Source organism: Zootoca vivipara, chromosome 8 (genome assembly GCF_965207765.1).
Source record: "Zootoca vivipara chromosome 8, rZooViv2.hap1.1, whole genome shotgun sequence".
Taxonomy (NCBI): Eukaryota; Metazoa; Chordata; class Lepidosauria; order Squamata; family Lacertidae; genus Zootoca; species Zootoca vivipara.
Window position 1 is genome coordinate 14,403,848 of NC_142591.1, and position 144,179 is coordinate 14,548,026.

Consider the following 144,179-nt stretch of genomic DNA (forward strand, 5'->3'; position numbering starts at 1 on the left):
GTAGGTCACACAATCTCTTTTCATTCTTAGAGGATACTTGTAGTGCTTCATCCTTCAAAGTCCTTTCTTCCTAGTTTTCCTGGACATCTTCCCACTTTTCAAGAAGTGTGTGTGGGGGGGGGGGAGCATGGCAATATATTATTATTATTATTATTATTATTATTATTATTATTATTATTATTATTATACCCCGCTCACCTGGCTAGGTTTCTCCAGACACTCTGGGCGGCTTCCAGCACATATAAAAACATAATAAAGCATCAAACATTAAAAACTTGCCAATACAGTACTGCCTTCAGATGTTTTCTAAAAGTTGTGTAGTTCTTTATCTCCTTGACATATGATGGGAAGGCATTCCATAGGCCACTGCTGAGAAAGGCCCTGTGCCTGGTTCCCTGTAGCTTCGCTTCTCGCAATGAGGGCTAAAAGGCCCTCAGAGGTGGATTTTAGGGTCCAGGATAAGCACTGGGCATATAAACAAGCATTCCATCCCTCCTTCATTTCTAGGATATCTCTGGTGCCAAAGGAGAAAGTTATCCCTCTTTCCATTTTATGTGTCATTGTGTAATTTCCCCATCAGGCATGTCATCTTGGAGGAGCCTGGTGTCCACAGCAACCAACTTCTATGATCCAATGTGGTCCCAACTCTTGCCCTGTCCCAACGAGCACAATTACTGCAGTTCCTTGCAAGCGGGGGTCACTGGGACACCAATTAGATGGTCCTCATTACATCATGTGCAAGTTTCTCTCCCTCTTTCTTCCCACCATCTTCTAACCCCCACATAATAGGGGTGTGCATCAGTTTCAGACAAATCCTGAGTCCTGAAATGAAGTGTGGTGCCTCAAATGGATTTTTGCCTTGTTGGGTTGCTAATCGGGATTTATATGAGGAAGCAAGAGTGGAAACATGGAGATCTGAAGCAGTCTGGGGAACTTTGTTGTCTCCAATATGGAGTTTTCTTACCTAGGACCACCTATCTCACATCTGCCGTTTTGAGATCAACAGCCCACAAAACACTAAGGCGGCAGGGTAAAGTGGTTCCTTTTTCACCCAGCCTAAAATTGGAATTGCTGTCCCTGTGGGGAAACACACTGCAGCTGTCTTTTGAAATTTGACAGGATTTATATACTCTCAGAAGGGGTGACCTTGTCTGCAAAGTTCTTCAAACTCTGCCACAAAATAGAAAAAGTAAAAATAAAATAAAAATCAAGCACAAAAACCTCTAAACACATTTGTCTATAATGTAGTAGCCTTTATTCAACCTGGAAAGACGGGTGTGCCTGAAAATTTCATCCACTTTTGTCAAAAAGAAAAAAAGTTACTGCCTAAAAAAAGAAATCAATAGTGAAGTAGGGGGGGCAGGGATTATGAAGCAGATTTATACAGATGGACCCCGAGCTGAATTAGACAGCTCACAAGGCACCTCTAACTAAAGTACTGTAGGCAGTTTTCTGAAGCACTGAACTAGGGTTCTGACTAAATTTTGTTGGTGGTGCATACCAATTAGCACAAAAATCATTTTTAAAAATTGTATTGTTGCTGTTGTAGTATTGTTTTGGTTATTTCAGGGGCTAAGTGCTCAGTCTGTGCATTTCTGATGTATGTATCTCTCATAGCTGCCAAGTTTTCCCTTTTCTCGCAAGGAAGCCTATTCAGCATAAGGGAAAATCCCTTAAAAAAAGGGATAACTTGGCAGCTATGGTATCTCTGCAAATGATTCTTAAAAGGCTTTCTCCAGCTACAATGAAGGCCAGTCTGTATTCCTTACCCTCTACTATACAGAGCTCCTCCTCACTGAGTGGACCCTGCCTTTTTAGCTAATGCAAGCATTGTTCATACAAAAAAGACCTTCCACTTAGGATATAGTTTTATCTATTTAGCAAGCATGGTTTGGTTAGCCGAAGCAGATGTAGTCTTGTGATCTGCTTTGTTCAAACCATTCAGGTTATCTGCAAACCAGATGCAATGGGAAATCTCAACATCTCATTGTCTTCAGGAGGCACACAGGCCCAAGTGCTGGGAAGGAATTCAGGCAGGCACAGATCAATAAACCCCCTCAAGGCCTTCCTCACTGATAAATTGCTCAGAATGAAGGAGCATATCAAATCTGGAAGGTTTATAGCACCCAGTGGCAATTTCCTGTTCCAACCAGCAATTTTGCTGCTACATGGAGCAGCAAGCCAGTCACTGACTTGTAGGGTCGCTGGGTCAAGCTCCACTATGTCTTGGCAGCCTGGTATTCTCTCATCCTTTCACATTAGTTGGTTTTTTAAAAAAACGTGTTTTATAAAAGTTCAACAGCTTCTCTGTGCATGGGGGCTCATATTATTTTCTTCAACTAGGGCAAGTACCAATAGGTGACCAAAATGCAGCAACAGACACCCCCAAACCACATATCCGCATCTATTTTACAGTAGCATTGGTTGTAGATCTGTGGGTTAAGTTCAGCTTTTCCAAGATGCTGCTATGGAACAGGCCACAAATTGTGGGCATCTGCACTGGCGAAGGAAGAGGAGTGCGGGGGGAGTGCACCGTCCCTGGCAGCGCGATCCAGGTGGGGTTCCATCGTGGCACCCTGCCCCCACAGGCGGTGCGCCCCACCCCCAGGACACACACCAGCCCCGCCCATGCCTGCTCTCCACCACCACCACCCCATGCCAGAGCATGAAGCTCTGCCACTGGACATCTGTACCAGAAAGTGACGGTTTCTCAGTTCTACCTACAAGTATCTGGAACAGTATAATCAGGATAGATGTATGGGTTGTATCTTCAGATAAAGTCTTCTAAAACCCAGCCTTACCTGGCAAAGTGTAGATTACAGCCATGGTTCCGACTCCAGGCAGGGATGCCCAACACTGTGTTGTAGAATGTGGACCACTGACAAGCAACATCTTGAGAGGAAGGCACACTGTACGGACACCCCCTTGCACCTTCGCCCCCTTTGAAATTGTGTGGGCGCACACAGAGAATGTGTGCATGTATGTCAAAAGTGCGCCCAACATTGGGGAGGCTCATCATGAGTGCAGTGTGCGATACCACACACGGCATGACGTTGTGCGACTGTTGCAGACGCCTCACGGCCTGGGGCAACCTCCTGCCAGGTTGCACGGCATATCCCAAGGTGGCGGAGGACAGCAGAAAAAATGTAAGAGAGAGGGAGGAGGGAGGAAGGGAGGGGCAGGTGGGCGAGGAACGGCTCTGCCTCTGCCGCCCCTTCAAGGTTGGGCAGACTAGGCCCCATCCCAACAAACTTTGGGAAGGCGGAAGACACCTCAGCCCTGGCCAGATTTAATATGTTCCCCTCGATGATGGTGAGAGGAAGATATTTGGGTCTCCCAGAATCAGAGCGTCTCTGCAAATGTAGTAAACAGGAACCTGATACTTTGGAGCATATTTTCTTTTCCTGTGAATTTGGAACTCATGCCAGAAGACAACTATTAGAGGCCTTGCAACTCAATTGGCTGATTTCCAAACTACCAACCGTTCAGGTCCTACTATCGGACAGGGATGATCTAATTACTACAGCCGTAGCTGAATTTTTGAGTGCTGTCCATGCAGAAAGGCTGGGCCATTACAAAGAGAGTTAGTGCTCCTTAATTGGTAGGTGGTGTGGCAGTGTTTGGTGTAGTATTTATATATATCTATACTCTTCCTGGAGTTAAGGAACTGACTGGGATAAGCCTTGCTCAACTGAGTCTGTATTTTATATAATCTGTATATAAATTTTATGTGATAATGTGTGGTTTGATATGCCTAATAAAGGATATTTGAACGACACCTCAGCCCTACGGAGCTGGCACCTATGGGTAGGAGTCACCAGACACTCCCTTCCCAAAGTGAGCTTCCACCCAAACAAGCAGTTGGACAAGTCTTCAAATCCAAACTGAATAAGAGGATCTGTAGTCTTCAGGGACAGTTGAGGCTCAAACGAAAGGAGCTGCTAAAAGCCATGTTATGGCACTTCGTGTCCGACTGGAACGAAAGCATAAAGCAAGTGGGTACCAGAAAACTTCCTACTTATCCTAAAGGAACACCTACAGGCCTGTGACATTCTCCAGGAGTTTGCTGAAGAGCTATGTTGAGGTTGGTTGGCGAAACACCCCATGGCAACAGCTTTAAACAAAACACTAACAATTGATTTCTAACACACACATACCGTTGGTTTGTTTGTTTATTTCTTTGTATGCTTCCTTGAAAGGCATGGATTCTTCCCTGGGTGATTTTTCAAAAGAGTTGCTGAGGAATGAGTGCCATGCTTGATAATTTTGCGCCATAATAAACTTCCAAGTTACGTTTGTGCATACAGCTACTCTGGGAATAAAAAGGTGCTCACCTGAGAGGTGTCAGAACTGAGATCTGGTGAGTTCCTGTTGAAAAAAGGCCCTGGGTGTCAGCAGTACAGTGGTACCTTGGTTTACGACCACAATCCATTCCTGAGGTCCGTTCGTAAACCAAAACAGGTCGTAACCCAAGGCGCCTCCCCAAAAAATTGTTCGTAAACAAAAGAAAATGTTCATAAACCAAAAAAAAAAAATGGGTTGCGATACAAAAACAGTTCGCAAACCGGGACACGCACTTCCGGGTTTGATGTGTTCGTAACCCAAAACGTACACAAACCAGACTGTTCGCAAACCAAAGTACTACTGTATGTTGGTGTGGCAACTGCTTTCCTGAAGGGTATGTGGAATCAGTACTGGGCTCCACGAAGGTGGATAAACTGAAGTTCAATCCGGGTTATGTCTGAGCAATATAGCAGGTGACTCGCTGACCTGGCTAGCTGGAGAAGTGGCCATTTTGGCTGGGATTGCACTCTCCCCTGTGGAACATGCTCAGGGTTTGGAAGTACTCTTCGACTTAGCTTTACAGCCAGATTTAGAGTCTCTGGTGGGAGCTGTGGCCATTTATTAACTTCAGCTGATTTGCCAGCTGCAACTTTTGCTGGAAAACAATGACCTGGCTACAATCCGGCATGCTCTGGTTACCTCTAGACAGCACGACTGGAATGCATCCTTTATAGGACTGCCTTTGGAAACAGTCCAGAACTTTCTACCGGTATAGAATGCTGTGACCCAATTGTTCAAATGTGTGCTGGAATGAACACACCCCACCAGTTCTGATATGCCTGCACTGGTTATCAAAGTCCAGTAGTAAGTGCTAGTTTAGATCCTTAAAGCCCTACACAGCCTGGGTTCTGGCTATCGGGAAAATGCTTCTCCCTTCAGATATCTTCTAGAGGTTGTGTAGTTATTTACCTCCTTGGCTTGGGGGCTCACATAACTCCATACCCTCCAACATTTCTCTGATGAAGATAGGGACGTCCTACCATACCAACATTCTCCAGTAGGGATGTCCAAAGGAAAAGTGGAACATTCCAAGATAAAATCAGAAACCAGGACTGTCCCTGGAAAATAGGGACCCTTGGAGGGCCTGCTACTTGAGGCACTGCTCCTCCATGGGAAACCAGAGGAAAAGTACCTAGAATATGTGGCAAAGTACGGTGGTGCCTCGCTAGACAAATTTAATTCATTCCACGGATCTTTTCTTATAACGAAAAATTCGTCTAGCGAATCCCATAGGAATGCATTGAATTTTTTTTTGCCCATAGGAATGCATTAATTGAATTTCAATGCATTCCTATGGGAAACCGCGATTCGCTAGACGAATTTTTCATAAAACGAATTCGTCTAGCGAGGCAACCTCCGCTAGAAAAAACCTTTCGTTATGCGGAAATTTCGTTAAGCAGGGCATTCGTTAAGCGAGGCACCACTGTACCTAGAATATGTGACTCGCAGAGAACTCCTTGTTCTAACTGCTCTTTCATAGCTACATTTCTTTCTCTACTTCTTTGGCCCCACTAATCCTACTACCAACTTGTCTCCGCATTACACCAGCATGGCCTTTCAAAAAACTGACCTCGGCTTGCAACTCTGAATTTGCTGTAGCCCTTGGTTTGATGCCTCAGGCTGGCTGACGTTCTGACAAAGTCCATCCAGGTTCCTTCACTTTTCCACTGCTAGGCTCTGTGGACTCCAATTAACCCCAGCCAGCATAGTCAAATATCAGGGATAGTGGCGGGGGGAGCCATCTTTGAAAAGAGTGGGGCTCACATTTAACCTACCGCAGACAGCTCCCAAATATTTCTTCACTACATGCAAGCAAGGAGAGTGAATTGGAATAAATTTGCAACCACTAACACCTTAAATGTTTTTAAATTATTTAACTTTTATTACTGTTGCACCATTTATACAATTACATATAATTTCAATGCATCCATTGTACATTTTGCTTTTTCGTTTTGTTTTTTTCCCCAATGAGTGGTGTATTGGTGTCTGTGACACAGAATGGAAGAGAAACTGGAACTGCAATGAACGCAGATTTTTTTTTTTCATTTTCACTGACCAATAAACAGAACTACAGGTGCACCCAACCACGGACATGCATTAAACTCGTCATGAGAAATCTAGGTAGGCTAAGTAGGATGAGAATGCGTTTTTTTTTGTTTTTGTTTTTTGTTTTTTTATATTTTTTTAACTCCCAAAAATATTTGGAGAGGAAGAAGAATCAGAGGATTGGCATTGAGAAAAAAATGTGGACAGCTGTGTGAGTTTCGTCTGAAAGCTGCCGTTCATCCACTGCATAAAAAATACAAAATGATAAAGGCTGTAAAAAAAAAAAATACAAACCACAGGAAATACTGCTTTCGTAAAGATCTGATTGGTGTGGCACTGAGCCCAACTGGGCAGAATCTTCAATTACATCATCACTCCCAAACCCCCCATTAGAGAAAAAGAAGAAAGGAAAAGATCCAAAGATTGGTGGAGTGCATTTACCGAGCGGTTCATGTACAAAAAAAAAAGAGGTACTGCATTTTCGGACATCTGGGTTGCCTTATTTTAACTACTGATTGAAATACAGGACTTGGCAAAGTCGGCAGAAAGTATATTAGATATTTCCCCCACAAAAATACTATTTGGATTCCCACCCCAGCCCGTCCTCTGCCAGAACCAGCACCCCAGCCCCCTCCCTCCTTCCAACTTGATGGGACAATCTGTTTTTCAAAACTTTGTTTTTTTTTCCTTTTTTATTTTTCCTGGGCAATACATATCGTTATTTCAGATCTGAAATGAGTTAGTAGAGCTGGAAAAGAGAGAGAGAGAGAGAGAGAGAGAGAGAGAGAGAGAGAGAGAGAGAGAGAGAGAGAGAGGTAATAATAATAATAAAAATACACAGGTTGTTTAAAGTGGTTAATTTGTCGTCGTCGTCGCTGCTGCTGCTGCTGCCACCATTTCGTTTCCCAATAGGCTGTCCAATTTTAATCTTTCACTGCTATGGTTTGATCCGAATTAGTTGCTGGGGCTTCAGATGGTTTCGCTTCTTCTGGCGGGGCCGCAGGCTCCGAGGCCTTAGGAGTAGAACTAGGTGCTTCTGTTGTTGCCGGGGTCTCCTTGGAAGAAGGCGCAGCCTCGCTGCTGCTAGGTTTTGAGTCTGAAGCTGGGGCCACTTCACTTTTAGTTTCTTGGGGGGCTGTGGGCACTGCAGGAGCCTCAGTCTTTTTGACTTCCCCTTCCTCCTTGCCTTTGTCATCTACTTTACTAGTAGCTGTGGCTTCTGAAGGCTGGGAAGCTTTTGCATCGCTGCTGGGCTCAGAAGGCTTCGGCGCGTCACTGCTGGCTGGAGGAGGAGCGGCAGGGCTGGGCTCCTCCGCCTTGGGCGCCTGCTGCTCGTTGTTCTTCGGAGCCTCAGCCTTGGCATCGGCGACAGCCTCGGGCTTTTCCGGCTCAGGTTTCTTGGGCTCTTCCTGGCTCGGGGCAGCCGTCTCTTTCTCCCCTTCTTTCTCTTCCGCCTTCTTGGCCTCCTTGTCTCCCTGCTTATCCTCCTGGTTATTCTCCTTCACTTCTGCCGTCTCCGTTGTGGTGGCCTGGCTCTGATCGTTCTCCTTCAGAGCCTCGCCTTCCTCCACGGCCGCCCCCTCAGCCTTCTTGTCCTTGTCCTTGGCCTTTTCGTCGTTCACATTGTAGCCCTTCTTCTTCTTGCTCAGTTTGCCTCCCATGTTGGAGCCCTGAGGACAAGGAAAGAGAAAGAGGGTTACCCAGAAAGAAGGACACCTTGTTCTGAGCCAGGGTCAAAACACAAAACACTCATGAACTGGTGGCTTTCTTCTCACACCAGCATTGGAATTCGTTGCGGAGAGGGGAACGATGAGCAATTTACACCACCGCAGACTGCGGGTGTAACTGGTACCTACATTCCAAATTTATGTTTGTTTTCTACTTTGTCTGACTTGTTGTGACTTTCCTTAAATAAGGTTGTAGTTTAAGGACAGCTGATCATTCTCTCTTGGAGCCCCATCCTGCCCCGCCCCCACATGACAGTGCTATAGTTCCCTGGATTCCTCGGGAGAAAGGAAACAATAGTTACACCCTTTTAAGTCTATAGTGCACATACACTCATAGTAAATAAGGAACTTATTATTGGGGACCGCCCACTCCTCTTTCTGCACCTTCCCGAGAAGAGGAGGACAGCACAGATTTAGAACAGTGGTTTACAGAAGATCATAGTTCAAAGGCTGCAGAGGGGAGAAGCTTGGAAATATTGGAGGGAGAAACAGCACCAGGGGAGAAACACCTAACAGACTCAGTATCTCTAGAAAGCATTCCTGACCCTGCCTCTCCTAGGAGCAGGCATGTCCTGAGAGGAGTAGAACAGAAAGCTCAGACGCAGAAAGCACAGATCAGCAGGCGCAGGGATGATGTGGAATAGGAGGGACTGAGGGGGTGGGACTTTACTCGGAGCAACGCCATTATCTACAAGAGACCGCATTCCTTCGTCTCTGTGAATACTGAATAAACAACTGGTAAGAACTCTTATTGTTCATCTACTTCTTGGCATCCCACTGTGAGAGGGATAGGATTCCCTGAAGCCTTGACAGGTATAAATGTATACAATGGAGCATAGGAAGAAAGCCACTGGTTCATCTAGCTAAGTGCTTCCCAAACTTGGGTCTCCAGTTGTTTTTGGACTACAATTCCCAACATCCCTAACTAGCTGTGACATACTGGGGATTGCACCCAAAACCTTCTGCATGCAAACCTTCTGAGCTACAGCTCCTGACCATATGTGCAAACATCATTAAGCAGATGGCACTTACGGTGGCCTCATGTGCCTTCAGACCGTTCCCTGGGACTAATTTCATTATCTACCTTCTCTTTACCAGCCCTCAGAATTCCTACAGATATTCAACCTGAGCAGAACTTTCCAGATTGCAAATTTCACTCCAGGCAAATTCTGGCGGAGGTTCGAGAGCCGGAATCCAGAATGCCTTAGAAGACAAAGGTTTGATTAATGTAGCCTTCTGCTCCTTCTTGTAACTGTTCATTTCATAGATCAGAACCACCCAAAGTCCAAATTCTGTCTCTAAGAAGACTTTGAACAGTAATACCTTGGCACAGGTGGCTAGATTAGAAAGCCAGAAAAATGGGAATCTGCAACAGAAGGCAAGCCTCTTCTTCCTTTTTCTAACACTCACAGTTGTGGCTGGGAGACAGACTCTGCATTAAAATCTACACATAGCTACAAGCCAAGGCATTGCATATAGTATCCGAAGCGAGATGTAGCAGAATATCCCTACCTCTCAGAACATTTATTACAGTGGAATCTCGGTTTTCGAACGCAATCCATTCTGGAAGACAGTTCAGCTTCCAAAATGTTCGAAAACCGAGGATCAATGGGCTGGCTGCAAAGTCAATGGGGGGGGGGGAAATGAAAAACGTGCATCGGAAGTCATTTGACTTTCGAGGCACATTCAAAAATGGAAGCAATTACTTCTGGGTTTTTGGCGTTCGGGTTCTGAATTGTTCAGCTTCCGTGACACTCGAAAACCAAGGCTCCACTGTATTACTATTTTTAAACACTTACATATTTTCCTTACAAATGAAACAGTGGGTAATATTTTTACTCACCATTATTTAACTTTTTTTAGGGATGCAGGGGGAAATTGCTTTGTAAACCAGATCCTGGGTCTGGTGGTATCACTATCCCAAATAATCCCCGTCCCATAAAGTAGGCATTCCGTAATTCTAAACCTGATATTTCTAGAAAACATAGTCAACCCTTTCATTTAGAAGAGTCTGCTTTGGCAAGTCCATGTCCGCATTTGGACATCTGAGGCTTTGTAAATCATGATTTATAGATTCACGCAAGCATCATTCATCCATGGCTAGCTGGCCCGGTCACGCGTTGCTGTGACTTAGTCTGTGAAATGGGTCCTCAGAGTCCCCCTTCAGACTTCCCTCACCTTCAGAGTCCCCCTTCATTTAGTTGAAATGTTTTATGTGTTGCTGTGACCATGCCTGGGGGTCCCCCCAGGGTGTCCCAAGGCATGACGTATTTCGCCGCCTCCTCCCCCTTCCCCCGGGTCATCCCTGTGACTGTTCCCAGGGTGTCCTGATCCATCAACTATCCCTCCCCCTACTCCCCTCATCACCTGACTCATCCCTGTGAACCCCCCCACCCTGGCCTGACCCATGAAGTATCCCACCCCCTCCTTTCCCCACCCCCCTGGCTGACTCATGAGGAATCCTGATCCCCCACCCATCAGCTCATCCCTGTTAGTTCCCCCACCCTGTCCTGATCCATAAATTTTCCTGCCCCCTCTTCCCCCCCATCCCGGGGTCTGGGCTGTGGCGGTGGTGTTGCCAGGGTCTGGCATGACTTGCGGCGTTTATGCGGTGGTGGGTGAGTCCGGCCTGTGGTGGTGGCGGTAGCAGTGGGTTCCGGTCATGGTGTTGGGGTGAGGCCTGTGGTGGAGGCAGTGGAGGTGGAGGTAGCGGAGGCCGTGGGGTGAGGTGCGGTTTGTGGTGGCGGCAAGCGGCGCAAGGTTTTTGTGTTGGGGGTGGGGTCCGGGCGGCTGCAGCGGCGGCCATGGGGCCTGGCCTGCCTTGCGGGGTTGCTGTTGTGAGGGCGAGGTCCGGTTTGTGGTGGCAGTAACGGGGGGATTGCGTAGTGGGGTGGGTGCGGCGGTTGTGGGGCTCGGCCTATCTCCCGCCGTGTGCCTTTGAGGGGTAGTGGCCGTTGTGGCGGTTATACCATGTCATGGGGTGACGTCATGATTTGGCCCTGTCCTCAGAGACGCAGCTTCTGGCTTCTTTTTCCCAGCATGCACTTTTGGCTGTGTGATGCATTCTGGAACAGGGTTTTTGGGGGGGTTTTACCTGGCGGAGGTGTGACATCTGTCTTAGCAAACTTTATAAGATCCTTTGGACATTTGCATGTGATGTGTCAAAATTTCACCTCAATCGGTCAAGCGGTTTTGGTGAAAAGTGGAGTCATGCCCACATGCCCTTTTTACATATATATATATATATATATATATATATATATATATATATACACGTTTACGAGCCTGGGACATGTGCCTGGCATGTGCAAGACTGGTTTATACATGGTTATTCTTCACTGGGCCTCCTGTGACACAAGGAGAGGAGCTTGTGGCCCTCACCTGCAGTGAGATTTCTGAGCCCAAGAAGACGTCTTGGACTCACAGCCCTCACCGTGGGTACAATAATCTGTATCCCATAATTAAACAGGAGAGATTTTGATGCACTGGTGTTCACTGTGAAATAGTTCATCATAAGTGGTAATTTGGCTCCTCTGAAGTTACGAGGTGAGGGTGAGAGCTTCCAAAATGGGCTTCCCACATGCCCACAAGAAAGGGCACCAACCACACTTTGGTCAGGAGCGCAGTTACTAGAGCCTAGGAACAATAGAGCCACCCCAATTCTCACAACTTGCCCATGTAGGTCACGGTGCACTTATTATATAAAGAAAATGGGAGTTTTCATGCCCATCCAGTCACATTGCACTTCAGAGCAGTTTTGCAAATCAGCAGGAACAAAGATTTTAAACAATAGCGAGAGCTATATTTGCTTCCAGATAGCCAATCCCCAATTAAGCCTCTATTTGTTTGCCCAGCAATGCTTGGATAAAACAAGTGTGCTTTTGTTTGATGTGCCTCTTTCACTTTTTTTTCAAAGTCCTTTGCTTTTGACATGGCCAGCAAAATGTCTGCCATCAGGATGGGGGTGGGGAGAAGAAGGCCAAGTAGATGATGATGATGATGATGATGATTTCAAGAGGAGGGAGCACAATATCTGCTCCACACTCACATGACATATTGCTTCCCCCATAGGCTCATGACCAGTGGAGGTTGGGAGGTTGGCTAGCATCATGAGATAAGGCTTTGCCACCCCTGCAATGATGAGCGAAGTGTAGCACTTGATTCTTGCCCATAGGAGTGAATGGGAAGCATGCATTCAATTCAATAAGAAGAGGGTTCAAAATAGTCTCGTCACTGACTGTCTCACACCCCCAATCCTGTCACCACAACAGCGCCTACGCTGTATAGCACAATTCAACCATCAATCACAGCACACGCCTCACAGGGAAACCATCAAGTCAGATGATAGGGTACGCAGCATGTGTTTCTATGTCTCTGAACCCCATGTTGTGCACACTTGGAGCTCACAAGGGAGAACTGAGGGGAACCAGGGAAAGTGGGACTTTCCACAAGCAGCCTAGCCTACACATAGGGGAACTTAAGCACATAGCTAGCTTTTCTCTCCAAAGAACCCAACATCAGACTCCATTCCAACAAGTGGTTGGTGTGTGTATCCACAGACCCTCCAAGTCCCTATTTTCCAGGGATAGTCTCAGATTTACAGAAGCTGTCCCGATTTCTGATTTGATCCCAGAATGTCCTGCTTTTCCTTAGTACGTCCCTATTTTCATCGGAGAAATGTTGGAGGGTGTGGAGCTATGCGACCCCCAAGCCAAGGAGGTAAGTGACTATACAACCCTTAGAAGACATCTGAAGGCAGCACAGTATAGGGAAGGTTTTTTTTTTTAAAAAAATTGATATTTACATTGTACTGTTTACTTATTTTGGGGCGCCGCAGAAGGCGCTGTGGTCGAAACCACCAAGAATCTTTGGCTTGCCAATCACAGGGTCAGCAGCTCAAATCCCTGTGACGGAGTGAGCTCCCATTGCTCTGTCCCAGCTCCTGCCAACTTAGCAGTTCAAAAGCACACCAGTGCAAGTAGATAAATTGGTACCACTGTGGAGGGAAGGTAAACAGCATTTTTGTGTGCTCTGGCACTCATCACAGTATCCTGTTGCACCAGAAGCAGTTGAGTCATGCAGGCCACATGACCTGGAAAACCTGTCTGTGGACAAATGCCGGTTCTCTCGGCCTGAAAGCGGAGATGAACACCGCACCGTCCAATTTGACTGGACTTTACCATCCAGGAATCCTTTACCTTTTACCTTACTTATTTATTAAGAATGTTTAAAATGCACCCATCACCCAAAGGTCTCAGTTTGGAAAACACATACTGTACAGTTATACACCTCGTGTTGCGTTAGGTTCATGTTGCGTCTTTTCGGCTTGCGAACGCGGCAAACCCGGAAGTGTATACTTCTGGGTTTTGTAGCGCGTTTGTGCGCCAGAAGCGTTCTGCGAGCTTTGCCCATGTGCAGAAGCGCCACTTTAGCTGCAGACTTTTCAGGGTGCAAACGGCACCCCCCAGAACGGATCATGTCTGCAACTAGAGGTACAACTGTACATATTAAAACACGTTGAACAATGAGAAGCTAAAGCAAAATATTGCAGCACTAGCGTTCTTCATTGGAAAGCCACAAGGCAGTTAAACCACAGTGCAGTGGCAGAAAAGACATTCTCATTGCTTCATGTTGTGCACCCCTTCCCAAAGACCTGGACAAAGATGTGACTCTTCACCTGCCAACATATTCAAAGAAAAGTTGTGGCAAAATGCACCCCAGACAGGAGATCATTCCAAAGGCCCAGAGCTGTTCTCCCATGGATCCCTGCACCATGGAGCTCATTACGCACAGGGACCACCGGAAATACATCAGAACAAATATTGAGGACTGGGGCACTTATATATCAGGAGCTTGGGATATAAATGGTCCTGTCTAGGATTTAGGGCCAGTGGCCTAGACAATGGCAAAAGAACAGCCAGGACAGCATCAAATGCAGAAGGTCATGGAAAGTGAAAGTCAACAACCGTATTTCATACCCTCCAACATTTCTCTGATGAAAACAGAGACATAGCTGCCAAGTCTCCCGTTTTCCCCAGGAAAACCCAATTTTTCCAGCTGTCCCCCAGCCGAAAAAATGGATTTTTTTTTGTTTTTCCCCGGCCCGGATTATTCTGGCGTGGCGGCCATTTTGGAACTGGGCGGAGCATGCTCAGAAGCGACTTTTGATGCTGCTCTGCCCAGTTCCAAAATGGCTGCAGCGCGACTTCTGGTACAGCGGCCATTTTGGAACTGGGCACAGCAGCATCAAAAGTCACTTCTGAGCAGGCTCCGTCCAGTTCCAAAATGGCCACCGCGCTACTTCTGGTATGCTACTTTCGGTCCGGTCCCTTATTTTTCAGAGAGAAACTTGGCAGGTATGAACAGAGACACCCTTAGGAAAAATGGGACGTTCCGGGATCAAATCAGAAACCAGGACGTCTTCTGAATTGGGACTGTTCCCTGGAAAGCAGGGACACTGGGGGGCGGGGGGGGGTGTCTGATATTGGTCTACATCCGGCCAACAGATCAGACAGGCAGTTGAAGCGTGTGCCAGAATGGGAGGGCAGAAATCCACTCTGGTCCCCCAAGGAACAGGCAAAGCCCACTTGTGAAGGAGGTCCTCCGAGTGGTGTGCCTATCTGGGCAATATTTCTAACAAGTTGTTCAGAGTGTGGGAAAGGAAGGCTGTAGAGGAAGCGGCAGGCTCTTATGGGCACTTACAAGTCACCTTACAAGTCTCACTTGGCGGCTCCAAGATGTGATGAAGCCTTCAGACGGGGCAGCTGACCTACCAGCTTCATGGTGCAAAGGGTGGGATTTATTGGCACTTGTCAGCTCAAGTGACAAGGAGCTGCAGTTCTCGCAAGTAGTCAAGTGCCCAAAGATAAGCGAACAAAAGGCTGATATACTAACAAGAGAAACAGAAGTGTCATCTGAACCTCTTGTCAGCAGCCGCTGTGTCTGAAACTGGAAAATTATGAAAGTTTCTGCCCCTTGGCAAATCCTTGACTTCCTTTTTTTCTTCTTCTCTCTTCCATAGCAGTCTTGTCAGACCACATTGCTCCATATCCTCTTCCACTGTTTCACTAAGCATTACTCTGGCCTCCCTCTCAGTTTCCTCCTCTTCACCATTTTCATCTGCTTTCTAAAATAATCAGTTGCTTCTACGCTTGCCCTGAAGCCGCCTCAGTTCTCTCCGTTTCTGTTCTTCCTCACTTACGGCTCCAGTTCTTCAGGAAAACATCATCATTTCGGAGTATCGGCTTCCCTTGTTACTGCTTCTGCAGCTACCAACACTGAACATTTGACAGAGGAGAAACAGTTCCTTTCTTTTTATCTTTAGTGAGCAGGGGGGCTCACATAATGATTCTTTTTTCATATACAAAGTAATAAAGGTAAAGGTAAAGGGACCCCTGACCATTAGGTCCAGCCGTGACCGACTCTGGGGTTGCGCGCTCATCTCGCATTATTGGCCGAGGGAGCCGGCGTATAGCTTCCAGGTCATGTGGCCAGCATGACAAAGCCGCTTCTGGCAAACCAGAGCAGCACATGGAAACGCCGTTTACCTTCCCGCTGTAGCGGTACCTATTTATCTACTTGCATTTTGACGTGCTTTCAAACTGCTAGGTTGGCAGGAGCTGGGACCAAGCAACGGGAGCTCACCCCATCACAGGGATTCGAACCGCCGACCTTCTGGTCAGCAAGCCTAGGCTCAGTGTTTAACCACAGCGCCACCTGGGTCCCTATACAAAGTAATAACCATAAATAAATAGGAATAAAAATGTGCACCGCACCCCCGAGACCATTCCATTGTAACTATCCAACCTCCCAAAATTTCAGCACCTCTTGTGATGCTTTAACTCCTTTCCGTTTTAACAGTACAAATCCTACAAACACCCTCCATATCGCCTCAAAATCATTTCTCCTGCATATCCCCTCGTCTTACCTTAATGGCACGTGTTAATTTATCATTAATAGCTATATCCCACACCTCTTTATACCATTCTTCCATTTTATATTCCGCTTGCCCCTTCCACTTCCTGGCTATCATAATTCCTGCAGCTGTCCATAAATTTGTGAGCAAGTCCTTCATAGCCTGCGAAACTTCTACCCCATCGTAAACAGCACGATCCTACCTAAGCAGAGGGTCAGTGTCGCATCCTACAAAAGGATAGGTTTTGGAATGCTCATCTCTGGTCAACAAGTAGTTAAGAGGGCCAGTTTGAGAAGTGGGCTAGGAGTGAGTAAAGGTCCCCTAAATGGCTGCTGTCAAATCATCATATCTGAAACAGGGTTTTAAACATTGTGCTGTGCAACAACAACACAACCTACTCCCAGGGCCACCAGTGCTATTTTTCTAGAAAAAGAGGGGCTGAAACTCGCCATTAACACCCCCCTTGTTCTTTTAGAATTGCAATGGCGCCCACCCGAGAGGTGCCAGAAACGAGTTCCCAGGAGTTCCGCCTGAAAAAAAGCCCTAGTGAACACTAGCAACCCATTTTAGATATGAGGCCAGCAGCACTGATCATCATTTATAGGAATGTTTTGGATATATGTCCAGAATCACTCTGGGTGTGACGGATTCTACTGAAATATTTTTGGCTTGCAGTGGTACCGCTATGCACAGATTTCCTGGTTCATAGATCCAGCAGTCAGCATTTAATCTGCATAGTCTTCACCAACTATCCAATATTGCAACTCTGGCACCTTTAAGTTTCTGCCCAACTAAATTATTGATTTCCAGACTTGGGAAATGCCCACTCGCCAAACCCTTAAACATCACTTGTGGGAACTGCCTTTCCGCTAATCTTACGCATGTTTACAGGGAAGTAGTTCAAAGATGCTTAAACTAGGTGTTTCTTATTGCAAGCCTAGGCACCTGGAGAGTAAGGGCCAAATCCAGAAGCTTTCCCTCTGATCCGCAGCTTACTCTGGTCCCAAAAAGACACAGACACACACTCTTAGGTTTTTGGGCCACTTTCTCCCAAGATGAAACTCAAAAAGCCCTTTAAACACATCTCCTGCAGAATGGACAGTAAATAAGTGTTGACAGGATCTTCCTCCTGCTACATACCTCAGCTGCTTACTCTCGAGCAAAGGCCACAAAATGTGGAACGGTACAGCTATAATAAAGAAAGTCCCTACAAAAGTCTAGGTTACTTTTGCAGACCTTCAAAGTGTACTTATTTTCCAGGGACAGCCCCCGATTTACAGAAGCCCTCCCGCTTTCTGATTTGATCCCTGAATGTCCTACTTTTCCTTAGGACATCCCTATTTTCATCGGATAAATGTTGGAGGGTGTGGAGCTCTGCATCCTAGCCAAAGAGATATACAACTTTTAGAAGACATCTGAAGGCAGCCCTGTATAGGGAAGTTTTTTTAAATGTTTAATGTTTAGTTATGTTTTTATGTGTGTTGGAAGCCGCCCCTAGTGGCTGGGGGGACCCAGTCAGATGGGTGGGGTACAAATAATAAAATTATTACTATTATTATTTGATAGGCCATCCCTATTTTCATTGCAGAAATGCTGGATGGTATGCTGCTGTTCAATTTGGGTGAGAGGAGATTAAGGCTTGTTTCTCTCAATGTTGGCTTGCTGGGGGGTCAGTGGGCAGAGCGAATGTTCTTGCTCAGTTGAAAATATGGCCCCTATCGAATATTGGCAGCTGACTATGGAGTTCGGAGGGTAATCTGAACCGGCTTTGTCTGAATAGCCCGACACCTCCCAGTACTGTAGTATTATTTCTTTATTCATTTCTTTTATCATCCACCTTCAACAGAAGACCACAGGGCGGCTGACAACATACTGTACAACATAAATGCCACGACATAAGATAATACCAATGCCGCCTAAAAATCAAAACAATTATATAATGCAATTATAATAAGAAGAAGATATCCATTAGAAATACTCCAGTATACCCAAGGATTTCTAGTAGTGAATCTTCCCCTCCCCTCAACCATGGGAAGAATCTTATCTATATCTCTGAAAATTCTCTTGAATGCTAACTTTGCACCCTTTCTGTTCCTGATACTGCAGTATTCTCTTCTTCCCTTAAATCACAAGGTTTGCCTGTGGGTCTGACAATCGGTCCTCCTTTTCTCAGGGGCAAAGAGCTTGATTACACAGCTTGATTTATTTAAGCGAGTACTATAGAACTTTCTGCAGCTACTCTGCCCAACCTTGGTCGCACTTCTGTAGATGTGTCCCCAATGTTTGTGGTACTTCTAGCGTGCTGAGTTTATAGACAACTCTGTCATTTCAAAATAAAATAGAACATTACTCAACCCTCAAGATTTCTACACCAAGTTGCCCACCAAATGACAGGTGGATAAGCACATCTCAAAGTGATGTGGTGGCTTCCCCCCTCCTTTTGACCCTCCTGACAACATCACCATCACCATCACCATAACATCATCATTCTCATTCTCATTATTATTAGCTGCCTATCTGACTGAGTTGCTCCAGCCAATCTGGGCGACTCCCAACAAAGTATTAAAAGCACAATAAAACATCCCCTGTGAAGATAGCTCAATTGGTTAGAGCATGGTGCTGATAATACCAAGGTTGCAGGTTCAATCCCCATATGGGACAGCTGCATAACCCTGCATTTCAGGGGGTTCGGCTAGATGATCCTCGGGATCCCTTCCAACTCTACAATTCTATGATTCTCTAATCAAACATTAAAAACTTCCCTACATTTGCTGTTTTTATACCACAAGTCAACTGTGCCCTATAACTTGTTCAATCAGAAGAGCAGGGTCCATGAAGAGCTCCAAGGTGGAGGAATGGCAGGGAAACGAAGATGCACGATATTGCTGCTCTGCAGTCCACCACTCCCTATAGAAGAGAGGTGAGGCAACTTTTTCAGCTCAAAAGCCACATTCTCTCATGGGAAACCCTTCAGGGGTCAGATGTCTGTGGAAGTGGCTAGAGGCAAAACTGGTTGCAGCAATGGGTGTGACGCTGACCTCTGTACAACAGACCAAATTCCAGCCATCCAAAAGTCAAAAGGTTTATACATCTCTACTCACATCACTCAATCCTCCATCCAGGTACAGTATGCTTACTGTATACCTGTGAAACATGGACCACTTACAAACACCATCTCCAACTTCTCGAAAGATTCCATCAACGGTGTCTCCGAAAATTTTTACACATCACTTGGGAAGACAGGTGAACTAATATCAGGTGTACTGAGTGAAGCAAAGATCACCAGTGTTGAAGCAATGATTCTTCAACATCAACTTCGTTGGACTGGACATGTTGTGAACTTAAAAGTGGAAAGCATAATGCTGGTGGTCAACAAAAAAGACTCTCTCAGGGCAAATCTTAAAAAATAAATAAAAGATTGTATAAACACTGACAACTGGGAAACACAGGCCTGCGAGCACTCCAATTGGAGAACAGCCTTTACAAAAGGTGTCACAGGCTTTGAAGACGCTCAAACTCAGGACAAAAGGGAGAAACTTGCTAAGAGGAAGGCATGTTTGGCAAACCCTCACTGTGATCAACTCCGCCCGGAAACCTATGTCCCCACTGTGGAAGAATGTGTGGATCCAGAATTGGGCTCCACAGTCACTTACAGACTCATTGTTAAGATTGTGGTCATGGAAGACAATTTTACTTGGCTATGAGTGATCGACAAAGAAGAAGAAGACAGCAGACCATATTCCAGCCATCCAAAAGTCAGCGGTTTATACACCTCTACTCACATCACTCAATCCTCCATCTAGGTAAAAAAAGAGGCATTATTCCAATTCAAACACACACTCCAAGCCAGCCAAAAGCACTCAGGCAAGGCTCAGAGCAGGGCTGGTAAGTGGTGCGGACCACATCCAATTCAGCCAGTTCTATTGCGCTTTGTTTCTGGAAACTCTATTGTGTTGCTGGAAACTCACCCTGACGGAATTCAAATGTAACAATACACCATGGTTTGTTGTTCAGGAGGCAGGTAGGCGTAAGCTTTAGGTCTTAACGCTCCTTCTTCCTTTTACCCCTTCTTCTACACAGGAGGAGAAGAGATTAGAAACTTCTGCGTAGTTAGTGGGCAAACCATAGTTTGCCCACAAACTAGGGTTCCAAGTCAAAACTGTGGTTTGAGCAAGCAAACTGTGGTTTGCTATGTATGGATGCAAGAGCAAACGTAGAAAGTGGAAGCTTCTAATCTCTTCGCCTTACGTGCACTTGAGGCGGGCAAAAGGAGAACACGAACCTGAGACTTGTCCTCATGGCAAACCACTGCTTGTCTTTACCTCTGAATTCAGCCTATGCTAATTTCTTTGCATTAGTGTGATAAAAATTCATTGCTGAAACTGAAAAGCTGGCCTCTGCACTTCATGCTAATGTCTTCCTGGAGGAATTTGACATAAATGGTTCTCTGGGCTGAAGCAGAATCGCTGTGCTTTGCAGAAAACTACTCCAAGCAATAAGACATTTCACAGAACGGTCTGGGCCTTTAACACAGAAAGTTTACAATTGCAGGATGTCCCCAGTGATTTCCTAATGAGATAAGGGTTTGTTTCCCATAACCATCTGGAAACATATGTTGCATTTTATGATCCAGATGCTGCATGTAATAAAGTTTGCACCAAGGGATGTTGCCATTTGTGGGGCCACATTTCCCAAGTAAGCTGGATATTATTATGTATATTTTTTGCTGCAGCAGGATAGCAACGGGAGAAAACGACATATAATTCCCTATAGCAGCATAAAGGGTCAAAAAGTGCAGTGGGCTAACTGCAAGCTTCTCAGTTCCATCAAGAATCCTAATCAGATAATTACAGTACTGGGAAAACACATTTTAACCCTCAAGAGTTCATAACACTAAGAGTCACACCACCCATCGTGCCGCTTACCAAAATAAAGCAGTTAGGCAGAATTCCGTGTGTCACCATGCAAGAACATAAATTGGAACTGGGTGCTGAATCCCACATCCTTAGAACCTCCTTCTCTCTTATTCCCCTCTCTCTCTCTTACAGAGTTGAGTTTCTAGCTCTTAAGTCTATGAAAGTACCCTTGGAAATGTGTAGACAATGCCTTGGGAAATCTCAGAAATGGCAACAGAGCTATACTAGATGTTCAAGCCCATTGCCCTTCTCCAGGAATTGTACCAACGGTCAGCCATATTGGGCTTATAGATAAACTGATAGATACAAACACAGATTTTGCTTCATTTGCATATTTTGAAGCGAAATTGCATCACCATGGCATCCATTTCTGGTTTAGGGTCAGATTGTAAACTGCTCTTCTATGAGATGGCAGAAGATACAGGGTTGGAGTCTGTCTTCACTCTCTCCTGTAGGAGCATCCCTAGAGTGGAACTCCTCTTGGAGGACATGTTCTCCAGCAGAGAGAAGAAGCAATTTTTGCCAAGGCAATCTGTGGATGGAAGGCAATCTGTGGTCGGAAGGAGTCATTCCATCTGTGGAAGGCTAAGTCTAGATTCCTCAAATGCACACTTCTTATGTCAGGCTTATTAGAACATTGCTAACTACTGCCACCTCAGAGTTGTCATGCATAAAAAGCAACATTAATACTGAATGACTGGGAAACGATGGGATGCGAAATTGCCAAGAACAGTAAGGTAATAGTATTGCAACAGATGAATTTGGTGGACTAACATTAGGACAAAGCGGCGGCTGCACAGATGTTATTAGCCCAAAGATGGAAAGAAGATAAAGTCCCTACCAGAGAAGAATGGCCGATCAAGTTGATGGACTATGCCAAAATGGCTAAAATGACTGGAAGAATTAGATATCAGGACCACATTTTAAATAAGGAATGGAGGAAATTTATAACTTATCTTAAAGACCATTCTAAACAGTTAAAATTGTTAGTAGGATTGGAATATCACTTGTAGTTTAATGGTGAATTTTGCATACAATGGAGAGATAAAAGATTTGGATTATTATAAAAGATGCAGGAGGAAATGATTAACAATAAGTCCAAGAGATTCCTTGGAATCTTGTTTCTATCTTGTATCTTGGCTATGTGACTGTAAAATTTTAATCTGAAAAACCAAAAAAATAAATTTACTAAAAAACAAACAAGCAAACATTAGGACAAAGGAGAGGGAATTAGCCCCAGTCAAGCCATACAGTGGTGATCAGCTATCAAAGCATAACAACAGAACAGCTATCAAACTGGAATTTGCTGACAGCTTTACAATAAAGATTGCCACAACTTATCCAAAATCTTTCCTGTTGATGTACAGCCATCAGTGTACATCAGGCACCCCCAAACTGCGGCCCTCCAGCTGTTTTGGCCTACAACTCCCATGATCCCTAGCTAACAGGACCAGTGGTCAGGGATGATGGGAATTGTACTCCAAAACATCTGGAGGGCCGAAGTTTGGGGATGCCTGGTGTACATGGATGGAGTAGTAAAGAGTGAGGGGAGCAAAAAAAGGAAAAAAGCCAAATCCCTGCCTCAGAGATTAGAGTCTCAGTTTAGACAAGGAGGAGAGAGAGATAAGAGGTAAAAGCCAGAATATGCACGAGCCACATATTGATTTATTTTTAAAATTTGTATGCTGCCCTATGCACATAGGTTTCAGGGCAGTTACAACATAAAACCACAATATAAAAATGCAAAATACAGAATTAAAAAAACACCGCCCAATAAACCCCCTCTCCCCAACACATTTGAAAGCTGTCAATCAGCCAAAGGCCTGGTTAAAGAGGAACATTTTTGCCTGGCGCCTAAAGGTGTATAATGAAGGCGCCAAAGCCTTTTCACTTGCTTTGAGCCTTCCTTCACACAAGGACTACTCAGTATTCAACACTTAACCATGCTTCCCGTTATATCCTAAACCAGTGACTATGTTCAGTTGACCACTGGGGAACCTGTGATCTTCCAGACATTGCAGAATTACAGCTTCTGTTATTCCTGACAGCTGGCCAAACTGGCTAGGGATGATGGGAGTTGCGGATCAACAAAATATTGAGGACTGTGGGTTCCCCATGCCTAACTAAGCACATCAAAACAAGCCAGGATATTAAGCCAACTTCAAACGATGGCTTCTATTAAAATATTCACAGCAGGTTATAACAGTTGTTTTTCCCCCCAAAATGGGCTCAGATCATAACAAAAACAACAAATACAGAAAGCAACAACAGATAGGTTACAGTGGTAAGCAGCCCAAATTATACATACATGTATAGAATCATGTAGGGACCCAGGTGGCGGGTAGGGACCCAGGTGGTGCTGTGGTTAAACCACTGAGCCTAGGGCTTGCCGATCAGAAGGTCGGCGGTTCGAATCCCTGTGACGGGGTGAGCTCCCGTTGCTTGGTCCCAGCTCCTGCCAACCTAGCAGTTCGAAAGCACGTCAAAATGCAAGTAGATAAATAGGAACCGCTACAGCGGGAAGGTAAACGGCGTTTCCATGTGCTGCTCTGGTTTGCCAGAAGCGGCTTTGTCATGCTGGCCACATGACCTGGAAGCTGTACGCCGGCTCCCTCGGCCAATAATGCGAGATGAGCGCGCAACCCCAGAGTCGGTCACGACTGGACCTAATGGTCAGGGGCCCCTTTACCTTATAGAATCATAGAATTGTAGAGTTGGAAGGGACCCAGTGGGTCATTCTGTCCAACCCCCTGCAATGCAGGAAGAATGAATGAATGAATGAATGAATGAATGAATGAAAACTCTTTCCCAGGGTTCAGCCTATTCCCAGTGCACCACCCCATGTGGAAACAGCCTACCTCAGAAGTTGCTCCCTGCACCAGTTCCCAGAAACTGGGGCAAATTGGGAGAAGACACCCTAGGGAGCACTCTGTCATCATAGCCTGTGGCTTGTAGCTGCACAGGAAAGATTCTCATGGTGTGAAGTGAGGTGAGGTGTTTCACTTTGCTGGGCCGGTTTTTGAGGGAACACTCTCCTTCTCTTGTAAGATAAAGGTAAAGGTACTCCTGGTCATTAGGTCCAGTCATGGACGACTCTGCGATTGCAGTGCTCATCTCGCTCTGTAGGCCGAGGGAGCTGGCATTTGTCCATAGACAGCTTCCAGGTCATGTGGCCAGCATGACTAAGCCGTTTCTGGCAAACCAGAGCAGCGCACGGAAATGCTGTTTACCTTCCCGCCGGAGCGGTCCCAAAATTTTGTAGTGTGGCTGACATTCATCTTGTGTTTTCCTCAGGCTCGAGAGAAAAGCCTACAAACTCAATGTTTGTTTCAACTCTGAACTCAGGCTATGGTCATTCTCCCCTTGTGTGCTCGAGATCTTTCCCACCAAATAAAGAGAGATCTGGTGCGTGAGTGAAGCTTGACATTACATGGAAAATATGAAAATATTGGTACTAACCGGCAGCTATAAATAGAGGAATGTGGAAATAATACTGGTTCAACAGGACAAAGTTAAGTCCCCATCCATTTCAATGGAAAAGCTCATCACGTGTTTAACCGATGTTCCACTGGTATCAGAAGGGACTTTTAAATGGATTTACTTTGGCTGGCTCATGTCCAATGTTTGGGAACGAGGCATCAACAATCTCCCCGCAAAGCCTATCGCTGCTTTGCTTGGAATTTCAAGTCCAAATTCTGAAAGTGGATATCCAGCTGTGCTTTAAGAATGTTTATATGCCAACCAAAGTAAATACTATTTAAAAGGCGCTTGTTTACAGGGAACATTTGAATAGGAGTGGTGGAGCAAGAGGAAGTTCAAACCAGCTTAAAGCATCCCGAGCTAGCACAACATAACACGAGTTAGGAAATACGGTGCTGAAGCTCTACTGTAAACAGTTATGTTTCGGCTGCACTAGCCCACCTCTTTCCTCACATGGGTCTGTTCGTAAGGCCACCCCATGCTTGTTCTGAGAGGAGAGTTCACTTTGAAACTCAAAAAAGTTTCAACTTCACAGTCTGAATTACTTGATTCTCACCAGTTCAAAGCCACATTGCTGTAAACATGCCATGCAGGATTTAGTTTTGTTTGAAGCCGCGTTCCCATCTCAGTTTCCAAACAACAGATTCTTTCTGCAGCTTTAAGCAACGTTGGTAGTTTCCATGCATTTCTTCCCACAGTCTTTTTTTTAAAAAAACTTTTTGTTTTTAGTCCATCCTACTGGGGATCTCTGTATCGATCAATGAATTCCAAAGTAATAGATAAATAGAAACACACACATATGAACACAAAACATAGGGCCACCTTCACCTTCATATATGGAAAACTAAGAGCACACCATTGACAATTTAGTTAGAACAAAAAATGGCAGGAGGAAAGGAATGGCAGGTTAGTAACTATCTGTTGCAGTTGTGCCCCATTACTTATGACCTTCCCAAACTTGCTATTGTCTTTTCACAAGCAACCAGGCAATTCAGTCTTTATTCCTTTGTTTATTACATTTTTTTATCTCCAATCTCTTCCTGTAAGGAGTTTAGGGCGGCATACATGGATGTTCCCATTCTCATACCAGCCTCATAGGTAAAAGGTAAAGGACACCTGGACGGTTAAGTCCAGTCAAAGGCGACTATGGGGTTGCGGCACTCGTCTCGCTTTCAGGCCGAGGGAGCCGGCGTTTGTCCACAGACCGCTTTCCGGGTGATGCAGCTAGCCTGACTAAACCTCTTCTGGCGCAATGGAACACCGTGATGGTAACTAGAGCGCACGGAAACGCCGTTTCCCTTCCTGCCGCAGCGGTACCTGTTTATCTGCTTGCTTTTGGACTGCTAGGTTGGCAAGAGCTAGGACAGAGCAAGGGGAGCTCACCCCGTCATGGGGAATCAAACTGCCGACCTTCTGATTGGCAAGCCCAAGAGGCTCAGTGGTTTAGATCCCAGCACCCCCCACGTCTAGGCAGAGAAAATGACTGTTTCTATGTCACCCAGGGAACTTCATGGTTGAGTAGGGACAGCAACGCTGGTCTCTTCTGTCCTAGACCAGCATTCTAACCATTACACTACAGCAGCTCTGTGTGAACCACCCCGAGACCTCCGGGTATAGGGTATATTATTATTATTATTATTATTATTATTATTATTATTATTATTAATACACAGAGGCAAGGATGTATCCAGGGCTGGCCTGAGGCATTCTGACAACTGAGGTGGATCCCAAAATGGCTCTCCCCTCCCTGCCAGGGAAGCAGGGGTAAGGGAAGATTGACAAGGGTGGAAGAAAGATTGACATCAAGATTTGCTGCCCCGGTGGATCCTGCCACCTGAGGCAGTCGCCTCACCTTGCCTCATGGTTGAGAGTCGGCCCTGGATGTACCCTTCGCTACATGCCATAGAGACCACAACCAAGATTTTCAACAGCAGTATTAGCTGCTGGCTGTTGCACTGCAGAGTTGTGACATTTTTGTTGCAGCAGGGCTTATGTGCCTTCCCAGAGTGCACGGTGTGCATGTCATGTGATAGCCACAACCTTACTCTACACAGTGATGGTTATACATCACTAGGGAAGGCAGGCAAACTAATGCCAGTATACTGGAAGAAGCGAAGATCACCAGTGTCGAAACAAAGATTCTTCAACATCAACTTCATAGGACTGGTCATATTGTTCAGATGCCTGATTATCATCCTCCAAAGCAACTACTCTATTCCGAACTTAAAAATGGAAAGCGTAATGCTGGTGGTCAGCAAAAGAGGTTTAAAGACTCTCTCAATACAATTTTTAAAAAAATGTAGTATAAACACCAACAACTGGGAAACACTGGCCTGCGAGCGCTCCAGTTGGAGAACAGCCTTTACCAAAGGTGTCATGGGCTTTGAAGATGCTCAAACTCAGGACGAAAGGGAGAAATGTGCTAGGAGGAAGGCACACTTGGCAAGCCCTCACCCTGATCAACTCCTGCCCGGAAACCTATGTCGCCACTGTGGAAGGACATGTGGATCCAGAATTGGCCTCCACAGTCACTTATGGACTCACTGTTAAAACTGTGTTTATGGAAGACAAGCTTACTCGGCTATGTGTGATTGCCAAAGAAGAAGAAGAATCCAGGATTGTTGGTGTCATCACCCAGAAGTGTAGACTGGGCTTCCCCATCCAATTGTAAAGCTGGGACCGGAACCAATCAGGGTGTCAGAACATAGGAAGAGGAGATGCCTTTACTGCTTCATAACCTTCTTGTGCTGGCCTGAAGCAGTGATACCCCTGTCCCCAAAAGATCAGGGTTTGTTAACTGTGGGCTGTTAACTAGGACCCCCCCTCCTTCCCCCATAACAGCAGATCTTAAAAAACGGGAGAGAATTTCACTAAACCTAGGACTGCAGAAGTGTATGCTCTAAATTCCATCCCACTGTTGATTGGGCAAGTGTCTCAGAAATGCAGCAAAAATGCTCCAAATCATGCAAGCCCAGCAATTCCTTCTAATACTTTCTGCCCCTAATGGCAAAACTGACCGGAAAGCTCAGGAACCAAGAAGACCAAAATTTCAACAAAGAATGGGGAAAACTTATAGAGTCATACCTCGGGTTGTGTTAGCTGTGGGTTGTGCATTTTCATGTTGAGTACTCGGTAAACCCGGAAGTGTTTACTTCCGGGTTCCGCTGTGCGCACATGCGCAGAAGTGTACTATCGCTCTATCGGCGCTTCACGCATGCGCTCTATCACCGCTCTGGATATGTACTTTTTGGGGTGTGATTGGCACCCCGGAACGGATCAGGTACGTATCCAGAGGTACCACTGTAATCTATCTTTGAGACCACTGTAAGCAGATGGAAACATTAGCAGGATGGCAATAGCACTTGTAACGTAGCAAATACTATGGAGATAATGGAGTTATATAAAACATGGACTATTGAAAAAGGTGGAATAGGAAAGGTGTAATAACAGGACCCATGGAAGGGAAGGTGGGAAGTCAAGAGATTTGGAAGAATCTTTTAACTGTTGATGGGCATGCCTGTATTGTTATAATTTTATATTTGTAAAATCAAATCAAAATGATTTCAAAAAAATAATAATACTTTTTGCCCCATGTAGGGGAAGAGATGCCCACCCTGCAGTGGACTATGGAATCCTAGTCAGTGTCGTACATATTTTATGGTGGAATTGTTTATTGCCTGGCTGTTCCAGTATGACAAACACCAGGGTCAGATAAGCTCTGATTAGAAGAGCATGTTTATGCTTGTTATAACAGCGCCCAGATAAGAATGCTAGACTAGAACAGAGTAATGGATCCCAAGAGCCAAGGGGGAGGAGAAAAATCAGCATAGCTTTACACTTAAAGTAGTTCAGAGTGAATCACACACACCTGGCTACCTGCCTATTGTCAAAGCTAGGTCTCCGACTGATGTTTATCTTGTAGCTCACATAATGTGAGAAGGGATACTGGCACCCTGAGATCAAAGCACCCCCAGGGCAGACCCAATGATAAAAGAGCTGTGCATTCCTGAAATCAGAGTAATCGCATCCACAAATTACTCTCTCAGACTGATGGGCCACTTTGATGAAAAAAGAGTGGGCTGGGTGCAAACTCAGCCAATTCCTCAGCAGTATGGTCTAGCCATTCCTCAGCAAATGAACCACCAAGGGAAGATAAATGTTCAGATGTGCTGGAATATAAGCCACTGTGACTAATGAATGCCTGAGCAACAGACTAATGGCTTCATCCGAAAACCAGGTCCACTCTTACCCTTGGATCATATTTCTTTTCAGCCTTTCTGTCGCCCTGAAATAATCTTTGCATATATCCCATATGGTTGCATTCCTTCTTGGAACTGCTTGGGCCAGATTGGCTTGCTGTTTTTTTGACAGAGCAACGGGAACTCACTCCATTGCAGGGATTCGAACTGCCGACCTACTGATCGGCAAGCCCAAGAGGCTCAGTGGTTTAGACCACAGCGCCACCTGCGTCCCTACACCTGACTATTGAGCAGCAGGTGAGTTCAGGTTGGTTATATGCTACCTGCAGAATCATAGGCTGTGGAGAACATCAGTGGGAGCTTCATGCCTCACATGTGACCTTCCCACAAGCATCCAACTGGCTGCTGGATCTCATTTTATGTTATTACTGGTATTTTCTTAAGAAAGCAAGTTGCACCAACAGCCATGCCAGTGCAAATGCATCAAACCTGACAGTTGGAACCATGCTTTATTTAATTTTTTTAATTAAAGATTATCTTGAATTACAAAAGTACATAGAGTATCTCAGTTTTCTGTTCATAGAATCTTTTCTACAGATCAGCTGTATTCAATGTGAGACACTATAGACAGTGTAAGGCTGGGGAAGAAGAGAGGTAGTGGAGAGAGGTAGTGGAGAGAGAGAGAGAGAGAGAGAGAGAGAGAGAGAGAGAGAGAGAGAGAGAGAGAGAGAGAGAGAGAGAGAGAGAAGTTTGGGATAGTAAACTTTCATTCTTTTACATAGTGTATGTGCAAGGTTTTTGTGCCAACATCACGTATGTACCACCGGTAGGTTCTCTTTCTATTCATTTACTAGTTTGCGTTGGTGGTGGGAGAAGTGAACTCTTCATTTCAGAGTAAAAATCTTCACAAGTACACAAAAAGATGTCAAATAGCCAGACCTATATCATGCCCTCCAACACTTCTCTGATGAAAATAGGGACATCCTATTCAATAAGAATAAGAATAATTTTATACCTCACCCATCTGACCGGGTTGCCACTCTGGGCGGCTTCCAACATATATAAAAACATAATAAAACATTAAACTTTTTTTTAAAATTTCCCTATGTAGGGCTGCCTTCAGATGGCTCAGGGGTTGGATAACTCCATACCCTCCAACATTTCTCCGATGAAAATAGAGACATTCTAAGGAAAAGTGGGATAGTCTAGGATCAAATCAGAAATTGGGACAGCTTCTGTAAAGCTAGTTCACTTGGAGGGTCTGGGATATTAGGAAAACGAAGTGTTTTTTAAATCAACAGAGCTGGGGTTTTTAAATAGTAACTATTCTGGCAGTATTACAAACTGTTTGGCCTTGCTGAAGAGGTCTGGTTATGCAACTCCCTTTCAGCTAGGCAACACACTATTTGAACAAGGTGTTGGAAACTTTCATCTAGTTAAGAGCTCTTTGAAACCAGCAAAGGCTTTCATTTACACAACATGGCGTTATCACCAGCCTTGCAGAGATGGTGTTGTGACTAGCTACACCAACGTACGTGTTTGAAATTGGAGGCACCGACTTATACCAGCCACACAGAAACCAAAATATTTCCCTTTAAGACCATAACATCTCAAAGGCTACAATTCAGAGTAATGTAAAAGTAATTAAGCTTCGCGGAGTCACAGGACTTACAAACAAGAGTTAAACACATAAATCTCATTTATTTATTTTGGACCCCAGCTCAGTTCTTTCCTGTATTGCGACTCCAAAGGGACAGTACTCACATGGTGAATATCTCAGCATAAAATCCATTACACCTCAATGCAAATAACAGCACAGTCCTATGTATGTCTGCTCAGACATAAATTCTATTGTGTTTCAGAGGACTTACTCCAAGGTTAGTGTGTACAGCAGATTTAGCAGCCTTCTGGGTGTTTTGTACCACAACGCCCATCAACTGCTGGCTGGTATGTTACATGTGAATTGAGCCTCACTCAGCCTAGTCTAGTGGAGACTGTTCAGAAACCCCACCTACGCCTCTTTGAGCTTCTAAAAGAAACTGAATATAATGAGCAGAGCAGAGCAGAATTTGCCCTGCATACTCATTTGCCGCTTGCTTTCGGAACAGGCTTGTCCCTTTACTCCGTGGGAAATGTCATGGTCATAAAGTGGCCCTCCGGGCTGTTCTATCTGGCCCCAGGCCATGTTCCCTCTCCCATTTTGCTTGCTGGAATGTGCCCTGGAACGTTGATAATGACTCTGTCTTGTCTCGGCGGATGATAGAGAGGGATGTTTGAGGGTGTGCAGAAACTGGCCTGCCATACAAAGGTAAAATTTGCATTTGTTGCTCTGCCCACTTTTGCCTCGGGCCCTATCCACCACATCTCTTGTGGGCCAGAAGGTTCCCACCCTTTGTTTAGTAGGAACGGACGGAGTGAAAACTGTGTTTAATAAAAGTCCCTTCTGTCTATTTCCAGTCTCATTCGGTGCAACGATAGCACTGTCTATAATAGAAGCCTACAATATCTTCTTTGTGGGAATGTGCTAGGGTGGAAATAAGCTGTTGGTCAACTTTTTTACCCCATGCCCTGTTGGTAGGATTTCAGACATTTTAGGTCTCCATTGCGAACCTGGGTATTGTCCATTCATGCTGAGTTTTTGTGTACACAGGAAGCTCGCAACGCTTCCAGATTTCTGTTGTGTTTCCTTTTCAGTCGCGCATGTTCTCCTATGACAACTTATCCCCAAATGCCACTCCCCCCCCCTTTCTGGATTGTGGTTGAAACCATTGCCTACTGCTTAAACCCACAAAAGGAAAGAGCAAGTTCCTCACAGGGCAAAGGAACCAATCCGGGGTCCCATGCTTGCACTGAAGGCAGCGACACAGAAGATCAAATTCCTCAATTCTGTTCTGCTTTCCCACACATTAGATTAAGGTTCATAGTCATCCATGGGCTTAAGACATTTTGGGCATGAGGTATTGAATATCAAGCTTATTAAGCGGCTTAAAAACACACCTGGGCAGGAGAAGATGATTTGTGTGTCAAAAGAAGACCGTTAAATTATATATCTTCTACAATGGCTGCAATAATCAGTGGGGCAGGTGGTCTGTGGGTGACAGCAACAGCCCAGTCATGTGGATGACTTGCTGGCAACCACATAGCACCACGCTGAGGCAGAGTACTTCCCTTTCCCTTCCAGTCTAAACAAGGGCGGTTTCACAACCCATTTCTGAAGCTCATATGATGCTGTGTGCCCTTTCACCACCTCTCGAGTTTCTACATCTCAGAATAGTCTTTTTACCAGCTTGTTTGGGCAATGAATTGCTCATGTCAGTAAGTGGTTTATGCGGTGCATGTGAGATGAATGCGCCCATGGAAGTGCCAAGAACACGTTGCACCAAGGCAGTGGGAGAAGCCATTCAACAAAGGCTGCTGCCAGAACACCAGCAAGTATCCTTGCCTAATGTTACGCCGGCCGACACTACCTAGTGCAAAAAGACTACTTACCTAAGGAGTATGGTTGTCTCAGCATGTGCACACATGTGTACAAACGAGCTGCAGGAAAACCCATCTGAACTGGATTTGAGTCTAGTTTTACTGGCAATTGTAATCCTAACTCCACTTCCCTGGGAGGAAGACCCACTGTATTCAATAAGATTTACAGTGGTACCTCGCTAGACGAATGCCCTGCTAGACGAATTTTTCGCTAGACGAATGGGTTTTGCGATCGGCGGTTGCCTCGCAAGACGAATTTGTTTTGTGAAAAATTTGTCTAGCAAATCGCGGTTTCCCATAGGAATACATTGAAATTCAATTAATGCGTTCCTATGGGCAATTTTTTTAAAAAAAAAATCAATGCATTCCTATGGAATTCGCAAGACGAATTTTCCGCAAACGAATTGACTCACAGAACGGATTAAATTCGTCTTGCGAGGCACCACTGTATCATCTGTTTGCCCCATTAGGGACACAAACTTTCAAAAGGTTGATTGGTTGCAAGCAAGTGCAAATGGATGAGACTTTTTCTTTGCCAACATTAGAAGGGTGCAAATGTTTTTTGCTGCTTAACAAAAACAGAAGATGAAAGGAGGGTGCAAATCTAGATATTATAAGTCTGGGAAAGTCTGGTAGAAGACATGGAGACCAACCAACAGAGGGAGGACATCAGAAATGGGACCATGAAGAGTCAAGTTGTTTGTGAGATTTGGATGGGTTATCTGTCTGTTTTTAATGTGTTTGCTTCATTCCTGTATGTGGGATGGTCTAGATATTGCTAGACAACAACTCCCATCATCCCTGACCATTCATTGGGCATGCTGACTGGGGCTGATAGGAATTGTGGTCCAAGTCATGTAAGGTTATAAAAGCTTTCTGGGAAATGATATATAATGAAATGGAAAAAAAAAGTTTAAAATAACTTTTGTTTAAAAAAAACCAGAAGCTTTTCTATTAGGGATTATAGGTTCCGACATTCCAAAGGAACAGAAAAGACTTTTTATGTATGTGACAACAGCCACTCGGATGCTACTAGCCCAGAGATGGAAAGAAGAAAGAGTCCCTACTAGACAGGAAAGGCAAGCCAAGCTGATGGACTTTGCCGAAATGGACAAAAACCAAGAGGACAAAAACTTTAAAAAAGAATGGGAAATTTTTATAATTTATTTAAGAGACCGCTGTAAGCAGATGAAAACATTAGCAGGATTTTAATCCCACTTGTAATGTAAGAAAATACAGTGGTACCTCGGGTTACAAACACCTCAGGTTACAAACACTTCGGGTTACAGACTCCGCTAACCCGGAAGTAGTACCTTGGGTTAAGAACTTTGCCCCAGGATGAGAACAGAAATTGTGTGGCGGCAGTGGGAGGCCCCGTTAGCTAAAGTGGTACCTCAGGTTAAGAACGGTTTCAGGTTAAGAACGGACCTCCGGAACGAATTAAGTCCGTAACCAGAGGTACGGATAACATGGATGGATTCAAAATATAGATTATGGAACAATATGCAGTTGTAAATGTTGACAATATGACTCATGAAGGAGATTGGGGGGGGGGTCTCGAGATTTAGAGCAATCTCTATATATGGGCATACATTTGGATTGTTATAAATTTTTATTTGTAAAATCAAATAAAAATGATTTTTATTTTTTTAAAGGAATTGTGGTCCAAGCCACATATGGAGAGCCACAAGTTCCCCATCCCTGAACTAGGCTACGTTGGCAAGTGATCTCAACTGCAGAGAGAAGCACATTGATTTCTGAGCACATCTGTTTTATCGTTGCCCACAGCCATAAACGCATCCATTCATCCCTTGTTGCTTTAAAGAGATTGATGTATTAAGTTTAATGGCCACGTGGTGATATGAAACCAATATTAAAAAAACAAGTACCAGGTGATGGTCAAATCAGGCACACACTTCCAAGAAAAACTCACATGCATTTCCTCCATGTTTGTTGGAATGGTGTAACTCAACAGAATTATTATACACTCTCTGGATAGATTGTCAGAGCTAGCTAAAGGAACCTGGGTATTCATTCCCATTAATGTGAATAGAAATTGGACATTATTCCTCTTCTATGTGATTCTTTTTCCAACAATGAAAAAAGCTCAGCCATAAAATTAAATGCACAGCTTTCAGACTGGGGAGTTAATTCATCAGACACAGCTCAGTTGCTCTAGAATTCAGCACAAAATAGATTTCTGTTTTCAGGTCACTTGAACTTCATTTAAGTCTTCTTTTTCTTTCTCCTTAGCTTTCAACTGGCATTTATCAGCAGCTCATGAATCACAAATATGCAAAAATGTGAATACTAACTAGAGGGGATTTGTTATTTTTGGTCTTTCATTGGTTCCAGGTCTTTGGGTGTGTTAAGATATCACCACAATGTAACCTGATGTGCCGGAAGAACTAATTCCACGGACTCTGCGTGTGGAAGGGACATTTTTCATTCTTGTGAACACATCTGTAGAGATTTGAGAAGCTAAATTCAAATTCCATATGTGGTGTGGTTAACCACAGTGCTACACACACCAGGATCAATTCAGGCAGTCATTGTCATAAAATGATTCTCTTTTTCAGTAAGTTCAAAATGGAGTCCATATGAAACTAGATAATTTGAAGGACCCACCATACATACATTCAGATTACACCAGTGTGGCATAATGGTTAAAGCAGGGGTCAACAACCAGTGGCCCATGGGCCACGAGCAGCCCACGGGGTTGCTTAAACGGCCCACGAGCCGCCCCCCAAACCAAGCCACCCGCTAGGCGAGTCCCTGCGTGCTGTGCTAAACCGGCGCAGCACAGAGCAGGGACTCACTTCTGCGGCGCCAGAAATCGCGTCTGCGCAGATGTGATCCGGCCCAGGTGAGGTAAACCTTGCCGACCCCTGAGTTAATGTGTCGGATCAGGACCTGGGGGAACAGGGTTCGAATCCCCACTCAGTTATGAAGCTCACTGTGTGACTTTGGGGCAGTCACCATCTCTTAGCCTAACCTACCTCACAGGAAAATAAAAAAATTCCTTCAGTAGCACCTTAAAGACCAACTAAGTTTATATTTTGGTATGAGCTTTCGTGTGCATGCACACTTCTTCAGATCTGAAGAAGTGTGCATGCACACGAAAGCTCATACCAAAATATAAACTTAGTTGGTCTTTAAGGTGCTACTGAAGGAATTTTTTTATTTTGCTTCGACTCAGACCAACACGGCTACCTACCTGTAACTACCTCACAGGGTTGCAGTGGGGATGAAATGGGGTAGAGCAGAACCCTGTTAGCCACCTGGAGCTCCTTGGAAGATAAAGGCGGCATATATATGTAGCAAATAAATGTAAATAACCTGAGCTAAAAATTGAGTCTGCTGAACACCTTCAGGCCTGAGATCTGCCCAGTTCACTAGTCTAGGATCCTGCTGGATCTACAGGGTGTAGCAAATGCAAAAATCACATGCAACGAATGCTTAGGAGTCACCCAATCACATTAGAAAAAGTGCTCAGAGAAAGTGCATGGAGCAAATATTAGAATTCCAAGCTCATTGCTGTGTCCTAATGAAGGAAGCAGAGGGAGAAAATTGCAAGATGCAAGAGTTCTGTGTTAATCAAACAAGGAGTCTTGTTTGCAAGGCATGTTTGCAAACATGTGTATCACTCACATCCATTTCTTGGGAAGCGAGAAACAGCATTGTACTAACAGTGGCAAAACTGGTTTTCCCACTCGCACATAAGATATGCCCAGCACAAAAAAAGAAAGATATGTGAATTTATGGTGCCTCATTTCACGGAACCGCCTGGGGGGGCGCGGGGGGGTATTTATTTGTTGAAATGCATTGTTTGAGTAATTGTAGGTCTGAAACCTTTTGAAAATTGGACTGGTAGGGCAAAGGTTAACACAAACCCCAAACTTGACCTCCTCTTACTGGGTTGAAAAGGAACCATCTGAAAAGGCCTCCACAATGAGGGACGTTTGCTTTTCAAGTGGCTTCGTTTTTTTCCTAAAATTTATTTGATTGACTATGTGTTTAATTACAGCAATCTCTTCTCATAAATGACCGGGGGATTATTTTGAGCATTCCCCCCCTTCCTACTAGGACCCTTCTCGCTGGGGATATTTGGGGTAGGGGTGGTAAACCTGGGCCTGTCTGTATGCAACACAAAGCTTATGCTCTCCAACTGAGCTTTGGTTCCTTCATTTTGCTCTTTTTCTCCCCCCCCCTCCCAATTCACAAAAGCAATCTTCAGAAATCGCCGAGGCACTTTTCTCTGGCAACTGTACTAGCTCACAGAAGAATTACTACCTTTTCCCTTTCAATCCAATCCACAAAGGAAGGGTGGGGAAGAAAGAAATGGACCAACTGGACTCCTTGCGCTCTTACTAATTTGAGCTAGGCCAACGCTGGGCCCAATCTGTCATGGTCAGAAACCACAAAAATGCCATTCCAATCTTAGTGCTTCCCTTCTCACTTCCTTATCTGATTTTGGTGGGCTTACTTCAATGTGCTTACTGCCATTTCGGACAGGAAAAAATAAATCTCGTACAGTTCTTCTATGGATTTTTTTTTTTTATTTTAAGGACCCCATATTGGCCTTGAAGGATTAGAAGGTTTATGCACTCCTGTTGTTTTTAATAAGACTTCTGTTGAAAGAGGATTAACTTTAAATTTAGAAACCAGGCACAGACTTGGGCTGGAAGGGTGACGCTGTCAGTTTGGGGCTGACTTTGCTGAGGGAAAAGTTCAGTTCTGCTGCTGACTTCAACAAGTGCAAGACGGCTCGTTTCACTTGCTAACTGTCTTGCCAAATGCAAGGCCTTTTAGAAATGAGATTCAGAGGCAATGCAAACACAAGTGAGTGAGGAGATTAAAGATTTTATTCTAAACAGCAAGCATTATATACCTTACCAAGCATGCACTTCGACCTGCCACTTGGAAGCCCTGAAGAAGCGGCGAAGGGATTCCCCCAGGTAGCCTCGGTTTGCACGGCCCTGTGACCGATCAGTCTGTGCACAAAAACTATGCCCAACACCATCCGATTTAGAGATAGCTATATAGCTAGCCTGTGACTTTCCTGACTGGCGCAGATTATTCATTAGCCACCCTCTCCCAATGCCTCACTTTCTCCAAACAATGTCCAACATCAAAGGAGGTACCCAGAACCATAGCTGCCAAGTTATCCCTTTTTTAAGGGATTTTCCCTTATGCTGAATAGGCTTCCTCGCGAGAAAAGGGAAAACTTGGCGCAGCTATGCCCAGAACTATCGCTTCCTTCCAACAGATTAGAACATTAAAGGCTGTTCTCAGCCATCAAAGAATTTAACAAGAGAAAGGGAGGGGGGAGGAACAGGGGGCAGGAAGGATAACCATGTTGGAGCACTATCTCCTCGAAACACAAATATCTTCCGGATAGATTGCCCATACAATAACTTTTTCTCAATCATCCTCTTAGTAGAGCAACTAGGCAGGTCCTTAAATATTCCCATTTTGCAGATTTGGAGTCGAGGTTTAGAAATACTGGATTGCAGTAATACTGGAAAGCCACCTAGTTAATCTAGGGTGGGGCAGAGTTAGTCCTTTTGTCTCGCTGAATTCCTGGGCCTTTGATTACCATGCAGAATTTAAGGAAGAAAACATAATTCTGATCCTTCTTGTCCATGTCAGGAAACATTTCTCAGCGATTCGTCTACCTCTTAGTCAGCTGTTAAAGGCAAAGGAGTCATACCAAAAGCAGGATTGTTGTAACAACCCGCAGTTTCATAATATTTAAAGTAGATAATCAAATGCGCAAATTAAATGAATTTGGATATGCAGAAGATATTAAAAAAAACAAATTCAAGGAACTGCAGAATGAGGAGGAAGAGAGTCAAACTTTGAAATGTTAAATTGATTGTAAAACTAATGAAATGTATAAACCTGAAAAGTATAAATAAAAACTTTAAATAAATAAAAAGGAGTCATACCAGAAGCACACACATACATTTATACACACAAACCATCTGGTTTATCCAATCCCCAACAGACTGCCTGCTTTTTCTTGGCGTAGCATCCCACCCCCCAAAAAAATTCTCAATGAAGGGGCTTCTCCCCCCCCCCCCAGAGTGCAGTGATGGCTGTGTGGTTACACCATGACACAAGCACGTGTGACATCACCAGGACATGAGTGACATCAACATGCTGTGGGGTGTGGTGGTGTCATGCACACATGCTGTGGGGCTTGGTGACATCGCATGGCCCCAGACGCCCTCAGTCGCGGGGGAAAGCTGACGCCATTGATCCTTGGGGTGTGGCAAGAAAGAAGATTCCACCTCAACATTAGGAAGAACTTCCTGACAGTAAGAGCTGTTTGACAGTGGAATTTGCTGCCAAGGAGTGTGGTGGAGTCTCTTTCTTTGGGGGTATTTAAGCAGAGGCTTGACAGGCACATGTCAAGAATGCTTTGATGGTGTTTCCTGCTTGGCAGGGGGTTGGAGAGGATGGCCCTTGTGGTCTCTTCCAACTCTATGATTCTATGTTCCGTCGCAACTTCCAGCTAGAGAAGACTCCAACATGGGCTGAGCAAATTCAAGCTCCACTTAGTTGCCTCAAGAGGTCCTCAATAGGAACTGTGGCCTAGGAACTGCCAGCTACCGGCTGAGAAAGACTTGGGGCAGTCTTGGAATTTTGCGCAGCTTGCAGACTTAACATATAGAATAAGATAGGGGTCAGCAAACTATTTCAGCAGGGGGCTGGTCCACCTTGTAGGGGGCCGGTCTATTTGGGGGGGGGATGAACGAATTCCTATGCCCCACAAATAACCCAGAGATGCATTTTAAATAAAAGGACACATCCTACTCATGTAAAAACACGCTGATTCCCGGACTGTCCGCAGACCGGATTTAGAAGGTGATTGGGCCAGATCCGACCCACGGGCCTTACGTTTGCCTACCCAGGGAATAAGAGAACAAGGAGAACATATGTTTAGAGAAGACTGGAAAATGTTTATTGAATATACGGGGGGAAATTGTGTGCACCTGAAAACATTGGCAGCATTAAGATAAATTCAACAGTATAAATAAGTTTTGGTGGATGTAATAATACTGAATATGCAGGGATTTGTTATATGCAAAATGAACCATGGAAAGAGAAGAAGGGAAGTCATTGATATTTTAAGGATGTTTAAATGAGTATTTTAAATTGTAAAACAGAAAGATATATATATAAACGAATTGTAAAACAGAAAGATATATATACAGTGGTGCCTCGCTTAACGAATGCCCTGCTTAACGAAATTTCCGCTTAATGAAAGGATTTTTCGAGCGGAGGTTGCCTCGCTAGACGAATTCGTCTTATGAAAAATTTGTCTAGCGAATTGTGGTTTCCCATAGGAATGCATTGTAATTCAATTAATGTGTTCCTATGGGCAAAAAAAAAAATCAATGCAATTCCTATGGGATTCGCTAGACGAATTTTTCGTTTAAGAAAAGACCCGTGGAACGAATTAAATTCGTCTAGCGAGGCACCACTGTATATGAATGAGAGAATGACTTGGGACCCATCATGGGACTCACATGAGGTCTAGTGGCTTAGCCCCAATTGCCTCAGAGACCCTTCAAGTGGGAATAGCAAGAATAATGGGGGGAGGGGCGGAGGAAAAATGCATCATGCTATTTCTGATTATGTGTACAAATTTTCTTGAATGCAATGATATTGTGCAAATCTTTTGGAGGCCAACTTGAGAGCCTCAAGGAAAAACAAAGCGGGACAGAAGTATGCTAAACAAATGCTATAAATATCTTTGGCGAAAAGGAAGCATTTCTTGAACGCTGGCCTTTCACCTTGGTTTGGAACTTGTAGGTTGAAGGCCAAAAAATGGCCTTCCTTCTCCGAGCAAATGCCACTGGCAGAAGACTGGAATGACTGGAATGTATTCCAAAATACAGCACCCCGGGGAGCAGTCCCTAAACTGGCAATGGTAGATGTTTAAGAACAGAATATAGTATCACCCACATTCCAAGCATTCAGGTGCCAAAGCATTAAGTTATAGCCCATAGCTACTGTAGCCCAAGGTGAAGGAACTCTCAAAGAATCCCAGGAAGATTTGGGAGGGAAGAAAAAGAGATCAAAAAGAGAGAGGTGGCAAAATTGGCTTTTCTTGAGAAGACAGGAAACCCAGCACATTTTTAACTAGAATAAGCTAAGTCACAATCAGAGAATCCTTTGCAGGAGCTGTGCTTTTGAACAGAAGATACAGTATCACCTTGTTGAAGAGCTTTCCCTAAGCTTGAAATAAGTTGCTTCTCCTGTGCTTTGGGGTGGAGGGCAGAATCTTTTGGCAGAATCTTCTTTTGGTCTGGAATGTCATTTCCTTTCTGTTGGGATTGACTGCATGCTACCTAGAGGCAAGGCTGCTTAAAGTAGTATGATACTGCTTTAAACATTCAGTGTGGCCTTTCTCTTTTACAGTCAAACCTCGGTTTACACCTACCTCTGTTTACGACCGCTTCGGCGAGCGACCGCCGCGGACCCGGAAGTGTTTACATCCAGGTTCCGCGGCGTCGGATGCGCAGCCGCGATCTGCGCAGCTCGTGCGTGCACAGAAGCGCTCTATTGACGCATCGCGCACTCACAGAAGCATGCCTTCGGGGAGCAACCGCTTTGGCGAGCAACCGCCTCCGTGGAACGGATTGCAGTCACAAACCGAGGTACCACTGTACCCAGCACGGCTGCAACAGGGATTCTCATTCTTTTTCCAACTCCTCCTAACAACAGTATTTATTGTGAAGTAAATCACCGCAAGTAGCTCAAAATTTATGGCGGTTACCATGTTAAGAAGGCTGCAGTGCTAGTTTCCTAGAAAAAAGAGGTGCTGGAATTCACTTTGTTCTCTTATAATGACAATGGTGTCCACTGAGAGGTGCCAGAACTAAGTTCTGGTGAATTTTAGCTGGAAAAAGTATAGGGACTATCAGAGGGTGATTAGAGAGAAGTATTTACTGTGTGGGGGACACGGGTGGCGTTGTGGGTTAAACCACAGAGCCTAGGGCTTGCCGATCAGAAGGTTGGCGGTTCGAATCCCCGCAATGGGGTGAGCTCCCGTTGCTCGGTCCCAGCTCCTGCCAACCTAGCAGTTCAAAAGCATGTCAAAGTGCAAGTAGATAAATAGGTACCGCTACAGCGGGAAGGTAAACAGGGCTTCGTGTGCTGCTCTGATTCGCCAGAAGCGGCTTTGTCATGCTGGCCACATGACCTGGAAGCTGTACGCCGGCTCCCTCAGCCAATAATGCGAGATGAGCGCCGCAACCCCAGAGTCGGTCATGACTGGACCTAATGGCCAGGGGTCCCTTTACCTTTAAATCACCGCAATAGATTCAGCTCCTGCCCTGTGTACTCTGTTCACAAGACATAGGAGTGACGTAGATGAATAGGGACAGAGGTGGGAGTGAACTTAATGGGGATCACCACCATTTTGAGGAGATGTGTTCTTTATTCTCTTGCTGTGATTATTAAAAATTATAACTGATAAGGCATTCCTTTCGTTTGATCTCTTATCTACTGCCACGGGGGAAGGAAGCAGATTCCCCAAAGCCTGGCATGGTACCAGATTCAATCCCAGGAATCTCCCGTAAAACGATATTGGATAGCAAGTCTGTAAAAGGATCTTGGAGAGCCTCTGCCAGCCAGAGTGGCAGCTAAGCCACCAGTGGTTTTTCTGTGGGATCAACATTTAAAAGAAAAGACCATATTTAAATCTAAGTTACAATCTTGCCAGCGCAAGTTTCCATTACAAACCGATAGAAACAAAACATGATTTCAGGTTAATGTTTTTGGAATAAGAATACAAAGCTGAAAACCCAAAATAAATAACGCCACGTTACTGGTTTTGCTCCTCAGGATATCAAGTCTTCCTACGTTTTTATTCTTTTTGTTCATGGGCATTAAAGCACTTACGTGTTAAAACAACATTTCCCCCACAGTGTATCTGCACCGATTCAACAAGGCAGGATGTCGGTGAACTAAAATTAATCATTTCGGCTCTGCATGTTTAAAGATGATCGAAAAGTTGCAAAATGAACTGGCAGCTGGAGTTTACACTTCATAGAGAAAGAGGAAATAAAAGGGAAAGTGTTTTCCATAAAAGGGCATTTTATAAACCACTTGACTGCCCACACACACACACGTGCACTCGGCAGCCAGGCTCAGCCACAGCTCATTATTTCAAGTGTCTCTCTCCTCCACCCTCTCACTGACACTGCATTTAGCGAAGAGTTGATCCTGGGAGAGCATCGTGGTGACTTGGCAGCAGCAGCTGTGAGAATTGCTCTCACACCTGTTTCCATGTGCAGCTCCTTTACTAGGTAAAAAGGTAAAGGACCCCTGGACAGTTAAGTCCAGTCAAAGGCGACTATGTTGTTGCAGCGCTCATCTCGCTTTCAGGCCAAGGGAGCCTGCGTTTGTTCACAGACAGCTTTCTGGGTCATGTGGCCAGCATAACTAAACCACTCCTGGCGCAAGCAGAACACTGTGACGGAAACCAGAGCGCACGAATATGCTGTTTACCTTCCCACCACAGCAGTACCTATTTATCTGCTTGCACTGGGGTGCTTGTGAACTGCTAGGTTGGCAGGAGCTGGGGCAGAGCGACGGGAGCTTGCCCTGACACGTGGATTTGAACCGCCGACCTTCTGATCGGCAAGCCCAGGAGGCTCAGTGGTTCAGACCACAGTGCCACCCGCGCCCTGGAACTAGAATCAGCTGTGCACTAGAATCCATGTGCTCAGCTCATCTTATCTGCCAACACGAGAGCAAAAAGGAAATTGTTGCCATTAGCTGTACCCCTGTTGGAGTCCACCACACTCTGTCCCCTGGCCTGTATCGCTCTCCCCATGAGCCTCACCCAGATGCCTCAATGTTTGAAAGCTAAACATTGGCAATCCTAATGACAAGCTCCTGCAAATTGTAAAATGCCAACTGAGGATGAATGGGAAAATCTGCAAGAGGCAAGGCTAGCTCCACAACTCAGAACACCCGATGAAGGTAGCTGGGCATTCAGTACTTTGAAAACTCAGTCTCACTCACACATTGATTGATTGATTGATTGATTGACTGATTGATTGAATCAATTTGTATACCGCCCTATACCCGGAGGTCTCAGGGTGGTTCACAGAATAAAATCACAATCCATAAAATCAAAATAAGAACAATAACCCAATAACACTCCCCCGAAAAGAGCCACATTTTAAAAGCATAATGGATGTCCATCGGGTCAACCAAAAGCCTGGTTAAAAAGGAACGTTTTGCCTGGTGCCTAAAGGTGTATAATGAAGGTGCCAGGCGAACTAGGGAGAGCATTCCCTAGGGAGAGCATTCCAGAGATGGGGAGCCACTGCAGAGAAGACCTGTTCTCATGTTGCCACCCTCCGCACCTCTTGAGGAGGGGGCACACAAAGAAGGGTCTCAGAAGAGGATCTCAGGGTTTGGGTAAGTTCATATGGAAAGAGGTGGTCCTTGAGGTAAGGTATTGCAGTCCTGAGCCATATGTTCTCCAGCTGCCACTAAATGTGGTCCTAGACCACTCGATGAGTGTTGCCCCTATCAACCAAACGCTCGCATCCATCTGCCCAGTCTTTCTGAAAACTGGCAAAATGGCTGAGCCGCGGTTCTCGGCAGCGGGAAAAGAAACAGAAAGCCACGTGTTTTAGAAAAGATTCCTGATGTTCCGTATGTAGCGATTTGCACAGCTAGAATTGGCCAGGTATAATTGGCTCGCATGCGCCAGTCACCAACACCATCCTTCAGCAAAGCGCATCCTGCCTGGGACACGTAAGATGCTTGGACCACACTGGAGCTGCCACATGAAGAGCAATTAATGGTCCATGGTTACAATGGTTCAGCTGTTGCCCCAGCAACCAGCCTGGCTGATACGGGCCACAGCTGCTGGAAGCTTGTAGGGTTTAAAAGGTGGTGGCATTATTGCAGAACGTGCCAGGGGTTAACTAAACTTAGAAAACTGCAGGCCAAGGAGCACTCCTCCAAATCTCTCCAGGAGCACGGAGGAGGCGGATGCAAGGAGGAAGAGAAGAATGGCGATAACGCACAATTTCATTGCCCTGGCAAAACGTGAAGCAGGACCCCAAGGGTGGCGACAACACTTTCCTTCCTCACTTTTCCACAACATTCCTGCCCCACTCCGGGCTGGTAGCAGGGGGCCAATAAAGGGCATCATGTGCTCAAACATCAGGCAAGGTGGCACACATCCCAAGCAAGCTGGTCTATGCAGTAGGATTCCATTGCTATTGATTGAAAAAATGGTGGTAGCATCAGAAAGAAAGGCTAGGGACAGAGAAGTAGCACAATTTGGGCAGTGTCCAGTGTTCATAACTAATTGCTCTTTCAACGTTTCCATGGTTGGAGTGGAGAGAGCTCTTACTTTGTTTTCCTTCTCGCTGTTGGGAGTTCCTCGGGGCTCTGTTCTTGGCCCTTTACGATGTACATTGTACCCAAGTAGCCTCATCCCATCCCATGGCTTTCAGTTCCACTCAGAACTTTTTCCCAGCCAGAACTCACTGGAACTCCGTTCCAGCACTTCTCAGGTGGGCACCATAATAAGAGAACGAGGGGGGTGTTCATGGTGAGTCCCGGCACCTTTCTAGAAAAAAAGCACTGGTTCCACCCATATGCTCAGTTGTAGCTCTCCATACCAGAATATTCTCCCTTCCTCCTGCCCCAAATCTGCAACTTCCTCTGCTATTTCCATACTTTGTAGCCATCTCAAGCTCCAGGAATGTCCAAGACCAAACTTCTCATCGATCCTTCCAGTGATGATCACTGTTCACCTCTGTGGGTCACAGTAAAAGTTCTACCCATTCTGAAGCAACTAGTTTGCCTTGTGAGTTTATTATTGTCATTTTGCTACCAGTTCACGGTATTGTATTCCAAATTTTACACCAATGATTCCCCCGTGCAAAACAAAAAAAGGTTAGTTAATAATTTAAAGCACATTGATTCCCCACCCCCCAAAATATAAATATACACAACTCAAGATTCTGCCACACAGATATGCTTGCCAGACATAACAGTTTCCAGGCCGTAGCTGATAGATTTAGAAACACACCAGGCAGCGACATAAAACAGATCCCCACTGTTTGGAGTTCTGGGTTGCTTGCTACCAAATCTGCAGAGCAGGTCATTGACCCACAACCCATATGAACCAAGTGCCTCACAAACAAAGTGTCACAAGGACTGTGTGAACAGTGTAGTCTAGAATTAATTTCTGAATTGGGGAACTCAGCTGATGCAAAGTGGGAGAGCTTTCTTGAGGGAAGAAACTATCACTTTTGCTAGAACTTTTAACCATATTGGGCATTGAGCCACAACTAGGACATCGTGAATTGAGCAAAATGAAATTTGGGAGGTGCGGGAACCAAATGTTGGCCTTGCGTGGAATTTGAAAAACCAAAGTTTTTTCCTACTGTCAAACAAACCAGCAGTAAATTCTTCTGTGAAAGAACTACTGAGATCAATGGCAGCTCGACAGGTCAGGCAAGAAAATTCTATTTGAGATCAGTTATATGTGGTGGACTTGTAAAGGGTAAAAGAGTATTGGGAAATGGTATATACTGAACTGGGGAGTGGGGGAATGTTTTAAAGTACCTTTCCAAAAAAAAAACCCAGTGTACTTTATGTTGGGGATAATTCAGAGGGAAATTCCCAGGTGTCAAAAAAGACTATGTATGCTACTATGGCAGCCCGTGTTTTGTTAGCCTCAAAATGGAAAACGAGAGGTCCCAACCAAAGAAGAATGGCAACTTAAACTGATTTAACACAGAGAATAAAAGAACAAGAAGAAAATACGTTCAAAGAAGACTGGAAAATGTTTACCGAGTATATGGGTGAAAATTCTGTTCATTTGGCAGCATTAAGATAAATTCAACAGTGTAAATAAGATCTGATGGATGTAACATTGGATTACAAAATTGTTTAGTTCATGGTAAAATATGCAGGGATGTATGGTATGCAAATTGAACCATGGAAAGAGAAGAAGGGAAGTCATTGATTTAAGGTTGTTTAAATGAATATTTTGAAATGTAATTTAGAATATGTTGTTGTTTAGTCGTTTAGTTATGTCCGACTCCTCATGACCCCATGGACCATAGCATGCCAGGCACTCCTGTCTTCCACTGCGTCCCGCAATTTAGAATATATATATATATATATATATATATATATATATATATATATATATGGAAATTCTAATAGAGATCGAAACCAGGGAAACATTAATCATTGCTAATGAGGGTGGCAGCATAACCATGGTTAAGGCTGGCAGGAGGGAAAGGACTGGGAAGGAAGAGTGTGTGAACTTTTTCCAGACCTCTTAACCATGATGAATGATCAGACCCCATTATGTCTGCACCATCCCCAAGATTAGATTATGGTGCGAATCATGGTTGCATTTATGATTCTAGCCATAGAAAAGCCTATTACATACTGTACTTTTGAGTTATGTATCTTATCTGACTTCATTCCGCTGTGACATTTTGTACAAATAAATCACTGTTAATTCTGCCGACTGGTCAGACCAGGTAACTGCCATTCTTTTTCCGTATGGAAAATCAGCCCCCCCCCCACACAAAGATTGTTAGCCTGTGCAACATTCTTCAGACAATGCTTCAACACAGTTTAAGGAAAGTTAAGCAACCGAAATGAATTTTACAGGATGAGGATGAGTTTTACAGAGAGAAATGTCTTTCTACTCCTCTAATTGGGTAGACACATCAGCCCTTGTTAGAGTACCTCATTAAATCATTTGTTGTTTATTGAGGCATGCCCTGTAAGATTTCATTGGCTGGCTTTCAAGGGTCACTGGGAAACTTTTTCCCATTGAAATCAGAAATTAAGTTGTCTTTCAATGACTTTTTGATAAACATCGTTTGCATTTCACCCACATTGCATGCATGTTTTATTGAGATTTGTGGTGTTCTACGAAAAAGCTGAACATGGCCTTCTCGTATCTTTGTCAGTGAGTAGCTATTAAAGTCATAGTGACTTTGGATAGAAAATTAATATAATTTGTTTAAGGTTGCCATATTTTCTTACTTCCTTTGCTCCTGTGTCTTCAACGGTGGCTCAATCCACCAGCATATTAACACGTGCCAACTCTCATCGCCAACCTGTGAAAAACTTAACTTCATGATTCCTGCTGAACTAGCTTTTATTAAGACTCCACTCCCTTCAACCAAAGCACTCAAGATCTCTAGCAAGTTTGTTAAAGGCTCAGGTGCATGGCAAATTATATTTTCTGGTCATTCAGCAATTCTATGCTCACTAATAAAAAGTTTTCCTACTTCAATTGCAGTAATGGCAACTGGACCCTGGTTCAAAGCTTCTTAAAAATCTGTCCATTGGCATTGAATGACATCAGGTCCCCTCCATCAATACTTCGTATACAGATAACACCAAAATAATGGACATATTCTACTCCAAACCAACCTTTTGGGACATCTCTGAGCTGGGTTATCATTTCAAGGCTCGAATCAGCTGCCTTCACCCAGAGGAATTACTTCTTGGGATTATCATATCAGTTACAGGGAGGTGGCTGGTAAATATCTGATCATTAGGGGTGCCAATCAACAAAGAAGGGCGGGCATCTCCATAATATTTTTCTTAACCCCTGGTACAAGTTGTCAGATTAGTTGTGTGTAAAAACCAGAAATATGGGATAGCTGCCAGAATATTTTCAACAAAAGTAGTCATCAGCATTTTCTCATAGGGAAGTTGCTTGAATTTAGTGCTCGTGTGCATATTAAGGAGCCCAGGTCACTAAGCTCGTCCCCAGCGCAACTGTGAGAGATCTTTGTACATAAAATAGTAGAGTTGGAAGGGATCCACCTGCCCACAGCCATCCCTGGGTGGGCTTGAACCATCAACCTTCTGGTTAACAGGTGTGCCACCTGGGGCTCGTGTGTGGTTCCTCTATACCTGCATCCCACAATACCTGCTGAGCAGACTGAAGCACTGCTCAGAGTTCAAGAAAAAGGAAGGACGAAAGGCACCAGCAGTTTTGGAGGCATTATTGTTTAGATTTAGGGTTCAATGATTAATCACAACAGAATTACTACAACTCTGTATTATTGTTTTTATACTGTTAATCAACCTATGATCTTTGGATGGTGGTATAGACTATTATTATTATTATTATTATTATTATTATTATTACAGTGGTACCTCTACTTACAAATTTAATGCGTTCCGAACGCACATTTGTAAGTCGAAAAAATTGTAAGTCAAATCCCATAGGAATGCATTGGGAGAAAAAAATTGTAAGTCGAAGCAACCCTATCTAAAAATTCGTAAGTAGAAAAAATCCTATCTAAACCGCATCCAAGATGGCGGACGGAGCTCCGTTCGTAAGTAGAAACATTCGTAAGTAGAGTTATTCGTAAGTAGAGGTACCACTGTATTAAGGTAAAAGGTAAAGGACCCCTGGACGGTTAAGTCCAGCCAAAGGCAACTATGAGGTTGCGGCGTTCATCTCGCTTTCAGGCCGAGGGAGCTGGTGTTTGTCCGCAGACAGCTTTCCTGGTCATGTGGCCAGCATGACTAAACCGCTTCTGGAGCAATGGAACACTGTGATGGAAACCAGAGCGCACAGAAATGCTGTTTTACCTTCCCACCACAGCAGTACCTATTTATCTACTTGCACTGGTGTGCTTTCAAACTGGGACAGAGCAATGGGAGCTCACCCTGTTGCGGGGATTCAAACTGCCAACCTTCTGATCAGCAAGGCCAAGAGGCTCAGCAAGGCCAAGAGGCTCAGCTGTGATGTCTGTCGTAGTGGCCAAGGGTAAAAACCATTAACGGCAGTTTCTCCATTTTCATTGTAAGTTAATGTCATGGCCTCTGTGATGAATTGGATGATAATTTCTCAAGGACTAAACTAAGCATCTTAAATAAGTACTGTAAGCAGATGAAGAGATGTCTAGTTCTCACCAGAAGCTTACTCAACAATCCCAGCTGGATTCTGTGCAGCCACATTCCCCTGCTCTTCCAAGTTTCAATCAGTTTGAACCACAAAAGCTGACTGTTCAAAATACTAGTGCTTTCATTGCCTAAAAGAATAAGACGATGGGTGTCCACTGCAGTTTATCTTGCAAACAGACTGACCGCTTCCGTAAGTCTCATAAAAGACAACCAAACTAACTTCTGAATCAACATGCAAAGGATTGTGCTGTTAAACAGAAGAAGTGGGACTTAAAATGTCTCCTCCCTCTTTACAGGAGTGTTCCTGCTCAGAGTTCCAGCCACCCACTCCTTCCAAGCAGAGCATTCCCACCCACTAGGAACGAAAGTTTTAACTCCACTGTTTCCTTGCATACCTGCATTTCTGGTCAGGTGTGCAAGTTCGCTGAAATTATTCTTGTTGCCTGGAAGGATGATTCACAACAGTTTCCCAAGGGCCCAGATGCACACTAGAGTAAATTACCACACAGTAAATAAAAAGATAAAGGGATCCCTGACCATTAGGTCTAGTCGTGACCAACTCTGGGGTTGTGGCGCTCATCTCGCGTTATTGGCTGAGGGAGCTGGCGTACAGCTTCCAGTTGAAAAAATCCTGTGGCCCTAGCCTAGAACTATAGTCCCTGTAATCATCAAGGAAGGAGGGGCCAGCAGAAAGTTCCAGCAGAGGAGCATCCTTTCAATTTCAACGGCTCGCAAACGCAGGGGGGGGGAGATTTGGGGTCCCCAAACTACTCTGATGGGGGAGGAGCCGAAAAGCGCCATTGGGAGAATCTGATAGCACTGAGTAGACATGTTTTCATGAAGCTCTTGCATTGTAAATAGCTTTCAAAATAAAAGCACTAAAGACAAGATGGTTTGGAGGGTCGTTGCTCGAGGGTAGCCAGCAACCTCACCTCCCTGACAGTCCCAAACATCTAGAGTGAATCAAACAGGGTGAGGTTGTCCTACAGAAATCAACCCAGGAAACTTAGGTTTGAATCTAGAGCAAACTTGACTTCTCCATCGCCATTTTGCCTCCATATTTTCAGAATCTATACACCTTCATTTTAGGATTGCGTAAAGCCATTTCCATACAGTACATTTAAAATTAAGACTATAAATATTTAAAATATTTAAAAGAACCCAGTAAGAGAGGTTACGACCATTACCCACACAGCAGTGATGAGAATGATGTTAAGAGAAAAGTGGCTAGTTTTTATCACTTTCGGGGGGGGGGAGCTTCCTTTATTAATTTATTCTCAATTGTGTCATCATATAGTCTGACATGATTTATGACAGCCCATCCACTACATGATCATTGCTTGGGTGAGATCACCTGGGTGACTATTCCAGGAAAAGATAATCAGCCAGAAGACAAAATAATAACAAACAAGTTTTTTAAAAAGAAAATATCTGTACAATCTTAAGTACCTGGAAGTAAACAGATTCCAACCCACTGAAACTGCTAGTGAAAATTGAAACTGGAGAATATTCAGTGCGGCTATCATTTCTAGCACCTGAAGACGAAAAACAAACTGAAACGGTACCAAGTCATGTTATTCCACGAATCAGGCTTGAAGTCAGTAAAAATGACTGCTCTAAAAACATACTGCAAATTGCCAATATGTAGGCAACAGTGGGCCTGAAGGTTAAATAAATGCCACGTCTACTTCAGGGACAAAAGTAAGACAGGTTAAGCCAGTTGTATAATATCCACAGAAAGGACTGCTCCGAAACTAGGGAGCTATCATTTGAACAGTCCACCTGCACGGAAAATTGGGCCAGACAGAGGTGTTTGCATTGCCAAACGTTCAGCCTATTCAAACAACTTAGAACGCAGGCGAGCAATTTCCCTCCTGCACCAAGTTCAGCCTTGCAAAGCAACTGTGATCACTATTAAGTTTGGCCAGCCATGTGCTTCAAACGTTTGTACTGTATCTAGCTTGGTTTTAAACAGACTTGCTTCTCCACTGATTTCTCGCATGAATACATTTCTTCCGGATAGCAGATAGGAACAGGTATGTTGCTATTGCTGCCATTTAAATTATATACGGTATACTGTAAGCAAAATTGCTCTTTGCCTAGAACATAATAGTAATCATTATCATCATCAGTGCTTTTTTTCTTTAAAAAAATGTTTAGGGTTACTCTCATTTTCCTACTCTTACTAAAATACTGCCCCTCAATGAGGCCAAACTTAGATCCCCCCCCCCCACGAAAAAGCATTGATGGTGATGATTACGGTAATTACTTATACCCTGCCCATCTGGCCAGGCCTCCCCAGCCACTCTGGGCGACTTCCAACAGGATATTAAAAACACAATAAAACATCAAACATTAAAAACTTCCCTAAACAGGGCTGCCCTTCAGATGTCTTCTAAAAGTCAGGTAGTTGTTTATTTCCTTGACATCTGATGAGAGGGCGTTCCACAGGGTGGGCACCACTACCGAAAAGGCCCTCCGTCTGGTTCCCTGTAACCTAACTTCTCGCCTTGAGGGAACCGCCAGAAGGCCCTCGGCACTGGACCTCGGTGTCCGGGCTGAATGATGGGGGTGGAGACGCTCCTTCAGGTATACTGGGCCGTGGCCATTTAAGGCTTTGAAGGTCAGTGCCACCACTTTGAATTGGGCTCAAAAACATACTGGGAGCCAATGTAGGTCTTTCAGGACCGGTGTTATATGGTCCCGGCAGCCACTCCCATTCACAAGTCTAGATGCCACATTCTGGATTAGTTATAGTTTCCGGGTCACCTCAAAGGCAGCTCCCATTCATATCAAAAAGGGCTTGTGCAGAATCGTTTCTAGTATGTTGTGCCCTTCATCACCCTTTCCTAGATATTCAAAAATGGCCCACAGAAGGAAAGAAGATAAAATCCCTACCAGAGAAGGGCAGATTAAGTTGATGGACTATGCCGAAATGGCTAAAACGACCGGAAGTATCAGAAATCAGGGAGACCAAAATTGTAACGAGGAATGGGGAAAATTTATAACTTATCTTAAAGACCATTGTAAGCAGTTAAAATCGTTAGTAGGATTGGAATATCACTTGCAGTTTAATGGTTAATTTTGGATTCCGTGGAGAGATTAAAGATTTGGAGTATTATAAAAGGTGCAGGAGGAAATGATTAACAATAGGACCCACAAAGAGGAGGAGAGAAGTCCAAGAATCTTGTTTTCATGTTGTATGTTGGACATGTGACTGTAAATTTTTAATCTGAAAAACCAAATATTTATTTATTTTTAAAAAATAGATATTCAAAATTTGAAAGATTTCTACAGCATTTCTTCCTATTCTGTTTGCCAGCATCCTTTCCCCTCCTGCTTCTACATATGCATTCATTTGATATTGAAATCAAACCCTTTACAGCAGCCACCACTGCTTACTGTCAGGTGCTGAGCCAATTCCTGCTTTTGGGAGCTCTCCAACTGCAGCAAATATGATTACATGCTTACCTTACCTGGGGGCAAGATTTAGCCTGCCTCCCTTTAGCTTCTTTCAGTCTCTCAAAAGTAGAAAAGAAAACATTCACCATGAAATGGTCCTTACATTGTCACCCTATCAAATGGAGAGGATATATCCTAATTGGGCATGATGAAAGTGCCAAGCAGTTCAAAAGCACCTGAAAAATAGGTGAGCTTGTGCTATTAAAATCCGAGCCAGCAAAGCATCCAAAACGGACTTTAATGAATGTGCAGTCTTGCAAAGCCATGGCTTGGCAAAGAAAGCCTCGCGTCCCTAATGTGATGGCTGTTTCTGCAAGGCAGGCAAGTTTGCAAAGTGCTTTGACAGCCATTGTAGTGAGGTTAATTTGCAATTGTCCTGCGATTGGTTTATAATTTATTACGAAAATCACACAGGTGCTACTGTTCTGTAATGAAACCAGCCAGTCTCTGCCAATATCTATGTTAAGGGGAGGAGCGGGAGACTGCCCTGTCCAAAAGGTGAATGGGCTGCTTACCCTGAAAGGTCTATACTTGGGTCACCAGGAACTGTGGGGTGCTTAATTCTCTCTTAAATATTAAGCCATGTGTGCCTTGAGTATAGAACTAAATATATATATACCAGGGAACCAAATACATGGATGGCATTGACACCTTACAAAAATTAAGGGGAGTAACCCTTAATTGAGAGCGCCGCCATTTCTAGGAGATGGGTTCTTTGGTCTCTGACTCTGGTTATTAAAGTTTCTAACTGGTAAGACCAGGCATCCCCAAACTTCAGCCCTCCAGATGTTTTGGACTACGATTCCCATCTTCCCCGACCATTGGTCCCGTTAGCTAGGGATCATGGGAGTTGTAGGCCAAAACATCTGGAGGGCCGCAGTTTGGGGGTGCCTGGGTAAGACATTCCTTTCTTTGATCTTCTTATCTACTGCCACGGGGGAAGGAAGCTGATTCCCCGAAGCCTAACAATCGGTTCATTTCGGTCACTGACCAGAATGCTGATGGGGGGGGAGGATCTGGTCTGCCACACATGGATCCTGTTCCCCACCCTGCTTTGAAGATAAACCTAAAAGAAGCTATTTCCAATTTGCTGCCCTTTAGCGGTACTCCAAAATATGCCACCTGTGGTGGCTCACATCTCACCCATGCTTAATGGGTTTTCAATAACATCCAGACATATCAAAAACAGAGGTACCGTATATTCTGGCGTATAAGACGGCTTTTGAACCCAGGAAAATCTTTTCAAAGTTGGGGGGCCATCTTATACGCCAGGTACAAGAATCTGCGGTCGCCGCATACGGTGGGGAGAGCTCAAAAATGGCCGCGCCCGCATCCCCACTGTATGCAGCGACCGTATGAACGCGAAGAAGCGCGCTCGGGAGAGGGCTGCTCCCTCATGGCTTCGCGACCCGGATCAGCGCAGAGATACAGTTTTGTGTATTCATTGGTGTCAAGCTGCCACCTCTTCTCTCTTTGTCAGCGCACAGCGAAGGGATCTCTCAGTCTCTCTCTCTCTCTCTCTCCTCTCTATGACTTCTTTTCCCCTTTCACTGGCTCTGCCTGCCTCGATATCTCTGCCTCTCTCTCTCTCTCTCTCTCTCTCTCTCTCTCTCTCTCTCTCTCTCTCCTCTCTATGGCTTCTTTTCCCCTTTTGCTGGCTCTGCCTGCCTTGATATCTCTGCCCCTCTCTCTCTCCTCTCTCCTCTCTATGGCTTCTTTTCCCCTTTCGCTGGCTCTGCCTGCCTCGATGTTTCTGCCTCTCTATCTCTCTCTCCTCTCTCTGGTTTCTTTCCCCCTCTCAATAACTTTAAAAACAAAACAAAAACTCCACCATTTCACCAGTAGCAGATTTGAGTGCTGGAGAAGACTGCCTCCCCTCCCCGCCAAAAAAGGGCTATATGGTGAGTATATCCCAAACTCTGTATTTTAAATATGAAAATTAGGGGGGGGGGTCTTATATGCCCAGTCGCCTTATACGCCGGCATATATGGTAGGTATCCAAAGTTCTCACTCTTGTGTGTCTTAGAAGCAGGTGGGATCTATCTGTACTGGTCAACTAAAAGTTGTGTGTCTGAAAATTCTTTGAGGCACTTGAGATCATAGCTGCCAAGTTTTCCCTTTTCTCGCGAGGAAGCCTATTCAGCATAAGGGAATTTCCCTTTAAAAAAGGGAGAACTTGGCAGCTATGCTTGAGATGTTTTACTAAAAATGAAGGCATATTTCTCTGGGGTAACTCTGGTTGTGGTTGGTTGAAGCACATCTAAATGGGGCAGGATTTACTGGACAAGAAGAAGCTGGCGCAACCAAATATAGGTGATAAATGTGTCTCTGATTAGTGATTTATCACATGGATATCTATCACCTCTCACAGGTATTGATCCATGCTTTGGCACCATTGTACTCCAAACAAAACAAAAAAATACCATGGTCAACAACACAGAGAGGAGTAAAATAGAATGTTGTCTATGACATATCAAAAAGGAGTGGAATGGTTTGTCGGAATCTTTCTTAGAAAAGAAGATGTGTGCTAAACTGCCCTTCCCCCCTGTGCCTCTCTATTCAGCGAACATTATCCAGTCAATGTTAAGCCAATTAAGTCCGATTGATTTCAATGGGGAGTTAAGCATGTGCTTATCTCCTTTCATTCAGATGTGGGCAAAGCTGTGGAAGTGCTGAATCAATGTCTGAAATCAGTACCAGGCTGGCTGAGAGCCAACAAACTGAAGCTCAGTCCAGGCAAGATGGAGGCATTACTGGTGCAACCTGTTTTGGAGGAGATTGCAGTGCCCCAAAAGAATCAGGTTCCTCACCACCTAGAAGTGGTGTCTGTTTATTTAGGACATTGGTTATTAATAACAAGTATAAACTGCTTGCTCACAAAAGAAATCTCCAAGCCCAATTGTATCCAGCTCTGGCCTTGTCTTTTGAGACCCATATAGCATCCATGAATCAAAGTACTTTTCACCAACTTAAGAAAGATGGTACCCCAATTCCAGGGACAACCTAAATGACGATAGCCTGGCCACAACTGTCCATACTCTGGTAGCAACCCGGAACTTGTACCAGATCCTGCCAAAGCTTAGCAGTTCTAATTCCATTTATTTGCTAAGTCTTTTTGGGTCCATGGCTCCCTTGACCAACTACATTCTTTCTGCAGCAGCCCTGTGGGGCTCAGGGGCCCAGTTATGTCACCCCTTGCCTGTGGAGCCAGCAGCCTCTCACCCTTTTCCAAACACCCTTGCTTGTGGAGTGGTCCCTCAGCCTCCTCTCCTCTCTCCTTGAGAGTCCTCTGGGAACCCACAGCTGCTGCCCCTGGACTCTTGAGTTGAAAACCACTGTGCTATGGGAGTGCCAACATAAATGAAGCCCTCCGACCGCTTAAAAGGCACTATATAACTAAGGGATACTTGCAACTACTGAGGATTAAAAGTCACTAACTTGTGCTTTGCAGCAGCAAACTCTAAACCCAAACTTGGATGCATTTTAAATGCCCTAGCTCTGTTTAGATTAGACAACTTGCATGGAGTGGCACTCAATCCATATTTCAAGGGCAAGCAGTTCCCCTTTGTACAAACCAATTTAACAGCTAAACTGATTTCAGAGAAGACACAACAGCCTTCTGTTGCAAGCAGATGACTGCACAGTTTGCCAGGTTCAGGAGTCCTAACAGGGCCTTGGATGCAAATCAGTCTGCCCTGAAGGCCATCCCTCCCTTTAGCGAGCTATCTGACAGTTATGTCTGTGCCCTGTTGTACAGCAGTCTTAGCTTCTAAACTATTTAGGCCTCCAAATTTTTTTATATAAGATGGCTTGAAATCTGCTTGGTCCCGGTATCTGCTTCTGGAGCAAGTAGTTTCATCTGCCTGGAATTAAATGTCGCACTCTACCAATTGCTCCGTCTGTGCAAGCATCTCAGCTTGCCAGACGGAAGCATCTCCCCTTCATCGTCCAAGATCTCAGTTATGTCTAGAGATACAGGCAGCTGCGGAGAGCAGTCATGGCTGCAAAGGCAGATTTAGGACGGCGTGACTGATTCTCCTGCCCAGGGCACAGGAGTCAAGTGCTTTTTTCAGGAGTAGTAAGTGCTTGTTTCAGGAAGAAGGCATGAGGGCTCGGACAGAGTCCTAGAGTCCTCCCTCGTCCTTCCCAAAGCCTAGTTACTGCTTGCCCAGCTTTGGGAAGGGGTTAGGAGGGCTATAAAGGGGAAAAAAAGTAAAGGTAAGGGACCCCTGGATGGTTAAGTCCAGTCAAAGGCGACTATGGGGTTGAGGCACTCATCTCGCTTTCAGGCCGAGGGAGCTGGCGTTTGTCCACAGACAGCTTTCCGGGTCATGTGGCCAGCATGACTCAACTACTTCTGGTGCAACAGAACACCGTGATGGAAACCAGAGTGCATGGAAACATCATTTACCTTCCTGCTGCAATGGTACTTATTTTATCTACTTGCACTAGCATGCTTTTGAACTGCTAGGTTGGCAGGAGCTGGGACAGAGCAACAGGAGATCACCCCATCGCACCCTGTCGCACGGATTCGAACTGCTAACCTTCTGATTGGCAAGCCCAAGAGGCTCAATGGTTTAGATTACAGCGCTATAGAACCCTGAAAGAGCCTAGCACCTCCTTCCCAAAGCCTGGCACTTCCCTTACCCAGCTTTGGGAAGGTGGCATCAAATTTTGCCCTCACACAGGGTGCCATATTGCCAAGGTCTGGTTCTGGTGGTTGCATGAGCTACCTTCCACTTGTACGAAGTTGGATGCCACCCAGTAATAATCATAATATTATTGTGATCAACGTTTCCAGTCACACATTTGGGCTCTCTTTTGTCAATTCTCCTATATTTCCCCCCCCGTCAGCTGTTTTAAGATGGCCCAGAGATGGAAAGATAAAGTCCCTACCAAAGAAGAATGGAATATCAAGTTGATGGATTATACCCAAATGTCTAAAATGACCGGAAGAATCCAAAATCAGGAAGACCAAAATTTTAATAAGGAATGGGAAAAATTTATGATTTATCTTAAAGACCATTGTAAACCGTTAAAACCATTAGTTGGATTGGAATATCACTTGTAGTTTAATGGTGAATTTTAGACGCAATGGAGAGGTAAAAGACTTGGATTATCATAAAAGATGCTGGAGGAAATGATTAACAATAGGACCCACTAAGGGGAGGAGGGATGTCCAGGAGATTCTCTGGAATCTTTTTTTCACGTTTTATGTTGGATATGTGATTGTAAAATTGTAATCTGAAAAACCAAAAAAATTAAAAAAGAATTTAAAATGCAATAGGGTTGTCATATTACAAACAGTGAAAATCCAGAAAGAGAAGCTATTTGGGGGGCCAAATTGTTGTTGAGCTTTGCCCAAAGAGCTATTTTAAGGGGAAACAGCAAAATCAGCACTGCCGACATGGGCTGCCATTTGTCCAGATTGTCCTGGACATTTGACCGACTTCTGCCAGGATGCTGCTGACAAATGCAGTAAATGTCATTCACAGCCTTTGTCAGCCAACGGGAACTAGGTGGTTTTGTTTGGCTGTGATACCCAGGTAACAATACCATCGGAAAAGAAGGCAGAAGAGAAGAAGTGTTAATGTCGTGTGGCACTTTCAGACAATCCCCACCAACCCCAGAGAACCGCCTTCGACTCAGCGCAGCCTCAGGGATATGACCAAGAGGCCAGTATGCCTTAATGGACTCTGTCAATGCAGCACATTGTTTTGGCCAGGTTCAGAGCCTCCACACAAGAAGCCCTGCAGTTCAGTTGCCATCACTATCAATTATTTGTTTAGAAATCAGTTTGTCAGAGAGACCAACTCGTCTGGAGAAGTACATGACAGCTGAACTCCCAGTGACCTGGTAATTATTCAAATGCCTGTGAAAAGCTACTGTGCCTCACATTTTCTGGAGACTTGCTGGAGTCTTTTATTCAAGGTTCTATGAATAGAATTCCCAGAGCACATTTGAGCGCACCAGAGCACATCTCTGTCCCTAGCCAGACAATACTGAATGTAGCTTCTGAAATCATCTCATGATCGTGGTGGGACAGAGCTTTGGGGTTAAGTCTCTCTGTGATTTTTCTTAATATCCTTAAATCCATTGGTCTTCACTGGAGGGAGTTGGAGATCCCAAAATGGGACACGATGGAACATACCAGTGATTTGAGTGCAGTTTTATCTCTGCAGGTTATACAATGAGGAGAGAAAGACAGGCATATGGGGCAGAGAACAAAAGAGAAGTTGATCTCATGCTGTAAAAGGTAAAGGTAAAGGTACCCCTGACCGTTATATGTCCAGTCCCGGATGACTCTGGGGTTGCGCACTCATCTCTATAGGCAGAGGGAGATGGAATTTGTCTGCAGAGCAGCGCACAGAAACACTGTTTACCTTCCTGCCAGAACAGTACCTATTTATCTACTTGCACTCTGATGTGCTTTTGAACTGCTGGGTGGGCAGGAGCTGGGACTGAACAACGGGAGTCCACCCCATCATGGGGATTTGAACCGCCGACCTTCTGATCGGCAAGCCCTATGCTCTGTGGTTTAGACCACAGTGCCACCCGCGTCCCTTCTCGTGCTGTAGGTTGGGGATAAAGTTGGCTTCTGGGTGTGAAAAACCTGAGGACATTCTCAACGTTCTTCCACCTTAGCCTCTCGGGAAGGCAAAGGACTACATATCAAGAGCACTACTCATCAGATGGAGGGTCAATTGACACAACCATTGCGACCTGCAGGGATATATGTGCTTGCATTCCTCCATTTGCCTTTGGCAAAGCAGCCGTCTTCACGCTCTCCATTTTGCAGTGATTGCTAGCGTTCCCAGTATTGTAGGGAAAGCTCCACGGGAGTTCACTGCTGATCTACGCGTATGATACAGCAATAACATGGCCAATTTACCCTGGATAAAAATGAACACAAGCTGAACACAATGCTCCCATGCCAGAACTGTGTGAACTGGCCCAGAAGTACAACAGCCAACCCTGTCTGTCTCAGGTTAGACCCAGGTGATACAAATGCATTCCCCCCCCTCTTATGCCTCTGCATCTTATTTGAGGACAAACCAGGCTCTTTTGAGCAAGGGTGCATGGCCTGGGGGGGGGGGAGAACAAACTCCCTTCAACGCCTCAAAAAGAGAGGAAAGACGTGTTTGCATCAATGCACCCTTCCTAACCAAATAATTAGGACCTTCGTGTGGAAGGAAGGAAGACATGCTTGGAAAGTTCTATTCAAGTGCTTAAGCTCTCCCAGTAGGTATTATGGAATTGGCAAGTTATTATAGAGCAGGGGTGGCCAACTCCCGAGAGACTGCGGTCTCCTTTCAGAATTAAGATCTGGCGATAATCTACCCAAGTATTTTGGAGGGTTCAAGTCAAAGTTGTTGAGCTTTTTTAAGGGAGGAGGAAAGCCCTGTGTTTATAAAAATTATTTCTTAGGAGTTCTGTTTTTAGGTGGGACCCAGGTGGCGCTGTGGTTAAACCACTGAGCCTAGGGCTTGCTGATCAGAAGGTCGGCGGTTCGAATCCCTGTGACGGGGTGAGCTCCCGTCGCTTGGTCCCAGCTCCTGCCAACCTAGCAGTTCGAAAGCACATCAAAATGCAAGTAGATAAATAGGAACCGCTACAGCGGGAAGGTAAACGGCGTTTCCACGTGCTGCTCTGGTTCGCCAGAAGCGGCTTTGTCATGCTGGCCACATGACCTGGAAGCTATACGCCGGCTCCCTCGGCCAATAATGCGAGATGAGCGCGCAACCCCAGAGTCGGTCACGACTGGACCTAATGGTCAGGGGTCCCTTTACCTTTTTAAAGGCAAGTGTCTAAGGCAGGCATCCCCAAACTGCGGCCCTCCAGATGTTTTGGCCTACAACTCCTATGATCCCTAGCTAACAGGACCAGTGGTCGGGGAAGATGGTAATTGTACAGTGGTACCTCGGTTTATGAACACAATTGGTTCCAGAAGTCTGTTCATAAACTGAAGCGTTCATAAACTGAAGCGAACTTTCCCATTGAAAGTAATGGAAAGTGAATTAATCCGTTCCAGACGGTCCGCGGAGTAAGCATTCATAAACTGAAGCAAACTTTCCCATTGAAAGTAATGGAAAGTGGATTAATCCGTTCCAGACGGGTCCGCGGAGTACTTAAACTGAAGCGTTCATAAACTGAAGCATGGGTGTAATTGGTTCCGGAAGTCTGTTCATAAACTGAAGCGTTCATAAACTGAAGCAAACTTTCCCATTGAAAGTAATGGAAAATGAATTGATCCGTTCCAGATGGGTCCGCGGCGTTCATAAACCGAAAATTCATAAACCGAGGTGTTCATAAACCGAGGTTCCACTGTAGTCCAAAATATCTGGAGGGCCGAAGTTTGGGGATGCCTGGTCTAAGGGAATAAGTAACTCACCATAATATCACTTTGAATGAAAACAGCCACAGAGAGAAAGCTCCGTCTTCCCTTCTGTTAACGGAGGAATCTGAGGGCTCCCTTGGACAAAAAAACAAGGACACCAGCCAGAAATATCAGAGCAAAACAGCGGCCAGTAGGCTTGGTCTTTATTGAAGACTGTCGCGACAGGACTCCCACCTGCCACAAGGTGAAACAAGATGGAAGCCCTGTACAAAAGAGAACCCCAACTTTTATTAGCTGCTAATCCCCATGTTACACACACACACCCCAAACTACATCACTAATACATCATGGTTACATCATGAAGGGGGAGGTCTGGTGGCAGTAATCTGAGCATCCGGGACCCTGCCCCATGCCTCCCCTTGCCCTCCACCAAACACCCATCAAGTGTAACAAAAGAGATATTTACATTTCCCTGTTTCCCAGCCAAGTTAATCACACCCTTTTGTCTTCATCTGGGTTTGTTATTTCTTGAAGGGCTACCTGTCTGGCACTCAGGTATCAGGATGCCAGCGATTATCCCTCAGGCAGAAGGGCTGCTGAGTAGCTGAGCTCACATGTCTATATGAATTTCTGAAGTTTTCCCAGTGAGCCAGTACATAGATACATTTATCAGTGAATATTTACATTTGGTATTGTACAGTAGAGGCCCTTTGAATAGACAGGAAGAAACTGTGATGAAGTGTTTTGTGGGGACAAATCACAAAAGTCACAAAAGCGATTGTGCTGATTTTGGTAGTGGGCTGCATGTGCATGGCATCTGCTGGAGGGGCAACCCCCCCCCAAAAAAAAGTATACATAAATTCCTGCAACACTTTCACTAATCAGACGGGGCGGGGCGAGGGGGCGGGGCAGGAGTCAGTTTAAATGACGCTGAGGAAGGGAAGCCAGAGATTGGCCCGCGATCTACCAAAACCTCATGGGGATCTACCAGTAGATTGTGATTGACCTGTTGGACATCCCTGTTATAGAGCATCAAGGGCCAACTTTTAAAGCAAGTGTTGCAGAAGTCAGTAGTGGGAGGTATGGGTGGAGCAGGGCCGCTCACCTGGTTTCCTGTTGTCTGCATCACTGCTATTTCCTGGGAGATAGAAGAGGAAGGGGGCACAAGGCTGGTGAGGTGCAAACACCACCCCTCCAGTTTGTCTGCGATGCACCTGCCCCACACCCTTCAAGCTCAAGGTAAGCAGCTGCAATGCAGTCAACCAGAGGTCGAGTGAGTGGCAGTGCCCCACCGGGCCATCCACGACTGCCAAAAGTCACATCCGTGGTCTCTCTTTCTGTCAGGCATAGAGATGTGAAGACCTGGAAAAAACCGGGGGGGGGGGTTCCAATTTTTCCGGGGGGTTTTCAGGTCTTCTCATCTCTAGTCAGGCAGCAGAGGATCCGACCCCCATGGCAGGACACCAGGAACGGATAAGACAAGGAACAGTTCTTACCAACTGCTTTTTATTCAATATTCACAGAGAGATGCTTGGAAATACAGCCTCTTGGAATAATGGTGTTGCTCTGAGTGAGTCTCCACCCCCTCCCTCTCTCCCATCATGTGTCATCACTATGGGTGCTGAGAAGTGCCCTCTGCTTCTTGAGATCTTTGCTCTCCTACTTTCAATGCCTGCCAGGTTCTGGGAGAAGGAGGGTCTGGAATGCTTTCTAAAGACACGGTGTCCGTCAGCTGTCACACACCCCGGTGCTTCCTCCTCCTCCTCCTCCTCTCCCATTATTTCCCAGCTTCTCCCCTCATCTGCCTCTGAGCTGTGATCTCCCTCAAACCCCTGTTGTAATTCTGAACTGTCTTCTTCTTCTCTGCAAGGGTCAGGCTGGGGAGGCAGTCTCCACCATTCCTCCTCTGCCCAGTCCCTGACACTTATGCACCCCACAGTACATTCCCTTCCGCCATGGGGTTGGTTGTTCCTCCACTGAACTGCAGAGTACAGAAGTCAAAAGGCAAGGAGGCTTGACCTTAAGCAGCTACCTCCCTGTTCCTGCTCATGTATGCTACAAGCTGCCTGGCCTTTGGCACAAGCTGCCCACGCTGCAATTTGCCAGCCATGCGGCAGCACGTTAAACCCCACCGTACCCCACTTCCTTTGATGACGTTGGGCAGGTGTGTGCTGTTGCATGCCAAGAAGAAGTCTCCCTCTCTCCCATGCTCATGCCTTCTTCCTGAACGGGGTACATTCAGTGCCTATGAAACTGATCAAACCAATGTGAGGGCATTGCCCAACTCAAGCAAGCTGTTCTCAGACTTAAGTACAGGCATGCATCAAAATGTTTTATCTTTTAAATCTATATTGCATTGGTCACGGGCCATGACAAGCACATGTCAAATCTACTGAACATTCTAGCATTTCCCTGTGTTTGTGGCAACAGTAGCTTGAAAGAATCGTGGTCAAATTTTTTTTTGGGGGGGGGGTTGTTTAAAACGTTAGAGTATGGTTTAGGAATGCAATTGCAAGATACCAAGTTGGCGACAATGTTAAGTCAGTCCCATCTGAACAGCAAACATCTTTGAAAAGAATTGGACAGAGGTATGCATCAAGATCATCACCTTTGTAAAATAGATACGACCCATGGCTTGAATGTTTTGTTGTGGGTTTCTGCTGCAATTGTTAGAAGAAGAAGAAGAAGAAGAAGAAGAAGAAGAAGAAGAAGAAGAAGAAGAAGAAGAAGAAGAAGAAGAAGAGGAGGAGGAGGAGGAGGAGTTTGGATTTGATATCCCACTTTCTCACAACCCTAAGGAGTCTCAAAGCGGCTAACATTCTCCTTTCCTTTCCTCCCCCACAACAAACACTCTGTGAGGTGAGTGAGGCTGAGAGACTTCAAAGAAGTGTGACTAGTCCAGGGTCACCCAGCAGCTGCATGTGGAGGAGGAGCAGGGAATCGAACCCAGTTCACCAGATTACAAGTCCACCGCTCTTAACCACTACATCACACTGGCCTTCCATTTGCAGTTTTCTCTCGATGTGGCAACTAATCAAGGTGAAAAGAGCTGATGGGCACACTTACCTGAGATGTGAGAATGACTCTGTGTGTAGAACATTGCTTTTTGACAGATAGAATGAAGGGAGATCAAGGCAGCGGGGAGTGGCAAACAAAAAAGACTTGTCAACCCAAAAAGCATACCCAATGGTTGAGAGGGCAGGGTTCAACTCTGCTGTAGTCTGCTTTGCCAGTGCATTCCCTACAAAGAAGAAGAGCCTTGCAGCCAGCAGAATTGAACCCTCCACTCATCAGCTGATGAGCTGTGGGTTTAATCCTGCTCAGCTTGGCTGCATGAACCTGTTCTCTGCGGGAAGGCTCAAAGAGCCACGCAAGCTGTTTGAAAGCCCTTTTGCAAACAGTCTTCATTGCGCTTTGAAGTCCAGGTGGTCGGGGCTTCAAAGCACAGCATCACCTGAAGTCACTGTGATGCCAGGTGATTGACAGGCGGCTCTCCAGGTGTGGGGAGATGAGTGTCCGACCACTAACCAGAAAAGATTCTGCACCCCGCCTTGAAAAGCCATTGGCGATTATTTGTTAGTTGGTGAACCTGCACCTCATTGCCCAGGTTGCGAAAATGATGAGCCGCTTCGTTTGAAGCCGTTTTCGTTTTTTGCCTGCTGCCAGTTGGTTTTATGTATTTTGAAGATGTCATAGGATGTTTTCATTATTATATCTATATCTATTTTGTTTTATTGACGTCTTGCTTCTCTACTGTTGTGGTTCCACCGGGGACCAGGTGGTGATGGGCAGGTTAGAAACAAACAAATAAATCTTACAATTTGTAACTAGGCTAAATACAGCCACATTCAACAAATGGGGAGGATAGAATTGGAGAGGGAGAACAAATTGGAGAGGGGATAGAATATATAAAGAAAAAGAGTGAAAAGGAATCGAAAAGAAACTCTTACCTGTCTTCTCTCTGTCTCACTCTGGTCTATATTACCTCTGTGGATGTGTGTTCTATTTATCAGCTCCCATGTGAGACAGGATACACGGACAGGTAAAAATACTCTTCTCTAAGGAGCCTTAGTTAATGTTTGGGGTGCTTGCTTACTGGAATTCAACAGAAAATCCTTCCTGCTCTCTGTCTGTGGTCTGATCATGGAAGCCATTTTTCTCTTATGTAAGCTGATCTGAGAGGGATGTTTTGAGCACAGTATTTCCTGCTTCTGTGCCGATGACTTGAGCTAAATGACCCATGAGGCCCTTGCAAGTTATGATTCTCTACAGGCGGAGGAATCGGAGAGAAAGTGAAGAAATTATTTATGTTCTTGGGGAGGATCACTTAAGTCCTGCTGAATTACAGCACATCCATTCTTTTCAGGCACTTTTCTCCCTCTGTCTTCCAAAAACAAAGGATTGGTGCGGTCTGGGAGGGCGCTGAGAGCTGTGACCATGTTTATAGCCTTTTCATTTACAAGAACAATAAAACAATCAGTCCTAGCAAACATAATATGGTTTTCTTAAGAATGTACTGTGAAATGGAATCCTACACGGAATACTTCAAAGCAAACATATTTGTCCAAAGCAGGATCTGCATCATATGTCATCTTTCTTTCTGTCTCTGTCTCTCTCTTGTCCACACATTATTATCCTCATTGGCTTGGATTCTTATTCTTATTATTATTTATACCTCGCCCATCTGGCTGAGTTTCCCCAGCCACTCTGGGTGGCTCCCAACAGAATATTAAAAACACGTTAAACATCAAACATTAAAAACTCCCCTAAACAGGGCTGCCTTCAGGTGTCTTCTCAAAGTCAGATAGTTGTTTATTTCCTTGATGGGAGGGCATTCCACAGGGTGGGCACCACCACCAAAAAGGCCCTCTGTCTGGCTCCCTGTAACCTCGCTTCTCGCAGTGAAGGAACTGCCAGAAGGCCCTCAGAGCTGGGCTGAACGATGGGGGTGGAGATGCTCCTTCAGGTATACTGGACCAAAGCCGTTTAGGGCTTTAAAGGTCAGCACCAACACATTGAATTGTGCTCGGAAATGTACTGGGAGCCAATGTAGGTCTTTCAGGACCTCTGTTCACACAAGGGTGGGATGTGATTTCCACCAAGTTTCCATTCCCTTACAAGGTATCGCACACCACTTCCAAGGGTCCCCCAGCTCCCAGGAGGAGACTTGTGGTTGGCAGGAGATATATAAACAGGGGACTGTAGCGGGAAGGCAGGAAGGCTTCATTCTGTGAATGTAATTCCTTGCTCAATCTGCAGTTAGGATCCAAGCCCTTATCCTTCTTATGCGAAAATATCGAGGTAAGGAGCTGCCTTATAATAAGTTACACTTTTGGTTGGTTAAGCCCTGTTCTGTCACCTCTGACTAGCCGAAAGGTTCTTTACCAGCCCCGCTGCCAAATATCCTTTTAACTGGCCCTAGTGCCTTCTATATGTAAAGTCAAGTGCCATGTCACAGGCAAAATCTGTAGCATCTCTTGTTTCTTTGGTGCACCTGAGTATGCTGAATATGATTGGTTAACTCGTGTGCACTGGTTGTTAGCACATTTTGGATTCCTAGCTTGAACTGAATGGCCCCCTTTCTGCAAAAGGCTGGAAGCAGAGAATCCTACATCTGCAAGAGGCCCACCTATTTTATAAATATTCCCATCCTATAGATACCTGCAATAAACAAATCCCTGGCTGGAACCAAAAAAAACCCTCATTTGTGTGCATCTCAGGCCTGTGGATGTGTCAAATTTTATTCTTTCTGACCAAAGAGCAGATTTCCCTCCTGCACCAGATATGAAGGTTTCATAAAAGGCCTCCCATTCTGCTCCAGGACCTAAACCCCATGAGTCCTAGGACTCTGGATGCAAATTTCTGACTTGGGTGCTGCCACAAGAGTACAGCCAGCTGGCTTTGCCCCACCCTGTCCCCTCATCCATACAAAACAAACATTTACTCTGCTGTGCAAAGAAAGAAGAGAGCCCAGAGGGATTTGATGCAAATACATGGACATATTCATTTCCCAGCATGGTCTCACCATCCCAAGAATTGGCATGCACGTACCGGGGCACACACACTACACCCAAAACATTTCATTATTACATGAATATCGCATCTTTCCTCCAAGGAAGGAGGAATGCCCATTCCCCCTCTCCATTTTATCCTCGCAACCACTTTGTCAGACCGTAGGCAAGGCTGAGGTACTGTGACCATCCCAGGATCACCAAGGCAGCTTCATGACTGAGTGAATATTTGAACTCTGATCTCACACAGATCCTAACACAACACCCTAACCAGTATACCACACTGTCTGAACTCTGAATGGATCCTCTGAGTTAACATTCTCAACAACAAACCACGGTAACACTGACAAGTTCCTGTGGAGGTGGGTTTGAAGTAGGAAGTGGAGAGGCTGAGCTGACAGAAAATGTGGCTTTATGTTTAACTTTGCGGAAGTAAAGTCTGATTAGGAAATCAGACTTAAGTGAGACACTTGAGAGACAGATAAAACGCCATTAGAGAAAAGTAGCTGGATAGATGACAGAAAATTAGTTTGGGGGGATTGTTTGTTTTTTAAAGGTAATAAAATGGCAAAGGACCCCTGGGTGGTTAAGTCCAGTCAAAGGCGACTATGGGGTTGTGGTGCTCATCTCGCTTTCTGGCCGAGGGAGTTGGCATTTGTCCACAGACAGCTTTTCAGATCATGTGGCCAGGGGTGGAGCTACCTGCCCCGGCACGTGGAGCAGCATGACGGCGGGTCATGTGGCCAGCATGACTAAACCGCTTCTGGTGCAATGGGACACCATGACGGAAACCAGAGCACACATAAACGCCATTTACCTTCCCACTGCAGCGGTACCTACAGTATTTATCTACTTGCACTGGTGTGCTTTCGAACTGCTAGGTTGGCAGGAGCTAGGACCGAGCAACGGGAGCTCACCCCATCACGGGGATTCGAACCGCCGACCTTCTGATTGGCAAGCCTCAGATGGCCTCTGATGAGGTGTGGCAGGGCACAAGAACTGTAATAAAGGGAGCTGAAAAATGTAGCTGGAAAGTAAGAAAAAAGAGTGTCAGAGGAAAACTACACCACAACACGTATCATTTATGTTCCGGTTTCATGGCTTGCTCCAAAGACTCTTGGGAAAATATAGTAACTTGAGAACTGCACTTCCCAGGATTGCTTTGGGTGCAGGAATGACCATTAAAAAAAGGTCGAAGTATGTAATGCAGGTATCTTGTTTAGTGAAAGGATGCTGAGCTTCAAACAGAAGGCAAGCAGTGCGGAGGCACTAAGATGTAAATGAAGGAGATAGATAAAAGGAGAGAGGACGAGCCAGGGGCAGACCACATCCATCAAGAGAAAAGATCACCAAGACACAAGCGGGAAGTTTAGCAAAAGCAGAAGAAAGGGGCAGATCTTTGGAGAAGTTGAAAAAGCAGTAGCAGCAGAATTTGGCAGACCTCTGCAAGAGGTTGCAGTGAAAATAGGAGTGCATGCTATGGGGAGGAAGGAGATAAAAAGGCAGGTAAAAGGCAGAGCTCCCCGGTCACAACGCTGGATTTAGGATGACAGCAAGACAGCCACTCGGGAGGGGGGGGGGCAAGAGTAAAGAAGAGGAAATAGATTATAGAGGAAGGCCATCTGCACAACTGGGCATTCATGCATATGTGGCTCGCTGATTCCATGTGCGTTCATGCACCTTGATCGATTTCAATTTTATGCCTCCACAATCTATCTCAAGTGTTTTCTATCCCCCACCAGTAGGTGGTGCCCGGTGGAAATTTTTTTGTGCTGCATGTTGCTGTCCCTTCTCTTAAAATGGTACTTCCCCAACCACCATAAGTATCAGAGATCCACTGTGGGCAGGCACACAGACTTGAGTGGTTTAAGCCAATTTATTGGTCCAGGTTTTCCCGGTGGGGTGTGTAGTGTCGCTCAGGAAGACCCCAGTTAAAAACCTCACAGCACGTTCGTAGGATTGGAATATCCCTTGTAGCTTAAGGTTGATTCTGGCCATAATGGAAGAGGCAAAAGGATTGGGATTATCATAAAAGATGTGGGAGAAAAGGATTAATAATAGGACCCACAAAGGAGAGGGTGGAAGTCCAGGAGATTCCTTGGAATCTTGATTGTATGATTTATGTTTGATATATCTCTGTAAAAATTTAATTTGAAAAACCAAATAAAGAATTTTTTATAAAAAAAAATCTCACAGCAGCCATTGACTCACAAGATGGCCTCCGATGAGCCGCTGTCCCTCAGCCTCCGCACCCAGCTTTAGGGACAACCTGAATGCAACTTTTGTGCTCTGGGTGTGTTTCACTTATCTGGAATGTAATACAGAAGCATCTACAGCTTTCGCTTATCATGTTGACACCACATGTTGTTCCTTTTAAAAATGGATTCCTTGCCTGAAGTGGCCTTACAGGAGTTTCGCCACAGAAGCTACAACCATGCACCAGTGGAGCATCAAACCACCTTCTAGATTTGGCAGGAGAAGGGCCAGCAGCTTGTCAGGAGAAGGGCACATTGCCAAATCCTCTCCTGTCATCAGTCACCTGAAGGGACACAGAATGAAGCCTCCTCGTGATTTCTGTATATTTATACACTCCGGTGTCGTCGTTGAGCCTTGCGTAAAAGCATGGGGAAACAACTAGTGCTGTGGCACACACACAATCAGGATGTGTGTAGTTTGGCCAACTGGGCAGCAGGGAATCTGGCATCTGCTACAACATTCTGTGGAGAACCCTTGCTGTTTTCTTTCTCAAGGCATTGTGGCTTTTTGAAGAGGACATGAAAAAACACATGGTCACTGTGAAGAAATTGTTCAAAAGACACAAGGAGCTCTGGGCAGACTGTTTAGATCCTATATGAATTTCTCCCAGGAGGTAGAACACACATGGCATGTCAAAAATGGACAGCTACACATAAAAATGTCAACAGGAAAAACCGTTCGTTTGTAAACCCATGTGCCAGATAAATGTTTTCAGCACAGAGCCAGGGTCCCTGCTGAGTGCACAGTGGTTGGAAACCCAGATCTGCAAACCCATCATATGTGAAAAAAGACACCAAGTCTCTGCTTTGCCATTGCTGCTTCTCCTTCCTTCCTCTTTGCATTTGAGTGTATCAGGGCATTCCCCCCAAATCCAAATTAGGTGACAACTTGACTTTTGCACTCAAAATACCACCTTGCAACAAAATAAGCGCATGCATGAAAATGATTTTAATTTGCATACACCTACTTTTCTCTATACAGGAGTGTAAAATGTAGATTTCCCCACCACCATATAAAGTACATTTACTGTACAGTGGAACCTCGGTTTACGCCTACCTCCGTTTATGAACGCCGCGGACACGGAAGTGTTTACATCCAGGTTCCGCGGCACTTGGATGTGCAGAAGCGATCTGCGCAGCTCGTGCATACACAGAAGCGAGCGAACGCCTTCACGGAACGGATTGCGTTTGCAAACACTGTAACTCCATACATGCTTCCAGATCCAAAACTTGCTTTGTGCCGAGTTCTCTGGGCTGTACCACTTCAGACTTCTATGGGGGGGGCGGGGTTTCCTTCTATACAATAGAGTTCCCTCCATATAGAAAACTAGATGTCAAAAAGAAGGGTTCGATTCTTCCCTTCCCTTCCTGTCATTGTATGTGGGGGGGGACCTTTCCATCATTTGAGCCCCCATCTGCAGTTTGAATCCACATGGATTCCATCTTTTTAAGAACTGGGCATAATCAAGCCAAAGTAAGTAATTTCCAGCTACACTGATTTTAAAGGGAAAGATTTAATTTCATCTATCTCAACAGGATAAATAAAATGCCTTTAAATGTGTCCTGGCTGTGACCATTCATCACAAGAAAGTACAAACAGTTACATTTTTTTGTTCACACATATTTGTGGGGTGAGGGATAAGCATTCCTTGTGTCAGCTTGTGAGATGTTGGGGAAATAATTAAAACGTTTCGTATTTGAAAAAAAGCAGAAAAACTGGAAGGCGAAAGGCATTGTGGAAATAGAAAGTTTCTATTTTCTTCTTTGTTTCATTCATTTGACAGGTGCAAATTGTAATGAAACAATCGCCTCTCTCTTTAAATAAGATGTCAAGATGATATCGGTATCCAGAGAGCAAGAAAATTGTGGCACATGTGATATTGCCACGCTGCAGGGGAGAGATCCATCGTACAAGTACTTTCCATTCTCCACAGGTATTTTCTCATACGGTATCTTGAAACCACTTCTTAATGCATTAAGCCTCCATTACACATTGCATTTGGTTTCTATTTTCAAATCTCCGCTGCTTTTAGGAATTTGTTCCTTGACTTCATTCATTGGTGCCTGGCTGCAATTAGCATTGATTGACAAGAAGAAGCCCAGCCGTTTCTCCCCCCCCCCCTTACCCCACTTCCCAAATTTTCTGTTTCCTGACTCAGCTCAACAACTTAATCCAAAACATTCATCTTTTAGAAGGGATTGTTGTCTGGCAGGAAGACATCTTCTCTAGTGTTTTTCCTGTTTGGGCACTTTTTTTCCTTTTCTTCACAAGATGGAGACAGAACCATAGAGAAAAGGAAAACACGAAGCATATGTGATGTCTTCTATGAAAAAACAATTTGTATTGTTCATCATCGTCAGGTGGAACCTGATATTTAAAGAGGGTGCAAATCTATTGTTGATCTGACTGCATAGGATGTTTAAAGATTTGTATGAGTGCATGGTTTTCCGCTAAGTGCTTCTTTTTGCACCATTAACAGTGGCTTTGTGTTACTTCCCGGCGCTGTGCAGTAAATGACATACACAGCAGCAAATCTAATACGGAAAGTAGCTAGGGACAATTAATCCTACTGCAGCAATTCCTGCATTTGTGTGCCACAAGAGATCTGCTGGCATGCCACATGAAATAAATTAATTAATGGCTTCTTTCAGCCCCAAGTACCCACCCACAGCTGCCTCAGCGCATGATTCGCTGCTTTCACTGGCCTGGCCACTTTCCCATTGGTTCTGCTGGTGCAACATAATTCAGCCACATCTTTACATTGGTTGTGACTGGATCGTTTTATCACACCAAGACAGAGATTGGGCAAAAGGCCCTGACTTCAGAAGAAGCTGCTCACTGTATCTCTGCCCTGGTCCAGTCGAGAACAGTGGCTCAGGACTGTTCCACACTTACTTTTTGGCTCACTCTTTCCAGACTATCATGCTCCACACCCAAGTGTAATTTTCCTTTTCCTTTTGCCCCGAAATTTCCCCCACAAAAACCCACTCTCTCAAGCTGAATCGGAGCAAATGTCAATTTGGGTTTTGCACAGATTGATGTTTGTTCCAATCGAGCTTTTAAAGAGCAGCTTTTTGTGGGGAGAGCTCCGGGGAGAGGAGGGTGCTTGGAGAGAGCAGAAGAGTAGGTATGAATAAGCCCTCAGACAGGAGTGGGCCATGCTAAGGGAAGATAAGCCTTCATCTTGCAAACTCTCAATGTAAAACTTTGCAAATGTTCAGAGTGAACTGTGCCTCCCTACAAAGGTGGATTTAGAGGAGTTTGAGTAGTTTGCATGCACTGGGTGCCAAGAAGAGAGGGAGCTGCAGGGGGCGCCGCAACAATGACTTAGAACAGAAGGCAAGAGAAGGGGAGGCACCAAATTTTGGCATCGCACAGGGGACTGCTGAAATTTGAATGCCAACAGTCCGCCACTTCCTCCAATTTCAAATCAGACTAAAATGTGACTCGGTTGTCAGAAGCTTGGGAAACGCTTGCTTGGCGGGATGCAAACAGTACATTACGTTGACCATGGGTGGAATTATAAACTGCAAACATACCTGTGTAACCAATGTTCACTTTTCAGAGCGGAAAAGCAGCTTTGCGAGTGTTCGAAATCAGTGTTCAAAACTCCCATTGTTCTAGGCGCCTTTTGCGACAGGGAATTCCATTGGCGTGGGAGGTTTCTGAGCTCTGGGCGCAGTGCTGCACCTAAGATTTCATATTAAAACTGCAGAGTGGAAGGAAAGGAGGTCCTTTTTCTGCCTCCCCACTTCCAGCTGCTCTCTGAAGACTGAAGAAGAGACCATCTTAAGAACATTAGGGATGTGGGCAAGGGAAGGACTATACCATGTTAAAAATGAACATATTATTTTAGCTGCAGTTCATTAATGTTCAGCTTTGTATTCTTGTTATTAAAAAAGCACGCCTAGATATTCTATTGTTGCGCCCATAACCTCTTTGCGCCCATTTAGCTCCTAGCTTCCATATCTCAGTTTCTAACACAGTATACAATGTGCTTTATAATTATTTTCTGCTTTCACCTTATAACTGTAAGAACACCAGCAAGCTCTTTACACTGCAAGTCTGCAGGTAGAACTTGCTTTTAACACCATCCTTGTACAGTGCCTAAGTTTTCAAGACACTTTGTAGCCCCTACATTATGATTACTGCCACGGTCAGCCAGTGAGATTCATGGGCGGACAACTACGCGAATGTTATTGGCCCAGAGATGGAAAGAATATAAAGTTCCTCTCAGAGAAGAATGGCAGATGAAGTTGATGGACTATGCCAAAATGGGTAACATGACCAAAAGAATCAGAAATCAGGAAGACCAACATTTTAATAAGGAATGGGGGAAATATAGAACTTATCTTAAAGACCATTGTGAACAGTTAAAATCGTGAACAGGATTGGAATACTACTTGTAGTTAAGGGTAAATTCTGGATACAATGGAGATGTAAAAGATTTGGATCATCATAAAAGATGCGGGAGGAAAGGATTATTAATAGGACCCGCAAAGGAAAGGAGACTCCTTGGAATCTTGTTTTCATTATTTATGTTTGATATACCTCTGTATTTTTTAATTTGAAAAACCAAATAAATAAAAAATTTCAAAAAGAGATTCATGGGCAGGGATGGAATCTGAGGAACTGTTCTCCTGAACCAATGAGGAGGCTGCTTCCTGTGGCTTAAAAAAACATTCTAAATCAACTCCTTCTCCAACACAATTATCTTACCCTTACTGTTCTGCTCAATTCTGGCTTCCCTCGATATTCTTCTAGACCAGGCACCCCCAAACTGCGGCCCTCCAGATGTTTTGGCCTACAACTCCCATGATCCCTAGCTAACAGGACCAGTGGTCAGGGAAGATGGGAATTGTAGTCCAAAACATCTGGAGGGCCGAAGTTTGGGGATGCCTGTTCTAGACTGTGAGTGGACATTTTGCCACATGCAGAAGAGCAATACAGGTAACTAAGCTAACTTAAGAAAAGCCAACCTGGCAGTTTGGTCTCTATGAAGTATCAGGTCAACATAGAGTCACGGTTCCAGAACCACCTTGGCTCTAGCCATAATATCCAGCCCAACACACCAGACCCCTCAACTGTCCCGGACATCCAGTTTTGGGGGGGCCGTTCTCTCACGCAGGTCACATGACTCACATGAAAGTGCAGCCCTGGAAGATGGCCGCCCTGGTTTTCCGGTGGAACGTCTTGGAGGCTATGCACACTGGTTAGGGGTCCCCACATCTATCTCTTAAATGAGGGGTAGAAGACATGCTAATTAATCCAGAATGCAGCAACTAGACTGGTGACTGGGAATGGCTGCCGAGACCATATAACACCGGTCCTGAAAGACCTACATTGGCTCCCAGTACATTTCCAAGCATAATTCAACATGTAGGTACTGACCTTTAAAGCCCTAAATAGCCTCAGCCCAGTATACCTGAAGGAGCGTCTCCACCCCAATCGTTCAGCCCGGACACTGAGATCCAGCTCTGAGGGCCTTCTGGTGATTCCCTCACTGCAAGAAGTGAAGTTACAGGGAACCCCTACCTGGGGACACCAGAGCTTGCATGCAAAGCAAATGTTCTCTGTCTCTACATGCACTTGCGAGATGTGCATCCTATATCCTGGTTGCAAAGCAGAACATATTTGCAGAATGTCAAAGCTACTGTCGGGAATGGGAGGAGAAAGAACAAGGAAGAAGTGTAGGATGTAACATAAGCAATCAAATACAACATTTCGTGTTTGCCTAGAGTGGACATGCGGGGGAATGTTGGTCCAGACAGTTGAACTTCCTGTTACACCTGGTCTGGAGCATCCTTCCTTTTCGTGGGATCAGGTAAGGTGGGCGTGACCCTTCCAGACCCCACAAAAGGTCCAGTCACACAGCCACCTTCTTTTTTTGATGCCTTTTCTTCTCTTGGACTACACCGCTGGCTCTCAGCCAGCAGCATGTGGGATGAGTTACCATCTGGGATGAACTCAAACCCTCTTCTGTAACTCTAAGCCAGGCATCCCCAGACTTCGGCCCTCCAGATGTTTTGGACTACAATTCCCACCTCCCCGACCACTGGTCCTGTTAGCGAGGGATCATGGGAGTTGTAGGCCAAAACATCTGGAGGGCCGCAGTTTGGGGATGCCTGCTCTAAGCTAAAATCCCTGCCTTCAGTGATCCAATTGTGAACTGAGTGTGAGTAAAAGAAGACTGTTGTGTTTTTATTCTTTTAAGAGGGAATCAAAGAGGTCTTACCAGGAATAATAGAACTTAAGAGATTCTAACGAATCTGCAACTAGCTTCCTGCTGTGTAAAGAGGGGGGATGTACTCTGCTGTATGAATAAACTCACTAGCGTGAGTTAGGAAGGATAATATTTAATCAATATATCCTCTCCTTCTACCCACAACATTCCATCAAGAAGTGCAGACATGGCTGTGTGGGTGGCAAAAGGAACGAGGAAATAAGAGATTTAGGAGAACCAGAAGTTCTACCCCCTTCCCTACATTTAGTATCTGATCTTTCAGGTGACACTGTTTGGACACACTTTTCTTGGAAACCATGTGGGCTAGGAATCTTTTCAAAACAAAGAAGCTGCAACAAGGGACTGCAAGAAAGACATAAGAATACAGGACACTTTAGAAAATACAGGTTTTATTTGTAGCTTCCGGTTGCAGTTACTAACGCTGCCATTTTTGAAGATGGTCATGATTTCACAGAACACATGGGTATGGTGCAGTTTTGGAACCATGCTATATTTCAGGACACTTTTAACAAAAACTTTTTAACAAAAACTGAAAGATCTCTTATCTTCTACTGTCTTTTGATACATGGAGGGAGGGGAGCAAGGAAGGCTATGAACAATATTGCAAGCAGAAGATTCGACAAGTTTTATACCATTCGGGCAGTGTTTGTAAACAGCATGCAGCAATGGGGGTGGGTTGTAGAGCAGTGTTGTGTGATGTGCTTCCCCAACAGTTATTTCACTAACAAATTTCCTGAATTACCCAATCAGCTGTTTTGACAAGTTAACATGCAGGGAGCTGGTGGTTTCCTGTCAGCAGTTTTACTTGACTGGGGAAAGTAGCTTTCACCATTAATATGCAGCCACTAACAGGTGACAAAAAACAAGCGGTAGTGCTAACTTCTTTCCTTCGATTCATGCTCCTCCTCTCCCGTCTAAAACTTCACTTTCTGTTTTCTTCTCCAACCCAGCTGTGCAACGACTGTATGTCAGTTATTGGGTCAATACACTAGGCATTCCAAAAGAACAAATCCTTTTGCTTTGAGGATTTGGGTTGTGTGCATTTTTATGTTGTTTTTTTATTAAAGATTTTCTTGATTTGCAAAAAATATGTGCAATGTATCTCGTGTGCATTTTTACTGCTGTTTGTTTGTTTAGGTGACAGATTTACCTGCAGTGCTACAGATTGTGAGGTGTGTGTGTGTGTGTGTGTGTGTGTGTGTGTGTGTGTGTGTAAAACCACTACAGTCATACCTCGGGTTAAGTACGCTTCAGTTTGAGTACTTTCAGTTTAAGTACTCCGCGGACCCGGAAGTGTTTACTTCCGGGTTCTGCAGCACGCACATGTGCAGAAGCGATCTGCACAGTTCGCACATGCACAGAAGCACTCCACCAGTGCTTCGCGCATGCGCGCTATCGCTGCTCGTATTAAGTACTTTTTGGGGTGTGAATGGCACCCCGGAACCAATTAAGTACTTAACCCGAGGTATCACTGTACAGCTGTTGTTAAAATACACCATGCTACTGTTTGCATTCTAATAAATCCAGCAGTGAGCTTTTAGTTGTGATGAGAATCTTGTCCCAGCCTTTAGCAAAGTCCCCTCCCCTCTTCCCCCACTCTGAGACTGTGGTTCTCAGATATATTCTGTCACTAGTTTTTTTTATGTCCTGTGGGCAAGGCAATAAACTGTTGACGGATTGATTCTGAGGCCTGGGGTCAGACATTACCCAATCAGCATTCCAAGATATCTCAAAATCCAGTGTTTGACTGGATCAAGAGTTCTAATACATATATTTTTAGTTGGGCCTAAAAGTAGCAATTCAGATGTGACATTTCCTCTATGTTGGCAAATTCTTGATTAGATCTGTGCCTGGGTAAAGCTGCAAATCCAACCAGTTCATCACTGTGGTTTCCTCTAGACTAACTCTTCAAGGTTGAGCTTGATCATTTGCATCAGCCTCCCATGTGAACAAGACAATGTTAACACACATGTATGGTAAACTTGTCGTCTCAATTCCCACATTGTGCATAGATGTTTGTACCTCCCAAACTGCTGCATCTAAGCAAATGGTGCTTCTGCAAATCCTTCCCTCAGCTCTTATAAACGGAAGAATTTGAGTATGATGTCAAGGTTTTCACCAGGAACCCAAATCTGAGTGTGGGGTCACTACTAAACTAATTCATCTGTATTAGCCTGCCAAAGTGCTGTCTGTGGAGGGTTTTGCCACACTTCAATTGCAGATGTGGGGGCGGGGGAAAATGGGCATCTGTATCCACCGTAAAGGTAAAGGGGCCCCTGACCGTTAGGTCCAGTCGCGGATGTCTCTGGGGTTGCAGCACTCATCTCGCATTATTGGCCGAGGGAGCCGGCGTACAACTTCCAGGTCATGTGACCAGCATGACTCAGCCGCTTCTGGCGAACCAGAGCAGCGCACGGAAACGCCATTTACCTTCCCGCCAGAGGGGTACCTATTTATCTACTTGCACTTTTTGGCGTGCTTTTGAACTTCTAGGTTGGCCGGAGCAGGGACCGAGCAACGGGAGCTCACCCCGTCACGGGGATTTGAACCGCCGACCTTCTGATCGGCAAGCCCTAGGCTCTGTGGTTTAACCCACAGTGCCACCCGCGTCCTGGTGTATCCACTGTACATCTTGGTAAATCCCATTCCTTGAAATGAATGGAGAGAAGGTTGGATAGAAGAGAACTAAATGAACCAGATGTTAAGAAGAGATCATCACAACCTAAGAGATTTTGGATATCTCTTTCCATTCTCTCCCTTCCAGAGGAAAACAGTACTGTAAAGGGGAAAAAATGCAAGAGAGGAGGAGAGTGTCTCCCTCTAGGTGAAGGAATTTGGCAGACAGTGTCAGCCGGGGTGGTTCCTATAGCGACAGATTCTTCACAGTATCATTAAACATGGACTTTAATTGAACTAGGTACACGGAAGATGCCTAATTGTCCTCTTCTAATGGATCGCCTCATTAGTGTAGAATAGATCATTTGGTATCCCAAAAATGTTTGCAGGAAAAAAAGATGGCCAGCCTAGCAGATAATAGACAGGGTGTGGAGAAACGCATTGAAATGGTTGCCCCTATTCCTCAGCACAGCTTTGAAGGCCATTTTGCAAGCTACTAGACAGTGAAGATTTTCCAGAGCCTACACCCCAGCATGGCCATTTCTTTACCCTTCCCCCACCCCAATTCATCTAGATTAGAAGCAATTTTTTCCACTGCTACATTGGAAAAGGAGTTGTGATAGTATGGCTGGACGGATGCACAATCTTAATAGCGAACAGAGATCACCGCCCCTTAATATTAAGCAGAATTTCATTCACATGGGCTTGTAAAATTGATGCTGAGTCTCCAATCTCCCTCTCCCCCTTTAAATCCACTGGAGCATTTAACAAGGTGCTTATGCAAGAGGGATCTGCTGTGGTGGGGGGGGGGAGGATTCCCTCTAATGCTGTCCTACAGGTCTGGGGAGATCCTTATCTCAAGATGCCTGCCTTTGTTCTGCCAATTCTGATAAGTGCCTGACTAACGATGGAGATAGACTTGCCTCGTCCGTCTTCCCCACCCTGCTCTGCTACGCATGCGCGAGGCGAAGACAAAGGAATAGGTAATTACAAGAGAGTTTCATTCATTTCCCCTGCAGTATCGCCAAAAGAGGAGCCCAGCTGGGAGGTTTCCTCACCCAACACCGACCCGGTGTGGCAGACGGCGTGTGAATGCGCTGGCCTCGGGGACGGCTACTTGAAAAGGCATCCCCCCCAAAAGAAAGCGTGGTACCCGGGAGCCTCATCTCCGGGAGCCACTAAGATGCGCTCGTTTTCATGTGCCATGATTCGGTGGCTAACGCAGCAGAGGGGTGGAGAACGGGGAGAAACTGCAGGATCTCTGATTTACAAGAAACCACATTCGCTTGGGGGTGGGGAGAGGATGCCGGGAGGGGGCTTGCTATGCATATTCATGGCGGAGAGAACGAAGCCACGGGGATCTATGCAGTATTCCTAAACTCCATAGAGATGATGTGGATCTTTGCTTTAAAGCAAAAAAAAATCCTCAAACCAAGACACAAACGCTTCTGGTCTTGCAGGCTTTGCCTTTAAGCAGGGTGGGAGATTAAAATGTTTGTGGCCACCGCTATCATTCCCCCTCACCCCACCCCGCCCCCTCCTCGTCTGTCTTTCTTTTTCACCCCACACTCGTGACCAATAATAAAACCAGAAGCTCTTTTCTTCAGGATCGCCTAAGCAAGAACAATCTCACAGTGTTACACCCCAGGATGGTTTTAAAAAATTAAAAAATTGGCAGGCGTCCACTTTACATCTCGCCCGCCCTCTGCTAAGATAAGATTGGAGGGGTGATTTTAAAAGAAAGAGGGGGGGCACGTTTAGACAAAATGCACACGCACAGATCGTTTTGGAGTTTTCTCCAAAGTACTCCACAGGTAATATCACTGCGAAAAACCATCCTTTCAAGCCCAAGCTGAGGCTCCCATGCCATGTTATCTCGCTTTTACGCTCTTCCCCCCTCCTTCCTCTCCCCACTCCCCTGCATGATCTTAACATGGCTGTATGCCCCCCCTCTCCCCAATATGCGTTCTTCGTGATATCTATGCTATGCAGTCTTCATTTATTTATTTATTTATTTATTTACACACATACACATACACACACACACACACACACACACACACACACACACATACGGTATATATACGGTATATATGATGGAGAAAGAAATCTGTAACATCCCCTCCAACAGAAAGTGATGGTTGTAAAAAAAAAAATTAAAGAGAAAAACTACCCCAAACCCTCCACCCCGATTCCCCACATCCATCGCTTTCTCCATCATGCCACCTCTCCAGCCCGTGGACGTCTCCATGCAAAGATTTCAAGACACAGGCACTGACTTAAATTTCTCCCTTTCATAGAAACCCATCGCCAAGGCATGTGGGCTACCTAGATCTTGCCTCTCTCTCTCTTTCTCTCTCTTTCTCTTTCTCTCTCTCTCTCTCTCACACACACATAAGAGAAAATATCCCAACACACACACACACTAAATATTTCGAGATAACAAGCGGTTTTCATTTTTGGAGGAGGGGGCGTTTGTTTCAACAGCAATAAGAACCGGATCGACCAGCTGGCTGCCGCGTAAAAAACAGAGGGGGAAAACAAGAAAATCCAAATTGTCTCCAGCCTCTCGGATGGCTCTTACCTCGTTCCTTTGCTCCTCTGTCCCCTTTGGCGCGGCTGCGAGGCTGGGGTCACAAAGAGAGAGAGAGAGAGAGAGAGCGGGGTCCCGGCTCGTCCTGGCGCCCGCTGAGTCTCGCCGGAGATCTCCCTCGCTCGCTGGCTGGGAGTGTAGTGGCTGGAGCTGTGGCTGCTTGGAGTAACGCCGGCGCCACCGCTACTGCTGCCGCCGCTGCTGCCTCTGCATTTCTCCCCCTCCCTCCCGCTTCTCTCGGTGACAGTCTGTGGGCAGTTCAAAAGCCACACATGCACACGCACGCACGCACGCGCACACACACACATACACGCGCACCGGGTTTGGTTGCTCTCTCTCCCCCCTCCGCGCGCGCGCGCTCACAAACCCACACACACCCCTCCTTACCTTCCCCCCCCTTTTTCCTTTTCCCAATTATTTCACCCAAACCTCATCAGCTTCAAGAGATGCCTCCTCTCGCCCTTAGGGGGCGGTCCCGAGCCAAGGTTTTAAATATCCGCTTTGCGCGTTTCAAGACGGGAGTCTTGTTTTGGAAGGCGCGTAAACATGCCCAGCGAGCTTCCAGCCCCCACGTGAAGGGATGGAGCCCGCGCTGGGGAGGAACAGCAAGGGCAGATCTCTCTGTTGGTGGATTCTGACTCCTTTCCTAAGAGATACTGCAAGCCTCCAGAGGTGATTTGTACTTCGCTTCCCCTGCCTCTTTATATTACTAATATTATTGTGGTTTTTACGCACGGGGCGGAGCGCAAGCGGTCGTCGTTGTTGGCATTCTGGCACCGCGCGGCTGGATGGGGAATGGGAGAGACGCGCGCCAGCACGGCTTCTTGTGCGCGCTCTGGGCTTCCTCGAAGGAACGGCAGCTGGTGGCCAAAGGATGGCAAACGCGGATGGCGAAGGGGTGAGGAAAGGACCACCCCTGGGAGGCTTCCGCGTAGCAGGGGCGCGCGGCGTGCTGCGTTGGGTTGCGGGAGGGCCGGAATGCTTGCCTTTAAAAGTTCCACCTGTCTGGGACATCGAGGAAAACCTTCCTCTGCTGATGGGACGGTTGTGAGACAACGGAGAGAAGGAGAGGGCTGCGTTTTAACCTCGAAAGCACTGAGGCAACTCTTCTCGAAAGATTGTGGGGGAAAGGATGCTTAGGAATTGGAGTATGGACGTGTTGTAAGGGCAGGCAGGATACTTCGCCATGCACGAAAGATGTGTATGAACTGTCGGAGATATAAGCAACCGCTTATTAAACTAGCTACAAATTGTCTCCAAATATTCTGCAAGCTGGCGACCGCCCCCTCCTTCAGCGAGCAACGTGAAGGCAACGATTTTGTTTTGTTTTTCTTTCTATCACAGAGCAAGCAGTGCGTGCGTTTAGCATGCTGCTAAACAGAGATGTTTTTTTATTGGCGTCGGGTTTGTATTTTTGATTCTGTAGCGCCCTCTGCTATTTAAAAGGCGGTATAGCAGGACATACTTAAAAAAATTTTTTTAGTTAAGATAATGGGGCATTAAACTTTGCATATTTTATTGAAGAATATTCAGAAATGAAAGTGAAGCCGTCCACAGAGTATATGCCAATCTTACTGGCTGAAAGATTGCTTAGAATAAGCAGATCTATTGCCAATTATGACACTGAATAAACAATTGCAAACAATTGCAACATAAAAATAAAAGCGAAAATCTTGTTTTTCAAAATATTTTTAGAAATTATACATGTATGCTAATGTATTGTTGCTTTTGGTTCATTATGAAAAGTACAGCACAAAATTGTGCCTGCAAATTGAAGAGCAGGAATTCTATACAAATGAATTTAATTAACCTGAAGTTGATAAAAGTAATTTGTACCAAGAATTTTGTCTAAGGTACCTGTTTCATTGCTGATATATTTGGTGCCACGCATGAAACCAAAGCATGGTTTCATGCGTGGCACCAAAAACACTTGCATTTCCTTCATCTGTAATGTGAATGTAAAATTGCCTAGAATGTATTTTGAATTTTAAATGGCATTTCCCCCTCTCTCCAGCACTGATTTTCACACATATCCACAGCAACAATATGAGAGGCTCAAAAGTGCTTTGTTTGCTCAGCATGTTTGCTCAGAAGCAAGTTCCATTTAGTTCAAAGAGATTTATACTCCCTAGTAAGTGTGCTTAGCAGCCTATTCGTGTTTTACTAGAAGCAAGTCCTATTGTGTTCAATGTGACTTACTCCCAGGTAAGGTTTGTGGCGTCCGTGATGTGCGCAATACATCCTAGCATGATTTCTTCTGAAATCAGTGGAAAGTACTCCAGTGGCTTCTGCCAGTGGGCTAGGATGAAAGTTTGCAACTTTCATGGATAGAGTACGTATATATTATGCTGGATCCAACTTTCATGGATCCAGTATTAAGAAGATAAGGCACTGAGGAAGGAGACAAAACACTGCATAGCATAGCTACATCAGAATGGTGAATAGCAGAGCTGCTGGAACAAATCGGTCCTTTCAAATGCAAAGACTTAATATTCACATATTCTGTCCTATGCCATAAAGCTTGTCAGGAATGCTCATCCAGTATTTACTTAAGCTTTGGTAAACGGAATTGCTATAGAAAGCTTAACAGGTGATCAAAAATACAGACTATTGGACCTCCTTCCCAAGACTTCTGGTAAAGGGGGGGAAATGTTGTGTAGAATTCATTGTTTCAGTGTACAGAGCTGCATGGCTGCAGAAGCAACAAGCCTGTTAAAATTATTTACATATAAATCACCACCAACCACATTAGAACATATGAAAGTAGCTTGTATGACCGAGAAGAAAAAATGCACTGGAGAATGCAGCTCTGTTTTCATTGGAGAGAGTGATAGAAAAAAACTATTAATTTCTCATTTGTAGTAAGCATGCTAGACAAATTCCAGCTGCCGAGAGCTATGCCAATAAAGCAATGTTCACCTAGTGTGGTATCTAATTTCTTCTGAAATTATGAGTCGGTGTTCTGAAGAAATGCACACAAGCAAAGTTGCTCCATTGATATATCCCTATTCAAATACCCAATGAATCCGACTCTTTATTTTAGAGTATGCCATGCCACATCATTCCCCAAAATGCACACGTACTAAGAAACTGGCTCCGTTTTCCTGATGGAGACAGCAAGCCCAGCAGACAGCGTGATTGGAATATAGATCTACTCATTGCTATGGAAACAAGAGACAAAGCCTGCATGAGGATTAAGAAATGCAAATCCACTAGAATGTGGTTTCTGCCTTTCTATTAAGCTGTCCCTTCACAGGCTATAAAAGACCTGTAATATATTTATGTACGACTAAGTGACTGGTATGAATTGATAAAACTGTTAAATAAAAAAATTCCTTCAGTAGCACCTTAAAGACCAACTAAGTTTATATTTTGGTATGAGCTTTCGTGTGCATGCACACTTCTTCAGATACACTAGAAACAGAAGTGTCAGACCCTATATATATACAGAAGGGTTTTTATCAGAGGGAAAAAAATTCACTCAAAAATGGTGCCAAACTGTTGCAAAGACTCCCCTGATACGTTTGGCGGTGGAAACAGAAGGGTTTTTTAATCATAGGTAGAAAAATCAGGCCTCGACAACTTAACCTGCGAAAAAACTTTTTTTGAAAAAAATCCCTGACCGGCGGGTCAGAATTTCACCCAAAATCTGATGTTACCCACTTCACTCAAAAATGGTGCCAAACTGTTGCAAAGACTCCCCTGATACGTTTGGCGGTGGAAACAGAAGGGTTTTTTAATCATACCGGTAGGTAGAAAAATCAGGCCTCGACAACTTAACCTGCGAAAAAACTTTTTTTGAAAAAAATCCCTGAACGGCGGGTCAGAATTTCACCCAAAATCTGATGTTCCCCAATACACTCAAAAATATTGCCAAACTGTTGCATGGACTCCCCTGATACGTTTGGCGGAGGATACAGAAGGGTTTTTATCATAGGGAATAAAATCAGGCCTCGACAACTTAACCTGCGGAAAAACTTTTTTTTTGAAAAAACATCCCTGACCGGCGGGTCAGAATTTCACCAAAAATCTGACGTTACCCGATTCACTCAAAAATGGTGCCAAACTGTTGCAAAGACTCTCCTGATACGTTTGGCGGTGGAAACAGAAGGTTTTTTAATAATAGGTAGAAAAATCAGGCCTCGACAACTTAACCTGCGGAAAAACTTTTTTTTGAAAAAAATCCCTGACCGGCGGGTCAGAATTTCACCAAAAAACTGACGTTACCCGATTCACTCAAAAATGGTGCCAAACTGTTGCAAAGACTCCCCTGATACGTATGGCGGAGGATACAGAAGGGTTTTTATCATAGGGAATAAAATCAGGCCTCGACAATTTAACCTGCGGAAAAACTTTTTTTTTAAAAAAAAAAACCCTGACCGGCGGGTCAGAATTTCACCAAAAATCTGACGTTACGCTATTAACTCAAGAATGATGCCAAATTGTTGTAAAGATTCCCCTGATACGTTTGGCAGTGGATACAGAAGGGTTTTTATCATAGGGAATAAAATCAGGCCTGGACAACTTAACCTGCGGAAAAACTTTTTTTTTTGATAAAGATCCATGACCGGCGGGTCAGAATTTCACCAAAAAACTGACGTTACCCAATTCACTCAAAAATGGTGTCAAACTGTTGCAATGACTCCCCTGATACATTTGGCGGAGGATACAGAAGGGTTTTTATCATAGGGAAGAAAATCAGGCCTCGAAAACATAAGCTGCAGAAAAACTTTTTTTTGAAAAAAATCCCTGACCAGCGGGTCAGAATTTCACCGAAAATCTGACGTTACCCTATTCACTCAAAAATGATGCCACACTGTTGCAAAGACTCCCCTGATACATTTGGCGGAGGATACAGAAGGGTTTTTATCATTGGGAATAAAATCAGGCCTCGACAACTTAACCTGCAGAAAAACTTTTTTTTTGAAAAAAAATCCCTGACCGGCGGGTCAGAATTTCACCAAAAATCTGACGTTACCCGATTCACTCAAAAATGGTGCCAAACTGTTGCAAAGACTCCCCTGATACGTTTGGCGGTGGATAAAGAAGGGTTTTTATCATAGGGAATAAAATCAGGCCTTGACAACTTAACCTGCTGAAAAACTTTTTTTAAAAAAAAATCCCTGACCGGCGGGTCAGAATTTCACCAAAAATATGACGTTACCCTATTCACTCAAAAATTGTGCCAGACTGTTGCAAAGACTCCCCTGATACGTTTGGCGGTGGAAACAGAAGGTTTTTTTAATCATAGGTAGAAAAATCAGGCCTCGACAACTTAACCTGCGGAAAAACTTTTTTTTGAAAAAAATCCCTGACCGGCGGGTCAGAATTTCACCAAAAATCTGACGTTACGCTATTAACTCAAGAATGATGCCAAACTGTTGCAAAGATTCCCCTGATACGTTTGGCAGTGGATACAGAAGGGTTTTTATCATAGGGAAGAAAATCAGGCCTCGACAACTTAACCTGCGGAAAAACTTTTTTTTTTTATAAAGATCCCTGAACGGCGGGTCAGAATTTCACCAAAAAACTGACGTTACCCAATTCACTCAAAAATGGTGCCAAACTGTTGCATGGACTCCCCTGATACGTTTGACGGTGGATACAGAAGGGTTTTTATCATAGGGAATAAAATCAGGCCTCGACAACATAAGCTGCAGAAAAACTTTTTTTTGAAAAAAATCCCTGACCGGCGGGTCAGAATTTCACCAAAAATCTGACGTTACCCTATTCACTCAAAAATGGTGCCAGACTGTTGCAAAGACTCCCCTGATACGTTTGGCGGTGGATACAGAAGGGTTTTTATCATTGGGAATAAAATCAGGCCTCGACAACTTAACCTGCAGAAAAACTTTTTTTAAAAAAAAAATCCCTGACCGGCGGGTCAGAATTTCACCAAAAATCTGACGTTACCCGATTCACTCAAAAATGGTGCCAAACTGTTCCAAAGACTCCCCTGATACGTTTGGCGGTGGATAAAAAAGGGTTTTTATCATAGGGAATAAAATCAGGCCTCGACAACTTAACCTGCTGAAAAACTTTTTTTAAAAAAAAATCCCTGACCGGCGGGTCAGAATTTCACCAAAAATATGACGTTACCCTATTCACTCAAAAATGGTGCCAGACTGTTGCAAAGACTCCCCTGATACGTTTGGCGGTGGAAACAGAAGGTTTTTTAATCATAGGTAGAAAAATCAGGCCTCGACAACTTAACCTGCGGGAAAACTTTTTTTTTGAAAAAAATCCCTGACCGGCGGGTCAGAATTTCACCAAAAATCTGACGTTACCCTATTCCCTCAAGAATGGTGCCAAACTTTTGCAAAGACTCCCCTGATACATTTGGCAGTGGATACAGAAGGGTTTTTATCATAGGGAATAAAATCAGGCCTCGACAACTTAACCTGCGAAAAAACTTTTTTTGAAAAAAATCCCTGAACGGCGGGTCAGAATTTCACCCAAAATCTGATGTTCCCCAATACACTCAAAAATATTGCCAAACTGTTGCATGGACTCCCCTGATACGTTTGGCGGAGGATACAGAAGGGTTTTTATCATAGGGAATAAAATCAGGCCTCGACAACTTAACCTGCGGAAAAACTTTTTTTTTGAAAAAACATCCCTGACCGGCGGGTCAGAATTTCACCAAAAATCTGACGTTACCCTATTCACTCAAAAATGGTGCCAGACTGTTGCAAAGACTCCCCTGATACGTTTGGCGGTGGATACAGAAGGGTTTTTATCATTGGGAATAAAATCAGGCCTCGACAACTTAACCTGCAGAAAAACTTTTTTTTAAAAAAAAATCCCTGACCGGCGGGTCAGAATTTCACCAAAAATCTGACGTTACCCGATTCACTCAAAAATGGTGCCAAACTGTTCCAAAGACTCCCCTGATACGTTTGGCGGTGGATAAAAAAGGGTTTTTATCATAGGGAATAAAATCAGGCCTCGACAACTTAACCTGCTGAAAAACTTTTTTTAAAAAAAAATCCCTGACCGGCGGGTCAGAATTTCACCAAAAATATGACGTTACCCTATTCACTCAAAAATGGTGCCAGACTGTTGCAAAGACTCCCCTGATACGTTTGGCGGTGGAAACAGAAGGTTTTTTAATCATAGGTAGAAAAATCAGGCCTCGACAACTTAACCTGCGGGAAAACTTTTTTTTTGAAAAAAATCCCTGACCGGCGGGTCAGAATTTCACCAAAAATCTGACGTTACCCTATTCCCTCAAGAATGGTGCCAAACTTTTGCAAAGACTCCCCTGATACATTTGGCAGTGGATACAGAAGGGTTTTTATCATAGGGAATAAAATCAGGCCTCGACAACTTAACCTGAGGAAAAACTTTTTTTTTGAAAAAAAATCCCTGACCGGCGGGTCAGAATTTCACCAAAAATCTGACGTTACCCAATTCACTCAAAAACGGTGCCAAACTGTTGCAAAGACTCCCCTGATACGTTTGGCGGTGGATACAGAAGGGTTTTTATCATAGGGAATAAAATCAGGCCTCGAAAACATAAGCTGCAGAAAAACTTTTTTTTGAAAAAAATCCCTGACCGGCGGGTCAGAATTTCACCAAAAATCTGACGTTACCCAATTCACTCAAGAATGGTACCAAACTGTTGCAAAGACTCCCCTGATACGTTTGGCGGTGGATACAGAAGGGTTTTTATTATAGGGAATAAAATCAGGCCTCGACAACTTAACCTGCGGATAAACTTTTTTTTGTAAAAAATCCCTGACCGGCGGGTCAGAATTTCACCAAAAATCTGAAGTTACCCGATTCACTAAAAAATGGTGCCAAACTGTTGCAAAGACTCCCCAGATACGTTTGGCGGTGGAAACAGAAGGTTTTTTTTATCTTAGGTAGAAAAATCAGGCCTCGACAACTTAACCTGCGGAAAAACTTTTTTTTAAAAAAAAAATCCCTGACCGGCGGGTCAGAATTTCACCCAAAATCTGATGTTACCCAATTCACTCAAAAATATTGCCAAACTGTTGCATAGACTCCCCTGATACGTTTGTCGGTGGATACAGAAGTGTTTTTATCATAGGGAATAAAATCAGGCCCCAACAACTTAACCTGCGGGAAAACTTTTTTTTGAAAAAAATCCCTGACCGGCGGGTCAGAAATTCACCCAAAATCTGACGTTACCCAATTCATTCAAAAATGGTGCCAAAACGTTGCAAAGACTCCCCTGATACGTTTGGCAGTGGATACAGAAGGGTTTTTTTATCATAGGGAATAAAATCAGGCCTCGACAACTTAACCTGCGGAAAAACTTTTTTTTGAAAAAAAATCCCTGACTCAAAAATGGTGCCCAACTCCTGATAGCCAGACTCCTGATAGCCCAGAATTGGAAAGGGGAAAGAGTCCCAACTGTGCTGGAATGGCAGGAGAAATTGTAGAATTTATGAATCTTTCCAAAATGACAGCAGCAATCAGAAATACCTCCAAGCATAGTTGTCAAAAGGAATGGAAATATGTTGAGGACTATTTGAAAAGAGAAGGAATGAATATCGATTTGGTGATCTGTTTAGATTGAAAGATATGAAGGGGAATATAGGAAATATGTGTAGTTATAAAATTAGGTAAGCAAAGTGAAAGAAATTCAGCAAAGGAAAGGAAGCAATAGGAAGCAATTTCCCCCCTTTTTTCTTTTTATTCTGTTTTTTTTTTGTTCTTTCTGTTCTCTTCTCCCCCCCCCCCTTTCTTTTGGGTTTAAAATGTATTATTTGTATTATATTATGATTTGTATAGTCTATGTCTTTTTTTTGTTTCTTTTTAGTGTGGTATAATTATCTTGGTTTATTTTTTGCTTTGTCTTGATGTACCATTTTAAGAGATCGAAATAAAGATTGTTTTTTTTTTTTTTAAAAAAAGGTGCCCAACTGTTGCAAAGACTCCCCTGATACGTTTGGCGGCGGAAACAGAAGGGTTTTTTTTTTATCATTGCCAAAAAAAATCTTCATTATGTATCATTTCCCAGTAAGCTTTTTTTCACATGAGTCATTAGCGCTGTTTACAGCAGCCCTTTGTTGTAGATGGAGTAATGTGGCTGAGACAGGCATTATATATATATTGGGAGACGGGTGGCACTGTAGTCTAAACCACTGAGTCTCTTGGGCTTGCTGATCAGAAGGTAGGTTGTTCGCATCTCTGCAATGGGGTGAGGAACTAACAAAGCTTTTGAAGCAAGCTACAGCATTAATTACACGTTGGAGGTGGTATGTACCTCTGAATTCCCGCTTCTGGAAACCGCAGCGGTGGGGAATGCTGTTGTCCTCAGGTCCTACTTGCCAGCTTTCAATAGGCATCTTCAGTGCTATTTTTCTAGAAAAAGAATTGGTGGAACTTACCATGAACTTACCTCATTCTCTTACACTGGCAATGTCACCTGAGAGATGCCAGAACTGGGTTCCAATAAGTTCCGGCTGAAAGAAAGTCTTGGGCATCTTGCTGGCCACTCTGAGAACTAGACAGGCCTTTAGTTTGACCCAGTAGATCTCTTCTTATATAAGTTCATAGTATAATAAATAAAGGAAGAAGTGCTGCTGGAAAAGTCTGTTGTCAATTGCTTGACAGATTTAACATGCCTGAAAAATTGACACTCCCTCCTCTACCCATTCTAAGATGAATTGAACTACAAGAGCAGTCACTTTATTTTCTATGACATAAAATCTCAGTTTTGGGATTCACATGTCCAGTTCTCTTTGCTTAGAACATGCTGCTTGAAATCAGAAAACGGCCCCTCTCTCCCCAGGACAAGAAGACAAGCGAAACAATTAAGATTCTAAAGGTCTTATTTCACTTCGAATATGAATGCAGGAAGCCTTGTTACATGAATGCAAGCTGACTGTTGCGTATCTTTGTGGTGACAATGTCATTTGGATTTGCAGCCTTCCCTCAGAGGAACCGAGTCAGCCTATTAATAATGCAGAAGCCGCTACAATATGTAATGCCTCCAGTCAATTAAAAATGGCATCAGAACAGTTTTGCTGGAGTCCAGTTCAGGATACTGGATTTGGTCTGTGAGCTCTTTATGTGGATTCCTTTGTATACATGTGTCGAGTCTTTCTAAGGTTCTACGCTGCCACATCAATTTTTTAAAAGACATTCTAGGCTGTAGCATAAATTGCATCAGATGCATGAATTGAAATTAGCAGTGCAGTTACATAATGATGATGGTTACAATCAATACACCAATATGCAGAAACAGCATTTGGTAGAGTCCAGGAAGGATTATTGCACCCCAGATGACAGGAAGAGGAATGCATGTTTGGATGCTCATATATACAGTGGTACCTCTGGTTACAAACTGGTTTCGAACACTTCCGGTTATGAGTTCCGCTAACCCGGAAGTAGCTGCTCTGGGTTGCGAACTTTGCCGCAAGAAGCGAACGGAAATTGCAAGCCAGAGGTGTGCGCAATTAGCGGAAGCACGCCTCAGGATAAGAATGGTTTCAGCTTAAGAATGGACCTCTGGAACAAATTAAGTTCATAACCAGAGGTACCAATGTATATCTATCTATCTATCTATCTCTCTATCTATCTATCTATCTATCTATCTATCTATCTATCTATCTATCTATCTATCTATAAACAAAGCACCTAACTTCATATGGAAATCTACTACAACTGGTAAAAGTCTCCTAGGGGTTCCCAACTAGCCATCGCACCCAAACCCTGTAAGGAATGTGCCACATGCTGTTTCTATTGGAATTCTTCACTTAGTTTGCATATTCATGCAAATATCTTTTTCATCAACTGCTTCTCTCATGTATATAAGAGCAGTATTAGGGCATACCTCATTTTGACAGCTGTTGTTCCTTATTTGAACCAGGGTTTCCCAAACTTGGGTCTCCAGATGTTTTTGGACTACAACTCCCACCATCCCTAGCTAGCAGGACCAGTGGAAAGGGATGATGGGAACTGTAGTCCAAAAACACCTGGCGACCCAAGTTTCGAAACCCCTGCCGAGAGCTGTGCTTAATAGACACTTCTAACAATGACCTTGATTGACTGCGACTGCCAAGGTATCAACATGGCAGCAAGCTCATTTGTGGGTTTCTGGTGGAATCTTTAAGTGCACCCAAGGTGTTTGTGTTTGTGTGTGTGTGTGTGTGTGTGTGTGTGTGTGTGAGAGAGAGAGAGAGAGAGAGAGAGAGAGAGAGAGAAAGAGAGAGAGAGAGAGGCAAGATCTAGGTAGCCCACATGCCTTGGCGATGGGTTTCTATGAAAGGGAGAAATTTAAGTCAGTGCCTGTGTCTTGAAATCTTTGCATGGAGACGTCCACGGGCTGGAGAGGTAGCATGATGGAGAAAGCGATGGATGTGGGGAATCGGGGTGGAGGGTTTGGGGTAGTTTTTCTCTTTAATTTTTGTGAAGACCTACCCTGTGATTTGTGCCTTTTGAAGTCTCTTTCCAAAGGACGATCTGCCCTTCTCCAGGTGCAATCAAATAATCTGTTGTGATTCTAAAAGGAACCTGTGGGTTGCTATGACACTAGTGATCAACATATCTCACCACTGAGACAGTTGTTTCCAGTTGTGGTTCATAAAAAGTAGATTCTAAGTATGGAAATGTGGAGGAGGAAAGTAAACCAAAACGAGCTCTCCTTCACTGTGGGATCTTTATCCAGACTTGGGAACAAAGTGCAGGAGATGATGTGAGTCTTGATTCTAGTCAGAGCCTTGGATAATCTCCTCTTATTTATTATTTATTAAATTTATATACCGCCCTATACCCAGGGGTCTCAGGGTGGTTTGCAGAATAAAAGCAAGATATAAAACCACAAAATACATAATAAAAATAAAAACAACAATCCAATAGCTCCCCCCCTCCAAAGCACACATTTCAAAAGGACATAGGCTGTAAATTGGATCAACCAAAGGCCTGGTTAAAAAGAAACGTTTCTGCCTGGCACATAAAGGTGTATAATGAAGGCACCACTTCCCTGGGGAGAGCAATCCACAGATGGGGAGCCACCACAGAGAAGGCCCGTTCTTGTGTTGCCACCCTCTGAACTTCCCTGGGGAGAGGAACTACTCGAGAAGAAGGCACATGAAGGAGGGCCTCAGAAGATGATCTCATTCTTCGGGTAGGTTCAGATGGAAAGAGGTGATCCTTGAGGATTATGGTCCTCTGCCATTTAAAAGTTTATAAGTCAAAACCAGCACTTTGAATTGCGCCCGGAAACTAATCGGTACCCAGTGCAGTCGGACCAGGATCTGTGTAATATGCTCAGACCGTCTTCCTCCGGTGAGCAACCTGGCTGCTGAATTCTGCACTCTTGGTTCCCCACCCACCCATAATGTACGTACGTACCCTTTTAATCATCTCATTTTTTGCACTTTTCTAAAAGACCCAGTCTGAAAGAAATGCGGCTGGTACTATCCGGGGGGGTGGTGGTGGTGGTGGTGGTGGTGGTGGAGGGAATCCAACTGATTCATTTTAAATGTGGCTGTGCACGGCCATTCTTTTCAGAGATCTCACAAACAGGATTGTGCCAGGGAAAATAGTAGCTGATGATTCTAAGGTCGATGGGAGCCAAGAGTTGGGCTTCAATACAATGTCCTGGTTAGAGAAACGTATTATGGCTGCAGACCAATAGAAGCCGATACGCACAAGGCAACTAGCACAATAAGAAAGCATAAGATTCACAGGGGAGCTAACAGAAAATTTGCTTCACCATCTGCTTCCTAGTAGTATTTTGTACGGAGGAGAGAAATATTTAGCTACCTGTGTGTTCAGTTAACATGAGAGGAACACAAAGTAAAAAGAGATCCAAATCCGAGTGGGTCTTTTGGATAAGAGTTCTTAATAAAGGAAGTTTCAGCCTCTCTCTGGGCTCCTTATATCAATGACAGTATAAAGGAAGAAATCTTATTTCTCCAATTCCCCAGCAACAAAGATGTACATTAAGCAGATGCCCTGTTTGGATTGTGATAGTTAATCTGCTATCACAATGGTATATATACCGTGTTTCTCCTAAAATAAGACGTGCCTCTAAAATAAGCCATGGCACGATTTTCGAAAGGAAAAAAAATAAGACATCCCCCCAAAATAAGACGTGTTGGGGTATTGTCTCTCCCGGGTCCCGCTGGGTCTCGCTGAGTCGCTCCGCAGCACTTTGCCCCACAGCGAGCCCTTCAAGGCGCCGCCACCGCCGCTGGCCACCAGGTGCTGCTGCGGATGCGACGTCGGCTCCTCCTTCCGCCAGCCACCGCTCATTATCCTCTTCCGCCGCCGCCTCCCTCCCTCCCCGCCGGGCCGCTGCTGGGTCGGAGCTCGAGCGGGAGCCGGCAAAGACAGGCGCAATGCCGCCGCCGCCTCCCTCCCTCCCCGCCGGGCCGCTGCTGGGTCAGGGCTCGAGTGGGAGCCGGCAAAGACAGGCGCGCGCTGCTGTCTTTGCCGGCTCCCGCTCGAGCCCCGACCCAGCAGCGGCCCAGCGGGGAGGGAGGGAGGCGGCGGCGGAAGAGGATAATGAGCGGTGGCTGGCGGAAGGAGGAGCCAACGTCGCATCCGCAGCAGCACCTGGTGGCCAACGGCGGTGGCGGCGGTGGCGGTGCCTTGAAGGGCTCGCTGTGGGGCAAAGCGCTGCGGAGCGTTCCGCCTGGGAGGACGTCGGCTGCGGCAGCGGCGGGCCGAGCCTCCCAGGGTAGTAGCTTAAAAAAAAAAAAGACATCCCCTGAAAATAAGCCATGTTGTGTTTTTTTGGCAGAAAAATAAATATAAGACGTGTCTTATTTTAGGAGAAACACGGGTAATATATTTTATTTTGGTCAGTAGTAGCATTAGTGTTAGTAAGTACCGCATTTTTCCGTGTATAAGACTAGGGTTTTTTGTTTACCAAAAAATAGGTTTAAATTGGGGCTTGCCTTATACATGAGTAGTGCTGAGGGGTGTTTTCTTAATCTGGAGGGGTGTTTTCTTAATTTGGAGCCCCCCCAAAATAGGGGGCATCTTATACATGGGGGTGTCTTATACACGGAAAAAATGTGGAATTTAAATTGTGCTATTTTTATGTCAAAGTGGTTTATGTATATTTTCCTATTAATTCTTACTGCTCACTTTATAGCTAGACCAATATTTTCTTATTATCCCCATATTACAGATTTGGGGGCAGAGAATGGCCCACCAAAGTGAAAAAAGATTTCAACCAGGGAATATGATGCTATATTGGTCGGCAATTTTTTAAAACATCTCAAAGCATCTGCTTCCATAGCAGGGCAACCCATTGCAAAGCCTCTGAGGGTACGGAAGAATCACAAAAATAGTCTCGCTGTATGTATGTATGTATGTATGTATGTATGTATGTATGTATGTATTTACATGTTGGAAATGCTTACCGGTTTTACATATCTTACTTGAAATCTGTTTTGGAAGGCCATTTTTGAAGCTAGCATTTCACAACCACTGATCAGTGGTTTAGACCACAGTGCCACCCACTTCCCATAAACATACTTTTTAGGGACCTCTGTCCTGATTCAACCCACCTGGCACAAAGTCAGATGAGCACATTTCATTTGGGTGTGTACCCAGGAATTGTGTGTGTTTGTGTGTGAGCTGTGTATTTCCTTAACTCAACCATAAAGGACATTGTTTTTATTCATCAAACTAAAACTTTACTTAAAAAAACAAACTAAACTAAACTTTGCTAAATACCTTTTTTTTTTTGCCACTAGGATGTACCCGGGCACATCTGGTACACCCTGCATACACACCTATGTTTGTAGGACATTTTCTGTGTTTCAGAATTTCAAAGCAATCATAAGGTAATTGGGGACACATTGGTTGTACATAACTCTTTTAGCACTCACCTAACCTGGTCAGAAACGGCACAGCCTGTTTGGTGCCTCAGTCATATCTAGTACTTGACATGCAATGTAATCTTGCTTAAGGACACAGTGCGTCTGAACACTTACTTTAATGTATTTGACAGCATGCCTGGATGGAGAAGGTACCTCAGCTGTAATAGACTGACATTGCTCCAAGGTGTTGGCCTAAGAATCACACCTGTGTCTGGGGACTCACTTCTTTTTCTCCCGGATAAATTGAGAGTCTTTCGGCTCTTCTGTCTCTGCTAGGAGAAGGGGAAGTTATGGTGGAGCACAATGGAGGAAATGTGTTCTGGTGGGAAGTCGAGATCATTGAGGGAGAAACCCTAAACATACTTAAAGGTAAAAGGTAAAGGTAAAGGATCCCTGGACGTTTATGTCCAGTCAAAGGCGACTATGGGGTTTTGGCACTCATCTTGCCTTCAGGCCAAGGGAGCCATCATTTGTCAACCACAAAGATCTCTGTTCTGCTTAGCAGAATGTGTGGGTCAAGGTCTTTCTTCTTTGGCGATCACTCGTAGTCGATTAAGGTTGTCTTCCATGAACATAGTCTTAACAGTGAGTCCATAAGTGACTGTGGAGGCCAATTCTGAATCCACACGTCCTTCCACAGTGGGGACATTGGTTTCCGGGCAGAAGTTGATCACAGTGTGGATTTGCCAAGCATTCCTTCCTCTTAGCACGTTTCTCCCTTGCGTTTCCATGCACTCTGGCTTCTATCACAGTGCTCCATTGCATCACAAGCCGTTTACTCATGCTGGCCGCATGACCCAGAAAGCTGTTTGTGGACAAACACCAGCTCCCTTGGCCTAAAAGCGAGATGAGCGCCGCAACCCCATAGTCGCCTTTGACTGGATTTAACCGTCCAGGGGTCCTTTACCTTTTACTTTCAAAAAAATGTTTTTGTTTTGTTTTGTTTTTTAAAGAAAGCTGTGCATGTGAAGTTCAGCAGAAGGTGCTACACACAGGGCCGACACATCCATTTAGGTGAACTAGGAAGTTGCCTAGGGCGCCAAAATGGAGGGGGCACTGGCCAGCCTGCCGGGGGGGGGGGGGAGCCTGCTCTTGTGAGAGGTGGCGGCAGGATCCTTGGCATCCATATCACAGTGTTCACCCATTGAACTGTCTGCATGCATCTTGTGATGTAGATGGGGATTTCCATTTGCATCCCCATTCAGAACTTCTGGTCACTGACTAGAGCTGGATCAGGATCATAATATGCCAGTTAGATGAATCACACAGACAGAACTAGATAATTACAAAGGGGTAGGATCCAGTTGGAGAAGGAAGGTACCTGTCAGCAGAAGGGGCAGGTAGGCAATCTTCATTCATTCCCACTGCCTGCTGCAGTCCCCACTTCTCAAAATAAAACCTGCTCCATAGATTTGATGGAGCTGTGGAAGCGTGAGGCTAGGAGTAATCAGTGGCATAGCATGGGTTGCCAGTGCCCGTGGCTGCACAGACAGCGTTAGTGGAAGGGAAGGAAATGGACAGAGTATGCATGCACATTCAACTGCCTAACAGCATTCACATCACCCAGGAGATTGCAGCTGCAGAGATAAGAAAAGAAGAGCTGTTCCATTGTCTAGAGCAGGGGTCCCCAGACTTACTGGGTCGGCGCGGCGGGCCGGAGGGCAGGGGAGTGCGCGCGCAGCGGGCCGGAGGGCGGGGGATTGCGCGCCCGTGCGCATGCGCACACGCACACGGTCGGGGAAAAATCGCCGAAAATCGCTTGTGCGCATGCGTATGGGCCTCCCCCGACCCGGAAGTGCATCGGAAATGACCTCTTCTGGGTCGGGAGAGGCCCATACGCATGCGCACAAAGGATTTTCGGCGATTTTTTGCCAATTTTTAAGATCGTTGCCGCGCCGCGCGCCGTAAGAGCGGGCGGTGGCAGCGGGTGGCGGGGGTCGTCGCGGGCCGGATTGGGAGGCCGATTGGGCCGCATCCGGCCCGGGGGCCGTAGTTTGGGGACCCTGGTCTAGAGAGACCACTTCCTGGTTCGCCCCAAAAAGGTATTTTCAATGGAGCCCAGTGACAGAATCACACAGCTGTATTGAGGCAGCACAGGGGGGGTGTGTTGAAATTTTGCACCCCCTAACAATTTTGTGTCCAGGGCACCTGCCCCTGTGGCCTCCTCCATGCTACAGCACTGGGAGGAATTCCTTCCTTTTCTGCTTCACTGATGGATGTCTTCTTGGCTAGCATCCAAACCGAATTTGATCTGGATAGGCTGTGATCTATTCTTCATCAAAAATCTTCTTCCAAATAACTGTTTTTTTGTGCCAACATGAGAAAAAATAGGTATTTTTGTGCTACTTGTTTTGCCATAATAGTACGTCTGCCGCTCCCAGATGAGTATAGTTGCTTGGAGGAAAAAAATATGAATTGAAGTTTGAAGCCACAAGAGCTTTGACACCAAAGCCTGTGCTTGGCTCTGAACTGAGATGTGCGTCAGCTTTTCAACATCTTCGCTGTGTACTTCCCACTCATTCCCTTTTGAACTGGGAAAGCTGCAGCTTTTAATGATCTCTGATGGATTCTGGAAACTATATCTCAGGTTTATTTATGCCACCTAGAGGATTTTTGTTGAATTGCCTTTACATCCCCAAATAGTAAATGGAGCAGGGGGACCTGCACTTTAGGTGTTCGTTCTCAAACAAACCCTCTCAAATTTCCAGAGAGACAGACATTGGCTGGGGTCCAAAGAGCTATTTTAGGTGCACCCAAGACCACTGAGTTCTGCATGCTAGGTGGGACTTTGGACTTTTGTTCTCCCCATGCCAAGTGACTTCTGAAACTTTCCTCAATTTGAAAAGAGGTTTGGTCTGTGGCAGGAGGATTCAGAAACATGAGTTCAAAGCTCCCTTGACGATTCCCCAAAGAGAGGGTGATTTGCATCCAATAATGATGCAATGGTGTAATCATGATAAAAGACAAGGCGTATTCTATTCTAACAACATTGCAGTTTTTTACTTGGGCAATTCACATTCTAGACCATGAACACCTGAATTCTGCAACCTGCATGTTGTTGTTTAGTCGTGTCCGACTCTTCGTTACCCCATGGACCAGAGCACGCCAGGCACTCCTGTCTTGCACTGCCTCCCGCAGTTTGGTCAAACTCATGTTCGTAGCTTCGAGAACACTGTCCAACCATCTTGTCCTCTGACGTCCCCTTCTCCTAGTGCCCTCAATCTTTCCCAACATCAGGGTCTTTTTCAAGGATTCTTCTCTTCTCGTGAGGTGGCCAAAGTATTGGAGCCTCAGCTTCAGGATCTGTCCTTCCAGTGAGCACTCAGGGCTGATTTCCTTAAGAATGGATAGGTTTGATCTTCTTGCAGTCCATGGGACTCTCAAGAGTCTCCTCCAGCACCAGAATTCAAAAGCATCAATTCTTCGGCGATCAGCCTTCTTTATGGTCCAGCTCTCACTTCCATACATCACTACTGGGAAAACCATAGCTTTAACTATACGGACCTTTGTAGGCAAGGTGATGTCTCTGCTTTTAAAGATGCTGTCTAGGTTTGTCATTGCTTTTCTCCCAAGAAGCAGGCGTCTTTTAATTTTGTGACTGCTGCCACCATCTGCAGTGATCAAGAAGCCCAAGAAAGTAAAATCTCTCACTGCCTCCATTTCTTCCCCTTCTATTTGCCAGGAGGTGATGGGACCAGTGGCCATGATCTTGGTTTTTTTGATGTTGAGCTTCAGACCATATTTTTGTCTGAAGCTCATAATTTGCATGGTTTATGCAACCCGCATAAACCATGCAAATTGAACAACTGCCATAGTGTAACTGTCAACTGCTATTCTAGGCTTGACTCTCTCTGTTCCAGTTCTGTGTAACTTAACAGTCATGAACATCTTTGCCTCTGTGTTTCTGTAACTGAGTCTATGTTTCTGAAACTATATTTTATGAAGAACAATGATTTCATAAAGTCTTCATTAATTAAACAAATAACTCTGCTGAATTAATTACCGCTGCGCGTCAACGGGGACGTCTGGTAACCTTAAATTAGGTAGGTAATTTTCACAAATGAAGGGTTTCCAAACACTTAATTCCCAAATTAAGTTGCAGACAGATTTGCATGTACAGTGGTACCTCTGGTTATGAGCTTAATTCATTCCAGAGGTCCATTCTTAACCTGAAACCGTTCTTAACCTGAGGTACCACTTTAGCTAATGGGGCCTCCCTCTGCTGCTGCGCTGCTGGCGTGCGATTTCTGTTCTCATCCTGAGGCAAAGTTCTTAACCCGAGGTACTACTTCCAGGTTAGCGGAGTCTGTAACCCGAAGTGTTTGTAACCCAATGTGTTTGTTGCGACGAAATCCTTTTCTTCCGTCTTTTCCATTTAAAGAGCTACTAGGGAATCCTGAGGTAAAACTAACCTCCCTCTCTCCCTTTCGCCTTGCTGTAAACCCTTCTACCCCGTGGGCTTGATAGTAATGAGGTTTTTCTTCCAGCACGCGCGGCCAGGTATCATTTGCACCTTTGGGACTATTTATGAGACTTTCCCTTTTGTCCACAGTAAAGGGGTTCACTCTCCCTGAACTTCCCCCACTGCAAAAGATTACCTCTCCGCTGAGGCAACACTGTGACACTTTAGGTTTGTCCTCCTATTCAGCCCCCTCAGTGAGACTCAAAGGCACAAACTAACTATCCATTCTTCTTCTGTAGGAAGTTTTGTCCTTTGCGGTGTCTCCACCTAAACAAGTGTTGATACCTTGCTGGAAAATAATACAGACGACTCTTTACTTGGCACTGAAACGATGAATATTTATTTGCTTCTAGTCATAACGAATACTTTATGGTTTCATGTGTACAGGCTTGGCTTTTGTTATTTCGCCTTTGTCAAACAATCAATGTATATCTCTTTTCCAACCTTTACCTATACCTATCCTAACTATAAGACCTTCTTCTTTTTTTATTAGCCACACACACTCAAACTCCCCCAAACCCTCTGCTGACTGACAAACGGCTCCTCCTCCCTTTTAAACACCAGCATTCCTCCCCTAATAGAATGTTCAGTCAGCCAGCCTTGAGTGTGGGTTAACCCTTGACAGGTCAGGTAAAACAAAAAAACCCAACAAACAACAACAACACACAAATAGTGTTAACCCGTTACATTTGTAACCCGAGGTACTACTGTAATCATTTTTCCAAGTTCAATATGCAGACGGTCCTCTATGGTTTATTCTTGTTTCTCATCTAATTTCACACCAATAGCGTGGTGCTAGGTGGCTTACTCAAGAGCACGCATCCCCAAACCTTGGCCCTCCAGATGTTTTGGACTACAATTCCCATCTTCCCCGATGGTCCTGTTAGCTAGGGATCATGGGAGTTGTAGGGCAAAACATCTGGAGGGCCACAGTTTGGGGATGCCTGCTCAAGAGCCTCAACTGTTGTAAATCCTATGATTCACTAAAATTGGCTTAACAAATCATCATGCTTCTTCTTCTTCTTCTTCTTCTTCTTCTTCTTCTTCTTCTTCTTCTTCTTCTTCTTCTTCTTCTTCTTCTTCTTCTTCTTCTTTTATAAAAAAAGAAACATTTGGAAAACAGTTGCTTTATTTGGACAGTTGTTTATAGCTGTGATTATGCAATATTTAGACCCAAGCATGAAAATCATAACTATTATTAGTAACTCTATGGGTAGAGTTCCTGAAGGAAACCATACTGGTTCTTTGTGACAGAGAGAAAGAGCCCAAGCCAAAAACCTAAACAAACAAACAAACAAACAAATAAATAAATAAATAAATAACCCCGGATATTTCCTTTAAAATGTAAAAAATCCCCACAAATGGGCATGTTGCCCCTCCAAAAGAGGACACGTCTGGGATTTCCCAGACGCACAACAACCCTAGCTGAACAATCACATATTTTAATACCTCTGCCTATTCTCTCCACCATTTACAGTCCTAAAAAAATACCTAAGTGCAAAATTGTGCCACATTAACCTACAGATCCTTGAGCGGATCACTGTTCTACAGCCTGAAAATGAAGCATCTCTTTAATCTCAAAAGATCTGAGCGAGCGTAGCTGGAGGAATGCTATCGCTGACAGGGCTTCACTTTCAGAGTCCTGTAGCCATTTATCTCGATGCATTATTCTTTGCCCATTAGAATTTTGCCTTTAAAGTACCGTCCCCCCCCCCACTGTCGCCCCCACTTTAGTTATGGAAGACATTCCAGGCTGCTGAGATTTAATCATTTCAGCCCTGTGTTTGAAGTTCCGATTAAGAGGTGTTTAAAGCCTGCTATCAATTACTCAGATGGAAACCATATTGAACGCACAGGGAAAGATCTCTGGACTGAATGAAAAAGGTTGCTGTGGATGACTGCAGCAGAAGCTTCAAAGGTTGCAAGGTATCTTATCTAGAGCTAACCAAAACACACCTAATCAACCTCAATGCAAGCGACTGAGGTTCTTTTAAGCAAATGAATGGCCAAAGGAGAACAAGACCCTGTTCCAGCCTAGCATTTGTCATCTGTGGGCAGGTTCTGCAGATTCTGTGGGCAAGACTGCTTAACTCTGAAGCAAGGCCAGCCCACATATGAGGCAAGGTTCAGATGACTGCCTCAGGCAGTAAGATCAACAAGGCCTAATACAGTCATACCTTGTGTTGCGTCCGCTTCATGTTGCGTCTTTTCACATTATGTCCCACGGCAACCTGGAAATACCGTAACGGGCTACTTCCAGGTTTTGCCACTTGCGCATGCGTAGAAGCACCAAATTGCGCTGCGCACCTGCGCAGACGCAGCGCTTCGAGTTGCAGGCATTTCACATTACGGACGGGCCTCCAGAACGGATCCTGTCCATAACACGAGGTACCACTGTATAGATCTTTATTCCCCTCTTACTCCTGTTGTCGATCTTCACTTGTCCCTTCTTCCCTGACAGTGAAGGAGCCTACCACAAGTCACTCAAATACTATACGTTCATTTTCAAAGTAAATAGTTAATGATGTGATGTAGTTAGACTCGGGTTTGTGACATTCATTTCAACAAGTATGGACTCAGTTATACAACTGCAAATATAACATTCTAAGTGTGTTTTACGTGCATTGTACCAATGGGACACTAGATGGCGATGGTGAGCTAATGGCAAATTCAACACAGATATTTCAATGTTTTTAAAAAACATTTTCACAGCATTTAAAATATATATGTAGATTCAGCCCCTATTGCCTGCAAGAAGCATAGAATCACAGCAGGATGGTTTTATTGCTTTCTCATACCCAGCTCTGTTTGTTTGTTTTGAAGTGAATGCCTGTATTAGATCCATCTGTTTGGAATGTGTGTGACAGAGATGGCAGAAAGTTCAATAATTCTGTTAAGACATCAAAGTGGGACCTGGGAGTTCTGGTTATAAACTGGCTGCATGAGAAAGCTTGTGCTCATTCATAGCTCATTGCTCCAAACCCTCAGCCAGAAACCAGCACTATCATTTATTTCTCAACATGACAATACAATATATGAACAACGGTCCACAACACTTAAGCATTTTTCCAGACTTCCCAACGATAAAGTTTACCTTCTTTCCATCTTCTATTTTGTCTTGTTGCTAAAGAAGTTTGCCCCATCAGTGGCTCTTGTTAATGTTTATTTTTTATAGCTGGTCATAGAAGGAACCAGAAATACCCTCCTTGGCTGCCTATAAATCATAGCTGTCAAGTTTTCCCTTTTCTCATGAGGAAGCCTATTCAGCATAAGGGAATTTCCCTTAAAAAAAGGGAAAACTTGACAGCTATGTATAAATGCTGCTGCTGCTGCTGTTTTACTTCCCATGATTTTCATCTAATCATCATCATCATCATCATCATCATCATCATCATCATATTTTATTTATATTCAGCCCTCCCCGGCTAAAGTCAGGCTCAGGGCGGCTAACATCAGATATGTAACTACAATATTCTATACATTATTTTGCTGTCCATTTATAAGTGATGTTTTAAACATCTCATTTACTAAACACAGTAAATGTTTCACCACCCCTCCTTTTTTTCTCATTTAGTTTTTGAAGGTGGTTTTCAATTTTTTAAAAAAATGAAACCAGAACAACAGTATATAAAAAAATGAAACCAGAAATGAAACCAGAACAACAGTATATAAAATGAAGCTGCAGAAGAAGGGTGACATAAGAACATTGAATTATGTAGTAGTAGTAGTAGTAGTAGTAGTAGTAGTAATAGTAGTAGTAGTAGTGGTAAAGGTAAAGGTAAAGGGACCCCTGACCATTAGGTCCAGTCGTGACCGACTCTGGGGTTGCGCGCTCATCTCGCATTATTGGCCGAGGGAGCCGGCGTATAGCTTCCAGGTCATGTGGCCAGCATGACAAAGCCGCTTCTGGCAAACCAGAGCAGCACATGGAAACGCCGTTTACCTTCCCGCTGTAGCGGTTCCTATTTATCTACTTGCATTTTGACGTGCTTTCGAACTGCTAGGTTGGCAGGAGCTGGGACCAAGCAACGGGAGCTCACCCCGTCACAGGGATTCGAACCGCCAACCTTCTGATCAGCAAGCCCTAGGCTCAGTGGTTTAACCACAGCGCCGTAGTGGTAGTAATTCTAAAAGCCTAGCTCCCTGCCCCAACCAGCTCTGTTTGTGTGTATGTATAAGACAATTTTTTGAGCATTGATGCTTTTTCAAAAAAACTTGCTTTTAATCATTTAATTCTTAGGAAAATAGAAACAAGGTATACAATATAATGCAAACACAGATTTAAAAACAAAACAAATGAACAAAATGGCATATTGCATTTTGCATAATAATAATAATAATAATAATAATACATTTTTATTTATACCCCGCCCTCCCCAGTCAAAACCGGGCTCAGGGTGGCTCACACCAATAAAATTACAATAAAACATAAAAAGCAATTAATTAAAATACAGATTAAAATACAACTAGGGAGGCATTTGGCTGTTCCCTGGATGGGGACTGAAGATACTACTGAGAAGAATATGGGACCAAACACCTCTGCCTCTTTTACCTCATAAAATCCAGCTGCTACAAAGCTGGACGAGAACCTTTTAAAGATCACAGTCATCTCCTTTGGGGAGGTGGGTCCAGGTGTGGAACTGCCTTTGCTATCCTTCATAAGGCTTCAAGTGACATATAGAGGAATCATAGAATTTTAGAGTTAGAAGGGACCACGAGGATCATCTGGTCCAACTCCCTGCAAAGCAGGAATCTTTTGCCCAACAAGGGGCTCAAACCCACGACCCTTAGATTAAGAATCTCATGCTCTTCTGAGTGAGCTATCCCAAGTGGTAGCTTCTCTTCTTTTACTGAGGTTAACATCAGGGCTGGCCCTACGGCCAGGCTGGGTGGCGCAGGGCGCTATGGCGCCGGTCCGCCGGGGGGGGGGCACCATGCAGCTGCGCCCGCCCGCCTGCTGGCCGCTCCGCCGTATAGCAGTGCCCTTGGCAGCTGTGCTGCGCGCTGAGCCCGTCCACCCGACGCGCAGCAGCGCCTGCAGCAGCCACGCTCCACCCACCCTGCCCGCCCAACACGCTGGGAAACGGGGCGGGGGCACCGGAGGGATCTGTTGCACCACGGCATCAGGGCGCTAGAGGTGCTTAAGACGGCCCTGGTTAACATTCCTCCACTATCCATGATATAGGCCCTCCAAGTGTCCCTATTTTCCAGCTGTCTTGGTTTATGATTTGATCGTGGAATGTCCCACTTTTCCTTAGGACGTCCCTATTTTCATTGGAGAAAGGTTGGAGGGTATAGAGTTATCCAATCCCCAAGCCACCTGAAAGCAATCCTGTACGTATAGAGGGGTGCCCAAACTTTTTCCAAAGAGGGCCAGATTTGATGAAGTGAACATGCGTGAGGGCCGACTAAAGTTGTTGACCTTTTTTTTTAGGATTTGACCCCAAGATATAAAATATAAACTGTTACAGGGGCAGGATTAAACCGGCCAGCCCCCCCCCCCCACGGACTATGAACATGCCTGCTGTATAGGGAAGTTTTAAAATGTTTAATGTTTTCTTATGTTTTTATATGTGTTGTAAGTTGCCCAGGGTGGCAGGGGCAATCCTATCAGATGGCTGGGGTATACACAGTAAAATAATCATTATGGAAGGGGACTTCTCAATTTTCATTGGGGAAATGTTGGACAGTATGGCAATAGGGGGTCAGCTATATCCTGCAGAACTCAGAAAGCATTCTCTATGGTGGTCGACTACCATTTACCATCTTTAAAAGACCCCTTTAAAGTCATCTAAGCAAATGATCATCGCTCTATCATGTGGCAATGAATGCAGAGTGGCCAGGAGAGGTAAAAAAGCAGAGGACTCCAGCACCTACGGATGGGCAAATCTGTCAGTTTCAGTTTCTCTCAGTTTCTGATTTTTCTAATCTTTTCATCAGTTCTCCAAATTTCCCCATCAGTTTTCATTTCTTTACAAAAGCCTCATGCAAACCCATCAGTATTTTAATGATAATTTCTCCCAATGTGCATATCTTTGTGAAGCAAATTTGCTTAACAGAATGAATTTCTGTATGCTGTCTTCACCAATCTATGCATTTTCCTTTGCAATTACACGGCATTGCAAAATTTGGGAATGTGTGGGTTTTGAAAAATGGCTGTTTCGGGTTTCAGACAGTGCGGGTTAGGTAAGTTTGCCTTACAATGCAAATTGAATTGGATTACCCTCCCATCTACCCAGTGGCGTACCAAGCCCAGACGGTACCCGGTGCGGCGCCTGTGCGGTACCACGTATGGACTGCACATATGCAGCACCCCGTGCGTGCACAGTCCGTACAGGTTCCACACATGTACAGTCTGTATGGGCTGCCGCTCTCGCATGCCGGCCATAGGGGCTCCTGCTCGTGCGCGGCGGCATCCCGTACGGACAGCGCGAGAGAGCGGTAGCCCATACGGACGCCGCACCCTTGAAGCAGCGGGGGTAGGCTTGGGAGTCACGGGGGGGGCGAGTGTCACACCCTTCCAGGGTGGCACCCGGGGCGAACCACCCCCAATACACCCCTTGCTATGCCCCTGCATCTACCTGCACCTTTAGTAATAAAACAGAGAATTTCAGCAGCTGAAATGCCACCTTCTGCACAATTACTTAAAGATGCAGCAGCAAAGTCTGCTTTTTACCTGTCCCACTAGGGAGGTGAATTCCAAAAATGAATGTGTTCATAATAGTGCTTTCATAACTCAGCAGTATAGGAGCAAGAATGACCCTCAGGAATCCGTTGTTGTCAACTAGGAAAACTGGAGACTATTTGGTGCAGCAGAAGATAGCTCAAGGTCATTGGTTCAAGCACCACACTGGGCAAAACATTTCTGCACTGCACAGGGTTCGACTAGATGACTGTCAACTCTATAATTCGTTGATTCTAACTCTGAAGGGGGCCAGTCTAGGAGAGCCTTCATTAATAAGGAAGAGGAAGAGACTCAGGCAATGTTTGTTTCAGGAACATGAGAGTGTAACTATTTTCAACAATGAAAAGTAGAAGGGTATGTATTTCAATGAGTTTTCTGCCTTGATTGTTTCTTAGCTATGCAGATGCCTGAACACTTTCCCCCTTTATATGAAAAGGTGGAGCCACCTGGTGGCTCAACAGTCCTGAAGCAAAATCTTGGTGTGTTTGAATAAGGGATGGCCCATGGTTACATTCACATATATGCTGGTTTCATCCCATTTCCACACTTGTTAGAAAACTGAATGAAAACCCACATTTCAATATGTATTAGAAGAAAAAACATTTCCTGCCTTGAAATGCTCACTTTGAATATGTATAATTTATCAGAGCCCAGAAATGAGTTGCAGCAAAAGTGCAAAATCCAGTAGATATGGTTATTTATTTAACTTATTAATTAAATTCCTAAACAGCCTTTTGTCCCAAAGGGGTGACAAACAACATCCCAAAAGCTATGGCACCAAGCAACAGACCCATAGTGCTACTTTCTGGTAATTACCCTGCAGATGGCAATACCAACCACCTTTTTCAAGCCCCAAATCAGGATGGGATGTTCTCAAGCGCAAATCACATGACCCACACCTCATTCTTGCCCCCAAATACATGTTTATGGGCCCCTGAAGCAAACTTTCCCATTGAAAGTAATGGAAAGTGGATTAATCTGTTCCAGATGGGTCCGTGGAGTACTTAAACTGAAAATACTCAAACCGAGGCATACTTAAACCGAGGTATGACTGTACTGTACAGTCATACCCCAGTTTGTGAATGTAATCCATTCCGGAAGGCCGTTTGGCTTCCAAAACGTTCGCAAACTGAGGCACAAAGGGAGAAATTCAATTTCAATGGAGAAAGTTGAAAAACACACAGCAGAAGCCATTCGCCTCCCAAGGCACGTTTTAAAATGGAAGCATTTACTTCCGGGTTTTCGGCATTCGGAAACCGAAACGTTTTGCTTCTGAAACATTTGAACACCGAGGTACCGCTGTACTTCACCAGCCACGATGGGCAGAAATGGAGAGAGCATGTGGTTGGTCTCACCAATGCAATTGTCCTGTCCACATCCACAAGCCACAGCAACAAAAACTGGTGGTGCTTCAGAGACCTCTAATGGACCTGCACAACTGTGACATCACTTTTGGCAACTATCCAAGCAATTTTGCTTCTAGATGAATTAGTCTAGGGCAGTGGTCAGCAAACTTTTTCAGCAGGGGTCCACCGTCCCTCAGACCTTGTGGGGGGCCGGACTATATTTTTTTGGGGGGGGGGGGTTTGAATTCCTATGCCCCACAAATAACCCAGAGATGCATTTTTAATAAAGGCACACATTCTACTCATGTAAAAACACACTGATTCCTGGACAGTCCACAGGCTGGATTTAGAAGCCGATTGGGCCGGATCCGGTCCCCGGGCCTTCGTTTGCCTACCCATAGTCTGCGGGATATGAATCCTATCCATTCATATTGGAATTTATGAAGACTGAAGTTTTCTAGCATGCCTCAAGCTGGATTCTCTGAAGTCAGGACAGTTGTTCCTGTATATTCTTGAAAGCTCAGCCAAACAATCTTTTGTATGAAACTAAATTAACTGATTTTTTAGGCTTCTGAAATATCCAAAGCATAGACATTAATTCGGGATCTTATCTCACACTTTACACTGCATATTGTGGAAGTTATTTCAAACAATTGCAAAAACTTTTAACATTTCATTCTTTGCCAGTTCAGTTTGCATAGGAGAAGATTTTTGAAAACCATAAATGGCAACACATGCGCGCGCGCGCACACACACACACACACACACACACACACACACACACACACAGAGAGAGAGACTGATGAGATGTGTGGGATATATTTTGTTCCAGAATAATCAAGATCACAATACATTTCAGACTTTCTTTTATGAGAATATACCATTCATACTGTGATCTAATTTCTGATGGCGAAGTGTAGTTTATTAGTTGCCTGTAAAAATTCCAAGTAAGGATTTTATTATTTTCCCCCAAAACATGCCCCTGGAGGGCAGTATAAGCCCAAAAGTTTTGAATTTTGATCATTCAATAAATCTTTAACGGTTGTCAGAGGACATAATGGTCTTTTGGGGAGATTTAAGTGTAAAAAAGTCAGGGACTATACTGCGGGAGCTTTTACGGAGAGCTTAAAAATATTTTAGTGGTCTTGGAAATCTAGAATTCTCATTAGGCATATATTTACTGCTTGCATATTTATTTTCTTAAGCAGTGTGTCCTAACACAATGGTTAAGGATTACAGAAATTGCATATTAAATATATGGATTAATCCATGTGTTCTAAACACCTTTAAAAGCAGTTACAAGAAACGACTATGAATAAATTGTGAGTATATTGTTTAAGTGCACCCACCCTCTCTAACGTAGGCTACAATCTTATGCATATTTACTTGGGAGTAAGGCCCATTGCAGGCAGTGGAACTGACCTGTGAGTAAACATGCATAGGTTAGTTACATCTGGTTGGTTATTTGAAGAAGTGCTTCCCCAGCTTTGTGAAGGAGGCGGGAGAACTCTAGACCCTGCCAGAGGCCTCTCCCCTTCTTCCTGACACCTGACAAGTCCTTATCGTTCAGCCTGGACACTGAGATCCACCTCCGAGGGCCTTCTGGTGGTTCCCTCACTGCGAGAATTGAGATTACAGGGAACCAGGCAGAGGGCCTTCTCAGTAGTGGCGCCCGCCCTGTGGAATGCCCTCCCATTAGATGTCAAGGAAATAAACAACTATCTGACTTTTAGACTTTACTGGCCCCAACAACATCCAACATACCATCTCAGGACTATTTAATTCCTCATCTTCTAACATTGTGTATGCCATCAAATGCCAACAGTGCCCTTCAGCTCTCTATATTGGACAAACAGGCCAAACCCTACGCCAAAGGATAAATGGACATAAATCTGACATCAGGAACCAGAAGACAGAAAAACCAGTAGGAGAACACTTCAATCTCCCAGGACATTCTATACAAGATCTCAAAGTAGCTGTCTTACTACAAAAGAATTTCAGAAATAGACTGGAAAGAGAAGTTGCTGAATTACAACTTATCACCAAGCTCAAAACCATGGAGGGACCTGGTTTGAACAGAGATATCGGATTCTTATCTCATTATACATGATAAGCGATCTTCAGCCATCTCAACCCTTGCTTTTTCATGCAAAACCATTTGCAGTCGTTTTCGGTCATCAACAGCTATCAGTCAGTCAATCACCCACTTCCACCACCCTTCTGAGTGATCCCCCCTCCCCTCCCCATCCCCACCCCTCCCCACCCCTTCTCTACATAAGTGCCTGGGGACTTCTATTTCACTGTATCTGAAGAAGTGTGCATGCACACGAAAGCTCATACCAAAATAAAAACTTAGTTGGTCTTTAAGGTGCTACTGAAGGAATTTTTTAATTTGACTTTTAGAAGACATCTGAAAGCAGCCCTGTTTAGGGAAGTTTTTAATGTTTGATATTTTACCATGTTTTTAATACAGTGGCACCTTGGTTCTCGAACCTTTCCAGACGTCCGTTTGACTTACGAAACATTTGAAAACCAAGGCATGGCTTCTGATTAGCTGCAGGAGCTTCCCGCACTCAAGCGGAAGCTGCATCAGACATTCGGCTTCTGAAAAACGTTTGAAAACTGGAACACTCACTTCTGGGTTTTTGGCATTTGGGAGCCGATTTGTTCATCAACCAAGCTGTTCAAGAACCAAGGTTCCACTGTATTCTGTTGGAAGCCATCTGTATTCTGTTGGGAGCCACTGTATTCTGTTGGGAGCCAGTAATATATTACTACTACTACTACTACTGCTGCTACCACCAGGCTTTGAGATGGCGCTCTCCTCGGCTGCATGCCCTATTTCCCAGCACCATTCATGCTTTCCTAAATCCAGTTCTGTAGACAGCATGTATGGGCTGCTTTTTTTTCCTTCCATACATTTTGTTGTTTAGTCGTTTAGTCGTGTCCGACTCTTCGTGACCCCATGGACCATAGCACGCCAGGCACTCCTGTCTTCCACTGCCTCCCGCAGTTTGGTCAGACTCATGTTCGTAGCTTCGAGAACACTGTCCAACCATCTCATCCTCTGTCGTCCCCTTCTCCTAGTGCCCTCAATCTTTCCCAACATCAGGGTCTTTTCCAGGGAGTCTTCTCTTCTCATGAGGTGGCCAAAGTATTGGAGCCTCAGCTTCAGGATCTGTCCTTCCAGTGAGCACTCAGGGCTGATTTCCTTCAGAATGGATAGGTTTGATCTTCTTGCAGTCCATGGGACTCTCAAGAGTCTCCTCCAGCACCATAATTCAAAAGCATCAATTCTTCGGCGATCAGCCTTCTTTATGGTCCAGCTCTCACTTCCATACATAGCAGCTGGTTATTCAACTTTTGATGACTCGCAACTGAATATGTGAACTAATGTGCTTGAGAAGCAATTAACACCAACCAGACAGATTTCCTCCATCGCCGAATGGCATTTAATTTTTGAATTTGCTGCTTTAATGAGTTGGATTTGCTGCAGCTGTTTTTATTTTTGTGATTGTGGGTATTTTGACTATCGTCCACATCACTGTTTTGAAATCAGGTTATGGGCTGCCTTGGGAGAAATATTAAATCAGCTATATGCTAAGCTCTTGGTGACCTAATCAGGATCTCCTACGGGATGTGGCAGAGCTACAGATTGCCGCAAATAATTTCCTGTAGCCATAACTGGTGAGAGCACAGAAAATAATCTCATTTATAGGGGAATCAATGATATTTAACCTCAGAGCATGAATTCTTTTACAGCATGTTTGCAGTTTGGTTAGGAGGTTTGAACAAGTGATATCTTCTTATCACACCTTCATACTTATTACTTTTCTGGGAAAACACTCAAATTTAAAAGCTAGATATGGATGCAGAAGTCATCTGGTCCTCTAGACTAAAAAATAAAGAGCTGTTGTGTCTCCCTCTCCCCCTCCTTTTCCTGTCCTGTCTTATTTTTTCCGCACTTGCACCTACACATTTGTAACTCTGCTTTGTTTTGCTGCCTGCCAGCTACGTGGAACAGTTGGCAGGCAAATACTTGAGAGGCTTTTAAAAAAATGTGTGTGTGGAGATAGGGGAAGAGGTGTGGAAATTGCCTGTCACACCTTTTGCTGCCTGCCGTCTGTGTGGAACAATTAGCAGGTTCCTTGGGCCTGGGAGAATACTGTTGCAGCATTTTAGGTGCCTTGACAGCAAGTGGTAGGTTAGGGAAACTTTGCTGCTTCTGTCTATGTCCATCTGGCAGGTAACTTTGGAAGAAAGAAAGAGGGGATTGACTGCAAGGGGTTGGTTGGGGAAGTTTATCTGAAACGCTGCCATATTCTCAATATGGGAGAGAGAAATAAGCTTGCCCGGTGTGTGTGTGTGTGTGTGTGTGTGTGTGTGTGTTAGCAGGGAAATTGCCAGAGGGGAAAGACTTATGAAACCCTTTCTACTTGTCTTCTACAATAGTTTTTACCTGCTGTGGCTGCTTTTTATAAAAGAATGGGGGGGATGGGGACAGAGAAGCCTGAGAAAAACATGCCATGGAACATCATGTGTATGCCTTCAGTGCTTTAAATGCTAACACCTGAATATGGATTCAGTAAAGGGTGGAATATATTTCCCAAACAACTTGCTGTGTTTTCTCAACCCCTGGACTCTATCACTTCCCATTTCTGATGCAGAGAACACAAGATTCTTTGCACCATTATATGAAATACTAACCGGATCAGTAATTCTTCAAATAATTATTTCTCTGCCAGCCCACTACCTAATAAGGTGAATCTTTAAACATATGGAAGTGGCCGTCCTAAGTGTTGTGATGTAGTAACAGAAATGGAGAGGGGTCTCAAAATATAAGAAACCACATTGATAAAATGCCTGCTCTAATGGCTACAAAATGCGTTCCCTACTTTTGCCTGTGTAACCTCCTTCAGGTATACTGGACTGAGACCGTTTAGGGCTTTAAAGGTCAGCACCAACACTTTGAGTTGTGCTCGGAAACGTACTGGGAGCCAATGTAGGTCTTTCAGGACCAGTGTTATATGGCAGGGGTCAGCAAACTTTTTCAGCAGGGGGCCGGTCCACTGTCCCTCAGACCTTGTGGGGGGCCAGACTATATTTTGAAAAATATATATGAACGAATTCCTATGCCCCACAAATAACCCAGAGATGCATTTTAAATAAAAGGACACATTCTACTCATGTAAAAACATGCTGGTTCCCGGACCGTCCATGGGCCGGATTTAGAAAGCGATTGGGCCGCATCCGGCCCCCGGGCCTTAGTTTGGGGAATCCTGTTATATGGTCTCAACAGCCACTCCCAGTCACCAGTCTAGCTGCCGCATTCTGGATTAGTTGTAGTTTCTGAGTCACCTTCAAAGGTAGCCCCACGTAGAGCGCATTGCAGTACTCCATAGTTGTGATGTCCTGCAGTGCCCCTTAGTTCAGTATCCAGTGCAGCAGAACCAACCACATTGCCCTAAATCTGCCTCTGGAAGGAACCTTCCCAGTTTTGAACTGTTAGGTTGGCAGGAGCTGGGACAGAGCAACAGGAGCTCCCCCCTCCCCTGTCATGGGGATTCGAACCACTGACCTTCTGATTGGGAAGCCCAAGAAGCTCAGTGGTTTAGACCACAGTGCCACCTGCATCTAGTAACATCTAGAGGGCCACAATTTCTTCACCCCATTGTAGATAAATAGTGATACAGTATGTCTGTTACAGGACCACCACTACTCCCCCACAGAGAATACTGTCCTGGGACACTATATGCCTAGCAGATTTATTGGGCAGAAGCTTACGTTGCCCAGACCTCACAACAAGAGGCAATGGTCTTTTTTTCAGTCCAGCAGTGGTCACAGTTTGTATCCAGAGATGCTTCTGCCCCACAGGCATAATAAATGCTGATGAATCCACAATTTCATTTCACTTCACTTTATATATTACTACACACAAGGCATTTTACAAGCTGAAGAAACAACAAAATAGACAGCAAAGATAACACATGCAATAATAATAATCTGATTCAATACAAAAAAGTCACAATAACTTTAAAATAAACAATATATAAAACAATATTAAGGAATCCATATTAGAGTATAATAGTAAGTGGTAAAATTAAATACTAGCAGATAATAATTAAGCAGTTTAACATTATCAGTTACAATAAAGAATTACTAAATTATAATCAATAAAAATAATGGTAAGTCACAATGCATAAAACACCACAAAACATACAAAACCATGTAAAAGGATCAAACTGAGAAACAAAGATAGATAGATGATGGATAGATAGATAGATAGATAGATAGATAGATAGATAGACAGACATACACATATACACATACCATTATTTTTATTGATTATAATTTAGTAATTCTTTATTGTAATTGATAACGTTAAACTGCTTAATTATTATTTGCTGGGATTTAATTTTACCGTTTACTATTGCACCCTAATGGATTTTTGAATATATATACCTGTGTGTGTGTTTATGTATATGTGTCTATATCTATATCATCTATATCTATATCTATATCTATATCTATATATCCTAGAACTCTTCTTCTTTCTTCCCAGGTGCTTCTGCAGTTCTCAAAGTCAAGGTCTGGGAAAGGCTCCTAAGTCTGGAGAGTGGGGCAAAGCAGGTGGAAAAAGCCATTGCCTGATGGCCAGCAGAAAGTCTCTCTCTCGCAGTTCTTCCCCTGGAACAGCTCCCTTAACAATCCCTTCCATGTCTGCTTTCACCTTGTCAGACAAGGTCCCTCTTCCTTTCTAAAGGGTATAAGCTAGAGGGATCATGTGCACTGGGCAGTAAGGAAAATATGGTGGTAAAAAGCTATAAGGAAATTGGTGTGCTTCACAGCTTTGCTGCAATTGCAAAGCTGTTTGCTGGTTACGTATGTACTGCAGCTAAAGAAACAAATTGGTTTCCTTTCCCCCTTATCCTTATGCAATCCATCAATTCATTAATCCTATGCTCTCCCTTCCACCGCAAGCAGAACAAATTTGGTTTGGTTTTTTTTAGACCTGCTTGCTTTCCTAGAATATACTGTATTTTCATGCTGTAGATGTCACTCTAGGGCTGCAGTGTGAGCAGCCTCTCTCTCTCTCTTGGGCCATTCTTCAGAAAAAGCTTAAGCCATAATAGTCAAATAAAAGCTGCAGCTTAGCCTGGAAATAGAACCTCATTAAAACCTCAAGAAAATGTCATTTCTTGTTTTGATGTCTGTGGTTAGAATATTTATTGAGTGTTTAATTCCCGGAAAAATGCCCCTCTTCCCAATATCTATATTATTTGTAAATCAGTCAGTCATGTATTTCCTTATGATGGAGCAAAAGACACAGCACAAGTGACTAATAACTTGACCAAATGTAGTCACTTTAGTAGGGTTTAAGTAAGCTTTCAAATTGTTTTGGAAACTGGGTTTGCTGGGGAAGTTTGTACTATAAATACGTAAATATGTTTATTCTGCTTTATTCCATATGTAGAGCCAGGGCCAGCCTGCCCATGAAGGGGGTTGAAGCAGCCACCCTGGATGGCAGAATAATATGGGGCAGCTGTTGGGAGATTCATTCCCCATCTGCAGTCATAGGCTTGTTGTCTGTCATATGACTGTATGTGTTTTCATTCCACAGAGTGGAAGTGACGTAGACAGGATGTTTGTCTTTTTTTTAAAAAAAATACATTTTTATTCCATTTTCCAAATTCAACAAATTAACAAAACCAATCTTTTATACAAAATCTTGTATTCACATCTTTTACCTTGCTCCGCCGAGCTATGACTTCCCCCCCCTCCCTTCATACGGGTTTCTTATTAATTCCCTTTTTTGCAGTTCCTTTTTTGACATATTGGTCAATTCGTAAGGTTTATTTTAATCCTGCGAGAGTTTTTAACGGTCTACAATTTTTCTCCATATAGTCCACATATTTACTCCAGTCCTTTTGAAACCTTGTCTCCCCCTGGTCACAAATCTTGCATGTCAATCTAGCAAGTTCAGCATAGTCCATCATTTTTGTCTGCCACTCCACAATTGTAGGTAATTCCTGTAATTTCCATTTTTGGGCTAACAAAGTCCTAGCCGCAGTTGTTGCGTACATAAACAGTGTTTGATCTTCTTTTCTAATCTCTCCTCCCATTATTCCTAACAAAAATGCTTCTGGTTTTTTTTGAAAAGTATATCTAAACATCTTTTTCAATTCGTTATATAAACTTTCCCAAAATCTTTTAACTTTTTCGCATGTCCACCACATATGATAGAATTCACCATCTTTCTCTTTACATTTCCAGCAACTTTTGTCACTCATTCTATACATTTTAGCTAATTTAACTGGAGTTAAATACCATCTATACATCATCTTATATACATTTTCTTTCAAGGCAGTACATGCTGTAAATCCTAAAGTTTGATTCCATAATTTCAACCACGCATCATATTCAATATTATGCCCCAAATCTTTTGCCCATTTAATCATCACTTCTTTTGTCAACTCATCTTTTGTATACCACTCCAACAACAAATCATACATCTTTGCCAAAAGCTTTGTTTTGCCTTCTAGCACTTCTATTTGAAATTTGGATCTTTTATCCTCAAAACCTATTTTTCTATCTTCTTTAAGCACATCATTTATTTCACGGGTGTCAAACACAAGGCCCGGGGGCCAAATCCGGCCCGCCAGAGCTCGTCATGTGGCCCGCCGAGCGCCCCAGCCAGCGGGACCCAGCAGCGGGACCTTGCTGAAGCACCATGCGACAAAGCGCCGACAAACAGCTGGGGCGGGGGGGGGGGGGTAGAAAGGCGGCCAGAGCAGCCTTCTCTCCCTCTCCCTCTCCCTCTCCCTCTCCCTCTCCCTCTCCCTCTCCCTCTCCTCAGAAACATAGGATGCTGCTTTATACTTCTGGCCCTTAAACCCTGGAACCAGGAGAGCAGCTCCAGTGAGTCAACCTCAGCCAGTCCCTTTGGTGAAGGGTGGTGGCTCACTGGCAGAACATCTGTCCTGCATGCAGAAGGACCCCAGCATCTCCAGGAACTAGTAGCTCTGCAAAGGTCCTGCATGAAACCCTAGCGAGCCTCCACCACCCAGTGCAGTTACCAAAAATCATTTTTCAATAAATTGTACAATAATTGTACATTTGAATATCTACTTGCCATTATTCTGACTATGTTTCTGCTTTCAGAGCTAGTTATTACTTACATTATTACAAAAAACAATAGTAATTGAATGCAGTGACAATAATTTATGATAATAAAGACTGGACACATTGTCCTACAGATACAACCGGCCCTTTGAGGGTGACCAAACTGCTGATGCGGCCCCCGATGAATTTGAGTTTGACACCCCTGATTTATTTGATGGTATTCTATCCATCCTGTTAATACTCCTTTAATGTCATCAAAAGGTTTCAAACTCCATCCTTTTTCAGTTTTCGTCAAGATTTCCTCATACGTGGCCCGCCTCTTCTCCATATTTACTTTCTTAACTGTTAATACCTCTGCTGGTGAAACCCACCAGGGTGTTTTAGTCTCTAACAGCCTTTTATTTCTTTCCCACACCTCGTATAGAGATCTTCTTATCACATGATTCGTAAACCCGGTATGTGATTTCTTTTTGTCATAACATAAATATGCATGCCATCCAAATCTATTGTTAAAACCTTCCAAATCTAACAAGTCCGTATTCTCTAAAGTTATCCATTCTTTTATCCAACAGATACAAGACGCTTCATAATAGAGTCTCAAGTCTGGCAGGGCGAATCCACCTCTTTCTTTCTTATCTACCAAAATTTTATATTTTATTCTAGGTTTTTTCCCCTGCCAGACAAATCTTGATAAAATCTTTTGCCACTCTTGGAATTGCCTCGTACCTTTAACCACAGGTATAGTTTGAAATAGGAATAACATCTTAGGTAATACATTCATCTTTATTGTTGCGATTCTTCCTAAGAATGACATTTTCATATTAGTCCATCTTTCCAGGTCTTTCTTTATTTCCTTCCATACTTGTTCGTAGTTGTCACTATAAAGATTAATATTCTTTGCTGTCATCCATATTCCCAGGTATTTTACCTTTTTAGCCACGTCGAGTCCATGTTTTAACTGTAATTCCTGTTTTTCTTCTTTCGTCATATTCATTGCCATAACCTTGGTTTTTTGTCTATTTAATTTAAATCCTGCCAATTGGCCAAATTTCTCCATTACTTCTATTGCTTCTGCAACACTTTCCTTTGGATTTTCCAATGTTAAAACTAAATCATCTGCGAAGGCTTTCACTTTAAATTGCTTTGCACCTACTTTAATACCTCTAATTGTAGATAGGTCTCTTAATCTGATCAATAATATTTCCAGGACCATGATGAACAATAACGGTGATAAAGGGCAGCCCTGTCTAGTTCCTTTTGTAATTTCAAAATATTCTGTTAGGGTGTTATTAATTATCAATCTTGCCTTTTGCTCTGAATAAATCGCCTCGATCCCATTCACGAATGTATTCTTCCCAACCATTGATTCCAAATTCCTCTTCATAAATTGCCAAGATATATTATCAAAAGCTTTCTCAGCATCTACAAACATCAAAACAGCTGGTTTATCTATCTTGGTCTCCAGATATTCTATTACATCTATTATGTGTCTTCCATTATCCTTTAACTGTCTACCAGGAAGGAAACCAGCCTGATCCTTATGTATTATTTGATTTAAAACTTCTTTCAATCTCTTGGACATTATATCTGCAAAAAGTTTATAATCATTATTCAATAATGAGATTGGTCTATAATTTTTAACTTCTAAGCCATCCGTATCCGGCTTTGGGATCAATGTTATATATGCCTCTTTCCATGTATTTGGGATCTTTCCCCCCAACAGAATATCATTCATCATTTCCTCTAAAACTGGAACCAACAGCTCATTCAGTACTTTATAATATTTCGCCGTTAAACCATCTGGTCCTGGAGCTTTACCTTGTTTCATTCTCCCTATTGCTTGTTGTAATTCTTGTGTCGTTATCCTGTTATTTAGCTTCTTCCTCTCTTCTTCTGGAATTGGTTTCAAACCATATTTTCCTAGATACTCACTGATCTTCTTCTCATCTTCTTTCTTTTTGCAATACAGATCCTTATAGAATTTTTGAAAGGTTTTCTTAATCTCCTTTGGATCTTCCATCACTCCTCCCTCTGTTTTAATCTTAGTTATTATGTTCTGATTTTGACGTTTCCTTAACTGCCAAGCCAACAGTTTTCCTGTTTTATTCGCCGATTCGAAATTTCTTTGTCTCATTTGTTTTATTTTCCACTCAATCTCCTGATTGATCAACATGGAGAATTGTGTCTGTAACATCTTTATATTATTCTTTATTTGCTGATTCTTGGGTTTATCAATCAGGTTCTTCTCATTTTCCATGAGACATTTCAAAATTTCTTCTTTCTTCCTTTCTTTCTTTCGTTTCAGAAAACTGTTTTGCTGTATTAGAAAGCCTCTCATCACTGCTTTACTTGCATCCCATACCATGTCCAGTCCGGTATCTTTATGTAAATTCCAATGAAAATAGTCTTTCAGGGTCTTCTTAGCTTTCGAGACCACCTCTTTATCATCAAACAAATCTTCGTTCATTCTCCACCTGAAGGAATTTTGGTCTTTGCTTTTCAATTCCATGAATATAGAATTATGGTCTGACAGTGTACTGTACACTGTCAGACAGGATGTTTGTCTTACTGTGTTCCTAAGTGGAACTGTTGTTCCTTTCTTCTTTCTCTTTGCTGTCTGGTGATAGAGAGAGAGAGGGAGCCGTGATGAAGAGCTCAGAGTGTGTTTATATGTAAATAAAGTAGTTTAGCAAAAATGCTGTGCTACTGAGTCTGTTACGCAACTGCGCAAACCTCTGCGTATCTGTGAAGTGTGCTGGTGTTCATCTGACACCAGTCACTGTGATGTTCGGGATGACGAATACTTAAGAAGCTCCTGAACAATCGCCCAGGAGGGAGGGAACATGCCAGTCGGGTATGTGTCTCTGCCAAGGTCCTACTCGTGAGTAGGCAGCCTCCTGGACATGCTGACAGCAGCACCCCCACGGGTGCCCCACCTACCCCCCTACTACCAGCACCGGGGTTGCGCCACTGCATGGCCCCAGTAAGCGTGGCTTTGGTGGGGTGGGCAGTGCGAGGACAGCTTCCCATTTTGCCTCAAGTGGCGAAATGGTATGGGCCGCCTCTGTGTGGAGCTTTGAGCACTTTGATTTTATTCAGTAGAAAATGGTTTGTCGTACTTGGAAGCATATACAGTATATATATTCCTAAATTTTCTGTTTTACAATTAAAATACTCATTTTTACATCCCCAAGGTATCAATGACTTCTCTTCTTCTCTTTCCATGATTCATTTTACATATCATAAATCCCTGCATATTTTACAGAAACTATACCATTCAGTATTCCATTACTGCATCCGTAGAAACCTGTTTACACAGTTGAATTTATCTTAACGCTGCCAGCGGTTTCAGCTGTACACAATTAGTTCACATATATTCAATAAACATTTTCCATTCTTCTCTAAACGTATGTTCTTCTTGTTCTCATATGTCATTGAGGCTTTCACAAGCTTGTCTTTTGTTTCCTGCTCTAATAACAAATTATACATTTTGGACAAAAGTTTCTCTATGTTGTGTAAAAGTTCTTTTTTGTGTGAGCTTTGGTCCAGAAAACCATTTTTTTCTATCTAATTTAAACATTTCATGTAACTGATGGTATTGTAACCAATCTGTAACATGGCTCCTTGCAGGAAGCACCTTTCTTTATAAACAGTCCTTTCACGTGTTTCCCTGTGTGTTTCCCCATGGCTTTTTGCTTTTACAAGCTAAGCGTAGTCTGGTTTTATGGAGCTTGGAGTGGTTTCTCTTCCCTTCCATAGAGAGGAAGGAAGGATCATTTTCAAAGGGTGTCTTTCTTACGTTCTGCCACAGGGTGCTGCTCTAGAGCTGTTACTGCAAACAGAACTACAGGGACACCTAGGGATGAATTTCAAGAATTACAAGACAGCTTTAAACCATACAGACAACGAGAAAGGGCAATTGGAAAAACATCCATATGTTCAAACTTCAAATACATCTTGAAATATGCAATGCATATTTCTGTGATGCATAAATGTAATGCATGTAAAGTGACATTTCTTTGAATAGAGCAGGCATAGGGAAACTCGGCCCTCCAGATGTTTTGAGACTACAATTCCCATCATCCCTGACCACTGGTCCTGTTAGCTAGGGATGATGGGAGTTGTAGTGCCAAAACATCTGGAGGGCCGAGTTTGCCTATGCCTGGAATAGAGAATAATAGAATCAGAAGGATCTTGGGTGATGTTCTTCAAGTTCAACAAAAGCACGACTGTATAATTTGGTTTTGACTGGAACACACTTCTACATCACAGTTTCCCATTGCCATTCTCCTGGGGGTTAATCTTTGCTATGAATGAAACCCCACATGGTGAGGCTGATATTCAACTCTGTTTCAAGCCTCTCTCAAGAAGAAAGCTGCTTTGAATAGATGCTCTTTCTCTAGTTAATATTTGTTGGGTTTTCCTTTTTTCATTTCTTGACGGGGTTCAGGAAAGGGTCCCCCACCCCCACCAAGAACCAACAGGAAGAGGTGTTTCAAGTCAGAAAGCAAGACTGGTGAACATCTGGCAAAGAAAGATAAAAACAGGAGTTGGTGGTTCTCCATGTGGGAACCCACATGCTATTCCAACTACAAGAGAATAATGAAATAAAACCCTGTAATCCCTTACAAAGATCAGAATAAGAAACAGACAACCACCAGTATTTTCCTGCTCTGAGATTTTAAACGGCCTTTCTGAAAATTGTGAATAAGGGCAGATAACATAGCTAAATAAGTTTCAAGGCACACAGGGATATAAGAGTTTGCACACCCACATGATGGGAAAGTAGACTTTGAGCTCTCTTGAAATCTATACATCTGCCTCTTGAAAATGAGAAAGGTCTGAGCTTGAAAGGTCAAATATAATGAAAGAATGAATGTTTCCACTTTCTGGATCCCAAAAGGACAGAGAAAAATATATAAGCAATATAGCACTGTTTCTCTTATCATTCCTGGCTGCTTCCTATCCCATCTTCCTAATGTATCATCTGACACCACAATATGTCTGCTGTAAAATTAATGGGTTCTCCCTCCCTCCCTCCCTCCCTCCCTTTGGCCCAGCATGATGGAGTTCCTGAAGACTGACAGGGTTGAAAAATATAAATAAAAGTCTTGCATGGCCTTAGCATCGTCAGGTCACCTGAAGTACAGATTCTGAAACTCTGGGCAGAGCCTGGGAGCCAAATGGTAGTGCCTGGCAGATCAGTGGATCTCGCCTAGAGCAGTAGGCCCTAGAGCAGCGTTCATCCACCTTTTTTTGGCCCATAAGTGCATTTGGACTTTTGAGAGAGTGCTGTGGGCACCACCGTCTCTGCTTGGTTTTATCCCATCTTGCCTGAATCAATCTCCCCCTTCCCTGGCAGAAAAAAGAGAGAAAACATGCATGATCCAGTGGAATTAAAACCAATCCTCTTGAATTTGCATGGTGCTAGATGTGCTCCCGACGCCCATTTTCTGAACCACCACCAAACTAAAGATTACATTAGTAAAATTGCACAGTACAAAGCACAGATCCAGTGCTTGCCAAAACTACAAACACATTGCTCTAAGGCATGAATCCTCATGGGTCTTCATGATTCTTACGTAGGGTGCAACAAAGGCAACAAGAAACCACCTAATTCACAGGGAAATTGGTATTTTTGGTGGGTAATGTTTTGGAACAACAAGTTCAGTGATAATGCTCAACCTTATGTCACTTCCAATCTGTTGTAACAGTAGTTATGCTCTTTATCTTTGGTTTATTTTGTTAAGAAAAGAAAAGAAAACACATAATCTTGGCCAATGAATTTGGTGATGGGATTGCAAGGTTTCCTTGCAACCATTAGGATTATCCACAAGGATTCTTGGTTCCATGTTTTTGCATCATGGCAGAGCTAGAAACCACTGGCTCTGTATTTCTATGTTTCAGTCGGATGGATGGATGTGATCAGCGATTTGATGGTGAGGAAGAGAGGATAACCTATTAAAAATATGGAACTTCAAGCGGGTCTTTGACCTTGTTTTTGCATGGACCTTCTCTCCCTTCCTCCCATCTCTTTCTTTTATCTCTCTGTTGCTTTCTCCCCCCTGCCCACTCTGTTTTCCTCCAGTCTCCTACACAACTTCCACCTCCTTGCCCTTTCATTTTCTTACCTTCTCGGTCACTCCACTCCACTTCAGCTGCTCATTGGCACATCTGAACCTTGAGAAGCACAAAAATGAGATGGGACAGAATGCCAATCTTTCAACGTCCTCCTTCAGCTACATGCCATTTTCAAGGGGAGGGGTAAACACTATTGCTGCCTCATGGCAAAAGGGGTAGCAAGTAGGTGAGGAGGGTGTCACTGAAAAGGCAGACCATGGAAACTCCTCAAGGGCCCCACTACACCTATGGGATCCATATTGGCACCCTGAGGCCTGGATTTATTTGGCGAGGGCAGAGGGCAGAGGCTGTGCCTGGTGCAAGATGGTATCGTGCCCTGAGCGGTGCGCCCAATCTGTCATTTTCACACGTGCTTATTAATGCTGAGGGGGAATTAAATTCTATTACATTCTGTTATTGCTAGCAGTTGGGTTTGATAGGCGTGCTATATTTCCAAGACCGCTGGCAACAAAACATGTTTTCCACAACTGAAAATAAGATTGCCTTCCAAAATAAAACAATTTCCCTTCATCATTCCAGGCACTGAGATATTTGAAGGAGAGTATTGCAGAATGCAGCACAACTCATGAGTGACATTCCATATATATTTTTGCTTTCATTAGGTCACCACTCAATATAGTTTTCTTAAATTATGGCTTTGTGCTCTACTTCATGAAAGCTGCAATGTGAAATGAAAGGATGCTTTTCAATAACATGTACTTGCATCCCAAATTATCTCACAATTCTATTTCTGCTCCATTCAGGTCCATTTGGCGTCTACCAGCTTCTCCTCACTATGTTTTGTATTAGGGTCCTCCTGCTTCTTCTGTGCCTTAACTTTAGCAAAAGATTTGCTAGTCCATCTTAAATACTACCTGTGCAATCATTCTTTCAGTCCTGCAACAAAAGGCATTCTCATCCATCTTTACAGCAAAAGGTAAAGATTGTAAATTCTTTGATTCTCAGCTGTCTGGTCATAAATTTCCCGCAATATGAATCTAATTTTCCCTGTAGTGTGCTGTGACTTCTGATCCACTCAGAAGAGGGGACCTGGGCACATAGCTGCCAAGTTATCCCTTTTTTAAAGGGATTTTCCCTTATGCTGAATAGGCTTCCTTGCGAGAAAAGGGAAAACTTGGCAGCTATGCCTGGGCAGGAAATCCTTGCATATGTGGACACATACCAAAGGATGTCTGGACTGACTAGATGAGCTATATAATAGTCAAAGAAAGAGTATGAAAGGTTTTGCACATTCCTACTTCAGTTCTGTTAAGGCAGGGCTGGTGAAACCAGTTTCCCGAGTGATAAGTAGGTCTTAGCGACACCACACCAGTGGGAGAAGAGGAGTCTTTGCAAAGTAAGTGGATGACTTCCCTCACTATCTCAGTGCTGGGAGGAGATCTGCTGATTGGTAGTGTGTGGTTGTCTATCTGAGTGTGTGTGTGTGTGTGTGTGTGTGTGTGTGTGTGCCTGTATGTGTGTGTCTGCTTCTTTGGTAATCACTCATAGCTGAGTAAGATTGACTTACATAAACAGGGTTCTAATAGTGAGTCCGTAAGTGACTGTGGAGGCCAATTCTGGATCCACATGTCCTTCCACAGTGGGGACATAGGCTTCCGGGCGGGAGTTGATCATGGTGAGGGTTTGCCAAATGTGCCTTCCTCTTAGCACATTTCTCCCTTTTGTCCTGAGTTCGAGCGTCTTCAAAGCCCATGATACCTTTGGTAAAGGCTGTTCTCCAAATGGAGCTCTCACAGGCCAGTGTTTCCCAGTCGTCAGTGTTTATACATCGGGTCCTCCCTAACAAGAGGGCATGTGTTGCGGTGCGACCTGGCAACCAGATCCTGTGTTGTGGGTAGGAACATTTGGATGGCCACAACACCCTATTGGAGGTCCCTTGATCCTGGGTGCAATCTGACCAATGGGATGCCAGTCAAATTGATTGAGGGACCTCTATTTAAGCCCATGCACATGTCCCTGAGCTTCCTCTTTTGGGCTCAGTGCATTGGAACACCCACCCACCTCTTCCTATATTTAGGGCTTGTGCTTGACATTGCTATGCTGTCATGTGTCGTCTGTCGTTGGGACAGGGGCACGGCAGGAATTTCCCCAACTTGGCTAATTGGCTGGTGCCATTTGGGTTTTGCCTGCCACATAGCAAATCGTCACAACTTGTAAGGTTGCTGATAGGCTGATCAGGTGATAGGGGTGGCAGAGCGCTCTGGCCATCCCTATGCAATGGGTATTCCGCTAAAGGAATCCACGGACTCATTGGTTGGTCTTCCCTGTGAGGGGTTATGCTCTGAGCCTGAGTCCAGGGGACATCTGGGTGGAGGTCTAGCAAGGCTCCCGCTTGCCACTGTCCTAGGTGGTCACCCGAGGCTGACCTACGGTTGGTGCCCAGGGTCAGCGCTACCTGCAAGGGTGCAGAGAGCTAGTCAAACCAGAGCCTATGCAACCACTCACTTGATTGTAATCAATAAAGTTGTGGCCTAAATTTTGCCAAAAACCAAACCAAAATTTGAGTCTTGTCTGAATTTATTTCAGGGTGTAGTTAAAAGGTCTACACACACAATGCATTTTTTTTTTAGATTTGCCTTGAGAGAGTCTCTAAACCTCTTTTGTTAACCACCAGCATTATGTTTTCCATATTTAAGTTCGGAATAGAGTAGTTGCTTTGGAAGACGATAATCAGGCATCCGCACAACATGACCAGTCCAATGAAGTTGATGTTGAAGAACCATCGCTTTGACACTGGTGGTCTTTGCTTCTTCCAGTACACTGACATTAGTTTGCCTGTCTTCCCAAGTGATGTGTAAAAAAATTTGGAGACACCATTGATAGAATCTTTCAAGGAGTTGGAGATGGCATTTATAAGTGGTCTGCGTTTCACAAGCATACAGTAAATGTATACAGTGAATATACAGTGAATGTATATATGTGTGATGAGTAAGTGTGTGTGCATGTTATGTTGTCCAAACCTACTTCTGGCATCCAGCCCCCGGAGCATTTGCCATCCATCAGTGTGACTCTCAGGTCTAGAAAGGGTTGGTCACTCCGACTGAAAGGGACGCCCAATTCACCAAATGGTACTGGCAACACTTAAGCAAATATGATTATCTATAGGGTATTGCAGCCATTTTAACTCTAATTTCCAATCTTAGTATTTATACTGGAAAACATCCAAAGGCTTAAATAGACTTCTTCCTTGTGCACCGTAATCATATTACACCCCTCACGCTATGTGCTTATCAGCCAGTACAGTAAGTCTTGGGTTCAGTCAATGTGCTTTTCCTTTGAGTTACATGAATGAGCTTGTTTTATGCATCCTTGAAACAAGCTCTAGCGAACAACATCACAATGGTGCATCATGTCGATATCTGCAATGAAGCAATTCTGATGTAAATTTATTGCATAAAATTGATTAAAATGAGCAAGATTCCTTTTGACATGATGGATTACATGCATATGTATTCATGAACAAACCTGCAAAATACTCTAAAGTGATCTTCAGAGTTATCACACTAGTCCATGGCTATTAGTAGCAATCCCGGAATCCGAAAACATTTTCTAATCAGCAGTGCATAGGAGAATCCATATTTTTTAAAGAAAATAATAAATCATAATCTTGTTTAACGTATACATATAGTATGGTTCAGCTCAGTGCGCTTGTAAATATTATAATTATAAGAAGATTGTAATGAATGCATTCTTGGATTTAGAAGCGATCACTAAGTTCAGTAAACATAGGGTTCAATCCTGAACTATTGGAATCAGTTAAAATCTTGCACTTTCCACTGGGAGTGGACCACACAAAATCACACAAAATCAATAGTCTGAAGCAAGGGTGGGGAATGAGATCTGGTGATCAGGTTGGGTCCTTTCCTCTCCACTCTCTGCAGGCCAACTGTGAGAATCTACAGGATTTACCACTGGAGACATAAAATGGCCTGATCTCCATAGCTGCCAAGTTATCCCTTTTTTACAGGGATTTTCCCTTAAGCTGAATAGGCTTCCTCGCGAGAAAAGTGAAAACTTGGCAGCTATGCTGATCTCCCTCCCTGTCTTCATCAGCAAACATACTAGGTACACTCTGACCATTAAAACATTGCTGATGAAGAATTAGTGAAACAGGGCCTTGTCCTGGGATTTTTTCACTGGGATTAATTTTTCTTTGCCTCACTATCATATTGGAATTGAATCCTATTTGAATTCATCCTGTTATCCCTTAAATAAAACCTTTTGAAGACTCACTTGAAATTCATCTTCCTCCTGGCCCTGAGTTCTTGCAAAATCTACACTAGAACATGGGTTGCCATACGTCCGGATTTTCACGGACGTTTATGTGATTTCCACCCAGATACAGTTTCTGACGGCCGAATTCCGGGCATGTCTGGGAAATTCAGGTGTATGCAACTCTAGAAAAAGGGCTATCTATCTGCACGTTTTCTCCCAACTAATTCCATGCAAGCATGTCATGCAAGCGATGCCTTTGCCAAGAGAATGGTCATTTAAACACAGTGTGTTGTACCCCATTCTCTCTTCCCTACAAGCCCCTCACGCCACTCACCAAATCTGCCCCAGGGGGTTGAGGGAGAACCCAGAGCCGCTTGGAGAGTGAGGTACAAGGCTGGAGAGGAAAGGGACGTTCCACTGCAAGAGAAGTACAGTCATGCAATGTTCAATGCAACCCAGCATCTCTGTGTGCGAGGGGACAGACCATGCAGGCAAAGGTGTTTCCACTTATTCAGCATGGCAGTAACCGCAGAGGCAGCAGCACAGTGCTAGACAAGTACGGCAACCATTAAACATAAATGAGCTGTAACGTGGATGCGCTTATATTCCAAATGACCAATTCTCACAAGAAGCAGATAACTGAACAGTGTTAAGAGGCTGTTTTGGCCTCTCCAGTCAGCATTTTTGGAATGTTGTACAAGAAAACAGTCGTAACGATTCTTCCTCAAACCTGCTCTGAGGTTCCTCGTGTTTTGCTGAGCTTAGCCCTTCCCTTATGAAGTTACAAGAAAGGCACTCGGATGGGGGGAACAGTATTGCATTTGGAGCAATAATGTGATGATACTTCAGGCATCCTTTCTGAAATGAGATTTAGCCAGGGCAATAGTGAGTTGACGGGAAATGCAGCCCATAAAGCAATCTATTGCAGAGAATAAATGAAATAATGACCAATATACTTGCACAAGTCAATAATTTAGTAGGCTTGGTGTCAAGAGCACAGGGGATGGAATTAACCTGCAACTCCCTTGTAATAGTAAACAAGACATGGCGATCGATAACAAAATTAATCAACTTTAATTTGGCTGAGTAAATGAATAGACGTTCCCTGAAGGCATAAATCAGCACCCAAGGCAATAACTCGAACTCAATTCTTTGTTGTGCTGAAAGGGAAAGAATCTATAAAAGCTTTTTTTAAAAAAAGTTTTTTAAAAAATAAAATAAAATAAAATAAAGGTTTGGAAACATTTCATTGGCTATAGTAAATCAGTTGAGTGCCTTTCTGAAGTAATACATGTGCTGCAGCCAAAGGTGGTGGTGTCATTGGTTTTGACAGCCTGTATAAGCAGGTATGTCACCTGAAATTTTCAAAAATCACTTTCAAAAACGATCAATTAAATGTCACATGGAAAATTATATTAGTTTTATAGGTCTAGTAAAAAAAAGAGAGGCAAATCTTTAATGATATTCTGTAACATTTAGCTGTAATATGGTTTGGATGTTCAAAACACTTCACAAACAGGGTGCTTATGGCCACCGTGTGAGCCTTACTGTAAAAGGTAAAGGTAAAGGACCCCTGGACGGTTACGTCCAGTCAAAGGCGACGATGGGGTTGCGGCGCTCATCTCGCTTTCAGGCCAAGGGAGCCAGCCTTTGTCCACACACAGCTTTCCGGGTCATGTGGCCAGCAGAACTAAACCGCTTCTGGCGCAACAGAATACTGTGATGGAAGCCAGAGTGCACGGAAACACCGTTTACCTTCCCAACACAGCAGTACCTGTTTATCTACTTGCAGTGGCATGCTTTCAAACTACTAGGTTGGCAGGAGCTGGGACTGAGCAACAGGAGCTCACTCTGTCATGCAAATTCAAACCACTGACCTTCTGCAGAGTTCTGGGGGTGAAAACAGCAGCAGGACCCAGCGAACATGGTGCTATTACCCTCTCCATACTGTACATTTAATCTGATCATGGAGGCAGCAAATGAAAAGGATTTCAACATAATAATAATAATAATAATAATAATAATAATAATAATAATAATAATTTATTTACACCTCGCCCATCTGGCTGAGTTTCCCCAGCCACTCTGGGTGGCTCCCAATCGAGTGTTAAAAACAATACAGAATTAAATATTTAAAACTTCCCTAAACAGGGCTGGCTTCAGATGTCTTTTAAAAATAGGATAGCTGCTTATTTCCTTGACTTCTGATGAGAGGGCATTCCACAGGGTGGGCGCCACTACCAAGAAGGCCCTCTGCCTGGTTGCCTGTAGCCTCACTTCTCGCAGTGAGGGAACCACCAGAAGGCCTGAGCTGGACCTCAGTGTCCGGGCTGAACGATGTGGGTGGAGACGCTCCTTCAGGTATACTGGACCGAGGCCATTTAGGACTTTAAAGGTCAGCACCAACACTTTGAATTGTGCTCGGAAACATACTGGGAGTCAATGCAGATCTCTCAGGACCGGTGTTATATGGTCCCGGCGGCCACTCCCAGTCACCAGTCTAGCTGCCACATTCTGGATTAATTGCAGTTTCTGGTTCACCTTCAAAGGTAGCCCCATGTAGAGCATATTGCAGTAGTCTAAGTGGGAGATAACTAGAGCATGCACCACTCTGGTGAGACAGTCCGCGGGCAGGTACCCTGTTTCTTATATTTTAAGACATACCCATAAAATAAGCCATAGCAGGATTTTTAAGCATTCAAGGAATATAAGCCATACCCCGAAAATAAGACATAGTGATAGGCGCAGCAGCAATGCCGGCTGCAGCAGCAGGAGGAGGAAAAAAATAAGACATCCCTTGAAAATAAGCCATAGTGTGTTTTTTTGAGGAAAAAAATAAATATAAGACGTGTCTTATAATATGAGAAACACGGTAGGGTCTCAGCCTGTGTACCAGATGGAGCTGGTAGACAGCTGCCCTGGACACAGAATTAACCTGCATCTCCATGGACAGCTGTGAGTCCAAAATGACTCCCAGGCTGCGCACCTGGTCCTTCAGGGGCACAGTTACCCCATTCAGGACCAGGGAGTCCTCCACACCTGCCCGCCTCCTGTCCCCCACAAACAGTACTTCTGTCTTGTCAGGATTCAACCTCAATCTGTTAGCCGCCGTCCATCGTCCAAGATACTGTTGAAGTGCTTTTTTGAATGCAGTACTGAATGCAAACTCAAGCGGTCCTTCTCCTCCTTAGACTACAGGAAAAAACCTGACACCGGCTGATGCTTAATGTAGTATATTAACTTGTCTTGACATTTCATTGGACCAATAAAAATCTAACTGTTGTTGACAGATTTATAATGTATGTGGATTGATCAAGCCCTGATATTTACCTAGGGATAAACAGATACTGTGACCAGATAAGAATTGCAATCTGATATGGCAAGGAACCTTGTACTTGTCATTTATTAGCAGCACAGAACTTTGAGGGCCCATGTGCACATTTCTGCAGCAAATACATCAGGGCACTTAGCAATAATGCCATGGGCTATACTATATGGAAATGACTGTTATCATACTTTTGGCTTCTCTCCAGTGAATTATCTCTACAGGAGCTGCTGTTTAGAGAGACTTTTGGAACTAGGCAGAGATGTTACCTCAGTACAGCAATGGAGTCAAATGTAGGTACACATATCCATTAAAAGTATTTTACATGAAAAATAACAATTATGTTACAGAATTAACTCTGTGTTAGAATGATGTCACTCTAACAGAGTGGAACAGATGCACTTAAAACAAAATCCACTTAAAGCAAGATCCTAGTGCAACATATCCACTTAAAACACCTGCTGCAACAGAGGTACAGTTCGGAAATTTGATGTGGAAATGCACTGAGATGTCTGGGATGAGCAAATGGTTAACAGGAAGACATGTGAACATCCTTCCACGAAATCAGGGTGAAGGCTCATTGTCGTAGGCCATCCTGGAAACAAACCAGAATGAATGCTCGGTAAAGACTAGACATAGTCATAGAATCATAGACTTGGAAGAGACCACAAGGACCATCCAGTCCAACCCCCTGCCAAGCAGGAAACACCACCAAAGCATTCCTGACCTTCCTGCCAGTCTAACCAACAAGTAAGCTTTCTGCAAGCAAATCAGGATGGATGCTAAAGAAGCAGGTCATCTGCAGAAGCATCTGCTGTAAGAGAGAATTTTACGGAAATGTGGAATGTCTGAAACTACAGTAGACATGGGAGACATCTTTAATTTTGGGTCTAGACCTTCTTTGGCTAACTTGGGCTTCTCCAAAGAATAACTCTTCTCAGCCACACTGAGCAGCTTTCAACTCTCACTGATCTTGTTAATTTCAGATTGGGGAAGATTTGGGAGCTTCTGCTGAACTCTCAAGTATACGTAGGTAAAAGGTAAAGGACCCCGGGCGGTTAAGTCCAGTCAAAGGCAACTATGGGGTTGCAGCACTCATCTCACTTTCAGTCTGAGGGAGCTGGCATATGTCAACAGACAACTTTCTGAGTCATGTGGCCAACATGACTAAACCATTTCTGGTGCACCGGGACACCGTGACGGAACCCAGAGTGCACGGAAACTCCGTTTACCTTCCCGCTGCAGCAGTACCTATTTATCTACTTGCACTGGTGTGCTTTCAAACTGCTAGGTTGGCAGGAGCTGAGACAGAGCAACGGGAGCTCACCCCGTCGCCAGGATTCGAACTGCCAACCTTCTGATCAGCAAGCCCAAGAGGCTCAGTGGTTTAGACCGCAGCGCCATCCACATCCCATCAGGTATATGTCGTAACAATACAGAAGGTATACAGATCTGGGTTTCTTAGTCTTTCCCCCTTGACCTCCAGGACTTCTTTATTTCTTCTTCTTCTTAGATGGTGCCAGAGAAGCATAGATGTTTCTGCTTTCTATTTCCTCCATCACTACAGTAATTTCACTGCCATGATATGGAGTATCCGTTGTTGGAAGCATGGGGCGAGCTGGTCCTACCGCAGCCGAGAAGAGCCCCGTGGAGCACGGCCAGACTGCTTCACTCATGCCAAACAAGGAAACATGTCCGCAAGGCTGGGCACCTCCATAGCTGTTCTGAGCCTTGCTAGGAGCAACCAGAGTGCAGCTTCATGCACCACCACCACCATACTGTAAATTCTGCTCCTGAACTGTGTCTATGGGTTACCGGGTCTGCAAACGTTCGAGCAAGTAGGCAGGTCAATTTCAGTAGACCATCACCATCCCCTCCTGTAAGGTAAATCCATTTGACCTGAAATTTCAGCAACCTAGCTAATTAAAAAATGGCCTATATCATTTTGGGGTACAGCTCCATGTATTCTGTTGTGAAGAAGAATCACATCGATGTCACAATGTGGACAACTCTATTCCTTCAAACACCACCTCTTCCACTAAGCCTTTGGTTCAATCCCATCATTCTGTTGTTTTAAGTATGTTAACGGCACTATATAATTATTAGCAGGCAACTTGGCTTTCTTTATTTAATTTAATAGGATTTTTTTAAAACAACAACAACAACAACACATCGGACTTGCAGAGTTATTGACATTTGGATCTCTGAAGAAACTAAGCCTTCAGGTGTGGGTACAGAGACACCAGTTCAAAATAATTAGCTGCAAAAATATTTTAATAGGAAAGCTGATTAACACAATCACCTTGGGGCAATATAGGTCTGGATTTTTTTTGATGAAGTTTATCTCAATGGGTTTGGGTACGTAGGTGGCACTGTGGTCTAAACCACAGAGCCTAGGGCTTGCTGATCAGAAGGTCGGCGGTTCAAATCCCTGTGACGGGGTGAGCATGTCAAAGTGCAAGTAGATCAATAGGTACCGCTCCAGCGGGAAGGTAAACGCTGTTTCCATGCGCTGCTCTGGTTCGCCAGAAGCGGCTTAGTCATGGTGGCCACATGACCCAGAAGCTGTACACTGACTCCCTCGTCCAATAAAGCGAAATAAGCATTGCAACCCCGGAGTCGTCTGCGACTGGACCTAACGGTCAGTGGTCCTTTTACCTTTACCTTTACCTGAATGGGTTCAGAGGCAAAATCGGAAGTTTCTGAATGAAACAAAACAAAACAAAAAACTAGAGGCAATATATTAAATTGGGAAGAACAGACTGACGACATGCTAAACATTAGCTCTCTCATACCCTAGGATACTCTGAGGTAAGCTATATCTGCTGCCTTACACTGTTAATATAATAAATTCATAACTCTCCACCCTACAGAAAGAATACATGTTGTCTAAATGTGTTTAGGATTGCAAGTCAAAAATTTTTTTAAAGCTTTTGGGAATCCAGTTTCAAACAGTTTCATACATTTTCTTTTCAACACCTAAAAGAGTCATGCATCCTGTTAGTTTATTAAATATTTAAATTGAGCTGTTGGTATGTTCCTCCTGCAATTTTAATTGGGGATAATAGAATGTAATTGCATGTTTGTGCAGCTGATTATAATGTTGTTTTCATCATGCTGTAAAGGAGGGAAATGAACTCCCGCATAATGTACCAGAAGAAAACAACTTTCCTACCATAAATAAAAGACATTTTCCTAATACACATTATAGGAAAGCAGAGAGAGGGAGAACAATTATGCCACTGTTCAAATGATTCTTCCGCCAACACAAATGGATCAAGAACTTTAACAGAAGTTCCTGGGTGAATGTAACAGAAAACATGTAGACGTAAGATAATTGAGGGAAACTTTAAAAAGCTAGCAACAGAAGAACGGGAAGTAGATATCCACTCATAGTACAGAATTGAGGAGGGACATTCAGAAGCCAGCAAAATAGTCGTCTATAGGGCCAAGGTAGTTTTGTCAGCACCAAAGGACAGGAGCCACAGTGATGTGAAAATGTTGTAGAAATGGTAAGTTATAAGCATCATGGTCCTGGCTATTGCAGAAGATATAGTGGTCCTGAATGGGGAAGCACTCAGCACATGCTTTGCATATAGAAGTTTCTAGGTTCAAGTCCCACTACCTCTAGGGAGATGAGGCAGAGCTGCTGTGCTAGCATTCTGACAGGTGGGGTGCTGTCTGTCGTTGGGAGAAAGAGGGAAAGGTAATGGGGTGGCTGGCAGGTGCAAATGCAGTGGCAGAGCCAATCAGGCATTCCTGCCAGTGTGTTTGCACCATGCCTATCTCCCCACCACCTAGCTCCTCCCTCCCACCCACCTGATGAGTAACAGGAAGAAGGAGCAAGAGGAGGGGGAGGAGGAGGAGAATTTATTACTTATACCTCGCCCATCTGGCTGGGTCTCCCCAGTCACTCTGGGCGGCTCCCAACAGAATATTGAAAACACGATAATGACCACTCCCCACATCAAATGGGGGGGCGCCTTTTGCGTGGTCGTACGCAGCCCCCCGGAAACTTCCCTAAACAGGGCTGCTTTCAGATGTCTTCTAAAAGTCAGATAGTTGTTTATTTCTTTGACATCTAATGGGAGGGTGTTCCACAGGGTGGGCGCCACTACCGAGAAGGCCTTCTGCCTGGTTCCCTGTAACTTCACTTCTCGCAGTGAGGGAACCGCCAGAAGACCCTCAGAAGTGGACCTCAGCATCCGGGCAGAACGATGGGGGTACAGACGCTCCTTCAGGTATACTGGGTCAAGGCTGTTTAGGGTTTTAAAGGTCAGTACCTTTGAATTGTGCTCGGAAACGTACTGGGAGCCAATGTAGGTCTTTCAGGTCCGGTGTTATATGGTCTCGGCAGCCACTCCTGCCAAGGTGCTAGCACAGTGGTTGCATCCCACCCAGTGTGTTAAATCTGCAAGCAGAAATGCAACGCAAGACTGAAAACAGTCGCATCCTAGCCCATCCTATCGTGAGGGCTTAGGGTAAATCTTACCCTCTGGCCAATTCAGGTTTGATTTCATGCCAGGTCTATATTATCTGAAGAAGTGTGCATGCACACGAAAGCTTAGACCAAGAACAAACTTAGTTGGTCTCTAAGATGCTACTGGACAATATATATATATATATATCGACTGTGTCAGACCAACATGGCTACCTACTTGAATCCAGGTCTATATTAAGCAGCAGAGTTTCATAAGCATACTTCCCACAAAACGAAGGGGACCTAGGACTGCAGCCCCAATTTTGTGAAATGTACTCTTTGCATTAAAAATTGCCTTTTTTTTTTTAAAAAAAGTGAAACTCTGAGTATATTTATAGCTGCCATAATTTAAAAAGTCGACAATGGCAAGAATTACTAAAGAAGTAATTGAAAAACATAATTATGTATTACTGGAAATAAATTACACTTGTATAATTTAAAAGTATGTCATTTAAAGCCCACCCTGCCATTTATGATTGCAATTTTAAAAGATACCAAAAACTAAAATAAACCCGGGGAGATTGTTCAATACCTTTCTGCCTTGAATGGTATTTTCCATGGAAAAAATATTCTTGTGTCCAAAAAGAAGAAGAAGAAAAAGTGCCGCTCAGGGCTTGTTGCAAATCATGGCAGAGCAGTCCCATTTGAAGCTTCTCCAGGCTGCTGCTGAGATAGCTGTCTCCTCTGGTCTGGGTGCCTGAGTCTTTTCATGCATGCACATGAAAGCTCATACCAAGCCACAAATCCAACTCAGTGGTGTAACGTTGGAAAATGTTGATCACTTCTCCTACCTAGGCAGTTTCCACAAGGGCCAACATTGATGCCGAAATCCAGCATCGCCGGAGCTCTGCGAGTGTGGCTTTCTCCCGTTTGAAGTGCAGAGTGTTTGAGGACCGGACATTCGCAGGGAAACCAAAATGCTTGTTTACAAAACTATTGTACTACCAACCTTACTATATGCTTGTGAAACATGGACCACTTATAAACGCCATCTCCAGCTGCTCGAAAGATTCTACCAAAGGTGTCTCCGAAAATTTTTACACATCACTTGGGAAGACAGGCGAACTAATATCAGTTTACTGGAAGAAGCAAAGATCACCAGTGTTGAAGCAATGATTCTTCAACATCAAATTTGTTGGACTGGTCATGTTGTGCAGATGCCTGATTGATTATCGTCTTCCAAAGCTACTACTCTATTCCGAACTTAAAAAATGGAAAGTGTAATGCTGGAGGCCAACAAAAAGAGGTTTAAAGACGGTCTCAAGGCAAATCTAAAAAAAAATGTACCAGTAGTACAAACACTGACAACTGGGAAACACTGGCCTGCGAGTGCTCTAGTTGGATAACAGCCTTTACCAAAGGTGTCATGGGCTTTGAAGACACTCAATCTCAGGACACAAGGGAGAAACATGCTAAGAGGAAGGCATGCTTGGCAAATCCACACCGTGATCAACTCCCGTCTGGAAACCAATGTCCCCACTGTGGAAAGACGTGTGGATCCAGAATTGGCCTCCACAGTCACTTACGGACTCATTGTTAAAACCGTGTTTATGGAAGACTATCTTACTCAGCTACGAGTGATTGCCAAAGAAGAAGAAGACTGGAAGGAATTTTTTTATTTTGTTTCGACTGAACCAAATGTAAGCTTTGTTCATGTGATGAGGCTACTGAATTGCAAATTCACCATCTTGAAAGGGTAGTGACTTAGTCTTTTTCTGAATGCCACAGAGGGGAAAAAGGATGCTATAATGGCTCTCCAAGAAACTGCATAGCTGGGTATCTGAAGAAGTGTGCATGCACACGAAAGCTCATACCAATGACAAACTTAGTTGGTCTCTAAGGTGCTACTGAAAGGATTTTTTTAAAATTTTGCATAGCCTTAGGCAGGCTAAGGCAGGCTGGAATCCAGGGAGTGACACCATTTTGATTTCTGGAATTATCTTTTATTTCTAAGTTGCTGAGCCTGTGCTGGACAGCACAAGGGATTGTATGGATGTTTAGGATGTATCATTTGATGTTTCTGTTTGTTTTGAAGTAAAGTTTGAATAATATCTTATAGGTCTGGACAACGCTTCCAGTCACTTCACGCTGCACAATATTAATATCGGCAGTGGTAGGTGGGGCGGCTTTATGTATTGCTTTCCAGAAGACACTCCCCCCCCTTTGAATGCTTTTGTCAGATGCTGCTGCACTAAAGGCTTTCTCCACTTGAAGGGTTGTTCAGTCCAAGGCTGGTTTGAAAATAAGCGACCACAAGAAGGGAAAGCAGGGGCCCTGAAGTTGCTCATCACCAGTTAGTACCTGGGCAGGCACACAAGTTACCCCTGAGTAGTCACATAGGACTCAGCTACATTAGTCAAAACCAATGTTTCAATGTGTTATAAACACGCAACATCAGATGGCACTGGGGAGCAAAAAAAAAATTCTTAGTGATTTTCAATACTGTTCCCCACCCCCCTTTGCTATAACAATTTAATTTCTGACTTATTTATAGTGGGTTTTCCCCCCTGTGTGTAGATCAATCCGTAGTTCCCACTCCTGTTGTGAGGTGTATTGTATTTCTAGTTAAATCATAGCAATTATTTTTAAAATTTGCAGCTATACATATACGTTAGCACGTGATGTTTTAATGCAGGCATCCCCAAACTTTGACCCTCCAGATGTTTTGGACTACAATTCCCATCTTCCCCGACCACCATACCTGCCAAGTTGCTGTCCGAGAAATAAGGGACCAGGCCGGAAGTAGCAGACCGGAAGTAGCGCTGCCGCCATTTTGGAACTGGGCGGAGCATGCTCAGAAGTGACTTTTGATGCTGCTGTGCCCAGTTCCAAAATGGCCGCCGCGCCAGAAGTCACACTGCAGCCATTTTGGAACTGGGCAGAGCAGCATCAAAAGTCACTTCTGAGCATGCTCTGCCCAGTTCCAAAATGGCCGCCGCACCAGAATAAACCGGGGGAAAACAAAAAAAAAAACCGGGGGAGTTGTTTTAATGCAACTCGGGATACTTTTCTTTTTTTCTCTTTTCTGAGGATGTGCAAATAGCGACCCTAATGGTAGGTGCAATCTGCCTATGTGTGTTGTGAGTGTGTGCATCCTTATGGCTGCCATTCTCTTAAATTATTGGCAAATCACAATGCATATGTTTTTGCAAGCCTTTGGGATTAAGCAGTAACATTGAGGAAATCTGCATATATTGTAAAATAATTCGGTGTTTCCCCATATGGTCCTATTGGCTTATTTATTCTACTAAATTTATGAAGCCTTGGCAGGAGGGGAAAAACAACAGCCCAGGCATTACAATTGACACAAAACCAGATTTTATTGGTTGGCAGATTTACTGTGCATAAGAAATCCTGGATTTGCAACTGAATCATGAATCTTTCAGATTTTGTATAATTTTTTAATCAGCATCTAAATTGCATGATAGATGGTAGAATGCAATATTCATTTGAATATTATGTTACGTAAACTACCAGTCTTTTCTAAGTCAGATATAAAGGTTATAGTTTTTGAGTGTGAGTCTCCTAAAATGTGTAAATCTTTTAATTAAATGAGCATTAAATCATCTTACTGGACAGCTGTAGACAAAGTATCGACTGGTTAGAAAGCGTATAAAATGGCTCATTTTTTTTGCCTCCTCACACCTTCCTTGTCCTTTGCTTGGGCTCCTGTTTTTCAGCCCATTTTTTACTGGGGTCTCTGCCCACTATGGGTTTTCTTGCTATAGGTAATTTCACATAGAAATGAAGTACCCAGGAATGTAACCATTGCATCTTCTCTAAGGACACTTGCTCTCTTAAATTGCATATTCTCCTTGGGAGTCTCTATGTTCCCGACTACTTCTCCCCCCCCCCCAGTCTTTTCACAAAACCTACAAAGGCCTAAAGCTACCTGGTGAGTCCTCAGCAAAGGTGAGATCTGAAATGTGGGAACAGATCGCAGCTCAGCTACTACACTTCTGTAGCTTCTTCAAAGCTGCAACAAATGTGGCTGGTGCAGTCAATTCTATTAAGAGATGAAATAAGAAAAAGAAAAAGCGTATTTAAAAATAATTTTCAGGTAAATGAAAAAGAACCTGAAGGCTGCTCTCCCCCTCTCCCCCCTCACAGCCCTCTGTTTTTCTCTCTATTTCCATCTAACTGAGGATTCTCATAATTTGTTTAATCCAGCTGCAGGTTTGAATTAGAGTGACTGGATAAGAGGAAGGCACACAAGGCAGCTTCAGCTGAAATTTCAAATGCTCAGTGACAGTCATGGCCCTTTAAGAGAACATACTCTGAAAAGGGGGGTTGACATGTTGAGGAAAATTTTCTTTGAAAGAATTGCCAGGTGCAGTAGCTTTACTTTCTGTGTAAATATATATAGGAAATATCATTGTTCTAGACAATAAGAAATGCTTATTTCACCGAAATATTATTGTTCTAGACAATAAGAAATGCTTATTTCACCGGAATGCAATCTCCAAAGAGGACAGGTTCCCTTTGGAATGTAACTGCAAAACAAGAGAAGTACAACCCATGGGTGGCCATGAAAGGCTTATTGGAAGTCAGCTGAATTTATCACTGTACCATCTCATTATTGTCAGACATGTGGCCTCTAAGTGGATTAGTATTCTTGTTTAGCTCTTCAGCTAGAATACTGATTTCTTTTCTAGCAAAAGATCTTGCTAGTTACAGCCATTATGGTGTGCTCACTTTTTGAATGTCGTGGTCCTTCCTCCTTTGTTGACTTGTGACTTGATTTCATTTCAGTTTGGTGTTTTGAATGAGTGCGTGCTGCAGGCAAATGACAACAGGTTCTTCCCCGCTCAGTTTTTGGGTTTCGGAAAGCGAACAGCCTGAGCTCTCGGACTTGCCAGATGGCCTTTGGTTCGGTGGTAGATCACTTGCCTCATTTGCAAAAGGTCTGGCATTCAATCCATGGCATCTCAGGGAAGACTAGAGAAGACTCCTATTTGAAACCCTGAAAAGTGCTATCCGTTGGTTAGGACCAGGAGTTGCGAACCTGTAGCCTTCCAGATGTTGCTGACCTATAATCCTCATCATCCCTGCTCACTTGCCATGCTGTGAGTCTGACATCCAGAAGGCCACAAGTTCACCATCCCTAGATGTACCAGTGGGCTAACTCTGTATAAGGTAGCTTTCCTATCCAGGGGTCAGCAAACTTTTTCAGCAGGGGGCCAGTCCGCTGTCCCTCAGACCTTGTGGGGGGCCGGACTATATTTTGAAGAAAAATTTGAACGAATTCCTATGCCCCACAAATAACCCAGAGATGCATTTTAAATAAAAGGACACATTCTACTCATGTAAAAAATGCTGATTCCAGGACCGTCCGCGAGCCGTATTTAGAAGGCGATTGGGCCGCATCTGGTAGTTTGGGGACCCTGTTCTAAACTGCTCTGTCAGTGCAGAAAGAAATGACTGATACTTTCAATTTAAATAGGACATATAGAAATCCAGAAAGAGAGAGAATGTGTGCAGGCTTTGGCATTAAGTACCTATGATCCCATGAACCTGAGATTCAGAGCTCTTACGCTGCAACGCTTAAAGTACGAACTAGTGCTCATACTCCGAGTCTACATTCTTGCACTAAAAACCTTTCCAGAAGAGATGAATCACCACTGTAAGCTGCTGAGTATCTGATAGCTTGAATGTTGGAGGCTACAAATTTCCCCATTTAAAAGTAAGTACTGGAACAGTGGTATTCAGTAGAAAATTGCCAAAGGCCAACGTGGATGTAAGGAAACTTGAGCAGAGCCTCGGGTGTAGAAAAATGTATTACTGTGAAAAAGAAACAGCCAAGTTATCTTGCTGTAATTGCCATCACTGCATGAAAATTGTGGCTTTGCAAATCCTTGACACTGAAATGCATCATCCAGCCCATAAATGGCATCTTAGTAGAAATGTGATGAAACCTGTCAGATGTGTTTCATATTTACGAATGTGCTGTATTTCCTGCCGTAGCAGTTGGGAACCTCCAGTGAGCATGAAAGCCAATCAAGCTGTGTGGGGAGGTTGTGATTTGCTGCTGGTAAAAATCATTTCCTTCCTTCCTCAGGGTGACAAAAGAATTGCAATAATTTTGTTGATTTTTTTTTATTGGATGATCCATTGCAATTAACACTTTTGCAAGCCGCCCCATTCTCTGAGCAGTGCACAATTCCAGGGGTTCCAGGCACTTATTTGGGGTTCAGTTTCCTTGGAATGAAGGACAGTAGAGACTGTGGTGTCTTTATAATATATGGATTACTTAAACATATGATACAACCTGAGCCTATGATGGAGGAGATCATGGCATCAACACCTTGGAAGGTCTTGCTTCTCTCATAGTCACAGCCTTGGATTCAAGCAGAAATCAAGCATGGCTCTCGCTCCCTGTCTTCTGCCTGCAACCTGCTATTAGCTCAGCTCAAACAATAACTCTGGCTATTGTCCCTACCAGAGACTGTAGAATCTCTGCTTTTCAAGAGGACCAATGCATGTCTTTATAGGATTCTAGGACCTCATTTAGACCAGGTTGTTGATGCCATGGTGTGCGTTTCGTAGCTCTTGAGAAAGGGAACCAGGAACCCATAAATTTCACCCTTACTTCCCAGAGCACTTTCTCCTGCTGCCGCCTGGATCATCTGCTTGCTGTTGCTTCAAGTTTTGTATCAGGGAGAGGGTAGTTAAGAAGAGAGAACCTCCTGGGATAACTATTTCATATTGCATAAGTGTTTCCAGAGTGGGTGAAAGGAGAAAATCGACATACCTAGGCATATTGGCCAAATAGTAATGCTGCACATTAATGGAGGTTGGCTCTCAAGCTAGGATATTGACTAGACAAGTCAAATTATCTACTATATACAAAGCTGTGTCGATAATTGAACTGTGGTTGCTGTTCAGAATGAAATGGACAGGAAAAACATCTTCATTTGTGTGTGTGGTAATTAAAAGCTGCCCAATCAGATGAAATGCCTAAAAGCTTTTATCCAATTTGAGCAGTGAGAAGTAAGTCCGCTCAATGCTAGCTTGTAATGGATTTGTCCCCCTTTCTCTTAAGAACTGATGTATTTGGATATACGCTAGCAATCAATATACTGTCCCCCCACCCTACCCCATGCTTACAGAAGGAAATATCAATGGGAGTTTGCTTTCAATGGAAGAGGAGATAAACTGGCATGGCAGTATATGTAGGAGGAAGTCAAATGGAAAGAGATTCAAAGGAGGGAAATGAAGATGGCCAATGGTTTGAAAGCAAGCTCTGTGAGGAAGAACTGTAAGGACTGGGAATGTTTAGGCTCCTGGGGCATAGTAGACATCTTCACATACCCAAAGGGATGTCACACAGTAGATGAAAAAGCCTTTTCTGTTGTCCCAAAGGGCTGGATTAGGTTTAATGCAGCAATAACCAATGTGGATCTCACAGCCCCAGCCCAAAAGGCCAATGGTTAGAGATTAGGGGAGTTGTAGTCTATCAACATCTCAGTGGTATCACGTTGGCTACTCCTGATCTAATGGGTTTAAGATTCAGGAGGGCAGATATCAGTTGAACGTCAGGAGAACCTTAAAGACAAGAGCAACTTTACATTGGAGCCAACTACCTAGAAGGGTGGTGGGATCGCCTTTGATGGTGGTCTTCAAGCAGAGGTGTCGCAGCTATCTCTTGCAGATCTTTTGCAGCTCTGGGTGTCTTGCATTGAGTAGGGAGTTAGACTAGGTGGCCTATAAGAGTTTGTGGCCAAGTAACTTGCTTTCCATTATCCTTTCCTCTTAGCAAATGTTATAAACAATAGTTTCAAACCGTGCACACTGGTTCTTGAGTGATATTTTTTTAGTATTGGTCTGATTTGAGAAACGAAGTCGCTGCCATAAAGCTCAAAGCAGTCCTTTCTCCAGCGTGCATATTTTGTGCCTGTCTTTCTTCTCATCATGAAAAGAAACAAAGTGCTGCCGTGCAAATACGTCAACAGCCGGTGGGCCTCCTGGGCCGGACGTTCTTCAGGCAGCTCTCTAGAAGATGAGGCTTAAAGAGCTCTTCTTCTATTTCAGCAAGGAGGAAAGGTGGCTGGGGAGGAGATTGGATGACAATCGGGAGAAAGTATTACTGGAGGGCAAAGTGTCAGGAAAGCAATCAGCAGATGAGCTGATAAAATGTTGAATGAGCAGAATCCTCTATCGGATGAACCTCTGAATTAATGATCAAATGGAGTTACGGAAAGATGGAATGGATTTGGAGAATGCTCCGCATTGTGTAGTCATTGACTCCCTGTTTGAAAGATGATGGTACCTGCACTAAATCTACAGCAGTAATAATAAATTTAAAAATCTTGCTACATTACAGGGGAAAGGGTTATTTGCATCTAATCGTGTCTTCAGAAAAGCATCATCTTCTGTTTTGCTACATTTGTCAGGATCACCCTCATTAAGAGAATGCAGCATGTTATTTATTAGAACTGTTTGTTAAACAGTGCAAAATAGATAACGGGCACTGCAGAATTCTGTTTTTTTAAAATAAATAAATAAACAAAAAGCCTGAGGACTGGAACTAGAATAAATAGCTTTGGTCAAAAATGGGATCAACATGTTTTTGAATAAATGGATTTTTATTCAGGAGTGGCAGAAGGTGAAAACAGATGAATCGTTACTCTATTATGTACAGAATACAGAATACTATATTCTGTACTATTTTTCTGTATTATGAGTCAAGAAGCCAAACTAGGTGATTCAAATTCTGATTAACTTGAGGGGTGCTAATGTATTTGTATGCCGTTGGCTAATGTGGTTACTTGCTGATCTGCAGCTAGAAGCCTTCTCAAGGAAGACACTTTCCAACTGAATCTGTGTGCACACACCAAAACTTTAAAGTACACCCAGAGCACATTCCCACCCCCTCAAACAATTATGGGCACTTGTAGCTTGTTAAGGGTTGCTGCGAACTAACTCAGTGAAGGGTAAACTACAGGGCCCCGAATTCTCTGAGGAGAAGAATGTGTTTCAAATGTGGCCATTGTGTCTGGTTAGAAAGGTTTA

At 44.1% G+C, this 144,179-nt stretch overlaps 1 protein-coding gene and 1 long non-coding RNA gene across 4 annotated transcripts; one reads left to right on the forward strand and one right to left on the reverse strand.

Moving 5' to 3' along the window:
* Nucleotides 1–6,203: 6,203 nt before the first annotated feature.
* On the reverse strand, nt 6,204–80,776 carry BASP1 (brain abundant membrane attached signal protein 1). Of its 3 annotated transcripts, XM_088675104.1 has the most exons (3): nt 80,566–80,776; nt 24,985–25,176; nt 6,204–8,060 (listed from the first exon to the last, which is right to left on the reverse strand). In XM_088675104.1, the coding sequence occupies exons 2-3, from the start codon at nt 25,015–25,017 to the stop codon at nt 7,314–7,316; spliced, it is 780 nt and encodes a 259-aa protein (XP_088531230.1). In that variant the 5' UTR covers nt 25,018–25,176; nt 80,566–80,776; the 3' UTR covers nt 6,204–7,313. The 3 variants fall into 3 exon arrangements, with proteins under 3 accessions (XP_088531230.1, XP_034980881.1, XP_088531231.1); XM_035124990.3 differs by lacking the exon at nt 24,985–25,176; XM_088675105.1 differs by lacking the exons at nt 24,985–25,176; nt 80,566–80,776 and adding an exon at nt 72,661–72,888.
* A 135-nt stretch (nt 80,777–80,911) lies between these two features.
* On the forward strand, nt 80,912–83,927 carry LOC148684738 (uncharacterized). Its single transcript, XR_015951330.1, has 2 exons — nt 80,912–81,246; nt 83,618–83,927. It is a non-coding gene; the product is annotated as an uncharacterized LOC148684738 (long non-coding RNA).
* Nucleotides 83,928–144,179: the final 60,252 nt, after the last annotated feature.

Excerpts from the sequence above, each read along its gene's own strand:
- BASP1 (XM_088675104.1), bottom strand. The coding sequence starts at position 25,017 with ATGGCATGTTTACAGCAATGTGGCTTTGAACTG. Across the intron at positions 8,061-24,984 it reads AGCAATGTGGCTTTGAACTG|GGCTCCAACATGGGAGGCAA; the intron begins GTGAGAATCAAG and ends CCTTGTCCTCAG.